Source organism: Triticum urartu, chromosome 5 (genome assembly GCF_003073215.2).
Source record: "Triticum urartu cultivar G1812 chromosome 5, Tu2.1, whole genome shotgun sequence".
NCBI classification, from domain to species: domain Eukaryota; kingdom Viridiplantae; phylum Streptophyta; class Magnoliopsida; order Poales; family Poaceae; genus Triticum; species Triticum urartu.
This window is the reverse complement of record NC_053026.1, coordinates 191,932,678-192,076,856: the sequence shown is the minus strand read 5'-3', so window position 1 is coordinate 192,076,856 and position 144,179 is coordinate 191,932,678.

The window sequence follows — 144,179 nt, the reverse complement described above, 5'->3', positions numbered from 1 at the left end:
GCACAATGCTAAACCTTCTTAATCAATTATCCAAACACCGTTGTATGGGTAAACCTCATAAATTCCTTGCCCCTTTGTCTAACTGGTTTCATACTTGGAGCCTTATCATGTATATCATGCTATGCCTTTCCTTGGGAAAGATATACTCTTGATACCCAGGTATAAACACATTTTCCTTGCCATTGGTCTGTTTAATCTGATAATCACATTTTTCTTTCCATTGTTTTGTTTAACCTTTCTGGTAATCAAACTTGTCTGGGCAGAGATAATTCCATGCTTATGTAAACACCTCGGTGTACAAGCTCTGTCAGTAAGACCTTTTTACTATTGTTGATGACATTCTGGTAACCACCGATGGACGAGAACTTTGCCTATTGGTCCGCCTCGTTTCAACGAGCAGGAAAATGGTTCTCTTCGTCCCACGCCCTTGGTACCAAACTTTGTTGCCAACATAATTGATAGGCTATCCTCTGACCTGCCTTGCTATCATGACCATTCAAGATGTTAGCGCCTTCCTGCTTTTAATCCACATGGTGGGCCCATAACCCACAGTTCCACAGGATCAAAACCTACCTCTCCTGTACACCCTTGTTTCTAAGATTATTTCTCACGCTTGGCTTCATATGAAAATCCCGAGCCGCCTTCCGAGAGGCGATCTATTATGGTATCAGACACAATACTTATTACCATTGCTCTGAACCCCTTTCACCCCTTGTTTCAGGCAACAAACAATTGCCTACCCGGTTGGAGCTTCTTATTGCACCTCACCTTGCTCTCGATGACTTTCTTGAATTTCAACTCAAGAGATGCCTCTATGCCACGTTCACTGCGATAGTCCCCATGTACCTATCTTGTGTTGAGCTCCGTCATTCCCGAGTCTTTCCCTCTTACTCCACCCCTTAAATCTCGGGACGAGATTTCTTGTAGTGGAGGAGATTTGTAACACCCCGAGAATCATGCTATAGTGATCTCCCCTTTAATGATGCCATGTCGTCATGTTTTTCAAACTAAATTGCCACTTGATGAAAATCAAAGCCAAATTCCATTTGAAATACAAGTTAAATATTTTCTTCTTCTGTCATGCAAACAAAAATGTTCGTGATGTTGCAAATAATCCCCAAGTATTTTTCTTGGAGAAATCAACTCTGGTTGGATCACTAAGATGCCCCTAGAAATATTATAAGTGGTCGAATAGCAAATACATTGACCTTTTCAAAATAAACAATTATTTATTGAACTCCTTTTGCCCCCAAACTTTTTGTCCTAGCTCAAAATTATTCTCTGGTAATTGTGTGACAAATTCCATGTGCAACAAAAAAATGGTTTGAAAGCTTATTCAAATAGAAAACAGTAGCTATCCTTTTTTTACAGAAATGTAAAACTGAAATTGCTCTATGCACTTTTGGCCCACTATGAAGAAGAAAGTAGAAGCCCAGCCCAACCTCCCAAGCGTCTCCTTCCTTACTCTACAGTGGAGGCAGGGGGTGGCCGTGGCGGCCATCCCATGGCCAGGGCCACGTGCCGACCATCGCCGACCTCCCCGGTGCCCTACAAAACGCCGCCGCACGCCTCCTTGACCGAACCCTAATCCCCTCTTTCTTTCTCCATCTCTTTTATCTCGATCTGAAGCACGCCCGAGCGCCTCCGTCCCCATGTCGTCGTCGATGTCGCGGCCACCGGCCTCCCCTCGTCGCGCCAAGTGGTCCAGGAGAATCGTCGCGGTCTACTTCGTCTACCCCGAGCACTGAATCGAGCAAGACGGCCCGTACACTCGCCATCGACCTCGTCTTCAATGCGTACATCGCCGGTGTCCGGCATCGATTGCTGCCACTCCGGTCCACCTCCGGCCTCCCCGACCTCGCCTTCATGCTCACTCTGAGCTCCTCCCTCGATTCCCTAGTTTTGCCACGTTGATCCATCGCCGTATGTTGCCTGCACTCGCAGAGGCCGCAATGGCCGAAGCATCGCGTCCGCGCACGCACCCGCATGCCCTTGTTGAAGGAAATATGCCCTATAGGCAATAATAAAGTTATTATTTATTTCCTTATATCATGATAAATGTTTATTATTCATGCTAGAATTGTATTAACCGGAAACATAATACATGTGTGAATACATAGACAAACAGAGTGTCACTAGTATGCCTCTACTTGACTAGCTCGTCGATCAAAGATGGTTATGTTTCCTAACCATAGACATGAGTTGTCATTTGATTAACGGGATCACATCATTAGGAGAATGATGTGATTGACTTGACCCATTCTGTTAGCATAGCACTTGATCGTTTAGTTTGTTGCTATTGCTTTCTTCATGACTTATACATGTTCCTATGACTATGAGATTATGCAACTCCCGTTTACCGGAGGAACACTTTGTGTGCTACCAAACATCACAACGTAACTGGGTGATTATAAAGGTGCTCTACAGGTGTCTCCGAAGGTACTTGTTGGGTTGGCGTATTTCGAGATTAGGATTTGTCACTCCGATTGTCGGAGAGGTATCTCTGGGCCCTCTCGGTAATGCACATCACTTAAGCCCTGCAAGCATTGCAACTAATGAGTTAGTTGCATGATGATGTAATACAGAACGAGTAAAGAGACTTGCCGGTAACGAGATTGAACTAGGTATTGAGATACCGACGATCGAATCTTGGGCAAGTAACATACCGATGACAAAGGGAACAACGTATGTTGTTATGCGGTCTGACCGATAAAGATCTTCGTAGAATATGTGGGAGCCAATATGAGCATCCAGGTTCCGCTATTGGTTATTGATCGGAGACGTGTCTCGATCATGTCTACATTGTTCTCGAACCCGTAGGGTCCGCACGCTTAAGGTTTCGATGACAGTTATATTATGAGTTTATGAGTTTTGATGTACCGAAGGAGTTCGGAGTCCCGGATGAGATCGGGTACATGACGAGGAGTCTCGAAATGGTCGAGACGTAAAGATCGATATATTTGACGACTATATTCGGACATCGGAAAGGTTCCGAGTGATTCGGGTATTTTTCGGAGTACTAGGGAGTTACGGGAATTTGCCGGGGAGTATATGGGCCTTATTGGGCCATACGGGAATAGAGGAGAGAGGCCAAAAGAAAGGAGGCACCCCCCCCTCTGGTCCGAATTGGACAAGGGGTGCAGCCCACTTTTCCTTGTTCCTCTCCCCTCTTTCCTTCTCTCCTACTCCAACAAGGGAAGGAGGAGTCCTACTCCCGGTGGGAGTAGGACTCCCCCCTTGGCGCGCCCTCCTCCTAGGCCGGCCGCCTCCTCCCTTGCTCCTTTATATACGGGGGCAGGGGGCACCCCATAGACACAACAGTTGATCATTGATCTCTTAGCCGTGTGCGGTGCCCCCCTCCACCATAGTCCTCGATAATATAGTAGTGGTGCTTAGGCGAAGCCCTGCGACAGTAGAAATCAAGATCGTCACCACACCGTCGTGCTGACGGAACTCTTCCCCGACATTCTGCTGGATCGGAGTCCGGGGATCGTCATCGAGCTGAACGTGTGCTAGAACTCAGAGGTGCCGTAGTTTCGGTGCTTGATCGGTCGGGTTGTGAAGACGTACGACTACATCAATCGCGTTGTGCTAACGCTTCCGCTTTCGGTCTACGAGGGTACATGGACAACACTCTCCCCTCTCGTTGCTATGCATCACCATGATCTTGCGTGTGCGTAGAAATTTTGAAATTACTACGTTCCCCAATAGTGGCATCCGAGCCTAGGTTTTATGCGTTGATGTTGTGCACGAGTAGAATACAAGTGAGTTGTGGGCGATATAAGTCATACTGCTTACCAGCATGTCACACTTTGGTTCGGCGGTATTGTTGGATGAAGCGGCCCGGACCGACATTACGCATACGCTTACGCGAGACTAGTTCCACCAATGTGCTTTGCACACAGGTGGCTGGCGGGTGTCAGTTTCTCCAACTTTAGTTGAACCGAGTGTGGCTACGCCCGGTCCTTGCGAAGGTTAAAACAGCACCAACTTGACAAACTATCGTTGTGGTTTTGATGCGTAGGTAAGAACGGTTCTTGCTCAGCCCGTAGCAGCCACGTAAAACTTGCAACAACAAAGTAGAGGACGTCTAACTTGTTTTTGCAGGGCATGTTGTGATGTGATATGGTCAAGACATGATGCTAAATTTTATTGTATGATATGATCATGTTTTGTAACTGAGTTATCGGCAACTGGCAGGAGCCATATGGTTGTCGCTTTATTGTATGCAATGCAATTGCGCTGTAATGCTTTACTTTATCACTAAGCGGTAGCGATAGTCATGGAAGCATAAGATTGGCGAGACGACAATGATGCTACGATGGTGATCAAGGTGTCGCGCCGGTGACGATGGTGATCATGACGGTGCTTCGGAGATGGAGATCACAAGCACAAGAAGATGATGGCCATATCATATCACTTATATTGATTGCATGTGATGTTTATCTTTTATGCGTCTTATCTTGCTTTGTTTGACGGTAGCATTATAAGATGATCTCTCACTAAATTTCAAGATAAAAGTGTTCTCCCTGAGTATGCACCGTTGCCAAAGTTCATCGTGCCTAGACACCACGTGATGATCGGGTGTGATAAGCTCTACGTCCATCTACAACGGGTGCAAGCCAGTTTTGCACATGCAGAATACTCAGGTTAAACTTGACGAGCCTAGCATATGCAGATATGGCCTCGGAACACTAAGACCGAAAGGTCGAGCGTGAATCATATAGTAGATATGATCAACATAATGATGTTCACCATTGAATGCTATTCGATTTCACGTGATGATCGGTTATGGTTTAGTTGATTTGGATCACGTGATCACTTAGATGATTAGAGGGATGTCTATCTAAGTGGGAGTTCTTAAGTAATATGATTAATTGAACTTTAATTTATCATGAACTTAGTCCTGGTGTATTAGCATATCTATGTTGTAGATCAATAGCTCGCCATGTTGCTCCCCATTTAATTTTTATATGTTCCTAGAGAAAACTAAGTTGAAAAATGTTAGTAGCAATGATGCGGATTGGATTCGTGATCTGAGGATTATCCTCATTGCTCCACAGAAGAATTATGTTCTTGATGCACCGCTAGGTGACAGACCTATTGCAGGAGCAGATGCAGACGTTCTGAACGTTTGGCTAGCTCAATATGATGACTACTTGATAGTTTAGTGCACCATGCTTAACGACTTAGAATCGGGACTTCAAAGGCGTTTTTAACGTCATGGAACATATGAGATGTTCCAGGAGTTGAAGTTAATATTTCAAGCAAATACCTGAGTTGGGAGATATGAAGTCTCCAACAAGTTCTATAGCTAAAAGATGGAGGAGAATAGCTCAAGCAGTGAGCATGTGCTCAGATTGTCTGGGTACTACAATCGCTTGAATCAAGTGAGAGTTAATCTTCCAGATAAAATAGTGATTGACAGAATTCTCTAGTCATCATCACCAAGTTAGTAGAACTTCGTGATGAACATATGCAAGGGATAACGGGAACTATTCCCAAGCTCTTCGCGATGCTTAAATCGACGAAGGTAGAAATCAAGAAAAGCATCAAGTGTTGATGGTAAACAGAACCACTAGTTTCAAGTAAAGGCACAAAGGGAAGAAAGGGGAACTTCAAGAAGAACGGCAAGCAAGTTGCTGCTCAAGTGAATAACCCAAGTCTGGACCGAAGCCTGAAACTGAGTACTTCTACTGCAAAGGGACTGGTCATTGGAAGCGGAACTACCCCAAGTATTTGGTGGATAAGAAGGATGGCAAAGTGAACAAATGTATATTTGATATACATATTATTGATGTGTATTTTACTAGTGTTCGTAGCAACCCCTTGATATTTGATACTGGTTCAGTTGCTAGTAACTCAAAACTGGAGTTGCAGAATGAACAGAGACTAGTTAAGGGTGAAGTGACGATGTGTGTTGGAAGTGGTTCCAAGATTAATATGATCATCATCGCACACTCCCTATACTTTCGGGATTAGTGTTGAACCTAAATAAGTGTCATTTGGTGTTTGCGTTGAGCATGAATATGATTTGATCATGTTTATTGCAATACAGTTATTCATTTAAGTAAGAGAATAAATTTTTGTTCTGTTTACATGAATAAAACCTTATATGGTTACATACCCAATGAAAATGGTTCGTTGGATCTCGATCGTAGTGATACACATATTCATAATATTGAAACCAAAAGATGCAAAGTTAATAATGATAGTGCAACTTATTTGTGGCACTGCCGTTTAGGTCATATTGGTGTAAAACGCATGAAGAAAATCCATGTTGATGGGCTTTTGGAATCACTTGATTATGAATCAATTGATGCTTGCGAACCATGCCTCATGGGCAAGATGACTAAGACTCCGTTCTCCGGAACAATGGAGCAAGCAACAGATTTGTTGGAAATCATACATACTGATGTATGTGGTTCGATGAATATTGAGGCTCGCGGCAGGTATCATTATTTTCTGATCTTCACAGATGATTTGAGCAGATATGAGTATATCTACTTGATGAAACACAAATCTGAAACATTTGAAAAGTTCGAAGAATTTCAGAGTGAAATGGAGAATCATCGTAACAAAAATAAAAGTTTCTACGATATGATCGCAGAAGGAAAATATTTGAGTTACGAGTTTGGCCTTCAGTTAAAACATTGTGAAATAGTTTCACTACTCACGCCACCTGGAACACCACAGTGTAATGGTGTGTCTGAACGTCGTAACCGTACTTTATTAGATATGGTGCGATCTATGACGTCTCTTACTGATTTACCGCTATCGTTTTGGGGTTATGCATTAGAGACAGCTACATTCACGTTAAATAGGGCACCATCTAAATCCGTTGAGACGACACCGTATGAACTATGGTTTGGCAAGAAACCTAAGCTGTGGTTTCTTAAAGTTTGAGGTTGCATTGCTTATGTGAAAAAGTTTTGACCTGATAAGCTCAAACCCAAATCGGAGAAGTGCGTCTTCATAGGATACCCAAAAGAAAATGTTGGGTACACCTTCTATCACAGATCCGAAGGCAAGATATTCATTGCTGAGAATGGATCCTTTCTAGAGAAGGAGTTTCTCTCGAAAGAAGTGAGCGGGAGGAAAGTAGAACTTGATGAGGTAACTGTACCTGCTCCCTTATTGGAAAGTAGTTCATCATAGAAATCTGTTCCTGTGACTACTACACCAATTAGTGAGGAAGCTAATGATGATGATCATGAAACTTCAGATCAAGTTACTACCGAAACCTCGTAGGTAAACCAGAGTGAGATTCGCACCAGAGTGGTACGGTAATCATGTTCTAGAGGTCATGTCACTTGACCATGACGAGCCTACGAACTATGAGGAAGCGATGATGAGCCCAGATTCCGTGAAATGGCTTGAGGCCATGAAATCTGAGATGAGATCCATGTATGAGAACAAAGTATGGACTTTGATTGACTTGCCGAATGATCGGCCAGCCATTGAGATTAAATGGATCTTCAAGAGGAAGACGGACGCTGATATTAGTGTTACTATCTACAAAGCTAGAATTATCACAAAAAGGTTTTTGACAAGTTCAAGGTGTTGACTATGATGAGAGTTCCTCACTCGTATCTATGCTTAAGTCTGTCCGAATCATATTAGCAATTGCCGCATTTTATGAAATCTGGCAAATGGATAAACAAAACTGCATTCCTTAATGGATTTATTAAAGAAGAGTTGTATATGATGCAACCAGAAGGTTTTGTCAATCCTAAAGGTACTAACAAAATATGCAAGCTCCAGCGATCCATCTATGGACTGGTGCAAGCATCTTGGAGTTGGAATATACGCTTTGATAAGTTGATCAAAGCATATAGTTTTATACAGACTTGCGGTGAAGTCTGTATTTACAAGAAAGTGAGTGGGAGCACTACAACATTTCTGATAAGTATATGTGAATGACATATTGTTGATCGGAGATAATATAGAATTATTCTGCAAAGCATAAAGGAATGTTTGAAAGGAGTTTTCAAAGAAAGACCTCGGTGAAGCTGCTTACATATTGAGCATCAAGATCTATAGAGATAGATCAAGAAACTTGATAAGTTTTTCAATGAGTACATACCTTGACAAGATTTTGAAGTAGTTCAAAATGGAACAATCAAAGAAGGAGTTCTTGCCTGTGTTACAAGGTGTGAAGTTGAGTAAGACTCAAAACCCGACCACGACAGAAGATAGAGAGAAAATGAAAGTCATTCCCTATGCCTCAGCCATAGGTTCTATAAAGTATGCCATGCTGTGTACCAGACCTATTGTATACCCTGCCCTGAGTTTGGCAAGGGAGTACAATAGTGATCTAGGAGTAGATCACTAGACAGTGGTCAAAATTACCCTTAGTGGAATAAGGATATGTTCTCGATTATGGAGGTGACAAAAAGTTCGTCGTAAAGGGGTACGTCGATGCAAATTTTGACACTGATCCAGATGACTCTAAATCTCAATCTGGATACATATTGAAAGTGGGAGCAATTAGCTAGAGTAGCTCCGTGCAGAGCATTGTTGACATAGAAATTTGCAAAATACTTACGGATCTGAATGTGGCAGACCCGTTGACTAAACTTCTCTCACAAGCAAAACATGATCACACCTTAGTACTCTTTGGGTGTTAATCACATAGCAATGTGAACTAGATTATTGACTCTAGTAAACCCTTTGGGTGTTGGTCACATGTCGATGTCAACTATGGGTGTTAATCACATGGTGATGTGAACTATTGGTATTAAATCACATGGCGATGTGAACTAGATTATTGACTCTAGTGCAAGTGGGAGACGGAAGGAAATATGCCCTAAAGGCAATAATAAAGTTATTATTTATTTCCTTATATCATGATAAATGTTTATTATTCATGCTAGAATTGTATTAACTGGAAACATAATACATGTGTGAATACATAGACAAACAGAGTGTCACTAGTATGCCTCTACTTGACTAACTCATTGATCAAAGATGGTTATGTTTCCTAACCATAGACATGAGTTGTCATTTGATTAACGGGATCACATCATTAGGAGAATGATGTGATTGACTTGACCCATTCTGTTAGCATAGCACTTGATCGTTTAGTTTGTTGCTATTGCTTTCTTCATGACTTATACATGTTCCTATGACTATGAGATTATGCAACTCCCGTTTACCGGAGGAACACTTTGTGTGCTACCAAACGTCACAACATAACTGGGTGATTATAAAGGTGCTCTACAGGTGTCTCCGAAGGTACTTGTTGGGTTGGCGTATTTCAAGATTAGGATTTGTCACTCTGATTGTCGGAGAGGTATCTCTGGGCCCTCTCGGTAATGCACATCACTTAAGCCTTGCAAGCATTGCAACTAATCAGTTAGTTGCATGATGATGTATTATAGAACGAGTAAAGAGACTTGCCGGTAACGAGATTGAACTAGGTATTGAGATACCGACGATCGAATCTCGGGCAAGTAATATACCGATGACAAACGGAACAACGTATGTTGTTATGCGGTCTGACCGATAAAGATCTTCGTAGAATATGTGGGAGCCAATATGAGCATCCAGGTTCCGCTATTGATTATTGTCCGGAGATGTGTCTCGGTCATGTCTACAATGTTCTCGAACCCATAGGGTCCGCACGCTTAAGGTTTCAATGACAATTATATTATGAGTTTATGAGTTTTGATGTACCGAAGGAGTTCGGAGTCCCAGATGAGATCGGGGACATGACGAGGAGTCTCAAAATGGTCGAGACGTAAAGATCGATATATTGGATGACTATATTCGGACATCGGAAAGGTTCCAAGTGATTCAGGTATTATTCGGAGTACCGGGGAGTTACGGGAATTCGCCGGGGAGTATATGGGCCTTATTGGGCCATACGGGAATAGAGGAGAGAGGCCAAAATGAAGGAGGCGCGCGCCCCCCCTCTGGTCAGAATTGGACAAGGGGTACAGCCCACTTTTCCTTATTCCTCTCCCCCTCTTTCCTTCTCTCCTACTCCAACAACGGAAGGAGGAGTCCTACTCCCGGTGGGAGTAGGACTCCCCCCTTGGCGCGCCCTCCTCCTAGGCCGGCCGCCTCCCTCCCTTGCTCCTTTATATACGGGGACAGGGCGCACCCCATAGACACAACAGTTGATCATTGATCTCTTAGCCGTGTGCGGTGCCCCCTCCACCATAGTCCTCGATAATATTGTAGTGGTGCTTAGGTGAAGCCCTGCGACAGTAGAACATCAAGAGCGCCACCACGCCGTAGTGCTGACGGAACTCTTCCCTGACATTCTGCTGGATCAGAGTCCAGGGATCGTCATCGAGCTGAACGTGTGCTAGAACTCGGAGGTGCCGTAGTTTCGGTGCTTGATCGGTCGGGCCGTGAAGACGTACGACTACATCAATCGCGTTGTGCTAACGCTTCCGCTTTCGGTCTACGAGGGTACGTGGACAACACTCTCCCCTCTCGTTGCTATGCATCACCATGATCTTGCGTGTGCGTAGAAATTTTGAAATTACTACGTTCCCCAACACTTGTCGCCTGTGTACGCCCGTGCCCGCCGTCACATGCCTGCTGCAGCCCGCGCCCTTGTTCGCCCCTAGCTATGTCTGTTCGGGCATGCGTGCACCCGCCGCACCCTGGCCGAGCGCCCACACCACTCGCGGCTCCCGTGCTCACCCTGCTACTTCTTGCTGCTGTTGCTGCTCGACTACTACCGCTACTACTTGCTGTCGTGCTGCGCTGCTCCCACTAACTGCTGTTGCTATGCGATGCTGCTAGGTACTGCTACCGCCGGTTGCTGCTGCTACAGGCCATGGCCACTGCCATGGCCGAGTGTGTTGTGTGGTGTGCGTGCATGTATTCTGGGTATGAGGCCGATCCTATCCAGATTAGTTGGTACTAATTAGATTAGTTTAGGGCTGCTACTTTTTATGTTAAATAGCCTAATGTGTTTATGACAGGTGGTCCCTCACACTAAATAACCCTTTAGTTAAAATAGTAGTCAATGACAAGTAGACCCCATGGCCACTATTCACACTTTGACCAGGTCAAACATTGACTGTGGACTTGTTGATTGTGTATGCTGACTCAACCACTGGACCCCACCTGTCATTCTAATAGGCTAGCTGCGCGTGTGTGTAAAAAGTAATACACTGTTTAAATTCGAATTTAGATATATTCCAGAAATCTAGAAAATGTTTTAAAACTTTGAAAATTCTTAGAAAATAAACCGTAGCTCGGATGAAAAAACTTTACACATGAAAGTTGCTCAGAACGACGAGACGAATCCGAATGCGCGGTCCGTTTACCTGCCAGATGCCTCTAACTATCTGAACATGGAACATTTCCCCCTCCGGTCATCTGCCTGACACAGGTCCGGAACCGGGAATACCTTCCCGGTTGATTTCCCCCTTCACCTGTTTCGTGCAGCACTATATTAGAACACTCCTAGCTCTGCATGTTGCCATGTTATGCCTTGTGATGCATTGTTTGCTCTGTATTTACTGTTTCTTCCCCCTCTTCTCTCCGGTAGACCCCGGGACCGGTGCTGCCCTGTGATCGACTACGTCGACAACACACATTCCTTTTCAGCAGAGCTTCCAGGCAAGAAAACCCCCCTTGAGCATTCCGATATCGCCCATTTCTTTCCCTCTCATGCTTGCATTAGAACTGCTACTGCTTTCTGTATGATCCTACTCTGATGCATAGCCTGTTGTTGTTACCTGCTTTCATACCTTATCTGCTTATCCTAAACTGCTTAGTATAGGTTGGTTAGTGATCCATCAGTGACCCCCACCTTGTCCCAGTTGCCCCGCTTTATGTTCGATGACTCGATCAATGTGATGGACGTCCAGGCCTCGACACCGCACATCACCCCCCTTAGTCGTACGACTCTGCAGAGTTACCATCGAGTGCCGAGGGTGGAACCTCTTACATCACTCTTGATGAGACCTCTGTAGTGTAGCTAATCGGTCGTGGTCATCGAGGGTGATTTCCTCCTTAACCACTTCCGATACGGCTCTGTCGTGCAACCCCTCAAGTGTGAACCTCGAGGGTGGATCCTCTTACGTTCACCTTGATGATTTCATCGAGTGGAATTTACCGGGGGTGATTCCTCGGGTTTTCCCCTTGATGTTTGCACACACGGATACTTGGACTTTACAGATGTTACTTGGATAGGCGGGTCGACCCTGAGGGGTACCCGCGAGTGATGTGGAGTCGGGTGGACCTGGAAGGTGCCCGCGAGATACTTACGAGGCGTGGCCGGGCATTCTTAGCCCTTGCCGGAAGTACTCGAGACGGGGCGACGGGGTCACATCGATCATGAGTCTCTGCTTGTTACCGCGTGCTCCTATCCACTACGGTTTGGATATTTGATCCGAGGGGCCTCTGGCCTGATAGCACTAACCATCACGTGGGCATTGTATGGGCGTTCCGCGTCATATACATCAGCCGAAGCTTAATAGACGTCAGCGACTGAGCGGCGCGCGCCGGGTTGGACTGCGTAAGCTCCTGCGTTGTTGAAGGAGGTAGCTAGGTCTGCTCACCAGCTGCCCACGCAACATGCAGGAGTTCCCGGGGAGATGGCCCATGACCCCTGGAGGCATAGGTTTAGTCCGGCGTGCTGACCTCTCTATTAAGCTAAGGTCGGGTTGCAGCGTATTGTTTGGCCGAGGCCGGGCATGACCCAGGAAAGTGTGTCCGACCGGAGTTAATCGAGCGTGGTGGCTAAGTTGGTGCACCCCTGCAGGGAAGAAAACATCTATCGATAGCCTGTCCTATGGTAACGGACACTTGGAGTTGTACCCCGATCGATACAACTAGAACTGGATACTTGAGATGAGACATGGATAGGAGAATTGGATTATGATTGGAACTGGATAGTATGGCTCTGGGATTGCTTTCTCGCAGGGAGTCGAGAAAGGATCTCTGGCCGAGGTTGATAACACTTCTACTACTTTACTTTATGCTACTCTACTCCCTCCAGTTACTGCAAGATGGTGGTTTCCGGAAGATGCTAGTCTTCGATAGGCTAGGCCTTCCCCTTCTCTTCTGGCATTCTGCAGTTTAGTCCACATATACTACCCTTTTCATTGACACCGATGCATATGTAGTGTAGATCCTTGCTTGCGAGTACTTTGGATGAGTACTCACGGTTGCTTTGCTCCCCCTTTTCCATTCTTCTCGGATGTCGCAACCAGAAGGTGGAGGCCAGGATCCAAACGCCACCTTCGACGACAACTGCTACTACACTGAGGGTGCCTACTACTACGTGGAGGCCGCCGACGACCAGGAGTAGTTAGGAGGCTCCCAGGCAGGAGGCCTTGCCTTTTCGATCGTTGTTACTTTTGTGCTAGCACTTCTTAAGGCAAACTTGTCTAACTCATGTCTGTACTCAGATATTGTTGCTTCCGCTGATTCTTGTGTTTTCGAGCTTATGTATTCGAGCCTTTGAGGTCCATGGCTTGTAATATAAAGCTTGTATTATTTTAATTTGTGTCTAGAGTTGTGTTGTGATATCTTCCCGTGAGTCCTTGGTCTTGATCATACACATTTGCGTGTATGATTAGTGTACGATTGAATCGAGGGCGTCACATAATGATACGTCTCCAACGTATCTATAATTTTTGCTTGTTCCATGCTGTTATATTATCATTCTTGGCTGTTTTACAATCATTTTATAGCAACTTTACATCATTTTCTGGGACTAACCTATTGACATAGTGCCCAGTGCCAGTTGATGTTTTTTTGCTTGTTTTTTACTTCATAGAAAATCAATATCAAACCGAGTACAAACGCAACGCATTTTTTTGGAGAATGTTTTTGGACCAGAAGACCCAGGATGGGCTAAAAAGTACTAGAGGGGAGGCCCGAGGTGGGCACAACCCACCTGGCGCGCCCAGGGGGTTGTGCCCCCTCGGCGACCTCCCGCACTGCCTCTTCATCCTATAAATTGCCAAATATTCCAAAACCCTTGGGGTAACCCTAGATCAGAAGTTCCACCGCCGCAAGCCTCTGTAGCCATGAAAAACCATTCTAGATCCCGTTCCGGCACTCCACCGGAGGGGGGAAATCATCACCGGTGGCCATTGATGTCGCTTGAAGCTACATCGGTATTTCCCCAAAGAGGAAGGGATGATGTAGCACAGCAGCGATAGGTATTTCCCTCAGATATGAAACCAAGGTTATCGAACCAGTAGGAGAACCAAGCAACACAACATAAACAACCCCTGCACACATATAACAAATCCTCGCAACCCGACGTGTTAAAGGGGTTGTCAATCCCTTTTTGGGTATGGCGCCTCAAGTGGCAAACAAACTTGAGATAAATTTGTAGTAAATTGATAGATCGAACACTAAATAAAATAGATAAAGAAATATTGCAGCAAGGTTGTCGTTGTCAAAACCGGCGGATCTCGGGTAGGGGGTCCCAAACTGTGCGTCTAGGCGGATGGTAACAGGAGGCAGGGGACACGATGTTTTACCCAGGTTCGGGCCCTCTTGATGGAGGTAAAACCCTGCATCCTTCTTGATTAATATTGATGATATGGGTAGTACAAGAGTAGATCTACCACGAGATCAAGGAGGCTAAACCCTAGAAGCTAGCCTATGGTATGATTGTTGTCCGTCCTACGGACTAAAACCCTTCGGTTTATATAGACACCGAAGAGGGCTAGGGTTACACAGAGTCGGTTACAATGGTAGGAGATCTACATATCCGTATCGCCAAGCTTTCCTTCCACGCCAAGGAAAGTCCCTTCCGGACACGGGACGAAGTCTTCAATCTTGTATCTTCATAGTCCAGGAGTCCGGCTGAAGGTATAGTCCGACTATCTGGACACCCCCTAATCCAGGACTCCCTCAGTAGCCCCTGAACCAGGCTTCAATGACGACGAGTCCGGCGCGTAGATTGTCTTCGGCATTGCAAGGCGGGTTCCTCCTCCAAGTACTTCATAGAAGATTTTGAACACAAAGGTAGTGTCCGGCTCTGCAAAATAAGTTTCCACATATTGCCATAGAGAGAATAATATTTACACAAATCTAATCTGCTGACGTATTCCGTAGCATGACATCACACCACGGCCAAGTCTTTATTCGAATCGTTTTACTGTTCCACCTCAGCGCGTTTAGCGAGGCAGTTTCCTTGGCACGTCTTGTTAAAGCAGAGATCGTGTCCCCTTATTCCGGGATTCTCATCAATACGGGCGTGGGTAACCCAACCGCACCCGTTGGTATGTTTTCTCGATCAAAGGCGAGTCCCAAACGGCCACGTAGAGGGCCCTTGGTATTCAACCTCTTATAAAGATACCAAGGCCCTACTCCTTTCTTTCAATCTCAATCTCAAACGATTTCACCCTTCGCCTCGAGTTCCAACACCCAAGGCTCCAGATTTCAGGCGCTTCGGACTTTCGACAATGTCCGGTTCTGACCTTCGAGGCCGATGGATGCCCTCCTCCGTCATGGAGGAGGACGTGCTGAAGTTGAGAGAGGCCAGGTTCTTGACCGGCGAAATCTCGCATAGGCTGCCTGCTCAAGGGCAGGTCATTCCCTCTCCCAAGCCTGGTGAGAGTGTGGTGTTCATGTCTCACTTCCTTCAGGGGCTAGGCTTCCCGATGGATCCCTTTGTGAGGGGGCTCATGTTTTATTATGGGCTGGAATTTCACGACTTAGCTCCGGAGTCCATCCTCCATATTTCCTCATTCATCGTCGTTTGTGAAGCCTTCCTCCATATTACTCCTCACTTCGGACTATGGCTCAAGACCTTCAAAGTAGAGCCGAAGATGATCGAGGGGCGGCACGCGGAGTGCGGAGGTGCTTTTATAAGCAACAATGCTGGTGCTCCATGGCCCGAGGGCTCTTTTACAGGGGAGTCCAGCTTATGGCAACGAGAGTGGTTTTATATCACAGCTCCCAGGAGCACCAAGTGGGTGGCGCTGCCTGCTTTCTGCTCGGGTCCCCCGCCACGACTGGCGTCATGGGTCAATAAGAGGCTGGACCGGGGGCCGACAAAGGACGTGCCCCTGTTGCAGGGCCGCATCCGGGATCTCCTAGAAAGAGACATCAGTCTGGTCGTGGTGACGCAGGTTATGTTAATTCGCCGAGTTCTGCCCTGCAAACGTCGCCCCCTCCGCCTGTGGGAGTTCAACCCAGAGGGGCCACGAGTTCTCCAACATTTTCTTGGCATGACGCCCATGGAGATGTACAAATTGTTCTATGGACCACAAGTAGTGTGTCCGAATTCTACGGAGGACGCAGGTCTGAGCTGCAATCGTCCGGATACTCAAGTAAGTAGCCTTGTGCCGGACTCGCTATTCGTATATTTATCATAAAATCGCCCCTAAAAGAGTTGTCCTTTAAACAGGAGTGGATAGCGAAAGCAAAGCTAATCAGGTGTCCGGCCCCCTCCCCGAGACCACGCCGGGTCCCGTGCTAGTCAGGATGTTGGAGGTTGTGCCTTCAAAGGAAAGCGAGGGAGGGGACAAGGAAGCTGCGGCCTCCTCGAAGGAGGCTGTTTGGAAGGGAGGAATCGAAAATTCCTCTCCTCAGGGGAAGAAGAGGACCGCCTCTGAAGACCCGGAGACCATGGCCTCAAAGCGGGGGAAGAAATCTTCGCCAGAGGGTCCTGTGCTGGGGGATACTTCGGCCGAATTATGCCCTCAAGGGGATCAGTCCTCCACCGAGCCGTAAGTAGAGAGGAGTTTTCTTTTTAAGAAATGAGAGAAATCCTTGCTTTATATGTGAGAAAAGTAATCGAAAATTTACCTTGTAGCTCGGACCTTAGCCCTTCTCAGTAGAGCTCGTCTTCGGGGGATCTTCTTCCGGAGATGATGGAGAGCGGAACGCCTCCCCCTGCCGTACTGTCATGCGAGGCGGGCGACCCTGAGGTATCGTCGCGGAGGGTTTCTCTGAATCCGGCAGGGCCGGAAGGTAGTCATATGGCCCCCCAAAGCCCTCCGCATGCGGCCTTCGAAAAGGGCCATCGGATGAGTCCGGCACCGTCTGGTGCGCGGTCGGAGGAGCTGAAGGATCTGCTAGGGCGAGCATCTATCTCAGAGGAGCACCGTGCATTGATGGGTACGGTGATTGAGAGGATTTCATCCGCGGAGAGCGGGTTGCATGAGGCCGTCAGGGGTTTACTGACAGGTTTTGAGGTACGTGAAATAATGTACCCTTTATGGACAGTTGCACATAAATAAGATGCACCATGTGTAGATAGTAGCCCCTGAGACTCTATGCGTTGTCGAAAGTGACGGCGCGCAGAGGATCATAATCCCAGGTCTAATATGTCGTCTTCATACGTAGGTGGCGAAGTGTCCGGTGGCCAGCCGGACTGATGAAGTTGCCGAGCTAAAGCGGCAACTTGACGTGGCAGATGCCGACATCGCGCTTGTCAACAAGCGTCTTGACGAGGCACAAGGTATGTAATTCCTCCAGCGGCACCTGGTAAGAGGAGCTTTATGTCAGTATCTTACAATGTGTGCGCTTGATGCAGATGGTGCTGCTGCCATGGAGAATCTTCGGGCGGAACTTGCCCGAGCCAAGGAGCAAGCCAGGAAAAGTGATGCGGCTGCCTTAAAGGCAATTGAAGAGCTGAAAGCCGAACAGGCTGCTCACTGCCGAAGCAAGAATGAAATGGCCAAGATGGCCGTGAAGCTGAAGAACGCTGTTGACCATTGCAAGCTTCTTGAAAAAGAAGATCGGGCGGAACAGACAAACCTGGAGAAGGCCGTTGCCGATGCCAAGGATGCTCGCTCTGCGATGAGAGCTATGAAGGAGGAGCTGCGTCAGGCCGGAGAGATCGCGGCTGGAAAGCCCTTTATGCTGCGGAGGAAGTTCTGTGATCCTAAACATGCTCCGTTAGACCGGATGTGGAGTACGGCGGACACCTATCTGGATTTGGCAGCGAGTGCCGCAGATGCGGCCGAACACTTCCGAGATCAAGAAGATCGCGAAGTGGAAAAGCTCTTTTGGTCGCAGTTCCACAATCCGGAGCGTCCACTGTCATTAGCCGATCGTTTGGCCGAATGGGCCGAGCTAAATAGGTTGTCCGGACTCGCCATGAAGTATGTCATGAGTCATCTCTGGCCAGAGAGGCCGGAGCCGAAAAGTTATTTCAACTTGGTGCAACAGTTCCTTGGTGCGACGCCGCATATCAATGCGATGAAGAGGTCAGCGTGCATAGAGGATGCGCGGATGGCTCTTGCCCGTGTCAAGACATACTGGACGGAAATGGAGGCCACCGCTGTTGCATCCCGAGACTCGGATGGAAGCCGAGTACCTGCCGAGCACTAGTTTCAAGAAGTTCTGCAAGGCGCTCGTTTAATAGAGACACAGTGCTCGAAGGATACTATATTCGAATAGCATATATTATTGTAAAACAATATTTTGATAAATTGTAGAAGCTTTTTATACTTGTGCCTGCAAGTATTATAATACCTCCTGTGCAGCCGTTTAACATATATGTATATATAATCTGAAAGATGGCAGTCGTCGGCTTCAGCCCCCGCGCACATAATGCGGGGGTGTTCGTAGAAGGCGCATTTTCACACTTGATCCAACGTCTTGGTCCTACAAAGGAGGTGATAGCGCAGCGAACTAGGAAATCAGACTATGATGCTTTATCACTTTCACTTAGCCATAGGAGTTTGACAGTGAGGCTACTTATATAGCCCCTGGTGGCGCCTGCGCTCGCCCGAACTTGGGGCGCGTATGTGCCCGGCCGGGAAGCGGCCCTTCGTTAATGCGGAGGAATCCTAAAGATTCCAGTAAGTCATCGAGTGGTTGACCAGTCTCATGCTATATCATGACAGTCAGTTTTCGGCTTTCTCTACTGAGGTGCTCGCCTGGCCGAACCGAGGCACAATCGTAGTAGTTCTCCTGGTGCCGCCTTAGCCGATAAAGCGGAACGTAAGGTGGCAAAACACAGGAGCCGGGCAAACCCAACATTTGACCAAAGACATGATTCGAGCTGATGCATATAGGGCCAAACTCGCAACGCCAAACACTCCCTAAGGTATTCAGTCTTTATGAGGGCGGGCGGGATAACGCCCTTAGTAATAAGCCCCTAGTGTCCAGGTACACGCAAAACTCTGACGTGGCCACATGCCAAAACGCCAGCCTCCTCCTTGGTTATACCAAGAAACCATGGGATATGTATCAACAAGAGACAGTAAAAAAGGTTTACGCAGGGTCTTAATCTGAAAAGAATCCTTGGAAGGGGTCCCTGCTGCATGTCTGTGCCTGTGTCTCCGTTGTGCCGTATCCTGGACGGGCGTAGCACGGTGTTCATCTGTAAAAGAGAGGAACGTAGTTTAGGAAAGATCGTGACGAACATGAGTTATACTAAATAAACGAAGTATAAATCGAAATGGTAAAATTGAGCTTTATTATCTCTTGTTTTATATGCGTGGAGCCCCTAGTACAGGGGTATACGGCTATTAAGCCTTTATCAATTGTATGTTTATGCCGGACTCATCTAGCCGTGTCCGTGGTCTTGACGACCTGTTTAGGTGCTTTGGCTGGTGAAGCCGCTTTATTGTGGGGCTGTCAAGGTAGCCGCACTGTCTTCCGCGCGGGAGGAACACTCAATGTTTTCCCTTTAATGAGATGATGCCTCGTGGACCGGGCATCTTAAGTGTAAGAGATGCATAATGCGGTATTGCGTTAAAGCGGGCGAAAGCTTCGCGTCCCAGCAGTGCTTGATAGCTACTTGAGAATGGGGCGATGTGGAAAGTTAGCTGTTCGCGACGAAAGTTATCGGGGGAGCCGAACATAACTTCTAGCCGGAGAGAACCCATGCAACGGGCGTCCGGGCCTGGCGTTACCCCTTGAAAGGAGGTTTTGCTATGGCGAATTTTTGTTGGGTCTATCCCCATGTTGCGGATTGTGTCCTGGTATAACAGGTTTAGACCACTGCCGCCGTCCATCAAGACATTTGTAAAGTGGAGTCCGCCGATTATTGGATCTAATACCAAGGCAGTCCAGCCTGCGTTCCAGATACTTCTAGAGTAATCCTGATGGTCAAAGGTGATCAGTTTTAACAACCATTGGCGAGACTCCTTTGGGATAGGCCGTGTGGCGCGTATCTCTGTTGGCGCCATTCTGTTCATCACGTGAAGTAAGTTTACTGTTTTGACTTCTTGTGGGAAATCCTTTTGTTTCCTGGTGCTCTGCTTGTGGGGTTCGTCGTCGTCCTCACTTGGTGTGTCGAGCCCCTTGTGTTCGGCGTTGAGTTTGCCGGATTGCTTGAAAACCCAACAATCTCTGTGGGTATGGTTCGCAGGCTTCCCGGGAGTATTGTGTATTTGACATATCTTGTCCAGGATTTTGTTTAAGTTGGATAGCTCGTCCCTATTATCCTTGAGGGGCGGCTTTCTCTGATTCTGCCGCGAGCTTTTGAATCCGGCGTTGACCGCCGTGCTCTTTGGGCTGTTTCTCTTATTTCGGCGCTGGTCCTTGTTGCGTCGGGGTTTTCCGTTTCCATCCCTAACTTCGGATGTACTTGGGTCGCTGGTGCTACATCTTGCCAACCAGCTGTCCTTTCCTGCGCAAAAGCGGGTCATGAGGCTTGTTAATGCGGCCATTGTTCTTGGCTTTTCTTGGCCGAGGTGTCTAGCGAGCCATTCGTCTCGAACGTTATGCTTAAAAGCTGCTAGGGCTTCAGCGTCCGGACAGTCGACTATCTGATTCTTTTTAGTAAGAAATCTGTTCCAGAATTTCCGCGCTGACTCTCCGGTCTGTTGAGTTATGTGACTGAGATCGTTTGCATCCGAGGGTGGACATAGGTCCCTTGAAAATTTTCCCGGAAAGCATCCTCAAGCTCTTCCCAACTTCCAATGGTGTTTTCGGGAAGGCTTTTGAGCCAATGCTGGGCTGGCCCTTTAAGCTTGAGGGGTAAGTATTTTATGGCGTGGAGGTCATCTCCTCTGACCATGTGTATGTGGAGGATATAATCCTTGATCCAGACCCCAGGGTCTGTTGTTCTGTCGTACGCCTCTATGTTTACGGGCTTGAATCCCGCTGGAAATTCATGGTCCAGCACCTCATCGGTGAAACATAGGGGGTGTGCGACACCCCTGTATTTGGGTGTGCCGTGATGTTCGGATATTTGTTGTGTTGCATTGCTTACTAGAGCTTGCTTTCTTGGCCCGTAGATATATCTGGCTGGGCCATCTTTTTGATGCGGATCCTTTGGTGGATCGCGTGCCGGCTTATGTGCGTCGCCGCTTGCCGCTCCATGCTGGCCATGCAGTCATCTATCCGACCGGGTGGCTTTCCTATTTTTTGACTGCGGGGGCTCTAAGGCCTCCTCGTCAAATTCAGGCAGTAGCTTTCGCTTTGGATAGCTTTTTGTGCGGCGACTGCCACCATATTTGTGTGCGGTGTTGCGTACTTTGCTCCATCTGATTCTGAGTGCATCTTCCGTAGTTTTGAGCTTCCGCTTCTGCTTTTTCAGGCTACGCGCAGTAGCGACGAGCCCTTCGTGGAGGTTCTTCTGCTCCATGAGCCTATCCGGCGTAAGGTCATCTCGACTGTTGTTTTCGCCAGGGACGGGGTGTTCGGTTTGTTTATCCAAGTTGCCCTGTTCGGACGGTTGCTCGAAGGCATGTTTGTCGTCTGCCGGCTCGTCCTGCTCTATGGCTGGGTCTGTATGGCTGCTGTCTCTGTCGAGGCGGGGCTTGGAGCGGCGCTTACGTCGCCGCTTTGATTGCTTTTCGAGTGAACGATCCCTCGTTGCATCCCTGTGTTCCTTGTCGTCGCTTCCTTTGGGTGTGTCCACCATGTATACATCATGAGATGAGGTGGCTGTCCAGTGCCTTATAGGCGTTGGTTCATGTTCATCTCCTACATCGTCGTCCATACCGTCGATGTCTTCGGAGTCGAAGTCGAGCACGTCGTTTAAATTATCGACAGTGGCTACAAAGTGGGTGGTGGGTGGGCTTTGAATTTCTTCATCATCCGCATCCCAACCTTGTTGACCATAGTCCGGCCAGGGCTCTCCTAATAAAGAGAGAGACTTTAGTGAATTCAGAATATCGCCGAAGGGCGAGTGCTGAAAGATGTCCGCGGCGGTGAACTCCATGATTGGCGCCCAATCGGGTTCGATCGGTAGGGGCGCGGAGGGCTCGGAGTCTGGAGAGGAGTCCGGCTCCTTGGAGTCACGGGCTTCGCAGAGAATAGGGCTGGTGTTCGGCTCGACCGCAGTAGAGATTGCAGCCCCCGAGGCGGTGTCCAACCAGCCATCCTCGATTGGCGCAGTTGGCTCCGAATTAAGGGTCGGAGCTGATGCGGGTGCGGCCTCCAGGGCACTGTTCGGCGGCAAAGCTAGATCATTCCCATCGTGACAGTGCGGCGCACTCGGCTGCGGCTCGAATCCGTCAAAGATCAAGTCTCCGCGGAGGTCCGCTGTGTAGTTTAAACTTCCAAATCTGACCTGACGGCCAGGGGCGTAGCTTTCGATCTGCTCCAGATGGCCAAGCGAATTGGCCCGCAGTGCAAAGCCGCCAAATACGAAGATCTGTTCGGGGAGAAAAGTCTTACCCTGGATCGCATCGTCGTTGATGATCGGAGGAGCCATCGGGCCTAAAAGTGACGACACAGAGGAACTCTCAATGAAAGCACCAATGTCGGTGTCAAAACCGGCGGATCTCGGGTAGGGGGTCCCGAACTGTGCGTCTAGGCGGATGGTAACAGGAGGCAGGGGACACGATGTTTTACCCAGGTTCGGGCCCTCTTGATGGAGGTAAAACCCTACGTCCTGCTTGATTAATATTGATGATATGGGTAGTACAAGAGTAGATCTACCCCGAGATCAAGGAGGCTAAACCCTAGAAGCTAGCCTATGGTATGATTGTTGTCCGTCCTACGGACTAAAACCCTCCGGTTTATATAGACACCGGAGAGGGCTAGGGTTACACAGAGTCAGTTACAATGGTAGGAGATCTACATATCCGTATCGCCAAGCTTGCCTTCCACGCCAAGGAAAGTCCCTTCCGGACACGGGACGAAGTCTTCAATCTTGTATCTTCATAGTCCAGGAGTCCGGCTGAAGGTATAGTCCGGCTATCTGGACACCCCCTAATCCAGGACTCCCTCAAAGGTATTTTTGGGTTTTTGGTTTAATAGATCTGAAATAAACGCAAGAGAAAAGTAGATCGCAAAGGAAAATATATGAGAAAGAAGACCCGGGGGCCGTAGGTTTCACTAGTGGTTTCTCTCGAGAAAAATAGCAAACGATGGGTAAACAAATTACTATTGGGCAATTGATAGAACCTCAAGTAATTATGACGATATCCAGGCAATGATCATTATATAGGCATCACGTCCAAGATTAGTAGCCCGACTCCTGCATGCATCTACTACTATTACTCCACACATCGACCGCTATCCAGCATGCATCTAGTGTATTAAGTTCATGGAGAACCAGAGTAATGCAATAAGAATGATGACATGATGTAGACAAGATCTATCTATGTAGAGATAGACCCCGTCGTTTTATCCTTAGTAGCAACAATACATACGTGTCGTTTCCCTTTCTGTCACTGGGAGCAAGCACCGTAAGATCGAACCCACTACAAAGCACCTCTTCCCATTGCAAGATAAATAGATCAAGTTGGCCAAACAAAACCAAATATGGGAGAAGAAATACGAGGCTATAAGCAATCATGCATATAAGAGATCAAAGAAACTCAAATAACTTTCATGGATATAAAAAGATAGATTTGATCATAAACTCAAAGTTCATCGGATCCCAACAAACACACCGCAAAAGAGTTACATCATATGGATCTCCAAGAGACCATTGTATTGAGAATCAAGAGAGAGAGATGGAGCCATCTAGCTACTAACTACGGACCTGAAGGTCTACAAAGAACTACTCACGCATCATCGGAGAGGCACCAATGGAGGTGGTGAACCCCATCCGAGATGGTGTCTAGATTGGATCTGGTGGTTCTTGACTCTGCGGCGGCTGGATGAATATTTTGTCGACTCCCCTAGGGTTCTGGGATTTTTGGGGTATTTATAGAGCAAAGAGGCGGTCCGGGGGGCACCCGAGGTGGGCACAATCCACCAGGGCGCGCCCAGGCGCGCCCTGGTGGGTTGTGCCCCCCTCGGCGCACCCCTAGGTGCAGCCAGGGCCCGTTGTGTTCCTTTTGGCCCATAAAAATTCTCCATAAAGTTTCGTTGCATTTGGACTCCGTCTGATATTTATTTTCTGCGATGTAAAAACACGGAAAAACAGGAACTGGCACCTGGCACTATGTCAATAGGTTAGTACCAAAAATGATATAAAACGACTATAAAATGATTATAAAACATCCAAGATTGATAATATAACGACATGGAACAATCAAAAATTATAGATACGTTGGAGACGTATCAGCCATCTTCATCATCCCAGCGGCCATCATGATGAGGAGGGAGTAGTCCACCCTCGGGGCTGAGGGTTTGTACCAGTAGCTGTGTGTTTAATCTCTCTCTCTCTCTCATGTTCTTGAGATTTCACGATCTTGATGTATCGTGGGCTTTGTTAATATAGTTGGATCATACGGTGTTTTCCTCTCTCTATCTTGTTGTGAATTGAGTTTCTCAGTGAGATTTTGTTTTATCAGATTGAATACTTTTATGGATTTGAGAGCACTTGATGTATGTCTTGCTATAATACCCGTGGTGACAATGGGGTATCATATTGATTCACTTGATATATGTTTTGGCACTCAACTCGCGGATTCCCGAGGTGACATTGGGGTAATCTATGCATAGGGGTTGATGCACGTTCTTGTTGGGGAACATAGCATGCAATTTCGAAAAATTCCTACGATCACGCAAGATCTATCTAGGATATGCATAGCAACGAGAGGGGAGAGTGTGTCCATGTACCCTCGTAGACCGAAAGCGAAAGCGTTAGGTTAACGCGGTTGATGTAGTTGAACGTCTTCGCGATCCAACCGATCAAGTACACTGGTACGCGTCGCTGCTATACAAACGGTTTTTAACCCCTTTCCGCGACGGCATTTGGAACCGTCGCCTAGTGAGTGACGGCGATAGGGGGTCCTTCCCACATGACCCAGAAACTGTTGGGGATATGTCCTCCTGTAAGGGCATATTTATCCCTTAGTAGTTTCGGTGATTGATGACAATGCTTTTGCGGACTAATCGTGTGCATTGAGCATTTTAGATATATCATGTCTAAGCACAACATGATTTGGTGCCCCTCGAAGATTATTGAAGACGTTGTTTCTCTATGTTTCTTTTCGGTGGATTTGAGTCATAGGAAAGCCGTACTATCAAGAAGGGGGTCCGCGTTGGAAAGGTTTGGGTGGAATCAGCACATACACGTTTGTTCCTTTTGCACCACCTTTCCTCTGTGTAACGCCCCGAGACCGATGTGCCAGGTGTCCTCTAGTTATTCGCTATTGTTTCCTTGTCATTGCTTGCATGTCATGCATTGCATATCATGTCATCATGTGCATTTCATTTGCATACATGTTCGTCTCATGCATCCGAGCATTTTCCCCGTTGTCCATTTTGCATTCCGGCGCTCCTATCTCCTCTGGTGATCATTTCTACCTTTCTTTTGTGTGTGGGGATTAAACATTTCCGGATTGGACCGAGACTTGCCAAGCGGCCTTGTTTTACTACCGGTAGATCGCCTGTCAAGTTTCGTACCATTTGGACTTCGTTTGACACTCCAACGGTTAACCGAGGGACCGAAAAGGCCTCGTGTGTGATGCAGCCCAACACCCCTCCAATTTGGCCCAAAACCCACCTAAGACATCTCCATCATCTCGGTCGTTCGATCACGATCGCGTGGCCAAAAACCGCACCTCATTTGGACTCTCCTAGCTCCCTCTACCTATAAATATGTGCTCCCCTCCGAAATTTTTCGTGCAGTCTAACCCTAGTCTTCTTCATCCTCGCGCCGCCGGACACGTCCGCTGCCGCAGCCACCTCATTCCGGCAAATGGAGAGCCGCCACATCAGCCGCACCGCCGCCTCCAACCACTCAGATGCCGCCACGCGTCCCCGCGCCCGCGCCCACTTCGCCGCGGCACCCGTGGCCCAGATCCGGCCCGCCCCGGGCCGAACCGGGCCGCGCCGGGCCCGCCTCCGCCGCCGCTCTCCCGCGCTGCCTTGGCTCCCGTGCACAGCGCGCCTCGCCGGCGGCCCTGCTCGCCTCCGCCGCCATGCCCCGCCGTGGCCGCGCCCTAGCCGCCGCCGCGGGTTGCCTTCACCGCTGCGCCCCGCATCAACCTCGTCGCCTCGCCAGAGCTCCGCCGGTTTTGCACTGCTCCTCCGCCGTCCGGCCGCGGCCTCGCTTCCTCCGGCCTCGTCGCTTCGTCCTCGCCTCGCCGGAGCCCCACCTCACATCGCCGGAGTTCGCCGGAGCTCGTCCCGCACCGGATCCGTGGAAGATGGATCAGATCCACCACTTCCCCATCCAAACACGTCCCGTCTCAGATCTGCACCGCTCCATCCCGGAGTCCCCGAGTTTTCCAGATTTAAATGCCCTTGTTCATCATGTCGTAACTTTGCATCCGTAACTCTGTTTTGCGCGTGTAGCATATCAAAATGTTCGTCTCAGAGAGTACATCATTTCATCTCATTGCATCATTTTCATCTGAGCTCATCTTGATGCCCGAAATGCTGTTGGAAGAGTGCTATTTGAGATAGTTGCCAGATCTGCTGCTCCAATTAGCTATTTGTCATTTTTGCCATGATTATTGTGTGCATGATATGTCCCTGAGCTCTACATGTGTTTTGTTATATGCCATGCCATCTTTCCAGGGGTGCCATCCATGTATTTTTGTGATGTGTGTGGTGACTAGCACAAGCTTGCAAAGTGGTGCATTCGTTAATGCTGATTTCAGGGACTTAGCATTTCCACTAAGTCCTTGATCTGTTTATCTCAATATGCCATATGTTCATGTTGTTTCCTAGTGATTCGTGCCTCTTTTGAGGATGATCAGTAAGGATGATTTGTTAATCTTGTAGTGCTCTATCCATCCATGCCTTTGTGTGCAATTATGGAGCACCCTAGATCGAGTCAATCGAGCTCTACTTTTGCTATTTCGTGAATCTGGGCAGATTGTCTACTTGTTAGCGATTTTGCCGAGGATGTTGTCGTTGATCCGTGCATGCTATGCTATTGTTCTTGCCATGTCTAGCTTTTATAATGTGTATTCTTGATGGGTGTATGCTTAGATTGTCATGGCTTGCTCTGTAGTGAGTGCATCGAGCTCGTAAACATGCCTACGTGATATCTATTTTTGCATGCTCTAGTTTTTCACTAAGTCTGTGATCTGATTATGTTTTTGCCATGTTCACATGCTTGCAATTGTATTTTCTGATCCCTTTTGGCTCAAGGTAACTAAGGGACTTTTGTTAAGCTCTTTGAGTATCTCTATGCCATGCTTTAATTTGTCATGTTAAGTCCCTGTAGCTTATAGTTTTCATGCTCCAAAGTGTGCTACCTGATCTGAAATTCCAGACAAGTGTTAATTTCACTAAGTCTGAAATCTGTTTACCAAATGCATTTTTGCCATGCTTGTTTGAACCTGTTAATGGATGATTTGGCCGTAGCTCAGTGTTCCTCTTTTTTTAAGCATCATGAATGGATCCCTACCATGTATTTTGTTGCCATGTTTGAGTGCTTTAGCATGTTCATCTTGTTGCATTTAGATGGCTACTTGCTGTAAATCGCAGAACGTGGTCATATTTGAATTGCTTGCCATTTCCAAACCGTAACTCCGATTCCGGTGTTCTTTATATCGTTTTCAAGAGATTTCATTTCATCTTTCCAGTGGCATGCTTGGATTTCCAAGTTGAGGCCAGGTTCATTCATTCCTTGCCAAATCTTGCATATGCATCACATATTGCATCCCGCATAGCATACCATCTTCGCATCATGTTGTTTGAGTTTGCATGTGGTTGATTGTGTCCTTGTTGCTTGTTTGTCTTGTTTGGGTAGAGCCGGGAGATGAGTTCGCTAACGAGGAGCCCGTTGAGTTTGCTATCGAGGATCCAGTCAACTCTGACAACCTTGCAGGCAAGATGACCATACCCTCGAAATCACTTCTATCTTTGCTTGCTTAGTTGCTCGCTCTTTTGCTATGCCTATGCCGCGATACCTACCACTTGCTTATCATGCCACCTATATTGTTGAACCAAGCCTCTAACCCACCTTGTCCTAGCAAACCGTTGTTTGGCTATGTTACCGCCTTGCTCAGCCCCTCTTATAGCGTTGTTAGTTGCAGGTGAAGATTGGGGCTTGTTCCATGTTTGGAACATGGATATTTTGTTGGGATATCACAATATATCTTATTTAATTAATGCATCTATATACTTGGTAAAGGGTGGAAGGCTTGGCCTTATGTCCGGTGTTTTGTTCCACTCTTGCCGCCCTAGTTTCCGTCATATCGGTGTTATGTTCCCGGATTTTGCGTTCCTTACGCGGTTGGGTTATAATGGGAACCCCTTGACAGTTCGCCTTGAATAAAACTCCTCCAGCAAGGCCCAACATTAGTTTTACCATTCGCCACCTAGCCTTTTCTTTCCCTTGGGTTAGGCCAGCCCAAGGGTCATCTTTATTTTAACCCCCCCGGGCCAGTGCTCCTCTGAGTGTTGGTCCAACTGAGCAATGTCCGGAGCTACCAGGGGCAACTCTGGGCTGGCCCACCCGATGTCTGGCTCATCCGGTGTGCCCTGAGAACGAGATATGTGCAGCTCCTATCGGGATTTGTCGGCACATCTGGGTGGCTTTGCTGGTCTTGTTTTACCATTGCCGAAATGTCTTGTAACCGGGATTCCGAGTCTGATCGGGTCTTCCCGCTAGAAGGTCTATTCCTTCGTTGACCGTGAGAGCTTGTCATGGGCTAAGTTGGGACTCCCCTGCAGGGATTTGAACTTTCAAAAGCCGTGCCCGCGGTTATGGGCAGATGGGAATTTGTTAATGTCCGGTTGTAGAAAACCTGAAGTTGACCTTAATTAAAATACATCAACCGCGTGTGTTACCGTGATGGTCTCTTTCCGGTAGAGTCCGGGAAGTGAACACGGTGTTGGAGTTATGCTTGACGTAGGTTGTTCTAGGATCACTTCTTGATCATAGTTTCTCGACCGTGCCTTGCCTTCTCTTCCCGCTCTCTTTTGCGTATGTTAGCCACCATATATGCTAGTTGCTTGCTACAGCTCCACCTCATACCTTTACCTTACCCATAAGCTTAAATAGTCTTGATCACGAGGGTTCGAGATTGCTGAGTCCCCGTGACTCACAGATACTTCCAAACCAGCTTGCAGGTGCCGATGAGTCCGTGCAGATGACGCAACCAAGCTCAGGAGGAGCTCGATGAAGATCTTGTCCTCTGTGTCGTTTCGTTCTAGTTGATCAATAGTGGAGCCCAGTTGGGGTCGATCGGGGACCTTTGTCGCATTTGGGGTTCTTCTTTTATTTTGGTTCCGTAGTCGGACCTTGTGCGTATCTGGATGATGTAATGCTTTATTCATGTATTGTGTGAAGTGGCGATTGTAAGCCAACTATGTATCTTTTCCCTTATTGTATTACATGGGTTGTTTGCGAAGATTACCTCACTTGCGACATTGCTTTCAATGCGGTTATGCCTCTAAGTCATGCTTCGACACGTGGGAGATATAGCCGCATCGAGGGCGTTACACTCTGGCTCTTTGGAGCATCCTCCGTTTCTCCGTGTCTCTGTAAAATGAAGGACTCCTAGTGGGGCTGAACTGGGGCATGCGGTAGTACCGCTCTTCGGAGCGGTAGTACCGGCCTCGGGCGCGGTAGTACCGCAGGTGCTCACGGTAGTACTGCTCCTAGGGCATGGTAGTACCGTGGCCTCTAGACAGGCTCATCTGCATGAGGGAAAGTAGGGGCGGATGTATTTTTTTCATCCACGCCCTACGCAGTAGTACCGCTCCAGGCTTGCGGTAGTACCGTGTCGGATTTTTGCAAAGATTGAAACTCAACGGAAGTTGCCATGGATGTATTTTTATATGTTCGTGCCTTCCCAATCTTGACTACCCCTACCTTGCGGTAGTACCGCGCCAGCGGTTCTACCGCCCTCAGCTTCAACGTGTCAGGGCTGGTTTAGCTACTGTTGCGCCAGTGGTAGTACCGCAGTGCCATGTGGTAGTACCGCATGCCCTTGCGGTAGTACCACGTCTCTGGTGTGGTAGTACCGCTCGTCGCAGCTGAGTTAGTGGATAACAGTTGGATTTGTTCTTCCACTATAAAAGGGGAGTCTTCTTCTCCAAGTTGACCACCTCCTCCACCCCAAGCTCCATTGTTGCTCTAAGCTCCATTTTCGCCCGATATCTCTTCCTAGCCAATCAAACTTGTTTATTTCCTAGGGATTGGTTGAGAATGCCCCGATCTACACATCCACCAAGAGAAATTTGATTCCCCCACTAATCCCTCACGGATCTTGTTACTCTTGGGTGTTTGAGCACCCTAGACGGTTGAGATCATCGCGGAGCCATACTCCATTGTGGTGAAGCTTGTGGTGTTGTTGGGAGCCTCCAATTAAGTTGTGGGGATTGCCCCAACCTTGTTTGTAAAGGTTCGGTCGCCGCCTTCAAGGGAACCAATAGTGGAATCACGACATCTCGCATTGTGTGAGGGCGTGAGGAGAATACGGTGGCCCTAGTGGCTTCTTGGGGAGCATTGTGCCTCCACACCGCTCCAACAGAGACGTACTTCCTCTCAAAGGGAAGGAACTTCGGTAACACATCCTTGTCTTTGCCAGATCCACTCTTGGTTATCTCGTCCCTTTACTCATGCAAGCTTATCTTGTGTTACATCCCTTGCTTGCTTGTGTACTTATTGTTGTTGCACCATATAGGTTGCTCACCTAGTTGCATATCTAGACAACCTACTTTGATGCAAAGTTTAAATTGATAAAGAAAAGCTAAAAATTTTTATGTGCCTATTCACCCCCTCTAGTCAACTATATTGATCCTTTCAATTGGTATCAGAGCCTCGTCTCTTTATTAAGGACTTTGCCATCCAAAAAGTATGGTTGACGCCATATACGGTGAGGAGGAGCACCCAGGTGTGATCCCGTCCTCGTCTACGGCCGATGGGGGAACCTCGGTCTCATGTGAGGAGCTCAATGTGGCCTTGGACACATTTAAAACCTCCATGACGACCGATGTCGGTGTCAAAACCGGCGGATCTCGGGTAGGGGGTCCCGAACTGTGCGTCTAAGGCGGATGGTAACAGGAGGCAGGGGACACGATGTTTTACCCAGGTTCGGGCCCCCTAGATGGAGGTAAAACCCTACGTCCTGCTTGATTAATATTGATGATATGGGTAGTACAAGAGTAGATCTACCACGAGATCAGAGAGGCTAAACCCTAGAAGCTAGCCTATGGTATGATTGTATGTTGTCCTACGGACCTAAACCCTCCGGTTTATATAGACACCGGAGAGGGCTAGGGTTACACTAGGTCGGTTACAAAGGAGGAGATACACATATCCGTATTGCCTAGCTTGCCTTCCACGCCAAGTAGAGTCCCATCCGGACACGAGAAGAAGTCTTCAATCTTGTATCTTCATAGTCTAACAGTCCGGCCAATGGATATAGTCCGGCTGTCCGAAGACCCCTTAATCCAGGACTCCCTCAGTAGCCCCTGAACCAGGATTTCAATGACGATGAGTCCGGCGCGCAGTATTGTCTTCGGCATTGCAAGGCAGGTTCCTCCTCCAAATACACCACGGAAGAATTTGAATACAAGGATAGTGTCCGACCCTGCAAAATAAATTCCACGTACCACCGCAGAGAGAATAATATTTCCACAAATCTAATCTGCCGACTTGTTTTGACAACATGATGTTATGCCATGGCCCGGTGATTATCCAAACCGTTTCCTTTAACTAGCCCCACACATAACACGAGGCAGTTTTTTAACACGTCTCGTCAAAGCAGAGATCGTGTTCCCCTAATTATGGGATTCTCATCAATACGGTCATGGGTAACCCAACCGCGTCTAGGACTCCTAGATTATAGGCAAGTCCCAAACAGCCACGGAGAGGACGCTTGATATTCACCCTCTTTATAAAGGGACAAGGCTTTTACTTTTTCCCTCCCGTGCTCAATCGAATCCTTCCCCCGCCCCGAGTTCTAACACCCAAAGCCCAGGTCAGGTGCTCCGGATCTTCAATCATGTCCGGATCCAGCCTTCAAGGCCGATGGATGCCCTCCTCCATTACGGAAGAGGATATCAAGAAGTTGAGGGAGGCCAGATACCTGACCGCCGAGGTTTCGCATCGGCTGCCTGCCCAAGGGCAGGTCGTCCCTACTCCTGAACCCAACGAAGACGTCGTGTTCATCTCCCACTTCCTCCGAGGTCTAGGCCTCGCTCTAGATCCCTTCGTAAGGGGTTTGATGTTCTATTACGGGCTAGACTTCCACGATCTAGCCCCGGACTCCTTTCTCCACATCTCGGCATTTATTGTCGTGTGTGAGGCCTTCCTCCGCATTACCCCTCACTTTGGCCTGTGGCTCAAGACTTTTGACGTGAAGCCGAAGACGGTCGAGGGGCAGCATGTAGCCTGCGGAGGCGCATCCATAAGCAAGATCGCTGGAGCTCCATGGCCAAAAGGTTCCTTTCTAGAGGTGTCCGGATTATGGCAACGGGAGTGGTTTTACATCACAGCTCCCAGAAGCGCCAAGTGGGTGGCTGCCCCTGCTTTCCGCTCGGGCCCCCCACCACAACTGATGTCATGGATCAGCAGGGGGCTAATCTGGGGTCCAGCCAAGGACGTGCCTGTACTGCAGAGCCGCATTCAAGATCTCTTCGAAGGAGATTTCAGTCTGGTCATGGTGGTGCAAGTCATGCTGGTTCGACGAATCCAGCCATGCAAACGCCGACCCCTCCGCATGTGGGAGTTCAACCCAGAAGGACCACACTCTATTCAGAATTTCCTCGGCCCGACGCACGAGGAGCTGTATAAATCATTCTTCGGACCCCAAATAGAGTGTCCGGATACTGCCGAGGATGTGGGCCTGAGCAGCAACTGCACCGCCGAACAAGTAAGTAATCCTCTAGTCGAACACGCCGTCTTTCATTTATCATGACGTCATTCTGAGAAATTGCTCTTTGACCAGGACTGGCTAACAAAGGCGAAGATGATTCGGTGTTCGGCCCCCTTCCCGAGGGTTTAGAAAATCCGGTACTGGAAAAGATGCTTGAGCTAGCACCTTGCCCGGAGCCCTCAAAGGAAGATAAAGGGGGGGAATAATGAGGGCGAGAGCGAGCCCCCATCGCTACCAATTCCAACTGAGGGAATGAGCGCCTTCGTGAAGGAGGATAACCAAGGGGAAGGATCCGACCTTCTCTCGCTTCAGGGAAGGAAGAGGACCGCCTCTGAAGATCCGGAAACTAATGTTTCCAAGCGGGAGAAGAAATCTCCGCTAGAGGGTCCTGCCTTGGAGGGTGCTCTTGCCGTACAAAGTCCGCACGGGGATCAGCCCTCCAACGAGCTATAAGTAATCAAAAAGTACTTTAATAGTGAAGATATACTACCTTACCTCTGAGGAAAATAACCGAAGCCTTTATCTTGCAGTTCAGACCTTAGCCTCTCTCAGCAGAGCTCGTCTTCGGGGGATCTTCTTCCGGAGATGATGGAGAGCGAAACGCCTCCCCCGGACTCCCCTGCTCAAGAAGCGGGCGACCTTGAAGTGTCGTCACGGAGGACCTCTCTGGATCCGATGAGGCCAGAAGATAATCCTATAGTCACCCGAAGTCCCCAGCGTCCGGCTCTCGAAGAGAGCAAACAAAAGAGTCCGGCACCATCTGGTATGCGGTCGGACGTACTGAGGGAGCTGTTGAAGCGAGAAGCCATCTCAGAAGAACACTGTATGTTGATGGGTACGGTGATGGAAAGAATTTTATCCGCCGAAAGCGGATTGCATGAAGCCTTTATGAGTCTACTGACGGGCTTTGAGGTACGTGAAATGATATAATTTTTGATAGTACCGCACATGTTTAGGTGTGCCCTGTGTAGATAGTAGCCCCTGAGACTTTGGTTATCGTCGAGAACGGCGGCGAACAGAGGATCATAGTCCCAGGTAATTACCAGATTGCCTTTGTGTGCAGGTGGTGGAAGCTCTGGTGGCTAGACGGACTAATGAGTTTGCCGAACTAAAGCGGCAACTGGATGCGGCAGATGCCGACATCGAGCTTGTTAACAAGTGGCTTGACGAGTCACAGGGTAAGTAACGTTTTCTGGTGAATGTCACATAGTAAGAGGAGCATGATGCCAGTATCTTTAATATGTTGTGACTGCAGATGGAGCTGCCACCGTGGAGACCCTTCGGGCGGAACTTGCCCAAGCTAAGGAACAAGCAAGAATTAGCAATGCGGCTGCTTTGAAGGCGGCTGAAGAGTTAAGAGCCGAGAAGGCCGCGCATTGCGAAAGCAAAGAGAAGATGGCCAAGATAGCCATAAAATTAAAAGACACTGCCGACCGTTGCCGGTTCCTTGAAGAAGAGAACTGAGTGAAGGCAGCGGACCTTGAAAAGGCCGCGATGATGACCAAAGACACCCGCTCTGCTATGAGGGCGAAGAAGGAGGAGCTGCGTGAAGCCGGGGATATTGCGGCTGGGAAGCCCTTTCTGCTACAGAGGAAGTTCGGAGATCCGCGGTATGCCCCTCTGGATCGGCTATGGAGTTCGGCAGCCGCATACATGGACTTGGCAGCGAGCGCTATCGATGCGGTCGAATACTTCTGAGATCAGACAGATCGTGAAGTGGACAAGCTGTTCTGGTCGCAATTTAACGTTCCAGAGCGTCCGCTTCCCTTGACCGATCAGCTAGCCGAATGGGCCGAACTTAATAGATTGTCCTGACTTGCCATGAGGTCCGTCGTAGATCATCTGTGGCCGGAGAAGCCGAAGCCGAACAACTATTTCAGCTTAGTGCAACAGTTCCTTGGTGTGGTGCCGCGCATCAATGCGATGAAGAGGTCGGCGTGCATAGAAGGCTCGCGGATGGCCTTTGCCCGTGTCAAAGCATACTGGGCGTAGATGGATGCTACCACTATTGCGGCGCAGGGTTCGGCCATAGGCCGAGTGGCTGCCGAGCACTATTTTGAAGAAGTTCTTGAGGGTGCTTATTTGATAGAGGCTGTCGGTGTACAAAAAGAGGGGTGCACTTTTGGTACCCCTATAACTGTGCATGGGCAGTCTGAGCCACGGGCACCACCACACTGAGCAAGACAAGGGAGGTGAGCCAAGGTAAGGCCGAAGCTCAGGAGAAGCAGAACGATGCCAAGACCAAGACCACAAAGAGCAAAGGGGACGAAGCGGACTCCCCCCGGCAAGATCCTTGCCGGGAGGCGGTTTTAGCAAACCCGACAAGACCCTTGCCGTGGTAGCTCGCCCCACACCTACGGAGTGAGTCACCCTTGAGTCCACTGCCCCCATGGGGGCAGTGGATTCGGGAGACATCCCCGTGGTGGCATGCAGATCTTTGTGAAGACATTCAAGATCAGATACACCCTTCAGAAGATGATGATCCTTGGCGGGATCCCAGCCAAGGAGGACCACAAGGCCCCCAACAAGAGCCTTGCCGGGGATGACAGCAGGCGCCACGGCAAGACCCTTGCCGGGGCCCCGGCAAGGCCCTTGCCAAGAACACCCGTTGGGCCACCATCAGGCCCACGCCAGTCGAACCTCCACCGCCGTTCGCATGCAGCTGCCGACCCAACCAGCTGGGCAGGCACCTGCGTGGCGGCATGCAGATCTTCGTGGAGACCCACCGCTGCGCCACCTCAGCTGCCTGCCTGCCTACATGGCACCGCGGGCGCCGCTGGCCAGGGAGTGTGTCGACGCGAGAGGGAGCGGCGACGGACGAGACAGGGCTCTCCCCCGTCCCTGATAAAGCAAGGACACCTGGGCAAGACGCATTAAATGCGCCTTGTCATGTAATGCGAGGGATAACCTCGCATCACTGTTCCCTTTCCACCTCCTGGTGCTACTATGGCAACCCCTTTCCTATAAAAGGAGGCCGAAGGTGACCAGGAGGAGGATTCGGCTTTTTGGAGCTCCTCACGCCCCATAGCTAGCTCAAGAACACAGATATACAATCCACCAAAGCAGGAGTAGGGTTTTACGCATCCCCGCGGCCCGAACCTGGATAAACGAACCGTGTGCTATCTGTTTGATCCGCTCTTCTCACGACCCCGCGCCCCGCAACCGTAGTAGGGATTCTTGTGATCCCATAGGTGTCGTTCCCACCAACATCTTTGGCGCGCCAGGTAGGGGGGCACAGTTGTGAGAATCGGCTTTAGTAGTTAGTTCGACGCTTCTTCATCGTCATGGCGCCCAAGAAGAAGATGACGGTGGCGGTTGGCCCGTCGGAAACCGGACATCCCGTCCCGACGCGGGCGAGCAGCGGACCGGTCGCAGAAAGGACCCGTGGTGCCGTTCACGAACACCAACACCGTCCCAGCAGCCGGAGCTTGGGAGGCGGCGATGTTCGTGCGCCTGGTAGCGGGCCGCACGCCGCCAAATCCAAAGATGGAGCCAGGCCCTCCGCGGGGGGCGCAGGGCCTTCCAAGATCGCTACCGCCCCGCCCGAAGGCGATGCGAGGGCCTCCAAGACTCCCACGCTGGCGCCGATGGCGCATTCCTCTCAAGCGGCGTGCAACGAACGGCACAACCACGCCGAAGACCCCGGGCGTCGCCGCGGGAAGAGCCCCGAGCGCCACTCCCGAGAGGTAGAAGACCTGCCCGCTCGCCGAGGCGCTGGTGAAGATGGCATGCGACCGCAGGGTCATGATAAAGCTCCTTCTGACATGGTCAGAAGTCGAAGCGCGTCGCATCCGTGCAGGTTTCGCTGCCACCAATGCCAGCAGAAGCCCTGGCGCGCGCGCAATTGCTCCTCGATTTTCCTCCCACTACGGGGAAACTTGACAAATGGAGAGCCACTATCCGAAGCCTTGTTGCGGTGGCCAACAAAGATGAACCGAGTCCGGTGGAGCCCCCGGGTCGATGCTCCAACGGAGTCCCTCGCACCAGTGGCAGGAAAGCCGGCGGCGCCGCGACCATGGTGCACTCGCCTCCTCCTCGCCCGGTACCGCGGACGCCAGCCCGTCACGACGTTGCGGGCGACAAAATCTCCATAGCGTCGTCCGACCCGCAGAGCCACTGTGACCAGCGCCAAGTCCTTCGGGAACGAGAACATGAAGATGCTCGAACCACTATCGAGCGCCGGCGCGGAGCGCGCCACCAGTCAGACAGGCGAGCAGGGCCTGCTGTGAACCACCCGGCACCGGAGAGCCCTGGAGGCCTACCTTACGAGGTAGGCAGTCCGGCTTTTACCCGTGAGCTGTGGCAGTTCCAGTGGCCCACTCACCGCACCTTCAAACCTGACGTGGGCGAAAAGTACAGCGGCAAGACCCACCCGTCCGAGTTCCTCAGCATCTACACCATTGCGATGCAAGCTGCCGGAGCCCGCGACGATAAGGTGCTTGCAAATTACTTTCCGTTGGCTCTTAAACCCAACACCATGTCATGGTTGATGCACTTGCCGGTAGACTCTATTTCCTCCTGGTCGGATTTTTGCCATGAGTTTGTGGGCGCCTTTACTAGAGGCCACCAAGCCCATGGCCAAGCGAGCGACCTGCATGTCATTCCCCAGAAGGGAGGCGAGAGTCTCCGCAAGTATATACAGAGGTTCAGCCGGATACAGTACAATATCCCTGATGTTCACCCTGCCGCCATCATCAGCGCGTTCCATCAGAACGTGCGTAACCGCAAGATGCGCGGAGAGCTGGAAATGAACAAGGTGAAAGATGTACCAGAACTCTATGTTGTTGCTGACAGATGTGCCCGGGCTGAAGAGGGAAGGAAGTACCCCGGCGAAGACACCGGCATGGAAACCGACTCCTCGGATGAAGATACTGCCGCCCCGGCGAAGAAGGGCCGGCGCCGCAACAGGAAGCGCAAGGGTAAAGCCGTGCTTGCCGTCGAGGGATTTGGTGACACCGGCTCCACCAAGAAAACCAAGGCAGATGACCCCGGCAAGGAAATTGCTGGATGTGTCGCCTGCCAGGCCTTGGCGGTTGCCGAGAAGCCAGGAAACTCTGACAAGCGATACTGCAAGATCCATCGCACCAAAGGCCATGCTCTCCAAGACTGCCGACAGATTAAGCTCCTCGCTGAGAAGCAGAGGGCTGAATACGAGAGGCGGGACAAGGAGAAGGGCCAAGACGGTGCTGAGGGGTTCGGCAAGAAGCGTGACGGCCAGGCGGGCCGTCACGGCAAGGATAAACAACAGGAGAGGCCCGCCCGGGGCCGTGACAAAAATCCAGAAGACGACGATCATGAAGAGGATGACGAATCCGGCGACCAAGAGTTTCAGAAAGCTACAGAGGCCATGTGCGTCGACGGCGGCGCCTCGCTGCATACTTCTCACCGCCAGCTTAAACAGTGGGCGCGAGAGATTACAGCAGCAGAGCCGTCGTTTGATGCCCAAAGGCCGCTGAAGTGGTCCGGCACACCTATCATTTTTTACACTGAGGATCACCCTGATCGCACTACTGCGGTCGGGTGCTTGCTATTGTTGGTTTCACCAACAATACGCAACCTCAAGGTGACAAAGATGCTAGTCGATGGCGGGGCCGATCTGAACTTGATCTCGCCTGCCGTGGTCGAGAAACTGCAGATTCCTGATGGAGACCTCGAAGAGACGGGCACGTTTCAGGGGGTCAACCCGGGAAGAAGCCAACCTAAGGGAAAGGTCACGCTGCCCGTGACTTTTGGAAGCGATCTGAACTACAGGACGGAGAGGATCGTTTTTGATGTTGCCAAGATCCCCTTGCCCTACAACGGGATCCTTGGCCGCCCAGCGCTGGCCAAGTTCATGGCGGCGTCACACTACTCCTACAACACCCTGAAGATGCCAGGACCTGTGACGATCATCACCATCCCCTACGATAAGAAAGATGCGCTGATTTGGGCTGACCAATTATACCAACAAGCAGTTGCAGCAGCTGCCGCCACAAGGGCACTTGCTCCTGCCGCTGGGACCCCGGGAGGGAAGAAGAAGAAGAAGAAGACCGGTGAGACCTCGGACACCCACTCCAGCAAGCGCACCTCTTCGGAGTGTAGCGCTCCCATCGAGGACGTGCCAGAGAGCTCCACCGGTGGAAACAAGAAGCCCAGGGCTATACTGCCGGGAACCAAGAAGGTTTCTATCAATGAGGACGGCACGGGAGGGTCTTTCACCATAAGCTCCACCCTCGACGACAAATAGGAAGACGCGCTCGTCACCTTCCTGCGGGCGAATGTCGATGTGTTTGCATGGCAAGCTTACGACATCCCCGGCGTTCCCAGGAAGGTGATTGAGCACCACCTTGCTGTCTGTCCTCTGCGCGGCCCGTCAAGCAGAAGGTCAGAAAGAAAGCTTTGGAACGACAAGAGTTCATCACAGAGGAGATCCGGAAACTGGAAGCAGCGGGTTTGGTAAGAGGAGTGCTCCATCCAACGTGGTTGGCCAATCCGGTCGTAGTGCGCAAGGCTAATGGGAAGTGGAGGCTGTGTATTGATTACACAGATATCAATAAGGCTTGTCCTAAGGACCCCTTCCCGTTGCCGCACATTGACCAGATTGTTGACTCCACAGCTGGGTGTGATCTGTTGTCATTCCTCGATGCCTACTCCGGCTACCACCAGATCTTCATGACAAGAGAAGACGAAGAGAAAACAGCATTCATCACCCCATGTGGTACGTATTGTTTCATGCGGATGCCTTTCGGGCTGAAGAGTGCTGGTTCGACGTTTGCAAGGGCGGTCCAGATTGGTTTTGAACCCCAGCTCCATAGAAATATGGAAGCTTATATGGATGACATAGTGGTCAAAACCAAGGACAGGGCAACCCTCATACCGGATTTGCAAGAAACATTTGCAAACCTGCGCAAGATCAATCTTAAGCTGAACCCTGAGAAGTGCGTCTTTGGCGTCCCGTCCGGCAAGCTTCTCGGGTTCTTTGTGTCACAGCGTGGGATAGAGGCCAATCCAGACAAGATCAAAGCTATAGAGCAGATTGAAGCACCCAAGCGAATCAAGGATGTGCGTCGGCTTGCTGGTTGCGTCGCCGCCATGGGCAGATTCATTTCCAAGTCTGCCGAGCGCGCCCTTCCCTTTTTCAAGATCCTGAAAAAGGCGGGCCCGATGGAGTGGACGCCAGAAGCCGAAGCAGCATTGCAAGATTTGAAGAAGTACCTCTCCTCCGCGCCAACACTAGTTGCGCCTAGACCAGAGGAGCCGTTGCTACTATACCTGGCGGCAACGAACTAGGTGGTCAGCGTTGCACTAGTGGCACAGAGAGAGGTTGACGACAAGGTAATGGCAGCGACAGAGCCTGACACCACCAATGCAGAGACGACACAGCCAGTTGAAGTGCCGCCGAAGAAGAAAATGATCCAGCACCCGGTCTACTTTGTTAGTTCCCTCCTGCAGGGAGCTAGATCAAGGTACTCTGGCATGCAGAAACTGCTCTTCGACCTTCTTATGGCCTCGAGGAAGCTGCGTCACTACTTCCAGGCACACGAGATCACTGTCGTCACTCGCCTCCCTCTGCAACGGATATTGCACAATCCAGATGCAACGGGAAGAATTGTGGAATGGGCACTGGAGTTGTCTAGCTTTGGCCTCAAGTTTGAAAGTACTTCGACGATTGAGAGCCGAGTCCTGGCGGAGTTCATTGCAGAGTGGACTGCAACGCGTGACGAAGAAGCCCAAGAGACTGCTCTCCCCGGCAAGGAGGCAAGTTGCAGTTGGATCATGTACTTTGATGGAGCTTTCTCCTTACACGGCGCCGGGGCTGGCGTACTACTTGTCGCGCCCACCGGAGAGCACCTCAAGTACGTGATCCAGATGCACTTCCCCAGGGAGGTGTCAACAAACAATATGGCAGAGTACGAAGGGCTGCTTGCCGGTCTTAGGATCATGGCGGACCTCGGAATCAAGAAGCTCATCGTCAGGGGCGACTCGCAGCTCGTCGTCAAGCAAGTCAACAAGGACTACCAGAGCCCGTTGATGAAGGCCTACGTCGATGAAGTGAGAAGGCGGGAAGAGCGTTTCGATGGTATACAGGCTGAATACGTTCCCCGAGCGGAGAACGATATCGCCGATTACCTGTCAAAACGCGCTGCCCTCAAGCTACCTGTGGAACCAAGTACCTTTGTGCTCCAGCTAACTCAGCCATCCGTTGATCCATCGACAGAGCAGAACAAGAGAAGGAAATCAGGACCCGACAAGTACTTTCCCGCCGAGCTCCTCAGAACCGCCGGCAAGGATGTTGCCAGGGACACTGAGCCCGCCACAGGACGGCTAGCTCCGGCGGAGCGTCAAGCTCTTGCCATCGAGACAGCCGCCCCTATAGCGGAGGAAATGCCTTTAGTCCTCGCCGTCGAGCCTCAGGCTCCAGCGTGGGCACATCATACCGTCCGATTCCTCCAAACAGGGGAACTTCTTGAAGAGCAGGAAGAAGCAGAAAAAGTAGCCCATCGCTCTACCATGTATCAGTTCGTCGATGACGTCCTGTACAGAAAGAGGCCGAACGGTGTGAAATTGAAGTGTATCCCTCGGGAGGAAGGACTGGAGCTGTTGGCAGAGATACACGGAGGCGTATGTGGATCCCACATCGGGTCAAGGGCCCTTGCCGGCAAGGCATTTCGGCAAGGCTTCTTCTGGCCCACCGCCCTCCAGGATGCGATGACACTAGTCACCAGGTGTGAAGCGTGTCAGTTCCATTCAAAGAAGCTTCATCAGCCAGCTCAATCCCTTCAAACCATTCCTCTCTCCTGGCCCTTCTCGGTCTAGGGGCTCGACATACTGGGCCCTTTCCCCCGCGCTGTCGGGGGCTTTGAGTACTTGTACGTTGCAATCGACAAGTTCACAAAGTGGCCGGAGGTGGAGGCAGTGAGGAAGGTCACAACTCAGTCAGCCGTCAAGTTCTTCAAGGGACTAGTGTGCCGTTTTGGTGTACCCAACAGGGTCATCACCGACAACGGCACATAGTTCACAAGCCGCACCTTCATGCAATATATCCAAGACCTCGGTAGCAAAGTCTGTTTCACTTCCGTTGCTCACCCACGAAGCAATGGTCAAGCTGAGAGGGCAAGCGCTGAAGTACTATGAGGCTTAAGGACCAAGACCTTTGACAGGCTGCACAAGAGTGGAAGGCGCTGGATTGATGAGTTGCCGACGGTTCTTTGGTCGATCAGGACGACGCCAAATCGAGCCACCGGCCAGACACCTTTTGCCCTGATATACGGGGCAGAAGCAGTTCTCCCCACTGAACTCATATACGGGTCACCTCGAGTGCTCGCTTATGATGAGCTTGAGCAAGAGCAACTGCGGCAAGATGACGAAATGCTCCTTAAGGAAGATCGTCTTCGGGCAGCTGTGAAAGCAGCACGCTACCAGCAGGCCTTGCGCCGCTACCATAGCCGCAAGGTTCATGCCCGAAGCCTTGAGGAAGGCGACCTTGTCCTTCGGCGCGTTCAATCGGCCAAGAATTCCAACAAGTTGACGCCAAAGTGGGAAGGCCCTTATCGGGTAATACGAGTCACCAGGCCCGGCGCAGTCTGCCTGGAGACTGAAGATGCCGTTCCGGTGAGTAACTCCTGGAACATTGAGCATCTTCGCAAGTTTTACCCGTGAGGCGCGGCTTGCCGGGCCCCCCGGCAAGCCACCTTTTGTACAAGCATTGCCGATGATGCATGTAACCCTTTGTACAAAGCCAGGCGCAGACCCTGAGCATAAATAAATGAAGCGCTGGCGCCCTAAGTTATAGCATGCATGCTAGGTCGAGTCTCGTCCTTGGTTAGGGTTGATAGTGCTTAGCGGCGACTAACCCCTAGCCTAGAGGTCGACTGTGCATCTCTTTGCCGTTCTTTCGTCTTCTTCGGTTCGCAGGACTCACAAGTATCCTTGCCGGATCACTTGAGGACGAAAAAGAGAAGAGGGACGGACCAGCATCTAGACCCCGGCAAGCCAGTATTGCCGGGGGCTGCAAGAGCAAAGATTCACCCACGGCAAACCAGAGTTGTCGGGGGCTACAGCTTCAGATAAGTTCTTCATCCCTTATCATGCATTCCCTTATGGACTAAGGTATGTGAAACCTCGTTTTTTCCTAAAACTACCGTGCTCCCCTAACTCTAGGCCCTAGGGCTTGTTCCTGGGGCCAGGTTTGGTAGTAGTCGCAGCAGCGAGAGGATGAAACAAGGAGCCTGAACCCACCTCATCCCTGCCTCCGCCAAAGGTGTGAGAAAGGTTGAGTGAAGGGGGGAGACGGCAAGGCCTGTTGCTGGGCAAGGAAATGTTTATCTTAAGGATATCAAGGATTTACTCCTTGTCGTGGGTTCTACCCACAAACAAATGACCCGGCAAGCATCCCTTTTTCATTAAAAAAACATTCCACTCAGGTACAGTCCATAGGGAATGAAAAACATGAATGATGGGATTACAAGTTTTAAATTCAGCTAAGGCCCGAAGGCTTACAAACTAAAAAGAGATAAGGTGCCCGTAATCCCTTTCTTGTCCCTCTCCTCAGGAGGCAGGTCAAGGAGACGAAAAGGGCAAAAGGGGCGCCTAGGCAAGCTACGGGTGGCAGAAGACACCAAGAGAACATCTCGGTGGCCGTCCGAAGGCTGGATGGTGATGGCGGCACCGGAAGTAGAGCTCGAAGACGAGGCGGCAGGACGTCAGCACGCGTCGAAGGCGTCGGTGCCCGCGTACTCTGACTTGACGGCCTTGCCGTCCGCCCTTTTCCTCTTCCACAGCCTCCCAATGCCAGCCGCCCAAGGAGACGACCCCGAGAAGTTCAGGGAGCCGGCGACGCGGATGATGGGGTCGCCGGTGCCGCACGGAGCGGCGCCCGACACCTAATCGGACCCGTCATCCTGCCGCCTACTACCCTCGTTGTCGCTGCCGCTGTCCTCCTCGTCACTCCCGCCCGAGGAGGAGTCTTCGCTATCAGAAGAGCTCTCCACGCAGCATCTTGCATGGGTATCGAAGCACCCGAAGACCTTGACGGAGAGAAGGCCACCCTCCATCAGCTTAAAATGGAGAGTGAGCCCCGCCGTCAAGCGGTGGATATGGGAAAACGTCTTCCATCCCCGACAGAGATATATCACGTGAGGGGTGAGGAAATCGACGCGGGCCCGCGTGCCACTGATCGCACAGCCCCTCATGTGTAGCCACAACGACTCCGGCGGATCCAGCTCCATCTCCCGCGCGAATGGAGTCGGGAGAGGAAGGCGACGGCGAGGCGGCCGGCGTAGCCTGACGAAGAACTCGCAAGGGTCATCCCCAACATGGCCCTCCACGGGGGGAGGAACTGCTGGCGGAGGCGAGGCCGGCGCGCCACCCCGTCCTCCTCTTCCTCGAGCGCCTCGGCCTCGCCCACGGCCTCGCCCCCTCCCTCTTCCCCTCGCAGCTGGCTCTGCCACCACGGGTGCAGGAGAAGGAGGGACGCGTTGTCAAGCGGCGACCCTCGCCGCCACCGTTGAAGGACCAGGATTCCCTCTCTCCATGACGGATGGAAGGGGGGAGCAGAAGCTGAAGGAAGGAGGAGATGAAGGAATGCGGGACGCCACCCCCTCCCGCTCTTTATAAAGGAACGGGGTGGGGGCTTGGCCGCCCCGCTCAGCCAATCAAGATGCGGAAGGCGCAGGGAACTGGGACCGACCCGCCGCCCCAGCCCGCGGCGGCCCGGTTTCCCGCCTCCACCGTTCACCACCCCAAGCACATGAGAGCCACGTGGCAGGCGTGCAGGACCGAGGCGACGTGTGAGGCGACCTGTCCCCACCCCGTGATCGTGGGGAGTGGACGCCTTGAAGACCACGCCTCGGCCCCGTTCAGTAAATGGGCCGCGCCTCCACGCCTCCCTCTGTTTATGGGGAAGACGCGAACTGCCCCCTTTACTACGACGTGACGCATGCATGCAGAGCTCAGCCCCACGCATGCCGCCCACGTCACACACGCCTCCCCACGCCGCGCCACGCGCGGGAAGCATGGGAAGCGCAGCGCGCGAAGAGACTTACCGCGGTAAAAACCGCCCCGCCTGCCCGCGCACCGTTTTTGGGCCTAGCCCAACGACGCGATTGCGCTTACGTGTGGCCCAGGCCCGGGGGCTCCTGTCGGTGTACAAAAAGAGGGGTGCACTTTTGGTACCCCTATAACTGTGCACGGGTAGTCTGAGCCACGGGCACCACCACACTGAGCAAGGCAAGGGAGGTGAGCCAAGGTAAGGCCGAAGCTCAGGAGAAGCAGAACGATGCCAAGACCAAGACCACAAAGAGCAAAGGGGACGAAGCGGACTCCCCCCGGCAAGATCCTTGCCGGGAGGCGGTTTTAGCAAACCCAGCAAGACCCTTGCCGTGGCAGCTCGCCCCACACCTACAGAGTGAGTCACCCTTGAGTCCACTGCCCCCATGGGGGCAGTGGATTCGGGAGACATCCCCGTGGTGGCATGCAGATCTTTGTGAAGACATTCAAGATCAGATACACCCTTCAGAAGATGATGATCCTTGGCGGGATCCCAGCCAAGGAGAACCACATGGCCCCCGGCAAGAGCCTTGCCGGGGATGACAGCAGGCGCCACGGCAAGACCCTTTCCGGGGCCCCGGCAAGGCCCTTGCCAAGAACACCCGTTGGGCCACCATCAGGCCCACGCCAGTCGAACCTCCACCGTCGTTCACATGCAGCTGCCGACCCAACCAGCTGGGCAGGCACCTGCATGGCGGCATGCAGATCTTCGTGGAGACCCACTGCTGCGCCACCTCAGCTGCATGCCTACCTACATGGCACCGCGGGCGCCGCTGGCTAGGGAGCGTGTCGACGCGAGAGGGAGCGGCGACGGACGAGACATGGCTCTCCCCCATCCCCGATAAAGCAAGGACACCTGGGCAAGACGCATTAAATGCGCCTTGTCATGTAATGCGAGGGATAACCTCGCATCACTGTTCCCTTTCCACCTCCTGGTGCTACTGTGGCAACCCCTTTCCTATAAAAGGAGGCCCAAGGCGACCAGGAGGAGGATTCGGCTTTTTGGAGCTCCTCACGCCCCATAGCTAGCTGAAGAACACAGATATACAATCCACCAAAGCAGGAGTAGGGTTTTACGCATCCCCGTGGCCCGAACCTGGATAAACGAACCGTGTGCTATCTGTTTGATCCGCTCTTCTCACGACCCCACACCCCGCAACCGTAGTAGGGATTCTTGTGATACCATAGGTGTCGTTCCCACCGACAGAGGCCCAGTGCTCGAAGAATATTATGTTTGAGTGACATGTATTCCCATTGTAAACACAATGTTTTTATGAAATGTATTAAGGCTATATTTATACTTTTGCCTGAAAGTAATATGATGCCTCCTGTGCGGCTGTTTATGTATATATGTATATAACCTAAAAGATTGTAGTCGTCGGCTTCAACCCCCACGCATATAATGCGGAGGTGCTCGCAGAAGACGTGTGTTCACACTTAACCCAACGTCTTGGTCCTATTAAGGAGGTGATAGCGCAGTGAACGAGGCAACCGGACTATAATGCTTTAATACTTTCACTTAGCCATAGGAGTTTGACGGTGGGGCTACTGTATAGCCCCTGGTGGCTCCGCACTCTCCCGAACTCGGGGTGCGTATATGCCTGGCCGGGAAATGGCCCTTCGTTAAAGCGAAGGAATTCTAACATTCCGATAGGTCATCAAGTGGTTGACCAGTCTCGCGCTATATCATGATAGTCAGTTTTCGGCTTTCTCTACTGAGGTGCTCGTCCGGATGAACCAGGGCACAATCGCAGTAGTTCTCCTGGTGCTGCCTTAGCCGATAGAGCGGAATGTAAGGCACCAAAGCACAGGAGCCGGGCAAACCCAACATTTGACCAAAGACATGATTCGGAGCTGATGCATATAAGGCCAAACTCGCGACACCGAACACTCCCTAAGGTATTCGGTCTTTATGGTATAACCCGAGCCTAAGTAGTGCCCTTTGTAAGAAGCCCCTTGTGTCCAGGTACGTGCATTATTCTGACGTGGCCACATGCCAAGACGTCAGCATCCTTCTCAATTGTACTGAGAATCCGAGGGATGTGTACCAACAAGAGACAGTAAAAAAGGTTTTCGTAGGGTCTTAATCTAAAGAGAATCCTTGGAACGGGTCCCTGCTGCACGTCTGCGCCTCTGTCTCCGTTGTGTCATATCCTGGACGGGTGTAGCATGATGGTCATCTGTAAAAGAGAGGAACTTAGGTGAAAAGTTGTCGTGCAAAAAGGTAGTTTTAAAGAAACCATGTATAATTCAAGATGAGTAAAAATTGCCATTTGTCTGCGCGCGTTGAGCCCCTTGTATTTGTAATAGGGGTGTGGCCATCAATCTTGTATGAATTACATATAGCTGCGCCGGACTCGTCTAACCGTGTCCGTGGTCTTGATGACCTGTCAAATGCTTTAGTTGGTGAGGCTGTTTTTAGTGTGCGGCTGCCAAGGCAGTCGCACTCTCTTCGGCGCGCAAAGATCGCTCAATATTTCCATTCACTGTAATGATGCCACATGGATCGGGCATCTTGAGCGTGAGGGAAGCGTAATGTGGTATTGCATTAAAACGAGCGAAAACTTCGCGTCCAAGCAGTGCTTGATAGCCACTTTGGAACGGAGCAATGTGGAAGGTTAAATGTTCGCTAAGGAAGTTATCGGGGAAGCCGAATATAACCTCTAGTAGCAGGGAGCCCGTGCAATGAGCCCCTTGGCCTGGCGTTACTCCTTTAAAGGTAGTATTGTTGTGGAAAATTTTCGTTGGGTCTATCCATTTTGCGGATTGTGTCCTGGTATATCAGGTTTAAACTACTGCCACCGTCCATCAGGACTCGTGTGAAGTGGTATCTGTCAATTATTGGGTCTAATACCAAGGCAGCCCATCCTGCACACCGGATACTTGCTGAGTAATCCCGATGGTCGAAAGTGATCGGTTGAGACGACCAATGGCAGGACTCCGCGGTGATAGGCCCTTGGGTATATTTCTCTGGGAGTGCCGCTTTGTTTCTCCCCTTGATCACGTGTAACACGTTTACTGTTTTGACTTCTGGTGGAAATTTCTTTTGTTCCCCAGTGTCTTGCTTGAGAGGTTCATCCTCGTCTTCGCTTGGTGTATCCTCCCCCTTGTGTACGACGTTGAGCTTGCCGGACTGCTTGAAGACCCAACATTCTCTGTGGGTATGATTAGCGGGTTTACCAGGGGTTCTATGGGTCTGACATATTTGGTCCAGAATTTTGTTTACGCTGGACAGTTCGTCTCTAGTGCCTTTAGAGGGCGGCTTTTGTTGACCTGGACGAGAGCTTCTGAATCCGGCGTTTACTGTCGTGCTCTTTAGGCTGTCTTCTTTATTCCGGCGTTTATTATTGTTGCTGCGCCGTGATTTCCCGTTTCCATCTCTAACTTCGGATGTACTGGGGTCGCTGGTGCTGCATCTGGCTAGCCAGCTATCCTCACCCGTGCAAAAGCGGGTCATGAGGCTTGTTGATGCTGCCATTGTTCTCAACTTTTCTTGGCCGAGGTGTCTAGCAAGCCATTCGTCACGGACGCTATGCTTAAAAGCTGCCAAGGCTTCGGCGTCCGGACAGTCAACTATTTGGTTCTTTTTAGTAAGAAACCTGTTCCAAAGCTTTCGGGCTGACTCTCCGGGTTGTTGAGTTATATGACTCAAATCGTCCGCGTTCGGAGGTCGGACATAAGTCCCTTGAAAATTTGCCCGAAAAGTGCCTTCGAGCTCTTCCCAGCTTCCAATGGAGCTTTCGGGGAGGCTTTTAAGCCGGTGCCGAGCTGGCCCTTTGAGTTTGACGGGTAAATACTTAATGGCGTGGAGATCATCTCCTCGAGCCATATGGATATGGAGGATATAGTCCTCAATCCAGACCCCCGGGTCTGTTGTTCCGTCGTATGCCTCTATGTTTACGGGTTTGAATCCCTTTGAAAATTCATGGTCCAGCACCTCATCGGTGAAACATAGGGGGTGTGCGGCACCCCTGTATCTGGGTGTACCGCGTTGTTCGGATGTTTGTTGTGTTGCATCGTATGCTGGAGCACGCTTGCGTGGTCCATAGATGGATCTGGCTTCGCCATCCTTTTGATGCGAGCCCTCGCGTGGATCGCGTATTGGCTTATGTGCGGCGTTGTTTGCCGCTCTATGTTGGCCGTGAGGTCGTTTATCCGGCCAGATGGCTATTTTAATTTTTGGTTTTGGGGGATCTAAGGCCTCCTCATCGAATTCAGGTAGCAACTTCCGCTTTGGGTAGCTCTTGGTGGGGCGATTACCGCCGTACTTCGCTGCTGTGTTGAGTACTTTACTCCATCTAATTTGGAGTGTGTCTTGCGCAGCCTTGAGCCTTTGCTTCTGCTTTTTTAGACTCCTCGCGGTTGCAACGAGCCTTTGATGGGCATTCTGTTGCTCCGGGTGTCTGTCCGGTGTGATGTCGTCCGGACTATTATCTTTGACAGAGTCGGGTTGTTCGGTTTGATTCTCCGTGTTGCCATGGTCCGGCACTGGTTCACCCTGCTCTAACGCTAGGTCTGTATGATCGTTGTTTCTACCGAGGCACTTCCGTTCCTCGTCCGGACTATTTGGGGTGGCGCTTACGCCGCCGCTTTGACTGCTTCTCAAGGGGACAACCCTTCGGTGCGTCCTTCCGTTCCTCGTCGTCGTTTTCTTTTGGTGTGTCCACCATGTATACGTCATGTGGTGAAGTGGGCGTCCAGTGCCCTGTGGGCAGTGGTTCCTGTTCGTCTCCTGCATCGTCGTCCATATCGTCAATGTCTTCAGAGTCGGAGTCGAGCATGTCGGTTAAGTCATCGACAGTGGCTACTAAGTGGGTGGTGGGTGGGTGGCGAATTTCTTCATCATCCGCATCGCAATCCTGCCGGGCATAGTTCGGCCAGGACTCTCCTGACAAGGAGAGAGACTTTAATGAATTCAGTATGTCGTCGAAGGGCGAGGGCTGAAAGATATCCGCGGAGGTAAACTCCATGATCGGCGCCCAACCGGATTCGATAGGAATGGGCGCAGGCGGTTCGGAGTCCGTGGCCGGAGAGGTATCCGACGGTTTAACAACACGGCTCTTGTGAAGGGTAAGGTCGATATTTGGCTCGATCGCCGCTGAGGATACAGCCTCCGTGACGGGGTCTATCCAGCCGTCCATGGATGGTGCAACTGGCTCCGAATTGAGGCTCGGAGCGGCTGCCGGTGTGATCACCTGAATACAGTCCGATGGTAGAGCTAAATCGTACTCACCGTGACCGTGTGGCGCACAAGGCAGGGGCTCGAATCCGTCAAAGATTAAGTCTCCGCGGATATCGGCCGTGTAATTTAAGCTTCCAAACCTGACCTGACGGCCAGGGGCGTAACTTTCGATCTGCTCCAGATGGCCAAGCGAGTTGGCCCGTAGTGCGAAGCCGCCGAACACAAAGATCTATCCGGGGAGAAAAGTCTCACCCTGGACTGCATGGCTATCGATGATAGTAGGAGCCATCAAGCCTAACGGCGACGACACAGAGGAACTCTCAATGAAAGCACCAATGTCGGTGTCAAAACCGGCGGATCTCGGGTAGGGGGTCCCGAACTATGCGTCTAAGGCGGATGGTAACAGGAGGCAGGGGACACGATGTTTTACCCAGGTTCGGGCCCCCTTGATGGAGGTAAAACCCTACGTCCTGCTTGATTAATATTGATGATATGGGTAGTACAAGAGTAGATCTACCACGAGATCAGAGAGGCTAAACCCTAGAAGCTAGCCTATGGTATGATTGTATGTTGTCCTACGGACCTAAACCCTCCGGTTTATATAGACACCGGAGAGGGCTAGGGTTACACTAGGTCGGTTACAAAGGAGGAGATACACATATCTGTATTTCCTAGCTTGCCTTCCACGCCAAGTAGAGTCCCATCCGTACACGAGAAGAAGTCTTCAATCTTGTATCTTCATAGTCTAATAGTCCGGCCAATGGATATAGTCCGGCTGTCCGGAGACCCTCTAATCCAGGACTCCCTCAGCCGAGGTCAAAGGCGTGCTTAAGAACTTTCTTGATGGTCTTAAATTGTCCACCGCACCATTGGAAGTGGTCGATCCCACTAACAAGGTGACGGATGCTAACTCCGACAAGGGGGAAGCTTCTAGTGATAAAGTTCCTTTGTCTAGTGGTAAAAGTGGAAATGGCATCTTTGCCCATGTGGAACCTCCACTTACCTATGGAGGACCGTTTCCCTCCACTCATTTAAACCATGCCGGTTCTCCTCCTAAGATTGTGAAAAATGAGGAATTTGACGCTTGGGTCTATCGCTTTAAACGTCATTTAAATCATGTTAATACTAACCTTTGGAGAATCATTGAGCAAGGTTTCTATCCGCATGACTCAAGCAACTTCACCCCTAGAGAAGCCGCGGATCATCAATTCAACGAGAATGCTCTCTTCATCATCCAAGATGCAATCCCTCCCGAAGATATTGCACATCTCCGACCTTTCACCATGGCAAAGGAAGCATGGCATCATGTTGTTTCCCTTTACAAGGGAAGCGCAAGCATTCAATGCTCCAACTATGAGGTGGTGCAAGATGAAGCCGATGAATTTGCTATGAATGAAGGTGAAGAACCTTGTGAGCTCTACCAGAGACTAACCACACTCGCAGTCTCACTCCGATATCATGGGAGCAAGGATACAAATGACAATTGGATCAAGCAAAAGTTTCTCAAAGCCATGATGCTTTACCATAAGGCCATGTCCTCCGTCATCCATCAAAGGCCGGACTTCCACACCTTGTCCTCAAGTGAAGTGTTGGATGAGTTTGTGGCAATGAGTATCTTGGACAAGACTGCGACAATGCGGTGTTGCATTCTCAAAGGGCAAAGAAGCCCAACCTTGCCTTGAAAGCCAAAGCTAGCATGGAAGAAGAGGAGGAAGAGGAAGAAGAGGAGAGCAACCCCGAGGATACAAAATATGATTATCATGAGCACATGGCTCTCGCTTCAATACAATTTTGGAACAAAAAGAACTCAAGGCCCAACTTCAACAAGAGCAACTCAAGTGACGCCAAGGGCAAGCAACGTGTGAGGACTTGCTACAATTGTGGCAATGTGAGCCACTTTGTTGCGGAGTGCCCCTATGAGAAGAGGGAAGAGAATGGTGGCAAGCTCATCCGGAAGGACAAGGCCAAGTCTTTCCCCAATAAGAACCACTTCACCAAGAAGACTCCTCCCAAGGGATTGGTGGCGCAAGAAGAGTACAATGAGGATGATGAAGACGGTGAGATGGTTGCCATGTCCTCCGTGGCCATTGCGACAACTCCACGGGCGTCCCTCTTCGACTCACCCAATGAGAACATCACTGCCAAGTGCCTCATGGATAAAGCCACCAACAAGGTAACCCCCAACATCAAAACTACCATCATTACTCATCCTTATTTTACGGATTGCATTGATGAAAGTGGGGGTCCAACATGGAGGAAAATGAGTTTGAGTCTTTTATGAGTAAGCTCAAGGGTAAATCCAAGAAGCACTTCGTTGCTCTCTTGTAACAACTTGGTGAAGCCAATGACATGATCGAGGCTCACGAAGACACCATCTCCGAGATGGAGGGGCATAGTCGTGACTATGCCGATGAGATATCGGATCTCTATAATGCTCTTGAGGAAGAGCGTGGTCATCGCTTGGCTCTTGAGAAGTCACACAATGATGACCATTCTAAATTAAAGAAAGATCTTGATCATGCTCTTGTTGTATCTCGTGTGCTAAGTTCTGAGAAGGCCAAGCTTGGGGTTGATCTTGCTAGACTCAAGGAGGAGTTTGATATACTTGACAAGGCTCACAAGGCCTTGAAGAGTACTCATGCTAGTCTTAAAGAGTCTCATGATCAACTCCAAGTGAGGCTAACCAAGGAGAAAGCAACTTTTCCTCATATGGTTTTAATTGATAATGCAAATGCTACTAACCCTTGTTGTGAGCATGTGCATCTTGTTGAGGAAAATGCAAAGTTGAAAGAGCAACTTGAGAAAGGCCTTGTGACGTGCATACAAGGCGAGAAGAACCTCAACAATCTTTTGAGCAATCAAAAGGAAGTTGTGGCCAAGGAAGGGATTGGGTTCGCACCCAAGTCCAAGAATAAGAAGAAGAATGACAAGGCCAAATGACCACCCTGTGAAGGGTGGTGGTGTCAAGAAGAGCAATGCCACCCCTTCCAACAAAGCCGGTGACTTTAACCCTTCCTATGTGATATGTCGTGCTAGTGATGGGCATGTTTATGCTAAATTTGTTGGTTCTCCTTATGAGTACATTGAATGGTCTATTTGGGTTCCTAAGACCCTTGTAACTAACATCAAAGGACCCATTACAAAATGGGTACCTAAAACCAAGCATTGATCTCTTGTAGGTGTTTGCTTCTAGTGGGGGATCATGGTTGCTCGATAGTGGACCCACTAATCATATGACCGGAAGCAAGGACTTGGTGGTGGACGTGCACAAGATTCCATCAATGCCCACCAATGTAGAGTGGGGTGATGCCTCGTCCTCTAAGGTATTGGGACTTGGCAAGGTTGTCATTTATCATGATCTCACGATCGAGAAGGTCATGCTTGTTGAGTCCCTTGCATACAATTTACTTTTCGTTCGTCAACTTGCAATCATGGGCTTTTCCACTTTATTTGATATTGATACCGTGGCCCTCTTGTGGAGCAAGACTCTTAAATTAGCCTTTGTTGGGCATGTCGAGAATGGTCTCTATGTGATTAACTTTTTGGAGCGACCCACTAAGACCGCGACATGCCTAATGGCTAAAGTTGACGTGGGATGGATTTGGCATCGCCGTTTAGCCCATGTCAATATGAGATCTTTGCAAAGTCTTCTCAAGCGGGACCATGTCCGTGGACTAACAAATGTTAGTTTTGCCAAAGATCGTGCTTGCAGTACTTGCATTGAAGGAAAGCTACATGAGAAGGCTCACCCTCCCACGACTATCATTTACTCAAAGAGGCCTTTGGAGCTCCTTCACTTGGATCTCTTTGGGCCTCCATCCTTTGATAGCCTTGGGGGCAGAAAATATTGCTTGGTGATTGTGGATGACTATTCAAGATACACTTGGGTGTACTTCTTCAAGAGGAAGAGTGAGACCCAACAAACCGTCATTGACTTTGCAAATGAAGCTCAACGTCAACACAATGCAAAGATCTTGACAATAAGAAGTGACAACGGCACCGAGTTCAAGAACTACACCTTGGATGAGTTTCTTAGTGATGAGGGGATCAAGCATCAATATTACGCACCTTACACCCCTCAACAAAAATGGTGTAGCGGAGAGGAAGAACCGGACGTTGATGGATGCGATAAGGACCATGATGGCGGAGTTCAAGTCTCCATACAACTTTTGGGCCGAAGCCATCAACACTACGTGTCATGCATCCAATCGGCTCTATCTCCTCAAAGGCTTGAATAAGACTCCATACGAGATACTCACCGGTAACAAGCCCAACCTCAAGTACTTCCACGTGTTCGGGTGTAAGTGTTTCATTCTCAAGAAAGGTGTTTGCTTGTCTAAATTTGAGGCTAGAGCTTATGAGGGCATATTTGTTGGTTATGCTACAAACTCTCATGCTTACCGTGTCGTCGATAAGTCCACGGGACTTATTGAGGAGACGTGTAACGTGGAGTTTGATGAGAATAACGACTCCCAAGTGGAGCAAAGTGGCACTTGTGATGTAGGTGATGAAATTCCTCCCCAAGCCATAAGAAGAATGGGCGTTGGCTTTATCCTACCCATCGAGGAACCCCTTGTGGCCGAAGGAGAAGGACAATGTTCCACTCAGATGGAACCATCACCAACCCAAGGCCCACATGCTTCCGAAGAACAAAGTGAAGGCCCTCAACCTCATGAACAAGACCAAGGGCAAGATCAACCTCAAGATGGTGTTGAACCACCAAGTGATGTCCAAGGTCAAGTTCTCTCCTCCGAGTAAGTTCAAGGTCAAGAGCAAGCTCAAGGCTAAGAACAAGCTCAAGACGAAGCTCAAGATGATCAAGTAACCGCTCCTCAACTCACTCCTGAGGTGGAATTGGAGCGTCATGCCGCCAATATTGCATCCAAGCTCTCTACCAAGGGTCATCTCATGACGAATGTGCTTGGAAGCATTCGAAAGGGGGTAAGCACTTGCAGACAATTGGCAAACTATTGTGAACATCACACGTTTGTCTCTTGTGTTGAACCCCAAAAGGTCTATGAGGCGATCGAAGATCCGGATTGGCTTAATGCCATGCATGAAGAACTCAACAGCTTCGAGCACAACAAGGTGTGGAGATTGGTGCCAAGGCCAGCGGGGAACCATAATGTCATTGGAACCAAGTGTATATTCAAGAACAAGCAAGATGCTCATGGGATTATTGTCCGCAACAAGGCTCGCTTGGTAGCACAAGGCTACTCCCAAGTTGAGGGTATCGACTACGGTGAAATCTTCGCTCCCGTTGCTCGCCTTGAATCTATTCATTTGTTGATTGCTTATGCTTCTCATCATAACTTCAAGTTGCAACAAATGGATGTGAAGAGTGCTTTTCTTAATGGTCCTATTAATGAGTTGGTGTATGTCAAACAACCCCCCGGGTTCGAGGATCCCTATTTCCCGGATCATGTGTACCAACTCGATAAGGCACTCTACGGCCTTAAACAAGCCCCACGTGCGTGGTATGACCACCTTACCGAGTTGTTGCAAGATCGTGGGTTTGAAATTGGGAAAATCGACCCCACTCTTTTTACTAAGAAGGTCAAAGGGGAGTTGTTTGTGTGCCAACTATATGTTGATGACATTATCTTTGGTTCTCCTAACAAAGCTTTCAATGAGGAATTTGCCACTCTCATGACCTCAAAGTTCAAGATGTCCATGATGGGAGAGTTGAAGTTCTTTCTCGGGTTTGAAATCAAGCAAAGAAGAGAAGGAACCTTCATCAACCAAGCCAAATACACTCAAGACATGCTCAAGAGATTCAAGCTAAGTGAAGTCAAGCCGGCTTCCACTCCAATGCCCGTCAAATGCCAACTTGACATAGATCCCAATGGTAAAGCGGTGGATCAAAAGGTATATCGCTCCATGATTGGCTCCTTGCTTTACCTTTGTGCATCTAGACCGGATATCATGTTGAGTGTGGGAATTTGTGCACGGTTTCAAGCCGCACCTAAGGAAAGTCACTTTGCGGTGGTCAAGCGAATCTTTCGATATTTGGCTCATACCCCAAACTTTGGGTTATGGTACCCAAGAGGAGCAAACTTCAACCTTGTAGGCTACTCAGACTCCTGGGAGGGAGACAAAGTGGATAGGAAGTCAACTTCTGGAGGGTGCCAATTCCTTGGTTGCTCTTTTGTGAGTTGGTCTTCTAAGAAGCAAAGTTGTGTGTCTCTCTCGTCCATCGAAGTAGAGTATGTGGCCGCCGGTAGTTGTTGCACACAACTTCTTTGGATGAGGCAAACTTTAATGGATTACGGTGTCATTTGTGACAAAAGTGCCTCTTTGGTGTGATAATGAAAGTGCCATCAAGATTTCTCTTAACCCGGTGCAACACTTCAAGACGAAGCATATTGAGATTCGGTATCACTTCATCTGGGATCATATTAGGCGAGGGGAGATCGAGCTCAACTATGTCAACACTCATGATAACCTTGCAGTTATCTTCACGAAGCCTTTGGATGAAGCGAGATTTCACGAGTTAAGGCATGAGCTAAATATCGTTGATTCAAGCAATGTTGCTTGAACCCTTGCACACCCCACCATACTCAACTTGTTAGCTTGTTTAGGTGTAGGCATGGACATAGGGGGAGTGTTGTTCTCTCAATGAACTCTCCCTCCCCCCATTATGCATAAATTGGTCAAGTCTTTCACATTAGCCATTTTTGATGGTACTTGTGCTTCAAATACGAGTTTTGGTCATGGACCCAAGGATAATTCTTCGCGGTGCCATACCAATTAACTCAAACATAGGTGGTTCCGGCCACCGCCCTCTCCTTGGAGAGGTTGAGTTTCGTGTTTGTGTTGCCTTTTGTTGTTCCTTGTCCCATGCTTGTGTTTGAGTGTCGTTGTGGGTGTCTTTTGAGTTTTCGGGTGCTTGTGGGTCGCGTTGCTAAAGCCGTGTTTCTCTTTGCTTGTCGAAACTTGCATTTTCTTGGGGTTACGGTACTACTATGGCAAGCCACGGTACTACCGCAAGAGATGGGGTGCCCTGTGCGCACACCGTTGCATCTCCGGCACGGTACTACCGCTTCCATTTGCGGTAGTAATTTTTTACTACCGGTGGAAGAGCGGTACTACCTCCTTGGCTGCGGTACTTCCGCCCAGGCGGTACTACCACGATGACCCGCAGTACTATCGCGCCGTCGCGAGCGGGTGGAGGTCAAGAGCGGGTAGGGGGAGTTCCAACTCCCCCATACCCATTCAACTCCTTTTCCCCACTTCGTCTCTCTCTCTCTCTCTCCTCCCCAAGAACGCCGCTAGAGGACCTCACCGGATCTTCGTCTCCGGCCACTCTCCTCGTATTCCGACCAGTGGGATTGATCCCCACCTTGTCCTCTTGCCATGGAACAAGCTTTCTCCCCAAATCCCTCTCTCGTTGCTTCGTAGTTTTGCTTTTAGGTTTTGGGGAGATGCATGTTGTTCTTGAGATTTTAGGCTAAATCTTTGCAAGAGTAGGATGTAGGAGAGGTGTAATGCTATAGAAATGACATTTGGAATGTTGCCACACGGTATTTTCGATCAACCGTAGTACCGATCCAAAGCTACGGATGTGCCTAGATCCGTTTCGTGCCGGATTGGGTTCCGAGCGGTACTACCGCACCTCTGGAGCAGTACTACCGCCCGAGGCACGGAAGTAGAATTCTACTTCCACTCTAGGCGCAATACTACCGTGCGATCCTGGCGCGGTACTACCGGGGCTAGAGCAGCAGTAAAATTTCACTTCCGCTTAGTGTTGCGGTACTACCGTTGACTTCGAAACTACCTTGTGGCAACTACCCAATCTTATTTCTACATGTTTCGCTCATTTGGCTATGGTCTTTGTTTTGATTCTTCTCGTTTCTCTCGTGTGTTCTTGTGTGTGTCTTAGGTGGTGGCTCCGGTTCACAGGCTCCGCGCTCGAATCCCAGTCGTGACACAGGCTCCAAGCGTCTGCGCAACCAAGAGGCTCCGGAGGGCTCCAATGCCCCACAACACCACGCCAGGACCACCACATCCAAGATCAAGGAGCCCTCTATGAGCATGGATGATATGCCTCTCCCTGAGTTCATCCATCGGAGGAGGATCAACCCCTATGTGCAACCTCGTGAGAATGTTCGAGACTGTGATCTTTTCTGGACCAAGCAGCAGAATCTCATCTACCTCGATGTGATTAAGTCCAAGCAGAACATCTATGTTCCTATTCAGTGGATTGACTTGAATCATATGAGGAAGGACCGGGCATACTTTGATGAGGCATTGGATACCGTGGAGCAGTTTGGCATTGAAGACTTCATCTCGTTCCACAAGGATTTTGACCCTGAGATCATGGCTCAATTCTTTGCCTCTGTTCACTTCCATCCGGATGAGGCAAGGACCATGACTTGGATGATAAATGGGAAGAGGTTGTCTGCTACATGGAAGGAGTTCATGGATATGCTAAAAGTTCTTGATCAGGGGCTCAATGTGCCTGTTGGTGCCCGCCCTCATGCCAACTCAGAGTCCACCAACAAGAACAAGCTTCAGCCCTACTATGTGGAGAAGAAGTTGGCCAACAACAAGAAGACATGGGTGATCAACTCCTACCTTGATGTCATGTACCGGATCTTCCGCAACACCCTCTTTCCACGCACCGGAGACAAGGACAAGGTGCATGCTTATCTCGTTGATATGATGCTTCTTTGTGAGAAGGCCCGTGTCCAAGTTCCTGGCATTCTTGATGTTTCTCACATCATGTGGTGTGAACTCCAGTTTGCGGTCCTCAATCGCAAAGTGCCTATCTACGGACCATACTTGCAACTCTTGATCTTGCAGACTTGGGAGAAGCTCTTTCCTCACGAAGAGTTTCTTGCTCCAGACTGGGTTCGTCATGAGCCCATCCGACTACGCCAGAAGAACAAGTTGGCCAATGCCACTACCAGGGCTAAGGCTGAGGCTGCAAGGATGGAGGGTGATGAGGAAGAGGCTGAGGAGGAAGTGGCTGCTGGTCGTGCTAAGGGGTCTGCTCCTCCTTCTGTTGAGCCATCTTGGGCTAAGAAGCTCAAGGACAAGATGAATACTCTTTTCTGCATGCAAGCTAAGGGACAGTACATGACTCATGTTGCTTAGAAGGAGAGTCGCCAGCGCGACAAGAGGATCTTGAGGACGTTTGGTGAGCACGTGTCGAGCGGGTCTGAGAGGGTCGTCACTCCTGAGGCTGCCTGGATGGCGAAGCAGGGCTACCGGTGGTCTGAGTCAGAGGAGGAGGAGGAGACAATTCCCGCTGCCGAGACCGATGAGGAGCATGATGAGTGATCACTGCAACTGAGCTACCACATGTGTCGTAGGTGCCCTCTCTGCCTTTTTGGTGTCTCGATGCCAAAGGGGGGAGAGCGTAGGATTTGCGTGTTGAGTCTTGTTGCTTTCGTGCTTTGGTTTGTGTTTGTGCTCGTGTGCTACTAGGAAACTTCTATCATATGGTGTGAGACATATGCACTCTAGATTTATCTTATTATCTAGTTTCTTGAGGTACTTTGTGAGCTCATGTTATTTTGTGCCCCTATCTTCATGCTCACTTATCTGACCTTGCTTCTATGCTCAGTATCCTTCTTATTTTAGCAAGGTTTGCCACGTCTCCAAAATATAGGGGGAGTGGTGATCCTAGTATGTGTGCCATGCAGTCCAAAGCATATCCACATAGTGCACACATCTAGGGGGAGCCCGTCTATATTTTATAGATGTTGGGTTTGCCTACGTTTTATTTTATATCCCTATGTGCAAATCCTGTATTGTCATCAGTCCACCAAAAAGGGGGAGATTGTAAGGGCATATTTATCCCTTAGTAGTTTTGGTGATTGATGACAATGCTTTTGCGGACTAATCGTGTGCATTGAGCATTTCAGATATATCATGTCTAGGCACAAGATGATTTGGTGCCCCTCGAAGACTATTGAAGACGGTGTTTCACTACGTTTCTTTTCGGTGGATTTGAGTCGTAGGAAAGCCGTACTATCAAGAGGGGGTCTGCGTTGGAAAGGTTTGGGTGGAATCAACACATACACGTATGTTCCTTTTGCACCACCTGCTCTTTGGAGCATCCTCCATTTCTCCATGTCTCTGCAAAATGAAGGACTCCTAGTGTGGTTGAACCGGGGCATGCAGTAGTACTGCTCTTCGGCGCGGTAGTATTGCATGCCCTTGTGGTAGTACCAGCCTCGGGCGCGGTAGTACTGCAGGTGCTCATGGTAGTACCGCTCCTAGGGCGCGGTAGTACCGTGGCCTCTGGCCAGGCTCAGCTGCACGAGCGGAAGTAGGGGCAGATGTAATTTTTTTCCATCCACGCTCTACGCGGTTGTACCGCTCCAGGCTTGCGGTAGTACCGTGTCGGATTTTTGCATAGATCAAAACTCAGCGGAAGTTGCCACGGATGTATTTTTATATGTCCATGCCTTCCCAATCTTGACTGCCCCTGCCTTGCGGTCGTACCGCAAGTGGGAGCGGTAGTACCGCGCCAGTGGTTCTATCGCCCTCAGCTTCAACGAATCAGGGCTGGTTTAGCTACTATTGCGCTAGCGGTAGTACCGCAGTGCCATGCGGTAGTACCGCATGCCCTGGCGGTAGTACCACGTCTGTGGTGCGGTAGTACCGCTCGTCGCAGGCTGAGTTAGTGGATAACGGTTGGATTTGTTCTTCCACTATATAAGGGGAGTCTTCTTCTTCGAGTTGACCACCTCCTCCAACCCCAAGCTCCATTGTTGCTCTAAGCTCCATTTTCGCCCGATCTCTCTCCCTAGACAATCAAACTTGTTGATTTCCTAGATATTGGTTGAGAAGGCCCCGATCTACACATCCACCAAGAGAAATTTGATTCCTCCACTAATCCCTCGCGGATCTTGTTACTCTTGGGTGTTTGAGCACCCTAGACAGTTGAGGTCATCGTGGAGCCATACTCCATTGTGGTGAAGCTTCGTGGTGTTGTTGGGAGCCTCCAATTAAGTTGTGGAGATTGCCCCAACCTTGTTTGTAAAGGTTCGGTCGCCGCCTTCAAGGGCACTAATAGTGGAATCACGGCATCTCACATTGTGGAGGGCATGAGGAGATACGGTGGCCCTAGTGGCTTCTTGGGGAGCATTGTGCCTCCACACTGCTCCAACGGAGACGTACTTCCTCTCAAAGGGAAGGAACTTTGGTAACACATCCTCGTCTTCACCGGCTCCACTCTTGGTTATCTCGTCCCTTTACTCGTGCAAGCTTATCTTGTGTTACATCCCTTACTTGCTTGTGTACTTATTGTTGTTGCATCATATAGGTTGCTCACCTAGTTGCATATCTAGACAACCTACTTTGATGCAAAGTTTAAATTGATAAAGAAAAGCTAAAAATTGTTAGTTGCCTATTCACCCCCCTCTAGTCAACTATATCGATCCTTTCACCTCCTTGCACACACACTCGGCAAAATGAGTTCGTGTGCGACCAGCGAGCACTCAAATACGGAAATACGTACAGTAGAGCTAAAAAAAATACAATTATACATGTGAAATTGTTTTCGGTCGCAAGTACATCTCACACAGTCAGTCCCCGCTAAACATTTCCATTCGTATGTACATCCTACATAGTCGTTCCAAGGAAAACGCTTCTGTTCACAGGTACATCACACATAATTTTCCCCGTTAAATCGTTTGTGATAGCGTTGCCATTGCACATGATATTAACAATTTTATCGTTTACGTTATTGAATGCATCACACACGGTGCGTAGAAGAAACTGTGTGGCAAAGGCTGTCCATCACACATAGTTTTTATGTGGTAAACGTTTGCGCAAGGTGGCCTAACGCAAACAGTTTTCAAGAGAAGGTCGTGTGTGATTGTTCATTGACCCAACACGGTTTATTCCTAGAAACTATGTGCGTTGCCTGAGGTCATCACCCACGGTATTTTCTGAATAACTGTTTGCAATAGCAAAACCCAATTAGCAGGCTAATTCACCATTAGGAGGCTAATTGCCCTATTATTAATAATCCATTTATTAATCTAATTGACATTCATATTAAGCACATAATATATTTCATTTCCATATTAAGGAAGTAGGATTTCATAATTGAAATACATATGAGTACAACATGATATAGCTTCAGCACTCAGCTACCCCATTACACAACTGCACCAGCACCAAGTTTCACATGCAACATGTAGAACCTTTCGGTATTAGCATCATAGACGATATATAGACAGATGCATCTCATCTGGAAAACTGCTGAAGCGGAAGGTGAATATTGAGCCTTCATTCATGTTGAAGGTCTTTGCAACTTTAGGCCAGTGCCTGTGGATGATTGACCGTCCGTCCTTCATCCTCTTCAGGAACACTTCAATATTGAACCATGGAGGTTGTATGAAAACCTTCCTCGTCTCCTGTCCATAGAGGTGGTTTGAGAGGTAATCATCAGTGAACTACTTTGGAAAGGCCTGAAAACAAGGATGTGCATAAATATCTTCTCTATATTGGAAATGGGGCAAAGGAATAAAAAAAGGCAAGGTATAATAGTTAGTACCATCTTGTAGTGAACTGATGTCTTCTTCATTGTGTAGATAAAGATCTTGTTGTTTTTTGTCGCTAATTTCTTTATCCTAACAATCTTTCTGAGTTTCTTGACTTGATTGATATTCATGGACAAATCATTTCCCCATATGCAAAAAGAGTCGAACAGTGGGTCAAAACCTCTGACAGCAGGACCTACATGTGCAAGACCAAATTGTTAAAAACCTAAATATTAGAATGGTTCCTTAATTGCACAATAATGTGCTATTAGACAACGGACCATGCACGTGCTAACCTCGATTGTAAACCTCAGTGCTTCCCATTGTTTCCCTGCAACACATATAAGGTAGTTAGTCATCAGGTTAAGTAAGGGTTCGCATGCTATCAGTAAAATATGTTGATGAAAAATAAGCACATTGCAGATTCATCAGATTAATTCAAGCCACATGGAAAACCCATTTATCCAAACCAACCATGATTAAGAACTAGTAAATATAGCACTTGTATATATTTCTCATGTATTAAGTGCAACCAAATTCAATTTATTCCTCACATGCACAACAATACAAAATTCTAACCATGACAATTGGACATCGCATTGCAGAATTAAACCAAGCAGTTAACTAAACACCACAACAAATGAACCAAACATTAACCGAGCACCACATTGTATAATATAACATACTCCTAATAGAAGATCAGACAGTTAACCAAACCAAGCATGCTTAACAGCTTGGAAATATAGCAATTGTATTTGTTTCTCATGTATTTACTACAGCCAAATTCAATCTATTCCTCACATGGTATACAATAACAGAATGCCCCCACAACTATTGAACATCCATTGTAGAATTGAACCACACAGTTAACTAAACACCACAATACAAATAAACCAAACATTTACTGAGCACCACATTGCACAATCAATAACCAAACTTAGCATGCTTGACAACTTGGAAATATAGCAATTGTATTCGTTTCTCATGTATTTTGTAAAGATAAATTCGATTTATTTCTCACATGGAAGACAATAAAAATTTGCAGCCTGAAGAATTGAACATCACATTTGCAGAATTGAACCAAACAGTTAACTGAAGACAATAACTAATTAACAAAACAGTTAATAAGTGAGCACCACACTGCACGACATATAGAACATATACACTAGAGCAATAGATTGCATGGTAAAATTAGATAGCATAATTCACTAGAATTTGTGAAGGAAAGGCAGGAGCAGCACATGCAATGGGTAAACTGAGCATGCTTAATCGGCATAGCTAGCAAATGGCAAGGTGCTCCTCCAAGATCTAGGGGTCGAAAAGAATGGCAGCCATCGCGACCTCATCCGCGCGTGCGGCCGCGATTTGCTTCTCCGTTGCCAAATGCTCCTTGAGATCCTGGCTATACTGCACGCACCATGGCTTAGGGTGGCGCTTATTTGGTGGAGGGGTTGGTGATTTGGGTGGAAGGTGTCGCGCCAGCGGTCAGGGCATGTGGGATGTGGAAGGAGGAGGAGGATGAGCGTCGGGTGTGGATTACCTGCCTGGATAAACGAGGCCGAGCAGCGTGAAGGAGGGTCACCGGCGAGGAGGCGGCGCTGCAAGCAATGAGTGAAGGTTTCAACTTGGAAAGGAAGGCGGAAACAGGGGAAATATGGCTTTTGGTAAGGGGGAGGGGCGGCGAGGTAGATAATTCTGCGGAAGCCAAAAATTTGGAATCGCTTCAGCGAAAAAACCGGCGCGCAGAGTGTCATCACACACGGTCCCTTATTTAGAACTATGTATGATATGTGAACATCACAAACGATTCAGATAGCTAAACCTTTGTGTGATGAGTTTGAATGTCAAAAAATTTGGTTCGAATTTCCCTGGTTACAGTGGTCATCCACATCATTGTATAATTTGGGTACACAAAGGAGACTACAACACACCCACACTTCTTAATCGAGCAAGTTCAGCAATTAAACAGAGCTAGCTGACCTAAACATTACTCTATCAAATTAAAGACCGGCGCTCTTAATTAAACAAAACAAAGAGTACTACTACGGGTGGTGCTTGTCGATCTCCGCCGCCGCCTCCATGTCCAGCTCGCACCCAACGGTCTCCTAGGGAAGGGGCTCCATGGCATCCATCACACCATACTCGGCAAGCATCTCGCCATCCGCGTCTGCCATCTCTTTGGAAAAGGCCACCGCGAGATGGGCTTGGACGGGCTCCGTCATCGCAAGGTATGCGGCAGAGGAACAGATGGCTGCTCGAACGCTCTCGGCGATTGCCAACTCTTCGGCCGTGGGTTGCCGACCATTGTCGGAGAAGCTTCGTTCAATTTGTGTGGTGACCGCCACGAGCTGGGCGTGGGCGGCCTCGACATGGTCATGGGCGGCCTCCATTAGGGCTAAGGCCGCCACTGCGGAACAGACAGCTATTGTGCCGCTCTCGCCAGTTGCTATCCTCAAGGAAGATGTTGCTGCCACCACCTGAGAAGCAACAACGGCCGTTTGGGCTGCCATGGCCGCCCGGTCGCAGATTGCGGCCGCGCACATGCACCTTGTTAGCACGCGCATGGCAGCTGCGGCTGCGCTCTCGCTGGAGTGGGCCACCGAAGATGCCCTCACGACGCGGGTCCACGTGCCCATCTTTCACCGGCGACGACTGAATAGTGAAATGATATTTGGGGAGCGAGCTAGTGTGCTGGAGACACTGGCTGTGGACTGTAGCGACGCACCTTCTCGCGTAAGCCATAGGTGTACTATACATCGACGGTGCTCCAGGATATTTTGTGCCGCATCTCACATGGTTGGTGATAATAAACTGTGTGCTATCTACTTGGAATTATTCAGGGCCCGTTTGAACATTTTACACATTAAATTGGTTTTCTACGCATTTCAGGTGCACAATTCAAAATTAAACTACATGCACATGCTCTGGTGCACCAACATGGGTTTTAAAATCGTATATGTGTCCATGTTTTTATGCTTATGTCCCATGCAAGAAATGGGGATGAAATTCAAACACCACGGCACCATGGTTCTCTGGCAAACGTCAAAGTACTTGTTTTTGTAATTCTAGTGAATCCAAAATTCGTGTGAAATTCATGAAACTTGGCATGCTATCATGGAGCGGCATCAACATGCCATGGTAACATTTTTGTCTCATTTGGGGCAGGTTTGGGTATAAGCTTCTCATAACAAGTGTGATGGTTTCGGTAGGGAAAGTTTCACCTTTCTGGATGAAACGATATCCGTTGCCTCTTCTCGATTTCAATTTTTTCCTACTGTCAACATAGAACAACAGGAGTGTTGCGTCAATTTTTGGGATTTTTCGGGCTTCGCTTGGACATTTTTATACATTAACTGAGTTTCCTATGCATTCATGTGCATAATTCAAATTTGAACAACAGGCACATGCTCTAATGCATATAAATTAGTTGAAAATTCAAATATGTATCATTGGTTGTATGCTTAGGTGCCATGCAAGAAATGGGAATGAATGTCAAACACCCTGCCAACATCACTCAGCCGCAAACATTGAGATAGCTGGTTTTTAAATTCTAGTAAATCCAAAACTCGTCTGAAATTCATGAAACTTGGCATGCTGTCATGGAGCGGCATCAACATGCCGTGGTAAATTTTTTGTCCCATTTGGGGCAGGTTTGGGTATATGCTTCTCACAAACCAGAGCTTCTCACAACAAGCCTGATGGTTTCAGCAGGGAATGTTTCACCTTTGGGGACGAAACGATATCCATTGCCTCTTATTGCTTTCAAATTTTTTCTCGTGTCAACGTAGAGCAACAGGAGTGTTGTGTTAATTTTTGTGATTTTTCGGGGTTCGTTTGGACATCTTTATGCATTAATTGAGTTTTCAATGCATTCATGTGCATAATTCAAATTTGAACTACATGCACATGCTCTAATGCATATAAATTGGTTGAAAATTCAATTATGTGTCCTTGGTTGCATGCTTAGGTCCCTTGCAAGAAATGGGAATGAATGTCAAACACCCTGCCACCGAAACTCGGCTGCAAACATTGAGATACCTTGTTTTAAAATTCTAGTAAATCCAAAACTCGTCTGAAATTCATGAAACTTGGCATGCTATCATGGAGTGGCATCAACATGCCATGGTAAATTTTTTGTCCCATTTGGAGCAGGTTTGGGTATATGCTTCTCACAAACCAAGCTTCTCACAACAAGCATGATGGTTTCGGTAGGGAACGTCCCACCTTTGGGGATGAAACGATATCCATTGCCTCTTATTGCTTTCAAATTTTTTCTCGTGTCAACGTAGAACAACAGGAGTAATGTGTCAATTTTTGTGATTTTTCGGGGTTCATTTGGACATTTTTATGCATTAACTGAGTTTTCAATGCATTCATGTGCATAATTCAAATTTGAACTACATGCACATGCTCTAATGCATATAAATTGGTTAAAAATTCAAATTTGTGTCCTTGGTTGCATGCTTAGGTTCCATGCAAGAAATGGGAATGAATGTCAGACACCCTGCCACCGTCACTCGGTCGCAACATTGAGACACCTGGTTTTTAAATTCTAGTAAATCCAAAACTCGTCTGAAATTCATCAAACTTGACATGCTATCATGGAGTGGCATCAACATGCCACGGTAAATTTTTTGTCCCATTTGGGGCAGGTTAGGGTATATGCTCTCACAAACCAGAGCTTCTCACAACAAGCATGATGGTTTCGGTAGGGAATGACCCACCTTTGGGGACAAAACGATATCCATTGCCTCTTATTGCTTTCGAAAAATTTCTCGTGTCAACATAGAACAATAGGAGTGTTGTGTCAATTGTTGTGATTTTTCGGGGTTCGTTTGGATATTTTTATGCATTAACCGAGTTTTCAATGCATTTATATGCATAATTCAAATTTGAACTACATGCACATGCTCCAGTGCATATAAATTGGTTGAAAAATCAAATATGTGTACTTGGGTGCATGCTTAGGTCCCATGCAAGAAATGGGAATGAATTTCAAACAACAGGGCATCGTTGATTGTCAGGAAAACGTTGAGATACTTTGTTTTTAAATTCTAGTAAATCCAAAACTCGTGTGAAATTCATGAAACTTGGCATGCTATCATGGAATGGCACTTGACATGCTGTGGTATTTTTCATGTCCATTTTGAGAGAAGGCGCACTCGAATAACATCCAACAAAGGCATTTTGAAAAAATGGCTGCCACTTTAATATCTCAAATGTTTATATAATTCAAATCAGATGTGTTCTGTTAACCATTCACGTGACACTACGTGTCTTGGTTTTAATGGCTATAGGAGGTGCCGTGCGGACAGCTGCTTGACCTTGACTGAATGGGAGGCGTGAGAGCGCAGTCCGGTGCGCAGGCTGACTGGGAGGTGTGCAAACTGTCCTCCAATGCGTAGGTTCACCGGGAAGCATGCGAGCTGTACGCTGCGCAGGCTCACTGGGAAGCGAGCCCTTTGACTTCCATGGCCGCCCGCCTTCCTCTCCATTAATGGCGCCCAAGCCGCTGCTTAATACGGGTGGCCTTACTGTTCGCCTCCCATTCCCCTCCCTCCCGCAGAGCTCCACCAACGCCATGGCGCAGAAGGATCATCTGCCACTAGTTTTCAAGTTTGGTGAAGTCGACTCTGAGCCGAAGGAGATAGAAAATAAGGAGGAATGGGGCCTCATGGACATGGCCCAGAACGAGCTGGCCGCCGAGCACTATCGCAGAGCTAGAAGCCGCAGACGTCAGCGAGGTCTCCGTGGACCCGCGCGAGCTCCTATATATGCCAGCGCTCGTGCCCGTGCGTGCCCCTCCACCCACCGTGGCACCGGTCCCCGTGCGTTTGGCTGCACCTGCCGTGCCCGTGCCCGTGCGCGCGCCCCCCTCAGCGGCATGGGACACCGCCGTCGACGGCTACCTCTCAGCGCCGCCAGCTCCCATCTTCTCGCGCCCCACCCATCGATCGCGCGATGACATGATGTTTGATTTACAAGTGAAGAACATTCTATGCTGCATTGAAGACTTCAACAACGGCGTTTCGGAGGACGACAACGACAACGACGGCGTGGCACGCTGCCTCCGCCACCGCCGAAAATAGTTTTTTTTGGGTTTAATACTGTATCTCGATCATATGAATATAAATTCGCAGTATGACTGAATCAAATATATGGTTTGAGCGAACTTGCATTTTTCTCTCTTAATGTACAGACTTATCAAACGATTTTCTTTTGAAAAAAAGTCAATGGTTTTTAAAAATAAAACACTCATCGCAAATGTTTTAGTTAGAACACCCGTATGCAAACTGACAGCTTCCCCAGGAAGCCAAGGGAAAAAGTGCTAAGCAGGATTTGTGCAGCACTTGATCGCAAACGTTTTAGATAGAACACCCGTATGCAAAGTGCGAGCAGGATTTGTGCATCTCTTCAACGCAAACGGTTCTTTTGGATGATCCATGTGCAACCACTTACAAACAATTTGGGTATGTTGCCATTTGTCAAACTGGAAAGATTGACATTTGTTGATCTAGTAACATTGCCATTTGTCAACCTTGTAACACTGTGATTTGTCAAAATATGAAGCTAAAAATCACTAGCAGTATCTAATTTTTGTAACTAAAATTCAGTAATTAAGCATAAATTTCATTCATAATTAAGAAGTCGTACTTAATTTATACAAACAGTTCAACTCGACAGCTGAACCGACCAAAATTTTCCCCAATTGTTGCCAACCACGTACTGAAATAGCTAGTTCAACTATATATACTATCTAATTTAAGTACGTTGTACAGTTCCACCACATCTCTTCCACCGATCAAAATTTCTAGTCGACCACCATATCACTATTAGTATTATTCCAAGTAGTTAGAAATCATTGCGAGATTTTGTAATAGTAGCTTAGATCGATTGTATGAATCTTGTTTGAATTGAGTGGTGTGGAATTAATATGTTTGTCTCATGTGCATAAGGGTAGTGAAATATCTCTTTAGACCTTATTCTATTCTATTCTCACCCCTCTAAACCTATCAGATGCCTCCGAGACGTGACCCCGGATTCGTGTTCCCGCCGGAGCTCACTCAGTTGATCCAACAGCAGAATGCCTTGATGCAGTTGCTAGTCCAGAACCAAGGCAACAACAACAAAAACACCACCACCACCACCACCACCACCAACAACAACAACACCCCCAGTTGACAACTTAGCCCATTTCCTAAGTTTGAATCCGCCAGTGTTCTCTAGCATCACCGAGCCAATTGTTGCTGATGACTGGCTCCGCGAGATTGGAAAGGAGCTAACCACCACAGGTTGCACAGATGCCGAGGAGGTGCGCTTTGCCGCACATCAACTGGATGGACCCGCAACCTCATGGTGGGAGAATTACACCACCACTTTCCCCGTGGCTAATGTCACCTGGGATCAGTTTCAACAAGCCTTCCGCACTGCACATGTCTCAGCTGGAGCCATGAGTATGAAGAAGCGTGAGTTCCGCAACTTACGCCAGGGAAATCATACTGTGGCGCAGTACATGGATGAGTTTAGCAAGTTAGCACGCTATGCCCCAGATGATGTGGCCACCGATGCCGCGAAGCAAGAGAAGTTTCTTGAGGGGCTGAATGATGAGTTGGTTATGTAGTTGATGGTGGCAACATTCACCAACTACCAGGAGTTGGTAGACAGGGCCCTCATGATTGAAAGAAAGGAGCAGCAGATAGAGAACCGCAAACAGAAGTATGGACAGGGGAAGTACAACTCTAGAGCTCAACAGAAACCCCGCTATACCCCGTACTCGGGAGGATACACTCATAACCATGGAGGCCATTCTCACAATGGAGGAAATTCACACAACCACAGTGTCCCTAAGAATGGTAATGGGAATGGAGGAAACAACAATCAGAGTCGTTCCAACCCCGCTACACCCGCCAAAAAGGATCTGAGTCACATTACTTGTTTCAAGTGCGGGAAGACTGGACACTACGCCACCGAGTGTCCTGAAGCAAAGAATGGTAATGGCAATGGAAGCTCAGGGAAGAAGCCAAACCCCTTCACCAGAGGACAGGTGAACCACATCAACATGGAGCAAGTTGAAGAGCAGCCTGACGCAGTTATTGGTAAGTTTTTAATTAAGTCATTTACCGCCCTTGTTCTTTTTGACACTGGTGCATCGCATTCATACATATCAAGGGGATTTACGGACAAGTTTGGATTGCCAACCTTAGCCCTTAGGTCACCCATGTTAGTGAGCTCACCGGGAGCAGAATATATGGCTGGCCGATGGTGTGATCGGTTGCCATTGACCATTGGTAAGTATGTTTTCCCCTCAGACCTCATTATTTTGGAATCACAAGGATTGGATATAATACTAGGCATGGATTGGTTATCGAAGTATGGAGGAAACATCGATTGTGCTAGTAAGTCAATTCTCCTCACCACCCCAGAGGGTAAACGGATCCAGTATGTGTCTAGGCATGCGCCAAGGAGAGGATTATCCCGATGTATTCTCGGAGGAATTACCAGGCATGCCACCGGACCGAGACATAGAGTTTTTGATCGAGCTGTTGCTAGGCACTGAACCAATATATAAGAGACCGTATCGGCTGCCAGCTAATGATCTGGAGGAAATTAAGAATCAGATTAAGGAGTTATTGGAGAAAGGTTATATTCGACCAAGTTTATCACCATGGGGAGCCCCAGTGCTCTTAGTTGAGAATAAGGATGGATCCTTGAGAATGGTTGTTGATTATTGTGCATTGAATGAGGTGATGATCAAGAACAAATATCCTCTACCGATGATTAATGATTTGTTTGACCAGCTGCAAGGAGCTAAAGTATTCTCCAAGATCGATCTTCGATCAGGATATCACCAGCTGAAGATCCGGGAACAGGATATACCTAAGACAGCTTTTACCACAAGGTATGGGCTATATGAGAACATGGTCATGTATTTTGGTTTGACTAACGCCCCTACCTATTTTATGAGTATGATGAATAAGGTGTTCATGGAGTTCTTGGATAAGTTTGTTGTGGTGTTCATTGATGATATATTGGTGTACTCGAAGAATGAAGAGGAACACAAGGAACATTTGTGCTTGGTTCTCGAGAAGCTCAGGGAACATCAGTTATATGCCAAGTTCAGCAAATGTGAGTTTTGGTTGAAGGAAGTCAGATTTCTCGAACATGTTATATCTGGAGAAGGTATAGCAGTAGACCCTTCAAAGGTTCGGTTTGTCATCGAGTGGTTGGTACCCACTTCAGTTGGAGAGATACGCAGTTTCCTTGGACTCGCAAGATATTATCGGAGATTCATTGAGAATTTTTCCAAGATTGCGAAGCCCGTGACGAAGTTATTGAAGAAGGACACTAAGTTCAAATGGACAGAGAATTGTGAGGCCAGTTTTCAGGAGTTGAAGAAACATTTGATTACAGCCCCAGTGCTTATTCTCCCGAATATACGCAAGGATTTCCAAGTCTATTGTGACACTTCTCATTAGGGACTTGGAAGCGTTCTTATGCAAGAAGGAAGAGTTGTTTCATATGCCTCATGACAGCTTCGAACTCATGAGTTGAATTATGCCACACATGACTTGGAGTTAGCAGCAGTAGTGCAAGTGCTCAAGACCTGGAGACATTTTATTATTGGAAATTGTTGTGATGTTTACACGGATCATAAGAGTTTGAAGTACATCTTCACACAGAAGGAGTTGAACCTTAGGCAAAGGAGATGGTTGGAGCTCATAAAGGATTATGACATGAAACTGCATTATCATCCAAGAAAGGCCAATGTTGTAGCCGACGCGTTGATCCGCAAGAGTTATGTTAAAACTCTCATAACCAGAGGACTACCTCAGGAGTTAGCCGACGATCTCGTAGAACTTCGAATGGAGATAGTTCCGAGAGGTTTTTTGCAGCGTTGGAAGTTCAGTCCATGTTGTTGGGAAAGATTCAAGAAGCTCGGAAGACTGATAAGGAGATTGCGGAGATAAAGGAAAAGATGAGCAAAGGAAAGGCTAAAGGTTTTCGTGAGGATTAACACGAAACTTTATGGTTTGAGGATCGTATCTATGTGCCAAATGATCCAGGGATCAGGAAGTTAATTCTTCAGGAAGCTCACGACTCACCATACTCGATTCACCCAGGCAACACCAAGATGTATTTGGATTTGAAGGAACGTTTCTGGTGCACAGGAATGAAGAAGGATATTGCCGAGCTCGTAGCAGTATGTGACGTATGTCAAAGAGTTAAGGCAGAGTATCAGAAGCTAGCAGGATTACTCCAGCCTTTGCCGATACCCGAATGGAAGTGGGATAAGCTTGGCATGGATTTCATCACTGGATTACCCAGGACACGATCAGGATATGACTCCATCTAGGTAGTAGTTGATCGCTTGACCAAAGTGGTTCACTTTATCCCCGTGAAAACCACTTATACGAGCACGTAGTTGGCCAAGATATATATGACCAGGATCGTACGTCTGCATGGAGTTCTGAGGACCATCGTATCAGATAGAGGAACACAGTTTACCTCAAAGTTTTGGAATCAGTTACACCAGACTTTGGGTAGTAGGCTAGAGTTCAGTACAACCTTTCATCCGTAGACAGATGGACAGACCAAGAGAGTCAACCAGATTCTGGAGGACATGTTGAGAGCTAGTGCACTAGATTATGGATCTAGTTGGGATGATAATTTGCCTTACGCAGCGTTCTCGTACAACAAAAACTACAAAGATAGTTTGAAGATGGCCCCTTAAGAAGCCTTGTATGGAAGGAGGTGCAGGAGACCATTGATGTGGGATGAAGTTGGAGACCGACAATTGTTCGGGCCAGATTTAATCAGAGAGTCTGAAGAGAAGGTCAAGTTGATTCATGATAGACTCAAGGTAGCTCAGTCCAGGCAGAAGAGTTATGCCGATACTAAACGGAAGGAGGTAGCCTATGAAGTCAGAGATAGAGCATATCTTCGTGTGTCACCACTTCGAGGAGTTAAACGATTTGGAGTCAAAGGAAAGTTAGCACCACAATTTGTAGGACCATACCGAGTTTTGGAACATATGGGTGAAGTTTCTTACAAGTTGGAGTTACCCGAAGGTTTGTGAGGAGTTCATGATGTGTTTCACGTTTCCCAGTTGAAGAAGTGTCATGCAGAGATGGCCGATATTCCTATGAGAGATACAGTGCCCCTGGAAGCAATTCAATTGAAGAGTGACCTAACCTATGAGGAGAAACCTGTCAAGATTCTCGAGTTCGCCAACCAAGTTACACGCAACAAAGTCATCAAGTTCTGCAAAGTTCAGTGGAGCCACCATACCGAGGAAGAAGCCACCTGGGAGCGAGAAGAAGACCTCGGGAAAGACCACTCACACCTTTTTGCTAGCCAACCCAAATCTCGAGGGCGAGAATCATCTTAAGGGGGTAGGTTTGTAACATCCCAATTTTCAATTTGGATGTTAATCATTAGGTCATCATATGCATCCATGATTTGTGCATTTTGAATTTGTTTTATTTGGAATTTTGATCCTAGAAACCTTAAGCAACTCAAGGACCAATTGAGAGAGTTGGAGGTTTTCACAAAAACCCATTATTGAATTTTTCAAAATTGGTAAGTTGGATCAAAGTGATTTTATTCGAAAATTATTTTTCCAATTATTTCAAATAAATAAAATAATGAGAGAAGATAATATGACATCTTCAAAGGGAAATATTGGAAATTTAGTTTTGAATAAAAATATATTTATTTGATTTTTTATTTTCAGTTTTATTCGGCTAAACTTTATTAAATTAGGGGAAAAGTTGCATTTTTAAAAATTGCATTTAGTCCAGAAAAATGTTCACTTTGTCCCAAATATTAGGATGGGATAGTGAAAATTGGTTCTGGTGTTTTAGGATTTTTTATTTTACTTTATTTGGATTTTTCTTCGCGGCGATTTAAAAAAATCTTCTCGAACCGACTGGGCCGAAGCCCAGCCGGCCCAACACCGCCCCGCCTCGCCCGCCGTCTCCGAGCCGGACTCCCGCCGGAGTCCGGAGCCGCCACGCTGCCGTGACCGCCCCCTGCCCCAAGTCGAGCCCCTCAACCCCCTTCATAAGGCGCCGTCCCCGGCCCCCTCTCCCCTCAAGCCTCCGCCGCCACCCGTCACCTCGAGCCACTGCCGCTCGCCGCCGCCGCCCCACGTCGCTAGCCGCCGCCGACGTCGCCCCGCGCCGCCCGCTTGACGCCGGAGTTCCTCGCCGCCACCGCCGGTTTTCCGCCGAAGACCGCCGAACCGCCGTGAACCAGTATAAAACCGAACCCTGATCTGGTTTTTTTTCGCTTTTTCCGTTAACCCGGTTTATTCTTTTGGTTAGTTTAGTTAGCGAACGTTCGTTCGTTTAGATCTGTCAACGAACGTTTTCGTTCGTTAGTCTCTGTTAGCGGACGTTCGTCCGATAGATTTTTCTTTTTCAGTTTATTCTCAGTCAGGGACCTATCCGTAATTATTTCTATCGCAGATTAGTCCCTGATCTTTAAACCCTCACTACTTTTTGCTCGTTTATCCAAATCCAACGAAACCAATGCCAAATTCTTCATTATGATCTCCTCTGTTTAGATAATCAACTTGAACATGTTTTTGAAAGTTTAAAATTTGGTTTCAAACAGATTTTAATTTGAACCTCTTTTGATCATAATTTGAGTTTCGTATCTCCGATTTGATTGATTCTTTTTGCAAATCGAAGCTCTTCACCTGAACTTTTTGTTTAGATATTTTTATTTGGTTTTACCCTTGCATCTTATGCTGGATTGCTTATGTATGCTATTGTTTGTTTACGATAGAGTATCCGGAGTGTGAAGCTTGCTACTACGAATCTTTAGGGTTTTCCGATCGCTAGCAAGGCAAGTTACACTTTGATCATATCCCTTTTATTACCCGGTTTTTATGCATTAGTTTCAACCCTCAAACATTGCATGAGTAGGATTGTGAACATGTGGTTATGGTTAAGTAGTTGATGAGGTAGGAACCTATTATCCTTTTATCAACCCCGGGAACATGCGTTTGTTACTTATTGCTTAGCCATGCTTGTAGACGGGATTGGTATGTGAGATTCTTGCAAGTTGTGAGAGATTATAATTAATGCAAACTTAAGGTGGCTACTTTAATACACATCTGAGTGGATTGGTTGCGGGCACCTGGAGCAATCTAGTGTTGTGCTAGGATATCCCGGAGTACCCATGTAATCATCCTATGGAATGCCACCCAAGCTCAAAGGGATCATAAGATTATTCATGCATGAACCTTCCGTGTGCAGCCACAAGCCATTATGGGCTCTGGCATAGTTGAGTAAGTTGTGTGACCTCTTTCAGTGGTAGGCTAGCACATGTAGGGGAAAGTAGGTGGTATTGTCTACCTAGAGTAAAGAGTTAATGCTTCAGAAAGACTGTGTCTCGATCTTCCGATCATGGATGTGGTCGAGTCTTGTGGGGAAAAGTGTGAAAACCTCTGCAGTGTGTATAAACTAATCATGGTTAGCCGTGTCCCCGGTTATGGACATCTTGAGTATCTAGTATTTGAATTATTGATTTGATCTCATCACTTTACTTAATGAATTTGTTGGGTTATTAATATTATTTTGGGATTTGAAATGGGGGACCCATTCTCACTAATGGCATAAACTTGGTAGTTAAATAAAAATTTATTCCTTTGTTGTAGGGAAAATTAGCTTTATGCAAATTTTAAACTTAGAGCCTCCACCAGCCAAATATGCATGTAGTGATAATTATCATTGCATCATTATTTTCTCTATAGTGTGATCTTGCCAGCATATTCCATGTGCTTACCTACACGGCTGCAACGTATCATGTTGCAGAATTTTCAGATGAAGAGTAAGGTGCGATAGGTCGTTGTCATGCACTCAGCTTTGCCGTGGAGTTGGATGGACTCATTTATCTTTGATGCTTCCACAAGTTATTTAGATGGCCTTCAGCCATATTATTGTAATAAGTACTATTTATGAGACACTCGATGTAATAAGTCTGTGATTGAACTTTGTTATAAATCCTCGAGTACTGTGCGTGTCAGCAATACCGATCCAGAGATGACACTTAAGCACAGAGACTACGGTCCATTGGGATCGGGTCGCTACAACATCAAGGTTGTGCATTTTGGGTATTCAACATACATATGTTTGGCCCACATGCAAAGTGGTGGTGGTTGTCCTCTCGCACCCACTTAAGTGGTTATCAGCGATATCGATGCTTTCCATCTGTGGGCCTGCTTGGTCCATCACTACTTTTTGCCTAACAAGAAGAGAGGTTAATTTGACTGAGGGGATTATTATTTTTGCTTGTAATACGGTATATATATATAGGTCGTGCTCTGGGATGACATGCATGATATAGTTTGAGCACACACACATGCATGTGTATGCATGAATCCCTCCCATCGAGTCAAAGTCTCTAGTACAAGGACACGTCATGAACCGATCTCGCTCTGTGTGGGGAGCTAGTGTACGATTTTTGACGCACGCGCCACATCAATGTTGTGAAATGGTATTCAAACATGCATGCACGCATCACCTCCATACATATGCATGTAGTGGTTGCCTTCGAACGGTACACTCCCTCGTGTGGTTATCGGCGACAAGCCTATATATTCGTGGGCCCGCGTGGACATCCATGATCACCTTGACCAACAACAAGATAGGTTACCATGGCGGATTCTTCATTTGGTTTGTGTTATCGTAGTATAGGTCATGGTGAGATTCAGACCTTAAGTTTGAGCGCATATACTATGCACGCATGCATGCATGAATCCCTGTCGTTCGCTTGAAGTGTGGTGTAACATACATATGCATTGTCAGCCTAACCCTCACTCAGTGTGGGGATTTCTAGTTCGAAATCACGGTGCCACATCAAAGTTGTTCCATTGTTACTCAAAAACACACCTCTCCATACATATGTTTGGGGGCCACACGCATGCAGTGGTTGTCTTTGGGGACTAGCTACTTGCGTGATTATTGGCGAGCTAACCCATCTCCGGGGTCGCATGGATGGCCATCACTTTGACCAACAACAAGAGAGAGGTTGTACGACCAAGGTAGATTATTCTTGGTCCGTTTTACGATCCATCTTGGTGAGATATGCCTCTCTGGCCCGGCGACTAAAAGTGTGTGTGTGGGGGGGGGGGTTGCTACTCCGCACTTTGCTAGGTGAACCTCGGTTGGGGGGCATGCAGTCATAGCTTAGGATTCCCTTCGTGGCGACACGAGGAGGGCTGCTAGCTACTTCACACTTTGCTAGGTGAACCTCGGTTGGGGGGCATGCATTCATCGCTTAGAATTCCCTTCGTGCCGACACGAGGGAGGGGGGCTGCTAGCTAGTTTGCACTTTTCTAGGTGAACCTCGGTTGGGGGGCGTGCATTCATAGCTTAGGATTCTCTTCGTGCCGACATGAGGGAGGCGGGCTGCTAGCTACTTCGCACTTTGCTAGCATGAACCTCGGTTGGGGGACATGCATTGATAGGTTAGGACCCCCTTTGTGCCGACACGAGGGAGGGGGGCTGCTAGCTACTTGGCACTTTGCTAGGTGAACCACGGTTGGGGGGCATGCATTCATAGCTTAGGATTCCCTTCGTGCCGACACGAGGGAGGAGGGGGGCTGCTAGCTACTTCACAATTTGCTAGGTGAACCTTGGTTGGGGGGAGGGGGCATGCATTCATAGCTTAGGATTACCTTCATGCCGACACGAGGGGTGGTGGGGCCAGCAATACCATGCGCTTTGTGAGATAGGTGCCACATCGAAGTTGCATTTGGTATTTGAAAATCAAACCACCCTTTTCATACATAAATTTGGTCCACATGCAAGTGTGTTTGTGTTCTGACCCTCTCCTGCGTCATTTTTCACCAAATTTATGAACATTAGACATGTCAAATGATGCAATAGACACGGTTCACTCAAACTAACCGTGTGCCACGACGGTGCCCCTGTCACGCACACATCCGCACAGTACATTAGGCTCCACGAGGCTCCCCCTCTCAAAAATATCTGCCCGCCTCAAGGGTTTTTTTGTTTCATAACACACGGTTGTTATCTCCGGACCGTGTGCGATGTTTCTTGTTCCCAATCCCGCCTGCATCCCTAGAAAATATCTGCCCACCTTGAGGGTTTTTCTGTTTCATAACACACGGTTGTTATCTCTGGACCGTGTGCGATGCACTATCATCAAAATTTTCAATAGCCCCGACATTTCACTCCTGTGTAGTAAAATTTTCAGTACCCGCATCATTTCCTCAAACACCTCCTGCCCCCCTCCACACACACACACACCAAAACCTCCTCGGGCATGCGCGCACACACACACCCCCTCCCTCGCTCTAAATCCTAGCAAGGTCGTCGCCGCCGCCGCAAGGCCTCCATTGTCAACATCTGCCTGTTTACCCGTGCAGCTTACCCACCGATCTCCATACCCAGGCCGCCTTGAGTTTCTTAGACGACACCTGCCAAACTCCCCCTTTCCCACAGATCCCGATCCCCCACTCCAGAGTGTCCCAGCCTAAGCCCGGCTACGCTTTCTATGGAGATCGAGGAGCGACTAGCCCAAAAGAGGTGTATCGCGGTCTCTTCGCCCGACGTCACTGAGGAAGCTGACGACCTTTACTGGTGGCAGGCACTCAAGCAGCAGGCTAGAGTATGCGGGCATGTTTCGGCCACCGGCTAGGACGTCGAGGTCATTGACAGTGACGGCCTGAGGCGGGCTATGTCATAGGTTAAGTGGACCACCCCCAACCCCTCGGGTTCAACCGCCATCGATCTCATCCATGGCCCCACCGCTGATCTCCTCTGGCTCGCTATCAACAATTTTCCATCCTACATCTCCATCGAGCCCCTTTTGTCATTTCTGAAGGACATGTTCTGCGACGCTGGCTTGGGATCCACAGCTTCCAAGTTAGACCTCATCGACGGCGACCACGAGGAGGGCACCCTCTCCGGCTCTTCCAAGTGGAAAGAGCCCATCTGCTCTTCCAAGGGGAAAGCGCCCGTCCGTGACATCAGGGAGGGCACCCAACAGCCATGCTCTTCCAAGGGGAAGGAGCCCATCTGCGTTAATATGGAGCGCATCCAGGTTCTGTGCTCTTCCACGGGAATGAGCCCATCTGTGACAAGTGAGGAAACCCATGATTTGTTTTGCCGTGCCTCTTCACAGGGGGAAACCCATGATTTGTTTTGTCGAGTCCCTTTTGTAGTGTAGTGAGAATATGTCCAGTTTTAATTGCTATATCTGGTTGTTTACAGTATGCCTTGTTTATTTCAGTTGTTCACAATGTGATGCTCTATATGTGCAATTATTTACTGTGCAGTACATTTCATCAATCCAGTTTTAAACATACCGATAGGAATGCATATATTTGCTTGCTGTTAAGCCTGTTATAGCTAGCATATGCCTCTTTTAAAGTTTTTTGATTGTTTGGTTGTTTGTAGTTAGCATATGTCCAGTTTCAAATGCTATCTTTGGTTTTTCGTAGTATGCCTTGTTTATTCTAGTTATTCACAACGTGATGTTCTATATGTGCAAGTATGAACCGTGCAGTTCAATTTCATCAGTGCCAGTTTCAACAATACCACTATGAATGACTACATTTGGTTGATGCATCTTGTAGTTAACACGCCTTTACATTTTTATTTAACAATAACCAGTGTACTTAGACCGGCACAATATCAGTTTGAATGACTATGTTTGCTTGTTGCTAAATGTTAGGCATGTTGCAATTAACACACCTTTCCACTTGTTTTGCTTTAATAGCATGCTTAAACCTACACACTGAAGTTATCTTTTGGAGATTATTTTGTCCGTCATGGATAACTTTGGTTGATGTTTAGCCTGTTGTGCTTAACATGCTTCTCGATGTACCTACATACGACAGTTTTGCGAACGACTGATGTTTTCCATCGAGGTTAGTTTCATCCCATGGCTTATATTTGCTCACTGTTCAGGATATCGATAGCTGGTACCATATAGGCTAGGGACTGATAAGGGACTAATTAGTGAATCGGACTTTTAACTGAATATATCTGCAACCCATTTATCATTAGGCTAACTAGGGCCATATGTAATATATCTGAGTCTACATAGCAACATGCACTGTACTTAATGTCTAAATATGCAATCCTAGGCTACATAGCAACAAGGAAGAGTGTTACATTAATGTTCTAATGATGTCTAGATATACGTAGAAGAGCAGCAGCAACAACAACAACAACAACACATCCCTGTTTGGATACTCAACTTAGCTATAGCTTAGAGTTAGTTTCTAGCTCATGACTAACCCTAAACTAACTCCATCCAAAGAGTTGTTTGGATGGTAGGGTTAGATTGACAATAAATGCACTAGGAGAACTAGCTCCAATTAGCACCTCTTGGGTTGGATAGTTTTTTTGGGTGGGTTATAGATGCAACTAGCTCAAACTAGCCCTCATGTTTAGATATACTTGGGGCTATTTGTGCCCGAACTAGCTCAAACTAACTGTAACCCATGGATACAACAGTAGTTAATCAGCCGATATTTTGTAAGAATGCACTAAACTCCTTCCGGCCCATAATATAAGATGTTAATTCATCTAATATGTGAGTATATTGGATGTTATAAGATACTCCCCCCGTTCCTAAATATTTGTCTTTTTAGAGATTTCAAATGGACTACCACATACGGATGTATATAGACATATTTTAGAGTGTAAATTCACACATTTTGCTCTGTATGTAGTCACTTGTTGAAATCGCTAGAAAGAAAAATATTTAAGAACAGAGGGATTATTATAAAAGAGTGGGGTACTACAGCATTGTGCAATTTCTGTTTAGCTTCTAATATTAACTTGGTGCTTTTAGGTACATATGTCATTGGTAAAGATCCGCGCTTCAACCCTTTCTGCGTATGGGGCAACGAGATATCGATGAACCAGCATCAAGTGAGGAAGCTCATAAAGATTTTTAGTAAAATGGGTCCAAAGATGGCAATTAAACTATTTGTTTACACTTTATCCAAGATAACAGCGAACTGCAGGATGGTAAGTAAGAACTCTGCAGCCTTCTTTTTACTGCCCATAATGAGTTGTGTTAGATGACAATGTCTGAATCTTTTTCCTTTGCAGTGGTTGCCAAAGCAGTTTACTCAAGATTACCTCTCAAACTACATGATTTGTCGGCATGCAAAGGTTAAAGTATTTCTACCAGAACACGATGATTATCTAGAAGTTCTAATGAAGACCGTGAAGGATGGGCGGTCGGCCATGACAAGGGGTTGGACTAGAGTCATGAGTGCCTTCTGCATAGAGGAGGGCACAATATGGGCATTCCGCTTCACCTTGTTCAGCAACCAAAATGTACTTCGCCTCTTTCTTTACCGTCTTCAATAGTATAAGTATACAACTGTGGTTCATCATTCTTTATTTGGTTCTTATGTAATTCTTGAACATATGTACCTATGAATCGAATAATGCATTGGTTGTTTAAACCTGATGGATATGAATAAAGTTGTAGCATACATTCAAATTCAAATTCAAATCCGGTACAATTTGAAATAACAGTAATTAAATTACGGTGATATTACGCCCTCCAGGTCGTTACGGCACACACGGTTGGTAAAACACAAACGTTTGCGATATACACCATAATCCAAGACGGTTCACAGAGAGGAAACATGTGCAAGCATGCACACAGTTGCCGTTTGCAAAGCGTGTGTGATGTCAGATGCTACCTCTTGAGCACTGCGTTGGTTTTCCCTTGAAGAGGAAAGGGTGATGCAGCAAAGTAGCGTAAGTATTTCCCTCAGTTTTTGAGAACCAAGGTATCAATCCAGTAGGAGGCTATGCGCGAGTCCCTCGCACCTGCACAAAACAAATAAATCCTCACAACCAACGCGAAAAGGGGTTGTCAATCCCTACATGGTCACTTACGAGAGTGAGATCTGATAGATATGATAAGATAATATTTTTGGTATTTTTATGATAAAGATGCAAAGTAAAATAAAAGGCAATGAAAATAACTAAGTATTGGAAGATTGATATGATGAAGATAGACCCGGGGGCCATAGGTTTCACTAGTGGCTTCTCTCAAGATCATAAGTATTTTACGGTGGGTGAATAAATTACTGTTGAGCAATTGACAGAATTGAGCATAGTTATGAGAATATCTAGGTATGATCATGTATATAGGCATCACGTCCAAGACAAGTAGACCGACTCCTGCCTGCACCTACTACTGTTACTCCACACATCGACCGCTATCTAGCATGCATCTAGAGTATTAAGTTCATAAGAACAGAGTAACGCCTTAAGCAAGATGACATGATGTAGAGGGATAAATTCATGCAATATGATAAAAAAAACCCATCTTGTTATCCTCGATGGCAATAATACAATACATGCCTTGCTGCACCTACTGTCACTTGGAAAGGACACCGCAAGATTGAACCCAAAGCTAAGCACTGCTCCCATTGCAAGAAAGATAAATCTAGTAGGCCAAACCAAACTGATAATTCGAAGAGACTTGCAAAGATAACCAATCATACGTAAAAGAATTCAGAGAAGATTCAAATATTGTTCATAGATAAACTTGATCATAAACCCACAATTCATCGGTCTCAACAAACACACCGCAAAAAGAAGATTACATTGAATAGATCTCCACAAGAGAGGGGGAGAACTTTGTATTGAGATCCAAAAAGAGAGAAGAAGCCATCTAGCTAATAACTATGGACCCGTAGGTCTGAGGTAAACTACTCACACTTCATCGGAAGGGCTATGGTGTTGATGTAGAAGCCCTCCGTGATCGATGCCCCCTCCGGCGGAGCTCCGCAACAGGCCCCAAGATGGGATCTCGTGGATACAGAAAGTTACGGCGGTGGAATTAGGGTTTTGGCTCCGTATCTAATCATTTGGGGGTACGTAGGTATATATAGGAGGAAGAAGTACGTCGGTGGAGCAACAGGGGGCCCACGAGGGTGGAGGGCGCGCCTGGGGGGTAGGCGTGCCCCCCTACCTCGTGGCCTCCCTGTTGGTTGCTTGACGCAGGGTCCAAGTCTCCTGGATCTTGTTCGTTGAGAAAATCACGTTCCTGAAAGTTTCATTCCGTTTGGACTCCGTTTGATATTCCTTTTCTTCGAAACCCTAAAATAGACAAAAACAGCAATTCTAGGTTGGGCCTCCGGTTAATAGGTTAGTCCCAAAAATAATATAAAAGTGGATAATAAAGCCCAATAATGTCCAAAACAGTAGAGAATATAGCATGGAGCAATCAAAAATTATAGATACGTTGGAGACGTATCATCAGACAATATCACAAATGGTGCGGGCAAACTAAACGTTTGTGTTAGTTGCCTTATCATATACGATTTGCAAGAATGAAATGTTTTTGATGAAGTATGCATCGTAAATGTTGCACCACAGAATAGTGTGTGCGATAGTTGTCGTGTACGACGATGTTACGATGATCCGATGTTTCATAATCATGTCGGACACTCGTACGACGATTAGCTAATATTCTTAATAGTGAACCATTTGTGATGGGCCGCCCATCGTAAACGTAGCACCACATAATACTGACTGCGATGGCAATGCGAGCAGAAATGAGTAGGAGTACTGTAGGGTCCCTATCCCCGACGGTTTCTGGGTCGTGTGGGAAGGACCCCCTATCGCCGTCACTCACTAGGCGACGGTTCCAAATGTCATCGCGGAAAGGGGTTAAAAAACCGTTTGTATAGCACCCACGTGTACTAGTGACTGGAGGGGCCTAGGGTTGTACAGAGTTGGTTTGCAAAGGAAGGAAACAACATATTCGGACACCAAACTTGCCATCCACGCATATAGGAGTCCTGCCCAGACACGGGGGATAGTCTTTTGCGTTATCTTCACGGCCCATCAGTCCGGCTCAGATTGAATAGTCCGGACACCCGAGGACCCCTTATTCCAGGACTCCCTCAGCTATCACTATTGCTACTACTATCAAAACTATCATACTATTGTGCTATTGATTACTTTGCTGCAGATAATTAATCTCCAGGTGTGACTGAATTGACAACTCAGTTGCCAGTACTTACAAATATTCTTTGGCTCCCCGCGTGTGGAATCTATAAATTTGGATTGAATACTCTACCCTCAAAAACTATTGCGATCCCCTATACTTGTGGGTTATCAAGACCTTTTTCTGGCGCTGTTGCCGGGGAGCATAGTTATATTTGTTGAGTCACTTGGGATTATTATCAATTTATCACTATGAAGAATCTGAAGGATGCTAAGACCAAGATTTTTCCCTCAAAGACGAGGGGAGGTAAGGAACTGCCATCTAGCTCTGCTTTAGATTCACCTTCTGTTATAAGTAAACTTGCAACACCACCACATGCTATTAATCCTGATATGTCGCAAGTTGTTGATGATGCTACTTCTGCTATGAATGATACTTATGATGATGCTAGTACCTTGCTTGATGATGATGTGCCACTAGGTGAATTTCTTGATGAACAAATTGCTAGAGTAAGACAACATGATATTGTTGAAACTGATGATGAGCTTGAAACTAGAAATCTTGAAATACCTACTAGAGCTAGCCCTCCTAGATATGAATTGCATAAGGTACCGGAAGGTTATGTTATGAATGAGGAGACAACTAGAGATATTCTTACTTGTATGGATAGAGATGATCTAGAGAAATTATTATGCAAGTATAAATAAAAATCCTTGAATGCTAGAATGCAATATGATCCTAAGTTTGCTACTTCACCTATCTTTATTGATGATAAGGATTATGAATTCTCTGTTGACCCAGAATTAATTACTTTGGTTGAATCTGATCATTTCCATGGTTATGAAACTGAAACTGTTGTGGCACATCTTGCTAAGTTGAGTGACATAGCCACCCTTTTTGCTCATGATGAGAAAACTCGCTATTACTATATTCTCAAATTATTTCCATTCTCATTAAAGGGCGATGCTAAATCTTGGTACAATATTCTTGCTCTTGGTTGTGTGCGTAGTCCCCAGGATATGATTTGTTACTTCTCTGAAAAATATTTCCCTGCTCAAAAGAAGCAAGCTACCTTGCAGGAAATATTTAACTTTGTGCAAATTGAAGAAGAGAGTATCCCATAAGCTTGGGGGAGGCTTTGTCAATTGCTTAATGCTTTGCCTGATCATCCTCTTAAGAAAAATGAAATACTTGATATCTTCTATAATGGACTAACTGATGCTTCTAGGGATTTCCTAGATAGTTGTGTTGGTTGTGCTTTCAGGGAATGAAATATTGGTCAAGCTGAAGAATTATTGAATAACATACTGAAAAATTATGATGATTGGACTCTTCCTGAATCATCGCTTAAACCCACTCCGAAGAAGAGGGGTATTCTATATCTCAGTCCTGAAGATATGCAAGAGGCAAAGAAATCTATGAAGGAAAAAGGTATTAAAGCTGAGGATGTCAAAAATTTACCTCCTATTGAAGAAATACATGGGCTTGATACACCACCACCTCCTAAGGTGGTAGAGGTAAATTCCCTAATGAAATTCAATGATAATGACAATCCTCACAATATGCATCCTAGTCAATGTCTTTATGAGTTTGAAAATTATATTAGAAAACAAGATCACTTCAATGCAAATGTTATGAAACAATTGAAATACAATTCTGATATGATTGCTCGCTTGAGTGACTTGTATTTAGAATCTCAAATGATGTTAGAGGTGTGGGAAAACATGCTTCTATGGTTCAAACCCAGTTAGAACAAGTTGCTAAATCTCAAAGAGAGTTGCTAGATGAAATGAACAATAACATACATGACTTTGATGTTAGAGTAGCAACTAGAGGAGGTAAAATGACCCAGGAACCACTTTATCCCAAGGGACACCCAAAAGGAATTGAACAAGACTCTCAAAGAGCTAACACTGATGCATGTAGTCCTTCTAAAAAGAAAAAGTAAAAGAAAAATGATAGGACTTTGCATGCCTCTAGTGAACCTGAAGTAGAAAAACCACTAGATAATTAAGTTCTATCTTTGATGCTGAAACTCAACCTAGTACTGAACACTGACCTTCTGATAATGAAAAAGATAATGACGAGTTTCATGAAGACACTCAACCAAATAATGAAAAACCAGACAATGTTGTTGAGATAGAACCTGCAGTTGATCTTGATAACCCACAACCTAAAAATAAAACATATGGTAAAAGAGACTTTGTTGCTAGAAAACACAGTAAGGAAAGAGAACCGTGGGTTCAAAAAGCCTATGCCCTTTCCACCTAAGTCAACTAAAAAGAAAGATGATGAAGAATTTGAACGCTTTGCTGAAATGCTGAGGCCAGTCTTTTTGCGTACTCGCTTGACTGATAGCCTTCAAATGCCTCCTTATGCAAAGTACATGAAAGACATCATCACCAATAAGAGAAAAATATTGGAAGCTGAAATCTCCACTATGCTTGCTAATTATACTTTTAAAAATGGAGTACCTAAGAAACTTGGAGATCTAGGAAGGCCAACTATACCTTGCTCCATCAAAAGAAACTATGTGAAAACTGCCTTATGTGATTTGGGAGCTGGTGTTAGTGTTATGCCTTTCTCTTTATATAAAAGACTTGATTTGAATAAACTCACACCTACTGAAACATCTGTGCAAATGGCTGACAAATCTACTGCCATACCTATCGGCATTTGTGAGAATGTGCCTGTTGTTGTTGCTAATGTTACTATTTTGACTGACTTCGTTATACTTGAGATGCCCAAGGACGACAACATGTCGATTATCCTTGGTAGACCCTTCTTGAATACTGCAGGGGCTGTCATAGATTGCAATAAAAGCAAGGTCACCTTTCATATCAATGGTAATGAGCATACGGTGCACTTTCCGAAGAAACAATTCCAAGTGAATGGTATTAATGTTATTGAAAAATCTCCGACAGTATTGAAAGTTTTCAACTACCTCTACCTACTACCAAAAAGAAATATGAAATGCTTATTGTTGGGAACATTCATATCCCCGTTGAGGCAACTCAGTGATGTACGAAAGTTCTTCGATTTCATGCTAATCGAAAGTGGTTGTTAATAAGACCTGGTCAACCTTATTAATGGATCATTTTTGAGAGGTATGAAGTTGATGAATTTAGTGAGCACTACCTTCTGTCCCTAACTTTTGTTTTATGTTTTTATTAGTTAAATAAAATAAAATGCCATGTTTTGTCTATTTTCTGAATTTGCCGTGGAATAAAAAATGACCCAAAAATAAAAGTTCTCAGAATGCTTTGAAAATTTAATACATTTTTTCTGAATATTTATGAATATTTGATGCAAATAACATCAGAGGGAGGTACACCAGGTGGGCACAACCCACCTGGGCGTGCCAGGACCCCCAAGCGCACCATGGTGGGTTGTGGTCCCCACGTGACCCCCCTCACCTATCTCTTCATACCACATCATCACCTACCTCCAGAAAAAAACACCATTGCTCTCTCTCTCTCTCTCTCTCTCGTATCCTTGCTCGCAAACCCGCGGATTTCAATCTCTTTGCTTGAAGCTCCATTTCCGAAACCGTTTCGGGGAATTTTTGCTTGGTATGTGACTCCTCTGTTTGTCCAATTACTTTTTGCTTTAGTGGTTTATATTTATAATAATTAGCTACTCTTGGTGGTGCTGTTGATGAGCTTGCATGTTGAATTCTTATATTTCTAAGTAGTTTGAATTCTTGCCATGGCCTCTATGTATCCCTATGAGTAGTTGCTATCAATCTTGTAAAGTTTTGTTGAGAAAAAAATTTGGACTAAAAATTTCAGAATTTTTGTTCATAGGAAAAACATGAGTATCTTTAGGAAGTTTGCTTCCAAAAATAACTCCAAGGGAGTAATTGGGGAGTCATCTGATAGTGATCTCCGCCCCGGGAGATTGGCGGAGGTACGGCCGTGTGAATGGCTGCATAACCCATTCATGGAAGGGGCCGGAATCCTTTAAGAGTTTGCATAATACGCTGCTAATGTCGGCCTCACCGACTTCATCGCAGCTGAATGTGAATAGTATCATCTCCTCACAAACTCCTTTGTGCAAAGTTTTACTTTTCTTCGTACGAATAACCCCCCTAAGGTGCGGTTTAATTTATATGTTGAATCCCATCAGATACCGCTTACTGAATTTTGTGAAATATGCTTGCTTCCTTCTGATGGTGGTTTTGTAGAGCCTAGGCCTACCGAGTTTGAAGGCTTTTATCGTACTCTAGAAGTGGGTGATGAGAGAGGGGTGTCGAGTATCACCACTGCTGGCTTGCATTTTCCTGTTGTTCATTACTTTACTCTTTTCATTGCAAAATGCTTGCTTGCTAGAGAGAAGGTGGGTGCACTCAGTGCCCCAGACCTTGTTGTTTTACGTCGTGCACTTGAAGGTGACAACACTTATAGCTTGGGAGCTATTATGGCATGTTGCCTTCACATTAATAAATCCAAGGGTAAAATACATTGTGGTATTTACGCTACTCGTTTGGCGGATCGCTTTAACATTCAGATACCCTTGCATGATTAACCTTTGCCCAAGGTTTACCTAGATCGAGCGGCCATGGAACACCACTAGTTTATTGCTACCGATTACCCTGACATCCATATTTCGTATAACCTGGTTTTCAGTGTGAGAACTCGTGATATTATTCCATTGTCTGCACCTGCTTTGTGTGATCCTATTGCCAGGGGTGGATACAGTATTATGCCTGCGGATATCATCGCCTACCGGAACAACCAGGCTGAAGCAGAGGAGGAGCCTCAGCAGTGGGATCCACAGGTGCCTACTCCTCAGTAGTTCGACATGGGAGCCCATGGTTTCTTCGACTACTGACTGGTTACCAAGTTAGGCCAAAAGCCTAAGCTTGGGGGAGTATGTATTTCCACCAACATTACATTTATGTTCACACACTTCATTTGTCGGTGTCCACACTCTTTCATTGTATTATCCATGTTAGATTTACTTTCTCGTCTTCTTCTTGTGTGTTTGAAAAACTTTGAGAAAATCCAAAATTATTTCCTGCTTCTTTTTTATTTTTCTTTCTAGAGTAGTTAGCTCTAGCACTAAAAAGAAAACCAAAAAAGATTTCTTCTTCTTCTTTTGCTTGTTGGGAGCTTTCCTGTGTAAATAGTTTTTCTCATTTTTGCTTTTTCCTTTTTATTTGCTTGTTCAAGAAAACCAAAAACTCCAAAAATACTTCAGTGTGTTTCTCTGAATTTCTTTTCTTTTCATTGAGTCGTACCAAGGAGAAGACCACGATGAAAATGATGAGTGGCTCTCATATGCATTATTGTTTATCTAACAAAGAGCCTATTTCACCTTGTCTTCTCTAGTTGAATACAATGTTTGTAGATTCCAGCTTAGTCCACGACATTATTTTCATATCGTTCGGACGTGCAAGTGAAAGGCAATAATGACGATATTCAGTGAACTGGCCGTGGCAGAGAGAAACGGGTATGAACTCAACTTGTTCTGTTATTGTAAATATGTTTAACCTAGTATCCATGCTTCAGCCCATTGTGATTAAACATGTTTGCAATGCCAATTAGAGATTATAGTTTCTCATGCCATGCATAAGTAGCTAGGGGTGGATAATGATTTATCTTGGATGTCAATATTGCGTTAAAATGATTGTGATGTAGTATGATGATATGGTATCCTCCTCTGAATATTCGAGTGGCTTGACTTGCCACATGTTCATGCATGTAGTTGAATCAAAACCAACATAACCTCTATGATATTTATGTTCATGGTGTTCATATCCTACTCATGCTAGTGTCCAATGTTACTTATGCATAATGCATGTTCATGACCGTTGTTGCTCTCTAGCTGGCCGCTTCTCAACCTATTTGCTAGCCTTCACCTGTACTAAGTGGGAATTCTGCTTGTACATCCCAAACCTTGAGCCCAAGTTATTCCAGATGAATCCACCATACCTACCTATATGCGGTATTACCCTGTCGTCCTAAGTAAATTTGCATGTGCCACCTCTAAAAACTTCAAACAAATATCCTTTTTGTGTGTCTGGATCGTTCATGGAACGATAGGAGGTAGTCGGTATCTTCCATGCTAAGCGGGTTATTCTCAGGTTGAGTGTTTATTCACTCGCCATTGCACGAGAAAAGGGCGGTAATAGGGATTCCCAGTCCCAAACTGCAAATAGAAAAATCTTACAAATAATCAAACAAAAACTCCAACAGAGGCATAACCTTTACTTTACCGCTTGGGAACCGCCACTAGCGTGCTTAGCATGGAAGATATTGATAACTGATGGTCATGAAGTAAACAAGAAGGGTGCATGTCTAAAAATATCATTTACCTCTGTTTTAAAAACTTGAGCTCTTGCACCTCTGTAAATCATTGCTTCCCTCTCCGAAGGGACTATCTATTTACTTTTATGTTGTGTCATCACCTTCTAAAATAAGCGCCAGAACCTGAGAGCACTGCTGTCATGTGATACGTCTCCAACGTATCTATAATTTTTGATTGTTCCATGCTATTATATTATCTGTTTTGGATGTTTATGGGCTTTATTATTCACTTCTATATTATTTTTGGGACTAACCTATTAACCGAAAGCCCAGTGCAAATTGCTGTTTTTTTGCCTATTTTAGTGTTTCGTAGAAAAGGAATATCAAACGGAATCCAAACGGAATGAAACCTTCGCGAGGATCTTTTTTGGAACAAACACAATCCAGGAGACTTGGAGTGGACGTCAAGGAAGCAGCGAGGCGGCCACGAGGTCGGGCGGCGCGCTTAGGGGGCTAGGCGCGCCCCCACCTTCGTGGGCCCCTCGCAGCTCCACCGACCTACTTCTTTTTCCTATATATACTCTTATACCCTGAAAACATCCAGGAGAGCCACGAAACCACTTTTCCACCGCCGCAACCTTCTGTACCCATGAGATCCCATCTGGGGACCTTTTCCGGCGATCTGCCGGAGGGGGATTCGATCACGGAGGGCTTCTACATCAACACCATAGCCTCTCCGATGATGTGTGAGTAGTTTACCACAGACCTTCGGGTCCATAGTTATTAGCTAGATGGCTTCTTCTCTCTCTTTGGATCTCAATACAAAGTTCTCCTCGATGTAATTCTTTTTGCGGTGTGTTTGCCGAGATCCGATGAATTGTGGGTTTATGATTAAGATTATCTATGAACAATATTTGATTCTTATCCGAATTCTTATATGCATGATTTGATATCTTTGCAAGTCTCTTCGAATTATTAGTTTGGTTTGGCCTACTAGATTGATCTTTCTTGCAATGGGAGAAGTGCTTAGCTTTGGGTTCAATCTTGTGGTGTCCTTTCCCAGTGACATCAAGGGCAGCAAGGCACGTATTGTATTGTTGCCATCGAGGATAAAAAGATGGGGTTTATATCATATTGCTTGAGTTTATCCCTCTACATCATGTCATCTTGCCTAATGCGTTTCTCTGTTCTTATAAACTTAATACTCTAGATGTATGTTGGATAGCGGTCAATGTGTGGAGTAATAGTAGTAGATGCAGAATCGTTTCGGTCTACTTGACACGGACGTGATGTCTATGTTCATGATCATGCCTAGATATCATCATAACTATGCACTTTTCTATCAATTGCTCGACAGTAATTTGTTCACCCACCATAATATATGCTATCTTGAGAGAAGCCACTAGTGAAACCTATGGCCCCCGGGTCTACTTTACATCATATAAGTTTCCGATCTACAATTCTAGTTTACTATTTATTTTTCAATCTTTACTTTTCAATCTATACAAAAAAATACCAAAAATATTTATCATATTATCTCTATCAGATCTCACTTTCATAAGTGACCGTGAAGGGATTGACAACCCCTTTATCGCGTTGGTTGTGAGGTTCTTGTTTGTTTGTGCAGGTACTAGGTGACTTGCCTATAGTCTCCTACTGGATTGATACCTTGGTTCTCAAAAACTGAGGGAAATACTTACGCTACTTTGCTGCATCACCCTTTCCTCTTCAAGGGAAAACCAACGTATGCTCAAGAGGTAGCAAGAAGGATTTATGGCGCCGTTGCCGGGGAGATCTACGCCAAGTCAAGACATACCGAGTACCCATCACAAACTCTTATCCCTCACGTTACATTATTTGTCATTCGCCTCTCGTTTTCCTCTCCCCCACTTCACCTTCGCCATTTTATTTGTCTCTTTTCCGTTTGCCCTTTTTTCCGTTCGTCTCTTTTCGCTTGCCTCTTGTGTATCCGTGTGTTAGATCGTTTATTTTGCCATCATGGCTAGTTCTCCTATCATTGTTAACACCCCCGATAATGAAGTTCTTAATTTTAAACAAAGGGAGGGAGAAAACTTAAAATATGCTTGGTATAGAATTTGCAATTCTCAAAATAGATCTATGAAAAAGCAATCTATTTCCGTTCTTCTTTGCAATTTTTACGTAGGCATCACTCCTTGGTTAGATATGTTCTTGACACCATCACTCGAGGGAATTTCTTGGGAAGCCATACTTTTGATTCTTATAATGCTATGATAGATATGTTAGGCCCACCACCTCTTTTAGTCAATGGAACTATTTTAACTTTGGAACTGTAAGTGCATCTAGTGCCAACCCTAGTTGGTTTTGGAGTATTGATGACAAACCTGGTTGAGGGACTAATGTGTTTGTGAGAATTGCAGGATAACACAGGTAGAAGTCCCTCATTGATTCAGTTTTCCTACCAGAGAACCCCTAAAAATGTATGAAGACATTGAAGTCAAAGGTGGTATGTGAAGACATTCACTGTAACGCCCTCGATGCGGCTATAGCTCCCACGTGTCGAGGCACGACTTAGAGACATAACCGCATTGAAAGAAATGTCGCAAGTCGGGCAATCATTACAACATCCCATGTAACACATAATAAAAGGGGGAGATAACATAGTTGGCTTACACTCGCCACGTCACATCAGAGTACATAAATAACATCCATCAAGCAATCACTCATGGCCCGACTACGGCGCCAAAATGGAAAAGAACCCAACATGCGACAAGGCCCTGAATCGAACCCCAACTAGGCACCACTACTGATCATCGGGAAAGGAAACATAATAACGCTGAGAGTCCTCGTCGAACTCCCACTTGAGCTCGTACTCGTCACCTGGAGCGGAATCACCTGGACCTGCATCTGGAGTTGAAGTATCTGTGAGCCACAGGGACTCAGCAATCTCACACCCACGTGATCAAGACTATTTAAGCTAATAGGAATGAATAAGGCAGATATATGTGGAGTTGCAGCAAGCGACTAGCATATAGGGTGGCTAACTTATTCGCAAAGGAGAGCGAGAAGAGGAGGCAAGCACGAGCGAGAAACTAGAGGGAACAACCTGCGCAAGCATTACTCCAACACCGTGTCCACTTCCCGGACTCCGCCGAGAAGAGGCCATCACGGCAACACACTCAGTTGATTCATTTTAATTAATTAAGGTTTAAGTTATCTACAACCGGACATTAACAAATTCCCATCTGCCCATAACCGCGGGCACGGCTTTCGAAAGTTCAATCCCTGCAGGGGAGTCCCAACTTAGCCCATGACAAGCTCTCACGGTCAACGAAGGATAAGACCTCCACCCGAGACACACCGATCAGACTCGGTAACCCGGTACAACAAGACAATTCGACAGGTTAAAACAAGACCAGCAACACCGCCCGAATGTGCCGACAAATCCCGATAGGAGCTGCACATATCTCTTTCTCAGGGCACACTCAGATGAGCCAGACGTCGGGTAAGCCAGCCCAGAGTTGCCCCTGGTAGCCTCGGACATCGCTCAGTGGGACCAACACTCAGAGGAGCACTGGCCCGGGGGGGGGGGGTTAAAATAAGATGACCCTTGAGTCTGCAGAACCCAAGGGAAAGAAAAGGCTAGGAGGCAAATGGTAAAACCAAGGTTGGGCATTGCTGGAAAAGCTTTAAACAAGGCGAACTACCAAGGGGTTCCCATTATAACCCAACCGCGTAAGGAACGCAAATCCGGGAACATAACACCGATATGACGGAAACTAGGGCGGCAAGAGTGGAACAAAACACTAGGCGAGAGGCCGAGCCTTCCACCCTTTACCAAGTATATAGATGCATTAAGATAACATGGCAATATAATGATATCCCAACAAGTAAATAAATGTTCCAGTAAGGAACGGCTCCAATCTTCACCTGCAACTAACAACGCTATAAGAAGGGCTGAGCAAAGCGGTAACATAGCCAATCAACGGTTTGCTAGGACAATGGTAGGTTAGAGGTTCAATCATGCAATTGGGAGGCTGACAAGCAAGTGGTAGGCATCGTAGCAGTGGCAAAGCAAAAGAGCGAGCAAACTAGCATAGCAAAGATAGTAGTGATTTCGAGGGTATGATCATCTTGCCTGCACAGTTGTCAAAGCTGACTGGATCCTCACAAGCAAACTCAACGGGCTCCTCGGTAGCGAACTCATCTCCCGGCTCTACCCAAACAAGACAAACAAGCAACAAGGATACAATCAACCACGTGCAAGACCAAGCAATATGATGAAATGATGACATGCTATGCGGGATGCGATGCGGGATGCAAAATGCAAGATATGACAGGAAATGCATGAACCTGGCCTCAACTTGGAATTCCAAGGGTGCCACTGGATAGAGGGGGTGAAATCGCTTGAAAACGATATAAAGATCATTGGAATCGGAGTTACGGTTTGGAAATGGCAAGCGTTTTAAGATATGACACCGGTCTGCGATTTACAGCAAGTAGGCATCTAAATGCAACGAAATGAACATGCTACAGCCACCAAACATGAAAACAAAATACATGGCAGTGATTTGCACAAGATGGTTAACAAAACACTAGCACTGAGCCATAGGCAAATTCATCCATTAAGAGGTTCAAACAAGCATGGCAAAATCGCAAATGCAAAACAGATTCCAGACTTAGTGAAATTAACACTTGTCTGAAATTTCAGATCACGATGCTCTCTTCGGAGCAGCAAAACAACATGATAGGTAACCTGAACATGACAAGTAAGAACATGGCATGGAGCTACTCAACAATCTTAACAAAACACCCAAAGTGACCTGGGGCCAAAAGGGTTCACAAAATACTCTACCGAGCTCACGAACATAGCTCGAACACAATCAGTTTTCAGACTTAGTGAAAACTGAGACATGCTGAAATTATAACTCACGAAGGCATGTAAACGAGCTCGATACACTCACTACGGTGCAAGTCATGGCAAGGCAAGAATATATCCAGAAATAAGACACAATATGCTAGATACACATGGCAAGAACAAAGGTATAGCATGCATGGAACACTAACGGTAGCATCGGCAAAATCGCAAACAAGTTGACGATCTGCCCAGATTAACAACGAAGTAAAGGTTGAGCTCGATTGAGTCAACCTAGAGCACTCCACATATGCAAACAAAGACATGGATGGATAGAGCATAACATAAATATCGAAACTCCCTTACTTATCATCCTCAAAAGAGGCACGGATCACTAGGAAACAAGCTGGACATATGGCATCATGAACTAAAATATCCCAGACTTAGTGAAAATCACTAAGTCCCTGAAATCAGCAATCTCAGGTACCTCTCTTCGCAAGCTTGCACAAGACAACACACACATCCTAAAAATGCATGGGTGGAACCTCTGGAAAGAAGACAAAATGCTTAACAATTCATCCCAAAGGGGCACAGGCATATCATGCACGGATTAAACATGGCAAAAATGACAAAAGTGCATGATGAACTAACGGATCTGCAATTTAACTCACGAAGGCTCCTTCTAACAGCATTTTGGGCAACAAGATGACCTCAAATGCAAATGATGCAATTGAATTAAATGATGTACATGTCGAGACGAAGATTTTGATATATCATACGCCCAAAACAGAGCTACGGTTGCGGAGATACAAGCAGTTAAAGATTGCTCGAAAATTAGGGTTTCGGGAGGAGAAAGTCAACCGAAATATCCCAGATCCAGATCTGGATCGGGCACGGATACCGAGGCGGCGGTGGTACTGTTCACCGGCGACGACGGGGAAGGAGGCAGCGGCCGGCGACGAGGGGACCGGAGGGCGGGGCGGCGGCGGCGGTCGGCGGCGCCGGCGGCGGCGGCGTCCGGCGGCGGCGCGGCGAGGAGGCGGCGGGGCCGGCGGTGCGGGGGCGAGGAGAGGCGGCGGCGGGGCGGCGCCGGCGACGAGGGCGGCGGGCGGCGGCGGCCACGGGCGAAGGAGGAGGCGGGCGGCGGCGAGGCGGCCTCGGGCTCCGCGCGGGCCCGTCGGTGCGGCGGCGGCGGGCCACGTGGCGGACGCCGGTTGGGCGAGGCGGATCGGGCGGACGTTGTCCGGCCGGATCCGGACACGTCCATCGGTGGGGGGGGTTTGATCTATTTTTTTTAGGAGGAGGACGGGGAGAATCCGAGATCCGAAAATGGGGGGCCTTTAAATAGGCATAGAGGGAGCTAGGAGAGTCCAAATGAGGTGTGGTTTTCGCCCACGCGATCGTGATCGAACGCTCTAGGACATGGAGTAGGGTTTGGTGGGTTTTGGGCCAAATTTGGGGGGTGTTGGGCTGCAACACACACGAGGCCTTTTCGGTCCCTCGGTTAACCGTTGGAGTATCAAACGAAGTCCAAATGATACGAAACTTGACAGGCGGTCTACCGGTAGTAAACCAAGGCCGCATGGCAAGTCTCGGTCCAATCCGGAAATATTTATCCCCACACACGAAAGAACGCTAGAAAAGGCCACCGGAGGAGAACGAAGCGCCGGAATGCAAAACGGACAACGGGGAAAATGCTCGAATGCATGAGATGAACATGTATGCAAATGCAATGCACGTGATGAAATGATAAGAGATGCACGGAAAAGAAAACAACACACGGAGACAAAGACCCGAACACGAGAAATAAATATAACTTAACACCGGAAACGGCAAGAGTTGGATACAAATATGGAAAGTATAACTGGGGCGTTACATTCACATTGAAGACTATGACAAGAGAAGACATCGCGTGAAGACTATGGAGCGCGAAGACTTAGTAGTTTCGTCGTTCTTTTTCTTCTTTGTTGAGTCATAGGAGCCACCGTACTGTTAAGTGGGGTCCAAGAGAACCAGTCAGAATGACTGAAGTGATGCTTAACCAAAATCCTATGTCTTTGAGTGAAGACTATGAGAGCAAATCTTATTCAGAGTTGGATAAGTTAGCTTTGCTTGTAGCCCAAGTAAAGTTGTCGTGTGTGTTTGAAATCTGACCGTTGGAACACGTGTCAGTTCCGTAGTGACCCAGGGTCATTTCGGACAAATCAGGTCGGGTTTCCTAGTGGCTATAAATAGCCCACCCCCTACAACCATAAACGGTTGGCTACTCAGAGTTAGTGTACGGCTTTTGTCGTTTGAGAGCAACTCACCTCGAAGCCTTTGAGAGAGAATTCCTTGCGAGGATAAAGCCCTAAACACCCAGAGCCAAAGAGAGTTAGGCATCACTTAAGTCTTCCTGTCTGTGTGATCTGAAGACTTATTACACTTGAGGACTATGAATCCTCCAGCCGGTTAGGCGTCATGTTCTGAGCATCCAAGAGTCATTGTGGATCGCCGGTGAACGAAGTCTGTGAAGGTTCGGAAGTCTACCTTGAAGACTTACCAGAGCGATTGGGCGAGGACTGGGTGTCCTTAGCTCAAGGGGAATAAGGTGAAGACATGGTCTTGTGAGTTGAATCTCAGCCTCCCTAACCAGACGTACAATTGTCACAGCAACTGGAACTAGTCCAACAAATCATTGTCTTCAATGAGTCACTGGTTCTATCCTTCCCATCTCTTTATTTACAGTTGGTCCTTGTGAAGTCATTGCCTGTTTGCATTATCCTTTGTCTTCACTGAGTGACTGCTTGTTCTGATTGGCTTCATACTATCTACCTACCTGATCTATACTGCCTAGCTGCTATTAGTCGTTGTGCTTTCACTTCATTGAATACTTGACTATGGCTTGCTTAGTGTAGTCTACCTTCCGCTGCATGGTAATAGGGTTATTTCTATCATTTGTCTTCGAAACTTCCATGTTTTGAAGACTTCCATAAAAATCGCCTATTCACCCCCCTCTAGTCGATCACTAGCACTTTCAATTGGTATCAGAGCAAGGTACTCCCTTGTTCTGTGTTATTCGGTTTAACCACCTGGAGTTTTAGATATGTCGACTGCAGGGATAATCAAAGTCTCCGCTGCGTGCCCAGTCTTCGATGGAACTGAATATCCCTACTGGAAGAATAAGATGCGCATCCATCTTGAAGCCATTGATGTCGACCTATGGTATGTCGTCAAGAATGGCGTTCCCAAGGCGGGTGAAGGTGTCACCGCTGCTGATGTCAAGAAGTTTGTTCAACTGGACTCCACTACCAAGAACATCATCTGTGGTCATCTGACCAAAGGACAGTATGGCCGTGTGAGTGCTTTGGAAACATCTAAGCTAGTCTGGGACTGGCTCTCCAAGGTCAACGAAGGCGTCTCAACCTAGAGAGATCAGAGAATTAGTGTCCTTCGCAACCTCTTCAACTGCTTCAAGAGAAACGACAATGAGAATGTCCAGCTCACGTTTGATCGACTCACTGACATCACAAATGAGCTTCACGCCCTCGGCGCTACTGAGATCACCAAGCATGAAGTCGTCAAGACACTCCTGAGATCACTTGACAGCTCGTTTGACACCCTAGCCCTGATGATTCAAGAACGTCCTGACTTCAAGACACTCGATCCGTCTGACATACTTGAAAGGCTCAACACACATGAGTTTCAGCTTTCTGAGAAAAGAGACATCTACGGTCCCAACTACGGGTGAACTCGTGCCTTGAAGGCAAAAGCTCTCTCCTCATCTGAAGAAGAATCTGACAGCAGTTCTGATGATCCTGAAGACATTGGAAAGGAGCTTGCTATGCTTGTGAAGAAGTTCCAAAAATTCACCAAGAAGAAAGGCTTCAGAAAGTCTTCACGATCAAGCTCAAGGAATGATGAAGCTTCTGCTCATGACTACAAGAAGAGAACATGCCACAAATGCAAGAAACCTGGCCACTACATCTCTGAGTGTCTGTAGTGGGACAATGAGAACAACGAGAAGAAGAAGAAGAGCATGGAGTATGATTCTGACGACAAGAAGAAGAAGAAATACTCAAAGTCTTCTTCCAAGTCTTCCTCAAAGTCTTCATCACACAAGAAGAGCTCATCTGGCAAGGCTCGTGCGTTTGTTGGCAAGGAAATGGATTCAGAGGAGGAGTCCGCTTCTGAGGAGGCGGAGGTGGAGTCTGAGGAGGAGTCCGATTCTGGCGTTGCAAGTCTGGCTACAGCATACGTTGCCAAGTCCATCTTCAACACTGAAGACAATGACTTCATCACCGACACCGATGCAAATGACAAGGACTACTCCGCTCCCACCTACTGCTTCATGGCACGCGGTGCCAAGGTAAACACACGCACTACTCACTATCAAACATCCAGTGAAGATGACTCTGATTGTGGTTCCAAACCCAGCTACAAAACACTTGCTAAAATTGCAACTGAACAACAGAAAGCTATGGAACATATTCAAAAACTGTTAGACAAAAGCGATGACCTGTTAGACGCTGAAATGACTCAATCTCAGTCCTTAATTGAAGACATAAAAAATCTTCATGTCAAGTATGAGGAACTTGAAAGTCGTCATGAAACGCTCTCAACAACTCATGAAAAACTTTCCTATGATTATCTTCAAAGGAAGCAAGATCTTGAGAAATTGAGAGCGGCTCATGAAGATCTTCAAAAGGAAAACGAGTCACTTCGTGCCAAACAGATCAGTTCCGCTCAGGAAGGATTTGAACCACCATGTCTTAAATGCATTGAGCGTGACAACGCTACTTCTGTTGCTGGATGTTCTACTGCTGCTACTATTGCAATATCTTCAACTGTTGATGTGGTAACTAACCCCTCTGCTGAGGATACCACTGCTATTGCTGATGAAAATGCTAGGTTGAAGACATTGCTTGAAACAGGGATGTACAAAAGTCTCAAAGGGCATCAGACACTATGTGATGTCCTCAAACGGCAGATCCTGAACCAAAACCCTAGGAAAGAGGGTCTTGGGTTCGAAAGGAAAATGAATGTTGATGGCTCTTACTAGAAACCTGAGCAGTACCCCAAAACCACATGGGTTGCTGCAAAGGAACCTTCAGTGGATCCATCCACCCTGTCTGGCTTCACTTGTGCTAATCCCATTGTTATTGATGAATCCTTTGATGCAAACTATAAGCTGTTTAAGAATCAGAATGGTGAAGTGTTTGCCAGGTATATTGGTACTAACTGCAGGAATGGGCCACCTATGAAGAAAGTCTGGGTGCCGAAAAGGTTGTTGGAGAATCTTCCTGTGAATGTCGCCATGACACCACAAGTGAAGAAGACAAACCCCAGACCACAGGCTTCATATGGTCCAAAGGCTTCATACAGACAAAGGACTCACCTGAGTCGCACTAATGCAAATGTTTTGCAGGGAAGCCATACTCAGGCCTATGAATATGAGCGTGTTTCATCAAACCGCCATGTTCATAAGACCAAGAACTACTCTGCTTATTCTTATGAGTACTATTGTCCACCTGCAAGACTTTTTGCTAGGGCTCCAAAGCCAAAGTTCTCAGATGCTGCACTTAGACTCATTGCTTCGAAGCCACCCTTGAAGATGTGGGTGGCTAAGAAAGCTTAACTCTCTTTTGCAGGGAAAGGTCTCCAGCCGAAAATCAAATTCGTCTGAAGCTATTGTTGGGGACCTTAAACATCTTGTAGGGCGCAAGGTCAAATGCCCAAATGGTCTTATTATGTATTTTGTTCCTGAGTCGCTTGCTACTTGCCGTATCAGTCCTAACCTCGATCTAAGCTTTCATAATCCACTTGCTCGTCAAATGTTTATGCTTCACAATTCTCTTCGTGAAGCCTATCCCCCTAACTGCACTGTAGGGTACGACACCAGCTGCTTCAGAATGGATTATTGATAGTGGGTGTACTAATTACATGACTGGCAAGCGAAGTCTTCTCATGGACTCAACTTTACATCCATCTGACAAAAGTCACCTCACATTTGCTGATACTGGTAAAAGCAAGGTATTGGGTCTAGGTAGAGTTGCAATCTCAAGGGATCAACACATGGATAAAGCGATGCTTGTTGAATCCCTTGGTTTCAACTTAATGTCTGTCTCAATGCTTTGCGATTTAAACATGATTGTGATATTTGGAAAATATCGTTGCCTTGTTCTAATGGAATCTGACAAGTCTCTAGTCTTTGAAGGGTATCAGAAAGATGATTTGTATGTGGTAGATTTCTCAGCAGGACCACAACTTGCCGTATGTCTTCTAGCAAGAGCTTCTGAATGCTGGCTTTGGCATCGGAGGCTAGGGCATGCTGGCATGAGGAACTCGCACACTCTTGCAAAGAGGAAGCATGTCATAGGCATCGACGGTGTCAAGTTCAAGAAGGATCACTTATGCGGTGCCTGTGAAGCAGGAAAGATGACGAGGGACAAGCATCCCTCGAAGACAATCATGACAATGACTCAACCCTTTGAACTGCTCCACATGGACCTTTTCGGTCCCACTCATTACTCAACTCTTACTACTGTTGCTTGTCTCTATGACTTTGTCATTGTTGATGATTATTCAAGATATACTTGGGTGCATATAATCCTCTACAAGACTGAAGTGCAGGATGTCTTCAGACGCTTCGCCAATCGAGCCATGAACAACTATGGCATCAAGATCAAGCACATCAGAAGTGACAATGGCACTGAATTCAAGAACACTGGCCTAGACACTTATCTTGATACTTTGGGCATCACTCATGAATTCTCAGCTCTGTACACGCCGCAGCAAAATGGCGTTGTGGAACGCAAGAATAGAACACTTATTGAGATGGCCCAGACGATGCTCGATGAATACAAGACTCCAAGAAAGTTCTGGCCTGAAGCCATTGATACTGCATGCCATATCTGTTGGAAATATGCCCTAGAGGCAATAATAAAATGGTTATTATTGTATTTCCTTGTTCATGATAATTGTCTATTGTTCATGCTATAATTGTATTAACCGGAAACCGTAATACATGTGTGAATACATAGACCACAACATGTCCCTAGTAAGCCTCTATTTGACTAGCTCATTGATCAATAGATGGTCATGGTTTCCTGACCATGGACATTGGATGTCATTGATAACGGGATCACATCATTAGGAGAATGATGTGATGGACAAGACCCAATCCTAAGCCTAGCACTAGATCGTGTAGTTCGTATGCTAAAGCTTTTCTAATGTCAAGTGTCATTTCCTTAGACCATGAGGTTGTGCAACTCCCGGATACCGTAAGGAATGCTTTGGGTGTACCAAACGCCACAAGTAACTGGGTGGCTATAAAGGTGCACTACGGGTATCTCCGAAAGTGTCTGTTGGGTTGGCATGAATCGAGACTGGGATTTGTCACTCCGTGTAAACGGAGAGGTATCTCTGGGCCCACTCGGTAGGACATCATCATAATGTGCACAATGTGACCAAGGAGTTGATCACGGGATGATGTGTTACGGAACGAGTAAAGAGACTTGCCGGTAACGAGATTGAACAAGGTATCGGGATACCGACAATCAAATCTCGGGCAAGTACTATACCGGTAGACAAAGGGAATTGTATACCGGATTGACTGAATCCTTGACATCGTAGTTCATCCGATGAGATCATCGTGGAACATGTGGGAGCCAACATGGGTATCTAGATCCTGCTATTGGTTATTGACCAGAGAGATGTCTCGGTCATGTCTGCATTATTCCTGAGCCCGTAGGGTCTACACACTTAAGGTTCAATGACGCTAGGGTTATAGGGAAAGTATGTATGCGGTTACCGAATGTTGTTCAGAGTCCCGGATGAGATCCCGGACGTCACGAGGAGTTCCGAAATGGTCCGGAGGTGAAGATTGATATATTGGACAAAGGGTTTTGGAGTCCGGAAGTGTTCCGGAGGTACCGGGTGATGACCAGCATGACAGAAAGGTGTTTCGGGAGCCCCGGCAAGTGTTGGGGGGCTTCATGGGCCAAAGGAAGGGGGCAAACCAGACCACTAAGGGGCTGTGCGCCCCCCTCACCTATTCCCACGTGAACAGGGGGTTTGGGGCGCCCCGTCTAGGGTTCCCACCTCCTGGCTTGGGGGCCAAGTCACCCAAGGGGGAGATCCCATCTGCCCTGGCCGCCGCCCCCCTAGGGGAAACCCTAGGGCGCCTCCCCTTGCGCTTGCCCCTATATATAGTGGAGGTTTTGGGGCTGCACAACACACGAGTCTCTCTCTTTCCCAAGGCGCAGCCCTACCTCTCTCCCTCCTCGTCTCTCGTAGTGCTTGGCGAAGCCCTGCTGGAGTACCGCGCTCCTCCACCACCATCACGCTGTCGTGCTGCTGCTGGACGGAGACTTCCCCAACCTCTCCCTCTCTCCTTGCTGGATCAAGGCATGGGAGACGTCACCGGGCTGCACGTGTGTTGAACGCGGAGGCGCCGTTGTTCGGCGCTTAGATCGGAATCGACCGCGATCTGAATCGCTACGAGTACGACTACCTCATCTGTGTTCTAGTAACGCTTCCGCTTAGCGATCTACAAGGGTATGTAGATGCACTCCCCTTCCCCTCGTTGCTAGATTACTCCATAGATTGATCTTGGTGATGCGTAGAAAATTTTAAATTTCTGCTACGATCCCCAACAATGGCATCATGAGCTAGGTCTATGCGTAGATTCTATGCACGAGTAGAAGACAAAGTAGTTGTGGGCGATGATTTGTTCAATTTGCTTGCTGTTACTAGTCTTGTCTTGATTCGGCGGCATTGGGGGATGAAGCGGCCCGGACCGACCTTACACGTACACTTACGTGAGACAGGTTCCACTGACTGACATGCACTTGATGCATAAGGTGGCTGGCGGGTGTCTGTCTCTCCCACTTTAGTCGGATCGGATTCGATGAAAAGGATCCTTATGAAGGGTAAATAGCAATTGGCATATCACCGTTGTGGTTTTGCGTAGGTAAGAAACGTTCTTTCTAGAAACCCATAGCAGCCACGTAAAACATGCAACAACAATTAGAGGACGTCTAACTTGTTTTTGCAGGGTATGCTATGTGATGTGATATGGCCAAAAGGATGTGATGAATGATATATGTGATGTATGAGATTGATCATCTTCTTGTAATAGGAATCACGACTTGCATGTCGATGAGTATGACAACCGGAAGGAGCCATAGGAGTTGTCTTAATTTATTTATGACATGCGTGTCAATGAAAACACCATGTAATTACTTTGCTTTATTGCTAACCGTTAGCCATAGTAGTAGAAGTAATAGTTGGTGAGGCAACTTCATGAAGACACGATGATGGAGACATGATAATGGAGATCATGGTGTCATGCCAGTGATGATGGTGTTCATGTCGCGCCTCGAAGATGGAGATCAAAGGCGCAAGATGATATTGGCCATATCATGTCACTTTATGATTTGCATGTGATGTTTGTCATGTTTTTACATCTTATTTGCTTAGAACGAAGGTAGCATAAATAAGATGATCCCTCATTAAAATATCAAGAATTGTGTTCCCCCTAACTGTGCACCGTTGCTAAGGTCCGTTGTTCCGAAGCACCACGTGATGATCGGGTGTGATAGGTTCTAACGTTCGCATACAATGGGTGTAAGCCAGATTTACACACGCAATACACTTAGGTTAACTTGACGAGCCTAGCATGTACAGACATGGCCTCGGAACATGGAAGACCGAAAGGTCGAACATGAGTCGTATAGTGGATATGATCAACATGAAGATGTTCACCGATGATGACTAGTCCGTCTCACGTGATGATCGGACACGGCCTAGTTGACTCGGATCATGTATCACTTAGATGACTAGAGGGATGTCTATCTGAGTGGGAGTTCATTAAATAATTTGATTAGTTGAACTTAATGATCATGAACATAGTCAAAAGGTCTTTGCAAATTATGTCGTAGCTCACGCTCTAGTTCTACTGTTTTAGATATGTTCCTAGAGAAAATTCAATTGAGAGTTGACAGTAGCAATTATGTGTACTGGGTCCGTGAACTAAGGATTGTCCTCATTGCTGCACACAAGGGTTATGTCCTTAATGCACCGCTCAGTGTGTTGAACCTCGAGCGTCGTCTGTAGATGTTGGGAAACATCTGACATACACGTTTTGATGACTACGTGATAGTTCAGTGCGTAATGCTAACAGTTTAGAATTATGGCACCAAAGACATTTTTGAAACGTCGCAGAACATATGAGATGTTCCAAAGACTGAAATTGGGATTTCAGACTAGTGCCCACGTCAAGAGGTATGAGACCTCTGACAAGTTTCTTAAGCCTGCAAACTAAGGGAGAAAAGCTCAATCGTTGAGCATGTGCTCAGATTGTCTGAGTACTACAATCGCTTGAATCGAGTGGGAGTTAATCTTCCAGATGAGATAGTGATAGTTCTCCATAGTCACTGCCACCAAGCTATTAGAGCTTAGTGATGAACTATAACATATCAGGGATAGACATGATGATCCTTGAGCAATTCACGATGTTTGACACCGTGAAAGTAGAAATCAAGTAGGAGCATCTATTGTTGATGGTTAGTAAAACCACTAGTTTCAAGAAGGGCAAGGGAAAGAAGGGATACTTCATGAAATGGCAAATCAGTTGCTGCTCTAGTGAAGAAACCCAAGGTTGAACCCAAACCCGAGACTAAGTGCTTCTGTAATGAGGGGAACAGTCACTGAAGCAGAACTACCCTAGATACTTGGTAGATGAGAAGGCTGGCAAGGTCGACAGAAGTATTTTGAATATACGTTATATTATTGTGTACTTTACTAGTACTCCTAGTAGCACCAGGGTAATAAATACCGGTTCGGTTGCTAAGTGTTAGTAACTCAAAATAAAAGGCTATGGAGACTAGCTAAAGGTGAGATGACGATATGTTGGAAGTGTTTCCAAGGTTGATGTGATCAAACATCGCACGCTCCCTCTACCATCGAGATTGGTGTTAAACCTAAATAATTGTTATTTGGTGTTTGCATTGAGCATAGACATGATTGGATTATGTTTATCGCAATATGGTTATTCATTTAAGGAGAATAATGGTTACTTTGTTTATTTGAATAATACCTTCAATGGTCTTGCACCGAAAAATGAATGGTTTATTGAATCTCGATCGTAGTGATACACATGTTCATGCCAAAAGATAGTAATGATAGTACCACATACTTGTGGCACTACCATTTGAGTCATGTTGGTATAAATCGCATGAAGAAGCTCCATGTTGATGGATCTTTGGACTCACTCATTTTGAAAAGATTGAGACATGCGAACCATGTCTATTGGTAGATATGCATGAAGAAACTCCATATAGATGGATCTTTGGACTCACTTGTTTTTGAATCACTTGAGACATGCAAATCATACCACATGGGCAAGATGACTGAAAGACCTCGTTTTCAGTAAGATGGAACAAGAAAGCAACTTGTTGGAAGTAATACATTTTGATGTGTGCAGTCCAATGAGTGCTGAGGCACGCAGTGGATATCGTTATATTCTTACTTCATAGATGATTTGAGTAGATGCTGAGTATATTTACTTGATGAAACACAAGTCTGAATTATTGAAGGGTTTAAGTAATTTCAGAGTGAAGTTGAAGATCGTCGTGACAAGAGGATAAAATGTCTATGATATGATATGATCATAGAGATGAATATCTGAGTTACGAGTTTGGTACACAATTAAGACATTGTGGAAATTGTTTCACAACTAATACCGCCTGGAACACCATAGTGTAATGGTGTGTCCGAACATCATAACTGCACCCTATTGGATATGGTGCATACCATGATGTCTCTTATCGAATTACCACTATCGATTACGGGTTAGGCATTAGAGACAACCGCATTCACTTTAAATAGGGCACCACACAATTCCGTTGAGACGACACCATATGAACTATGGTTTAGAAAAACCTAAGCTGCCGTTTCTTAAAAGTTTGGGGCTGCGACGCTTATGTGAAAAAGTTTCAGGCTGATAAGCTCGAACCCAAAGTGGATAAATGCATCTTCATAGAATACCCAAAACAGTTGGGTATACCTCCTATTTTAGATCCGGAAGCAAAAGTGATTGTTTCTAGAAACATGTCCTTTCTCGAGGAAAAGTTTCTCTCGAAAGAACTGAGTGGGAGGATGATGGAGACTTGATGAGGTTATTGAACCGTCACTTCAACTAGTATGTAGCAGGGCACAGGAAGTTGTTCCTGTGGCACCTACACCAATTGAAGTGGAAGCTTATGATAGTGATCATGAAACTTCGGATCAAGTCACTACCAAACCTCATAGGTTGACAAGGATGCGTGCTACTTCAGAGTGGTATGTAATCCTGTCTTGGAAGTCATGTTGCTAGACAACAATGAACCTATGAGCTATGGAGAAGCGATGGTGGGCCCGGATTCCGACGAATGGCTCAAGGCCATAAAATCCGAGAGAGGATCCATGTATAAAAACAAAGTATAGACTTTGGAAGAACTACTTGATGGTCGTAAGGCTGTTGGGTGCAGATGGATTTTAAAAGGAAGACGGACAATGATGGTAAGTGTCACCATTAAGAAAGCTCGACTTGTCGTTAAGATGTTTTCCGACAAGTTCAAGGAGTTGACTACGATGAGACTTTCTCACTCGTAGCGATGCTAAGAGTCTGTTGGAATTATGTTAGCAGTTACTGCATTATTTATGAAATCTTGCAGATAGGATGTCAAAACATTGTTTCCTCGATGTTTTTCTTGAGGAAAGGTTGTATGTGATACAACCAGAAGGTTTTGTCAATCCTAAAAGATGCTAAGAAGTATGCAAAGCTCCAGCAATCCTTCTAAGGACTGGAGTAAGCATCTTGGAATTGGAATATACGCTTTGATGAGATGATCAAAGATTTTGGGTTTATACAAAGTTTATGAGAAACTTGTATTTCCGAAGAAGTGAGTGGGAGCACTATAGAATTTTTGATGAATATATGTTGTTAACATATTGTTGATCAGAAATGATGTAGAATTTCTGGAAAGCATACAGGGTTATTTGAAAAGTGTTTTCCAATGGAAAACCTGGATTAAGCTACTTGAACATTGAGCATCAAGATCTATAAGCATAGATCAAAAACGCTTAATAGTACTTTCAAATGAATACATACCGTGACAAGATTTTGAAGGAGTCCAAAATAGATCAGCAAAGTTCTTGGTTGTGTTACAAGGTATGAGCATTGAGTAAGACTCAAGACCTGACCACGGCAGAAGAGAGAGAAAGGACGAAGGTCGTCCCCTATGCTTTAGACATAGGCTCTACAGTATGCTATGCTGTGTACCGCACCTGAAGTGTGCCTTGCCATGAGTCATTCAAGGGGTACAAGAGTGATTCAGGAATGGATCACATGACAGCGGTCGAACTTATCCTTAGTAACTAGTGGACTAAGGAATTTTCTCGATTATGGAGGTGGTAAAAGAGTTTGTCGTAAAGGGTTACGTCGATGCAAACTTTGACTCTAATACGGATGACTCTGAGTAGTAAATCGGATTTGTATAGTAGAGCAGTTATTTGGAATATCTCCATGTAGTGCGTGGTAGCTGCATCTACAAGATGACATAGAGATTTGTAAAGCACACATGGATCTGAAAGGTTCAGGCCCATTGACTAATAAACCTCTCTCACAAGCGATATATGAACAAACCCCATGGGTGTTGGATTCATTACAATCACATAGTGATGTGAACTAGATTATTGACTCTAGTGCAAGTGGGAGACTGTTGGAAATATGCCCTAGAGGCAATAATAAAATGGTTATTATTGTATTTCCTTGTTCATGATAATTGTCTATTGTTCATGCTATAATTGTATTAACCGGAAACCGTAATACATGTGTGAATACGTAGACCACAACATGTCCCTAGTAAGCCTCTAGTTTACTAGCTCGTTGATCAATAGATGGTCATGGTTTCCTGACCATGGACATTGGATGTCATTGATAACGGGATCACATCATTAGGAGAATGATGTGATGGACAAGACCCAATCCTAAGCCTAGCACTAGATCGTGTAGTTCGTATGCTAAAGCTTTTCTAATGTCAAGTGTCATTTCCTTAGACCATGAGGTTGTGCAACTCCCGGATACCGTAAGGAATGCTTTGGGTGTACCAAACGCCACAACGTAACTGGGTGGCTATAAAGGTGCACTACGGGTATCTCCGAAAGTGTCTGTTGGGTTGGCACGAATCGAGACTGGGATTTGTCACTCCGTGTGAACGGAGAGGTATCTTTGGGCCCACTCGGTAGGACATCATCATAATGTGCACAATGTGACCAAGGAGTTGATCATGGGATGATGTGTTATGGAACGAGTAAAGAGACTTGCTAGTAACGAGATTGAACAAGGTATCGGGATACCGACGATCGAATCTCGGGCAAGTACTATACCGGTAGAGAAAGGGAATTGTATACGGGATTGACTGAATCCTTGACATCGTGGTTCATCCGATGAGATCATCGTGGAACATGTGGGAGCCAACATGGGTATCCAGATCCCGCTGTTGGTTATTGACCAGAGAGATGTCTCGGTCATGTCTGCATTATTCCTGAGCCCGTAGGGTCTACACACTTAAGGTTCGATGACGCTAGGGTTATAGGGAAAGTATGTATGCGGTTACCGAATGTTGTTTGGAGTCCCAGATGAGATCCCGGACGTCACGAGGAGTTTCGGAATGGTCCAGAGGTGAAGATTGATATATTGGATGAAGGGTTTTGGAGTCCGGAAGTGTTCCGGAGGTACCGGGTGATGACCAGCATGACCGAAAGGTGTTTCGGGAGCCCCGACAAGTGTTGGGGGGCTTCATGGGCCAAAGGAAGGGGGAAAACCAGCCCACTAAGGGGCTATGCGCCCCCTCACCTATTCCCACGTGAACAGGGGGTTTGGGGCGCCCCATCTAGGGTTTCCACCTCCTGGCTTGGGGGGCAAGTCACCCAAGGGGGAGATCCCATCTGCCCTGGCCGCCGCCGCCCCTAGGGGAAACCCTAGGGAGCCTCCCCTTGCCCTTGCCCCTATATATAGTGGAGGTTTTGGGGCTGCACAACACACGAGTCTCTCTCTCTCCCAAGGCGCAGCCCTACCTCTCTCCCTCCTCGTCTCTCGTAGTGCTTGGCGAAGCACTGCTGGAGTACCGTGCTCCTCCACCACCACGACGCCGTCGTGCTGCTGCTGGACGGAGTCTTCCCCAACCTCTCCCTCTCTCCTTGCTGGATCAAGGCATGGGAGACGTCACCGGGCTGCACGTGTGTTGAACGCGGAGGCGCCGTTGTTCGGCGCTTAGATCGGAATCGACCGCGATCTGAATCGCTACAAGTACGACTACCTCATCCACGTTCTAGTAACGCTTCCGCTTAGCGATCTACAAGGGTATGTAGATGCACTCCCCTTCCCCTCGTTGCTAGATTACTCCATAGATTGATCTTGGTGATGCGTAGAAAATTTTAAATTTCTTCTACGATCCCCAACAATATCATCAACCGTGTTTATCTCCACAAGCTTCTGAACAAGACATCCTATGAGCTCCTTACTGGCAAGAAGCCAAATGTCAGTTACTTCAGAGTATTTGGTGCCAGGTGCTGGATCAAGGATCCACATCACACTTTAAAATTTGCACCAAAAGCACATGAAGGGTTTATGCTTGGATATGGAAAGGATTCGCACTCCTATAGAGTCTTCAACCTTTTTCACTATAAAGTGGTTGAAACTGTGGATGTGCGGTTCGATGAGACTAATGGCTCGCAAAGAGAGCACCTGCCAAATGTTCTAGATGAAGCTCCATCCAGTGAAACCATCAAACTCATGGGAACTAGAGAAATCATACCGTCTGAAGCTCAGTCTGAAGAGGAACTCATCATCTCTGCACCAGATCAACCTGAAGACAATGCTCAACCTGACGACAATCCTTCTAACGATGACAATGATAAGCAAGAGCAAAATCTTCATCCTGTTCATCCCCGTGTTGCAAATGAAGTACATATTGAGAGAATTATTGACAGCATCAATGCACCAGGTCCACTCGCTCGTTCAAGGGCAACACAGCTAGCAAATTTCTGTGGGCACTTCGCATTCATCTCAATATTTGAAGCCAAGAAAGTTGATGAAGCCTTCATGGAACCTGAATGGATTCAAGCTATGCAAGAAGAGCTTCAACAGTTTGAGTTGAATAATGTATGGGAACTGGTTAAGCGTCCTGATCCACGTAAGCACAATATAATAGGCACAAAATGGATATATCGCAACAAGCAAGATGAGCATGGTCAAGTTGTCAGAAACAAAGCTCGTCTTGTTGCTCAAGGATATACTCAAGTTGAAGGAATTGACTTTGATGAAACATTTGCTCCTGTGGCTAGGCTTGAAGCTATACGCATACTGCTGGCCTATGCAAATCATCATAACATTCTTCTGTATCAAATGGATGTGAAGAGCGCTTTTCTCAATGGCAAGATTGAAGAAGAAGTGTATGTTGCACAACCTCCTGGCTTTGAAGATCCAAAACATCCTGACATGGTGTATAAGCTCAACAAGGCATTGTATGGCCTCAAACAAGCCCCTTATGCTTGGTATGACACACTCAAAGACTTCCTCAAGAGCAAAGGCTTGAAACCTGGTTCCCTAGATCCCACTCTCTTCACGAAGACATATGATGGTGAACTGTTTGTGTGCCAAATATATGTGGATGACATTATCTTCGGCTGCACTAACCAAAAATACAGTGAAGAGTTTGGATATATGATGCAAGAGCAATATCAAATGTCCATGATGGGTGAGCTGAAGTTCTTCCTTGGTCTTCAAATACGTCAGCAACGCAACGGCATCTTCATATCTCAAGAGAAATACCTCAAAGATTGCCTGAAGAAATTTGGAATGCAAGACTGCAAAGGCTACACGACGCCAATGCCAGCCAAACACCATCTGGGTCCCGACGACAATGGTAAAGAGTTCGATCAAAAGGTATACCGCTCCATGATTGGTTCTTTGCTTTATTTATGTGCATCTAGGCCAGATATCATGCTTAGTGTTTGCATGTGTGCCCGGTTTCAAGCGGCACCAAAGGAATCGCATCACTTAGCTGTGAAGCGAATTCTTAGATATTTGGCTCACACCCCAACACTAGGATTATGGTATCCAAAGGGCTTAGAGTTTGATCTAGTTGGATTCTAGGATGTTGATTATGCTGGTGACAAAGTGGATCACAAGTCTACATTAGGCACATGTCATTTTCTGGGACGATCACTTGTATGTTGGTCTTCAAAGAAGCAAAACTGTGTATCTCTCTCCACTGCTGAATCTGAATACATTGTTGCTGGATCTTGCTGCGCTCAGCTTCTATGGATGAAGCAAACACTCAAAGACTATGGCATTCATCTGAAGCAAGTGCCACTCTACTGCGACATCGAGAGCGCCATCAAGATTTCCAACAACCCAGTTCAGCACTCGAAGACAAAGCACATTGAAATTCATCATCACTTTCTCAGAGATCATGTTATGAAGGAAGATATTGATATCATACACGTCAACACTGAAGAGCAATTGGCAGATATCTTCCAAAGCCCTTGGATGAGAAGAGGTTTTGCAAGTTACGGTGTGAGCTAAATATCTTGGAATCCTCAAATGTCATGTGATCAGGCACACTTCCTAACACTTGTGCATGTTGATGACTTAGATGTGCAACACACGAAGTAACGTATGTCTTCAATTAATGAAGACTTGCATTCTGAGTGTGAATACATTAACGTGGAATTTGACTTTAGAGCACCGTGAAAGTTGTGCGCCGTGTCTGGGTCTAATACTTCCTAAACGGTGGGTAACGCCACCACAAAATTCTTCCCTAAGAAGTGTTTCTCACATGGCGTTACATTTGCAAAGTCTTCACTTTCTGTTTGTCTTCAATGTTAACATGTCCTCATGTTTATCTTCAACATACTGATTTGGTTTCTGTCCTCTACAGCATTCATTTATAGCTATGGCTTCTTGCTGAATCTTTTGAACTAAGTGAATGTGACCGGACCCTAACCCCTCTATGCTTCTTTCCTAAGTCTATCTATCCAAATCATCTGCATTCTATTGACACTGTCAAAATGTCTTCTCTGCATCCTTGTCAGCAGAAGACATAGAGACAAACATTAATCCATTTTCAATGCTAAATCCTTTCACCTGAAACCTGGAGAAGTGGGAACGACCACCCGACAATTCAGGCGTGCGTGGGAATGTGGAACAACCTTCGATGTGTTGCATGATAGCCACGTGTCCTTCGGATGTGAACCGCCAGGGGCACCTGTGTAATAACATTGTGTCATCCCTGTCCCTATATATACACGCCTCACCCCAGTCATTATCCTTCTACCACTCTCGCACAAACCCTAGCGCCACCGCTAGCCCTCGACGACGCCGGCGACGAAGCGCTTAGCTGCCGCGACCTCACCGACGCCGTCTTCACGCCGGCCACGGACATCGTCTTCTCCGCCGTCGCTGTAGGTGTCCTCCGTTGCCAAGTTAGGGCACGGAAGATCGAACTGCTCGGCCTCCTCTCCCACTCCATCTAGCAGTTCTTCGTGTGGTAAATAAAACCTCCTTTTTACGGCCCCTTTGATCCTATAGATTCATCATTTTCTACCACAAGTAGTTTCTATTCACACAAGTTGGATCTATTTCATACTGCATCTCATAATATGCCTAGTATGTTCACTTATGCTTCACAAAGTAGTTAGATTCCTCACTTGTACTTATTCGTGGATTCATACAAATCTGGAACCAACTCTCTATCTATGAGTGAATGTCTTCGCACTATAAGGTCAATGTCTTCTAAACTAATTTATCTTCAAAATCTTCTGAGAATGCATATGACCTCTTCCCCTTCCCTCACACCTTAATGCCGTCACAGGTACATGTCTGTGGGATAATCCCTTGGTTCTCATAGTCTGCATTCATTTGCAGAATTCTTACAGCATCATATAAATTCCCCTGAAGCCAGTTCTTGTCTGACCAGTAGACGGAAGACTTTGACAGTTTTGAAGCCTTTTAGTTTAAACTTCATGGCACCAGAAAAATCCGCAAGGAAGGGTGGCAGACAGCGTCGTGGCAACACTTCAAGAGATTTGCCTCCTGACCTCTATGAGCTGTACAAGACAGATTCGGAGGAGGACTACAATCAGTGAAAAACTCGAATCCAATGGATTCGAAGATATTGGGCAGAACAGTGGTTCAAGTACAGGTTCGTGACCCAGGAGTATGCTGAGAAGAATGCCATCAAGCGACCGTGGGGAGACATCCTATCCAAAAATCTTCAACCAAGGTCTCGAGCTGAAGCCATTGAACAAGGCTTCTATCCTTGTATGGTTCATGGACCACAGCCTACAGATGCAGACCCATCGTCATTGCTATAGTGTCATGACGACAATCTGTTCAAGCGCAACCTTCAATTTGCCAGGAACTCGGCCAAAGAAAACAAGAAGTCGCGGGGCTTAGACTTCAACCCAGGTCCCTCTGCTCCTCGTGCTGATGGCTCACGCGAAGCTGAACCCAATATTGTTGGAACCTTCTACAACATGGAAGGTCTCATCACTCATATTATGGTTCAAGGGGCAGTCGTGGATCAACCTGCAGACGATGCTGAATCTGACGAAGCGCCTACACCACCAAAGCCAAAGAACCTGAAGAAGCCTAAAGATTCAAAGCCTGCCCCTGCACCAAAGGTCTCACGGGCGAAGCCTCTAGCCACTGCACCTCCTGGACACAGTGTGCAGTCTGAAGATTTGTCACGCATCTCCAAGCTCTCCAAAGTGAAGATGCCCGTGCAACCCACCAGCCAAGCACTGACCCCTACTGCTGTTCTGCGAAATGAGAATGACGCCATTGATCTATCCAGTGATGACGATCTTGGCGATGACGCTCTTGAGCAGTTGATCAAGAGCAAGCAAGAGGCAGAAATCTTCAATGACCTTCCTCTCTTTGATGTTGAAATCATCAACACATTCATTGATGAGTGGTTTGACAGCCCCAATGTTAGCTTTGATGATCTTCAGCTTCCCGTTGGCCTCAGCGTCGCCTTCCACGGAGCCATTGCTGCTGAGATGGCTCTAGCTCAGAAGATTGTTGAGTTGAAGCATAAGATAGATTATGAAAAGGCTCAGTTCAAGAAGCACATGGCCAAGCTCAACGTTGAAGACATTCAGAACTTCCAGACCATGATGCATGAGCTTAAGGAAGCCTTCCGAACCAAACACGAAGAAGCCAAAGGTTCTCGTGAGGGCATGAAGGATCTTGCTGCTAAATGTGTCCAAGGATACAATGAGGCTGAAAAGCGCAAGGCCTTGGGGCGACCAGGAATCGACCCCAGAATGGCGGCCAAGAAGAAAAAGAAGCCAGTTGTGGCAGAACCCGAAGCACCAAGGCAGGAAGTACATCCAGTTGTCCTCCCAGCCAGTATGACAGGCTTGAAGCCTAAGGTCCCCACAGTGGCTTCAGAACTGAAGAAAACAGGGGCAGCTGAAGCTGAAGCCAGAAAGCGCAAAACCAAGGGCACCACTGATGATGCTCCTCCAACCAAGAAACGCAAAACCAAGAAGAGAGATCGGGCTGCTCCTACAGAGCCCCTTGAGGTCGAGCCAATCTCAGTGGCTCGTCCTGCGTCTGAAAATCAAGAACGCCAAGTGGTAATTCATGAGCCTGCTTCTCCAGAGGCTCCTAAAGCTGAAGACAATCTAGCTGTTGACCCCACCGCAGCTGAAGACATTGGTCCTCACGACAATGTCGAAGATGATGAAGTCCTTCCTCAGATCAAGCACCAATTGGTATCATAGCATGTGCTCACGCACAGTGAACTCATCAGCATTGGTCGTCCTCTGAAGCCAACTACTCAGGATGCATCGTGGGTTGATCACCCACAATGACAAGACACCCCAAGTTCTCCCCAACTGCAAGCTAACTCACCAGTGCAAGATGACGATGACTTTGAGGCCCAGCACACTCCATCTCCGCAAGCATCGCTAGTATTACGCAGGCTTCGCAAAGGACCAAGGCCCCAAGTCACTCCCACTCTGCACGTGTCTGAGTCCGAAGCCAAAATGGCTGAAGATATTCCGGCTGCATCAGCCGATGAAGAACAAGAACCAAGTGTTGAAGCAGAAAGAGTTGCTACACCCCTGTCCCACCAAGATGTTGTTCTCGAGGAGAACGTGTCCGCCCCTCCAGCTTCTTAAGTGGAGGTTAACAACCCTGAGGCGGCCGCCAACATCACCGCTGAAGCCAATGACGTTGTCATGGCTGAAGCTCATGCGGCACCTGAAGCTACTGCGGTGCCAGAAGTCCAAGCACCTGAAGCCACTGCAGCACCCGAAGTCAATGCTGAAGCACTTGAGGTACAAGCACCTGAAACCAATGTGGCCCCTGAAGGCCATGACGACAATGCCAATGCTCCTGTTCCCCCTCCAAGACCTCATACAATTGAGCTGGCATTTGATCATGGTCAGCGTGTTATGGTCCGCTGGCACGTTCTGGTTCCTCCACCTGCTGCGGGTCCACAATTTGAATATCATGTCGAGCACAGACCTCAAGTCCAAAAGCCCAAGCCAAGACTTCCACGATTCCCAAGCATTGCAACTTCACATGGTGTCTTCAATGTGAATGGCTTCGTGGCACATAACACCTTCTTCAACAGTGCCAAGAGCCCTTATACCAGACCTCGCATTTCATCAGATCGGTTCTGGAGCTATCAGCAGCGCAACTACTATTCCTGCGTCCTATACAATCAAGGATGCATATTTCCACATATGCGCCTCGACTCTGAAGCTATAGCTGGTCTGCCCTGCCTTGAAGAAGCGTTGGATTGCTTCAGAGATGCTGGACTGCTGTAGTTTGTCACAGATAAGGAACTATGGAATGAAGAGCTTCTGCTACAGTTCTATGCAACTCTTCACATTCGAGGCTACAATAGGGATCCAAAGACTTGGGTCCTTGAGTGGATGACAGGCAATGTCCATCATGAAGCCAAAGCTCTTGATATCATTGAGCTCACAGGCCTACCCACTCCTGGTGAATACTATGAACCAGGTTGTTAGCAACACCAGAATGCCTTGGAAAGCATTTTTCAGAAGCCAGAACCCAACATGAGTCAAATGCTGAGCATGATGAAGCCTCTGCCTCACGACGCTGAATACCCATCTGAGTTCTTTGTTGAAGACCTAGAGTACCTGCCTCGCACCATTTACCATATCACCAGGAAGACTCTATGGCCTGTCAAAGGACACTCATCTGCAGTGAAGCTTGAAGGAGCAATGAAGACTTTGGTTTTCTATATCTTCAATGGCATCAGCTTCAATGCTCAAGACTTCTTCATCAGGCAGTTGGCTGCATCTGGCTCTGACATTTTTGGGTTGAAATTCTATGCTCCATGGGTCATGCGTCTTATCAAGTGTCACTCTGCCTTGAACTATCAGCCGTCTGCGCGCAATCATCTTATATTCTTGCCATAAGTTGATCTGTCAGTTGAAGCTATTTACCCAGAGCCTGCTAAGGATCCCATTTATCTTCACAATATTGATCACCAAAGCTTCACCCAGCCTATTGAAGGAGTTCCAGCAGTTTCTCGTGTTTATCCTCTTGTTGGCAACACACGTGCCCCTCGCGCTCAAACTGACGCCACCGGTAGCACCATTGCACAAAGGCCTCGAAGGCGATCTCGTGTCCTCAATGACCAAGAGCTTCTCGTCGCGCTACACTAGAAACAGGACAAACATCACGACTGGCTTAAGCGTCAGATGCAAAGCCTCTTGGTGGATGACAACCGCATTCACAATCTTGCCACCAAGAATGCCTTTGTCACTCATGAAACCTGTCGGAGGTCGTGGAAGAGTTTGACATTGCTTAGTGCTGAAGCTGATCTGCAGGACGATGGCTTCACCAAAAGATTCAAGTTTGACTCAACTCCTCCAAGGAATGCTCACTTGCGTCGGACTCCCTCACTTGAAGACTCTGACTACTCGTTCTTAGCTGCGACAGTGAATGCTAGAGTCATCGATGACCAAGATGATGCAACTTCACCTCCTCCAACTTCAGTGTGTGTCGACACTGCACCAAGTTCCTCTGCACCACCGGACCTCCACGACGACCCTGCTGCCTCGCCTGCACCTCATGGGAACGAGTAGGCGCTCTATGTCTTCAAACCTTTTTGGTCCTTACTAACAAAAGGGGGAGAAGCATATGAGTTGATAGTCTTCAAGCGGGTCCATATGGGTGGTTGCTTTACTTTTTGCTACGTTTGCCAAGTGATTACAACTCTTGTTTTTCGATACATTTGGTTCTTTGAGTTGTAACACTTAAACTTGATGGTCGTCTACTACTTATTTGCTATTCTGTGATGCGATGATAAATTCCGCATGTGCGATGATAACTTCCGCACTTAGGTCATTTTGCAGACGCCCATTTTTCATTATGCATGTCATTATCTTTGTTATATCAAATCATGCATGATGAATTGTCATCATAAGTTGAAGAGGATCTCCACAAGTACAACCTGCCATGTGCATTTGCATTCCAAGAGCAAAGTACTTATATGCACATCTTTAGGGGGAGCCTTTGCAACTTATGAAGACAATACCCTATCCTTTACAATTTCACATATTTTATTCCCCGTTGAAAATTTCAACCAGTTTGTCATCAATCACCAAAAAGGGGGAGATTGTAAGTGCATCTAGTGCCACCCCTTGTTGGTTTTGGAGTATTGATGACAAACCTGGTTGAGGGACTAATGTGTTTGTGAGAATTGCAGGATAACACATGTAGAAGTCCCTCATTGATTCGGTTTTCCTACCAGAGATGACCCCTAAAAATGTATGAAGACATTGAAGTCAAAGGTGGTATGTGAAGACATTCACATTGAAGACTATGACAAGAGAAGACATCGCGTGAAGACTATGGAGCGCGAAGACTTAGTAGTTTCGTCGTTCTTTTTCTTATTTGTTGAGTCATAGGAACCACCATACTGTTAAGTGGGGTCCAAGAGAACCAGTCAGAATGACTGAAGTGATGCTTAACCAAAATCCTATGTCTTCAAGTGAAGACTATGAGAGCAAATCTTATTCAGAGTTGGATAAGTCAGCTTTGCTTGTAGCCCAAGTAAAGTTGTCGTGTGTGTTTGAAATCTGACCGTTGGAACAGTGTCAGTTCCTTAGTGACCCATGGTCATTTCAGAAAAATCAGGTCGGCTTGCCTAGTGGCTATAAATAGCCCACCCCCTACAACCATAAACGGTTGGCTGCTCAGAGTTAGTGTACGGCTTTTGTTGTTTGAGAGCAACCCACCTCGAAGCCTTTGATAGAGAATTCCTTGCGAGGATAAAGCCCTAAACACCAAGAGCCAAAGAGTGTTTGGCATCACTTAAGTCTTCCTGTCCGTGTGATCTGGAGACTTATTACACTTGAGGACTGTGAATCCTCCAGCCGGTTAGGCGTCACATTCTGAGCATCCAAGAGTCATTGTGGATCGCCGGTGGACGAAGTGTGTGAAGGTTCGGAAGTCTACCTTGAAGACTTACCAAAGCGATTGGGCGAGGACTAGGTGTCCTTAGCTCAAGGGGAATAAGGTGAAGACACGGTCTTCTGAGTTGAATCTTAGCCTCCCTAACCAGACGTACAGTTGTCACAGCAACTGGAACTGGTCCAACAAATCATTATCTTCAATGAGTCACTGGTTCTATCCTTCCCATCTCTTTATTTATAGTTGGTCCTTGTGAAGTCATTGCCTGTTTGCATTATCCTTTGTCTTCACTGAGTGACTGCTTGTTCTGATTGGCTTCATACTATCTTCCTACCTGATCTATACTGGCTAGCTGCTATTAGTCGTTGTGCTTTCACTTCATTGAATACTTGACTATGGCATGCTTAGTGTCGTCTACCTTCCGCTGGATGGTAATAGATTTATTTCTATTGTTTGTCTTCGAAACTTCCCTGTTTTTAAAACTTTCATAAAAATCGCCTATTCCCCCCCCCCCCCCCTCTAGTCGATCACTAGCACTTTTAGGAACATGTGATGCAAAGGCTTGATATTATTGAAAATAAAATTGCCACTGTAGAGCTAATTGAAAATTTGGATAAAAAGATCCATAATCAAATTACTCAATATGGATCTAAGGTAGGAGTTACTCTGAAAAATCTTAAGGAAAAGGAACCCATAGTTAATGAAAATATAGATCAAGATTCCACTCAAATTGATAAACTCGAAGAGATTATTACCAACTTGGGGTCCGCTTTTTCTGCCATTAAAAACACCTCAAATCCTCCTCCTTCCAAAGTTGCCAAATTTATCTATGTTCCTAAGAATAAGGGTGAATCTTCTAGTAAGAAAAATGAAGATCTTAAATCAATAAGTGTTCACTCCAACTTTTTAGATATCATTAAGGAACCTTTTGCTACAAGTGAACTTCTTGATTTCCTACCTAGGAGTTTGACCATTTGCAAAAATAAAGAACCTCCTAAGGGCTATAAGTGTTAAATTGAAGAATTTCCCACCAAAGATGACAATACCTATAATTATTATGAGGGAGGAATATATGCTTGTAGGAATTGCAATAATATCAAGTTTCCTCTCTATGTGCTTAAAGTTTTGGAGTTATGCTTGTTTTGCCTTCCTATGCTAGTTGATTATTGTTCCCATAAGTTGTTTGCTTACAAAATCCCTATGCATACGAAGTGGGTTAGACTTAAATTTTCTAGTCATATTCTTCATGATGCTCTCTTTATATTTCAATTCTTATCTTTTATGTGAGCATCATTGAAATCATCATGCCTAGCTAGGGGCATTAAACGATAGCGCTTGTTGGGAGGCAACCCAATTTTATTTTTTGTTTCTTGCTTTTTGTTACTATTTAGTAATAAATAAATCATATATCCTCTATTATTATTGTGTTTTTATGTTTTAATTAGTGTTTGTGCCAAGTAAAGCCTTTAGGATCTTCTTGGATGATTGTTATTTGATCTTGCTGAAAAACAGAAAGTATGCGCTCACAAGAATAATTTTCATTTTTAACCAGAGAGCGATAAAATACTGATTCCAACTGAAGTAGATTAATATACAGAATATTTAGGATGTCCTAATTTCTCAGGATTTTTGGAGTTACAGAAGTATTTGAAACCTACAGATTACTACAGACTGTTCTGTTTTTGACAGATTCTGTTTTTCGTGTGTTTTTTGCTTATTTTGATGAATCTATGGCTAGTATCAGGGCGTATGAACCATAGAGAAGTTGGAATACATTAGGTTTAACACCAATATAAATAAATAATGAGTTTATTACAGTACCTTAAGGCGGTGGTTTCTTTTCTTATACTAACGGAGCTCATGAGATTTTCTGTTGAGTTTTGTGTTGTGAAGTTTTCAAGTTTTGGGGTAAACATTTGATGGATTTTGGAACAAGCAGTGGCAAGATCCTAATCTTGGGGATGCCCAAGGAACCCCAAGGTAAAATTCAAGGACAACCAAAAGCCTAAGCTTGGGTATGCCCCGGAAGGCATCCCCTCTTTCGTCTTCATCTATCGGTAACTTTACTTGAGGTTATATTTTTTATTCACCACGGTTTTATTTTATAGAAATTATTGATCTCTCATGCTTCACTTATATTATTTTGAGAGCCTTTTAGAACAGAATGGTAATTTGCTTTGGCTATGAAATTAGTCCTAATATGATAGGCATCCAAGATGGGTATAATAAAAACTTTCATATAGAGTGCATTAAATGTTATGAGAAGTTTGATTCTTGATAGTTGTTTTGAGATATAAAAGTGGTAGTATTAGAGTTGTGCTAGTTGAGTAATTATGGAATTGAGAAATACTTGTGTTGAAGTTGGCAAGTCTCGTAGCATGCACATATGTGTAGCGACCCGACCTCAAACGGCCAAGTCTCTGTGCTTCAGTGTCATCCCTGGATCGGTAATGCTGACACACACATTACTCGAGGATTTATAACAGAGTAGAAATCACACACTTATTACATCGAATGTCTCAAAAGAGAACTTATTACAATAAATACGGCTTAAGGCCATCTAATACGATAACAGCGGAAGTCTTGGAAGATAAAGTGAGTCCATCAACTCCAACGGCATAGCTGAGCTGCACGGCAACGACCTAACGAACCTTACTCCTCGTCTGGAAAGTCGGCAACATAATACGTTGCAGCCCAAAAACGGGTCAGCACATGGAATATGCTGGCAAGATAACACAGTAGAGCAAGAACAGAATAATGCTATCACTACATGCATATTTGGCTGGTGGAAAGCTCTATGGTTATAGTTTTTGCGAAAAGCCAATTTTCCCTACAACAAAGGAATAGATTTTATTTAACTATCATGGTAGTTGAAACATCATTGAGAAGGTTCCTCCAACTCAATCCCAATTAAAGTAATTAACAACCCAACATTATTAGTTTAGAGTGACGAGATACTTATGATACTCCAAGTACTAGATACTCAAGATGTCCATAAACGGGGACATGGCTAACCATGATTAGTTTATACACTCTGCAGAGGTTTGCGCACTTTTCCCCACAAGACTCGATCTCCTCCGTTGGATTTCTCGCACTACAGGGTGTTTGAGAAACAGATGACCGAGACACAGTCTTTCAGAAGCATTAACTCCTTACTCCGGGCAGACCATACCAAACCTACATCCCACTACCTGTTGATCCACCTCTTCGGAAGCTTCACGCAACTTACTCAACTATGCTAGAGCCCATAATAGCTTGTGGCTGCACACGGAAGTTTCTAGCATGAAAATATCTCAGTTCCCTTTGAGCCTGGGTGGCGGACCATAGGATTATCACACGGGTACTCCAGGATATCCTAGGACAACACTGGATTCCCCAGGTGCCCAACAAACAATCCACCCAGATGTGTATTCAAGTTGCCACCTTAAGTCGAACCATTAATTAACAATCTCACATCTGTCATGGATTTCACTCACCCACCACGTCTACGAGCATAGCATAGCAATATAAGCAATATGTAGAAGTAACTCCCAAGGTTTGAATATAATAGGGAAATAGGTTCTACCTCATCAACTACTTCCCAACCCACATGTTAATCACATCCTAACCATGCAATGTTTCAGGATTGGAACTAATGCATAAAAACTGGGTGATAAAGGGGTATGATCAAAGTGTTACTTGCCTTGCTGATGTTCCGCAAAACCTAGAGATTCGTAGTAGCACGCTTCGCACTCCGGGTGTTCTATCACAAACAAACAAAAGCATACATAAGCAATCAAGCTAACAAACATGGGTAAATCTCAAATAAGAAGATCTAACCAGAAAGTTCAACTTAAGAACTCCAGTTTGCGAAAAGAATCAAATCAAACGAAGCAACGAAACTCAAACTGCGAAAGAAACAAGATCTGTTTACTAATCTGGACTAAGGTGAAAGTTTACAGTAGCAAAAGATTGTTCAAGTTGGTTAAACGAAAAGAGGGTTTTGAGAGGAAGATCTAGGCGCTTGAATCGCCTGATTCCGACAAACGAGCGAAAAGATAAACTAAAACGAAAATCGGATCAGGAATCGCGATTGAAAATAATCGTGGAAAATCCGAGAAAATGAAAACTGACGAATAGGCTAACGAACGAACGTTTGTTGTCTGCGGCTAATGAGTGAACACCGTTCATTAAAACGAATGTACGGACGAACGTCCGCAAAGTAACCGAACCGAGAAAAACCGGTGAACCGATCTAAAAAACGAAGTAGGGTTTCTAAAAAACCGGATCGGTTTTAAAAAAACGGCGGTGTTACCTCCGGCGAGGCGGGGCTGCGGTGGCAGGGAGGCGGGTTGCCGCGGCGGGGCGACGGCGGCGGCGGCGAGACGCGGCAAAAGCGGCGGCGGCGGCGCTGCGGTTGGGCGGGCTGCGGCGGCGGGGTTGGGTGGTGGTGGCGGCGGGGTTGGGGAGTCCCGGCCGGACTCCTGGTCCGAGGCGGCGGTGGCGTCGGTCTTCTTGAGGGAGACGGCGGCGCGGGGGAGCAGGCCGGCACGGCTGGGCTTCGGCCCAGTCGGGCGCTAATTTTTTTATAAATAATTCCGCCAAAACTAAAAAAATCCTAGAACATAAAATAAAATTCTAAAAATGCCAAAACAAATTTTCACCGTCTAAATAAAATATTTAGAACAAGATGAACATTTTCCTGGCCCTAAAATGCAACTTTGTAAAACGTGCAATTTTTCTAATTCGAATAAGATAGCAATAAACTCCGGATAAAAATCAAATATATTTGATTTTAATCTTTTTCCTTCAATATTTTATTTATTTTGGAGAAGTCATATTATCTCCTCTCATGTATTTTAATATGAAATATTTTCAGAGAGAAAAATAATTAAAATCAAAAATCCTTGTTTCAATATTTGATAAAACTCAAATATGAAAACTGGGAAATCCCCAACTGTCTCCGAGGGTCCTTGAGTTGCTTAGGATTTTTAGGATCACAAAACGAAATGCAATAAAATATGATATGCAATGATGACCTATGTATAACATTCCAAATTGAAAATTTGGGATGTTACAGTATGGTAAACGTTGTGTGACAAATTTGAAGCATGGAGTGTTCTTTGATTGCTTTCCTTATTTGTGGCGGTCGGGGACGAGCGATGGTCTTTTCCCACCAATCTATCCCCCTAGGAGCATGCGCGTAGTGCTTGGTTTTGATGACTTGTATATTTTTGCAATAACTATGTGAGTTCTTTATGACTAATGTTGAGTCCATGGATTATACGCACTCTCACCCTTCCATCATTGCTAGCCTCTTCGGTACCGTGCATTGCCCTTTCTCACCTCGAGAGTTGGTGCAAACTTCACCGGTGCATCCAAACCCCGTGATATGATACACTCTATCACACATAAACCTCTTTATATCTTCCTCAAAACATCCACCATGCCTACCTATTATGGCATTTCCATAGCCATTCTAAGATATATTGCCATGCAACTTTCCACCGTTCCGTCTATTATGACACGCTCCATCATTGTCATATTGCCTTGCATGATCATGTAGTTGACATTGTATTTGTGGCAACGCCACCTTCATAATTCTTTCATACATGTCACTCTTGATTCATTGCATATCCCGGTACACCGCCGGAGGCACTCACATAGAGTCATATTTTGTTCTAAGTATCGAGTTGTAATTCTTGAGTTGTAAGTAAATAAAAGTGTGATGATTTTCATTATTAGAGCATTGTCCCATTTGAGGAAGTTCTTCGGAAAAAAAGAGAAAGGCCATAAAAAGAGAGGCCCAAAAATATGAGAGAAAAATAGAGAAGGGGCAATGTTACTATCCTTTGTCCACACTTGTGCTTCAAAGTAGCACCATGATCTTCATGATAGAGAGTCTCTTATGTTGTCACTTTCATATACTAGTGGGAATTTTTCATTATAGAACTTGGCTTGTATATTCCAACAATGGGCTTCCTCAAAATGCCCTAGGTCTTCGTGAGCAAGCAAGTTGGATGCACACCCACTTAGTTTCTTTTGTTGAGCTTTCATATATTTGTAGCTCTAGTGCATCCGTTGCATGGCAATCCCTACTCCTTGCATTGACATCAATTGATGGGCATCTCCATAGCCCGTTGATTAGCCGTGTCAAATGTGAGACTTTCTCCCTTTTGTCTTCTCACACAACCTCCATCATCATATTCTATTCCACCAATAGTGTTATATCCATGGCTCGCGCTCATATATTGCGTAAAAGTTGAAAAAGTTTGAAAAGGCTAAAGTATGAAACAATTGCTTGGCTTGTCATCGGGGTTGTGCATGATGGGAGCATTTTGTGTGACGAAAATGAAGCATGGCCAAACTATATGATTTTGTAGGGATAAGCTTTCTTTGGCTATGTTATTTTGATAAGACATGATTGCTTGGTTAGCATTGCTTCAAGTATTATTATTTTTATGTCAATATTAAACTTCTGTCTAGAATCTTTCGGATCTAAACATTCATGCCGCAATAAAGAGAATACATTGAAAATTATGTTAGGTAGCATTCCACATCCAAAATTTTGTTTTTATCATTTACCTACTCGAGGACGAGCATGAATCAAGCTTGGGGATGCTTGATACGTCTCCAACATATCTATAATTTTTGATTGTCCCATGCTATTATATTATCTGTTTTGGATGTTTATGGGCTTTATTATGCACTTTTATATTATTTTCGGGACTAACCTATCAACCGAAAGCCCAGTGCAAATTGTTGTTTTTTGCCTATTTCAGTGTTTCGCAGAAAGAAATATCAAACGGAATGAAACCTTCGCGAGGATCTATTTTGGAACAAACGCAATCCAGGAGACTTGAAGTGGACGTCAAGGAAGCAGCGAGGCGGCCACGAGGTAGGGCGGTGCGCCCCCCACCCTCGTGCGCCCCTCGCAGCTCCACCAACCTACTTCTTTCGCCTATATATACTCTTATACCCTGAAAACATCTAGGAGAGCCACGAAACCACTTTTCCACTGCCGCAACCTTCTGTACCTGTGAGATCCCATCCGGGGACCTTTTCTGGCGATCTGCCGGAGGGGGATTCGATCACGGAGGGCTTCTACATCAACACCATAGCCTCTCCGATGATGTTTGAGTAGTTTACCACATACTTTCAGGTCCATAGTTATTAGCTAGATGGCTTCTTTTCTCTCTTTGGATCTCAATACAAAGTTATCCTCGATGTTCCTGGAGATCTATTCGATATAATTCTTTTTGCGGTGTGTTTGCCGAGATCCGATGAATTGTGAGTTTATGATTAAGATTATCTATGAACAATATTTGATTCTTCCCTGAATTCTTATATGCATGATTTGATATCTTTGCAAGTCTCTTCAAATTATCAGTTTGGTTTGGCCTACTAGATTGATCTTTCTTGCAATGGGAGAAGTGCTTAGCTTTGGGTTCAATCTTGCGGTGTCCTTTCCCAGTGACATCAAGGGCAGCAAGGCACGTATTGTATTGTTGCCATCGAGGATAAAAAGATGGGGTTTATATCATATTGCTTGAGTTTATCCCTCTACATCATGTCATCTTGCCTAATGCATTACTCTGTTCTTATGAACTTAATACTCTAGATGCATGTTGGATAGCGGACGATGTGTGGAGTAATAGTAGTAGATGCAGAATCGTTTTGGTCTACTTGACACGGACGTGATGCCTATGTTCATGATCATGCCTAGATATCATCATAACTATGCGCTTTTCTATCAATTGCTCGGCAGTAATTTGTTCACCCACCGTAATATATGCTATCTTGAGAGAAGCCACTAGTGAATGCTATTGCCACCGGGTCTACTTTACATCATATAAGTTTCCGATCTACAATTCTAGTTTACTATTTATTTTGCAATCTTTACGTTTCTATCCATACAACAAAAATACCAAAACAATTATCTTATTATCTCTATCGGATATCACTTTCGTAAGTGACCGTGAAGGGATTGAAACCCCTTTATCGCGTTGGTTGCGAGGTTCTTGTTTGTTTGTGCAGGTACTAGGTGACTTGCGTGTAGTCTCCTACTGAATTGATACCTTGGTTCTCAAAAACTGAGGGAAATACTTACGCTACTTTGCTGCATCACCCTTTCCTCTTCAATGGAAAACCAACGCATGCTCAAGAGGTAGCATCATGCTGATGCATTTTGTGTATCTAGTGTTGGGTGCATCATGACTGGATCTTTTCTACCATGAATTACAATGTTTAGTCGCTGCTTGAACTTTGGAGGTGCTCTGCATTTATGTTTTGCGGTCTCTGAAAGGGCTAGCGAGATACCACTGTTGTCATATTATATCATGGTTGCTTTAACAACATGTTGCTATTTGAGATATCTTATTATTGCTCACTAGCTGATTATGTCATTGATATGAGTTAATATAATTTTTAAGAGTTATTGTCGGCATGGTTAGTTATAATGTTGGCTGAAAACCTGGGTGCTGTTTAAGCTTATTTATGCAAACAAGAGCAAAGGAGTTTGTAAAAGTTTTTCTTTTTCACTTTTAGTTCATCAACAGAATTGCTTGAGGACAAGCAAAGGTTTAAGCTTGGGGGAGTTGATACGTCTCCAACATATCTACTTTTCCGAACGCTTTTCCTCTTGTTTTGGACTCTAGCGTGCATGATTTGAATGAAACTAACCCCGAACTGATGTTGTTTTCAGCAGAACTACCATGGTGTTGTTTTTGTGCAGAAATAAAAGTTCTAGGAATGGAATGAAACTTTGCTAGGATTTTTATACAATAAAAGAGAATTTTTGGAGCCAGGAACCACCGGAGGGGGCACCTGGGTGGGTACAACCCACCAGGACGTCGCCCCCGCCCTCCAGGCGCGCCCAGGTGGGTTTTCCCCACCTGGTGGCCTCGCAGAACCTGAAACCGACGCTATAAAATCATATTTTTCCAGAAAAAATAAGGGAGAAAGATTTATCGTGTTGCACGAGATGGAGCCACCGTCACCTCCTGTTCTTCATCGGGAGGCCAGATCTGGAGTTCGTTTGGGGCTCCGGAGAGGGGTATCTTCGATCTTCGTCATCACCAACCCTTCTCCAACACCAATTACATGATGCTCCCCACCGGGAGTGAGTAATTCCTTCGTAGGCTCGCTGGTCGGTGAGGAGTTGGATGAGATTCATCATGTAATCTAGTTAGTTTTGTTAGGGCTCGATCCCTAGTATCCACTATGTTCTGAGATTGATGTTACTATGACTTTGCCATGCTTAATGCTTGTCACTTTGGGCCCGTGTGCCATGATTTCATATCTGAACCGTCTATGTTATCACCATAATATCTATGTTCTAGATCAGATCTTGCAAGTTATAGTCACCTAATACGTGTTATGATCCGGCAACCTCGGAGTGACAATAGTCGGGACCACTCCCGGTGATGACCGTAGTGTGAGGAGTTCATGTATTCACCATGTGTTAATGCTTTGTTCCGGCTCTCTATTAAAATGAGGCCTTAATATCCCTTAGTTTCCAATTGGACCCCGCTGCCATGGGAGGGTAGGACAAAAGATGTCATGCAAGTTCTTTCCATAAGCACGTATGACTATTTACGGAACACATGCCTACCTTATATTTATGAACTGGAGCTTGTGTCGTATCGCCCTAGGTTATGACTGTCACATGATGAATATCATCCAACAAATCACTGATCCAATGCCTACGAATTTCTCTTATATTGTTCTTGTTAAGTTACTACTGCTATCGTTACTGTTGCACTTGCTACAAAATTACTGCTATCACTGTTACCGTTGCTATCGCTATTGCTACTACTATCAAAAATATCATATTACCGTGCTACTGATCACTTTGCTACAAATAATTAATCTCTAGGTGTGACTGAATTGACAACTTAGTTGCTAATACTTACAAATATTCTTTGGCTTCCCTTGTGTCAAATCTATAAATTTGGGTTGAATACTCTACCCTCGAAAACTGTTGCAATCCCCTATACTTGTGGTTATCATGGGTTCAATCTTGCGGTGATCTACATCCCAGTGATAGAAAGGGACAAGACACGTATTTGTATTGTTGGCATTAAGGATAAAATGATGGGTTTTATTCATATTGCTTGAGTTTACTTTGTCTACATCATGTCATCTTGCTTAAGGCATTGTTCCGTTCTTTATGAGCTAAATACTCTAGATGCATGTTGGATAGCGGTCGATGTTTGGAGTAATAGTAGTAGATGCAGGCAGGAATCGGTCTACTTGTCTCGGACATGATCCTATATACAAGATCATTGCCTTGGATATCGTCATAACTATGCGCTTTTCTATCAATTGCCCAACAGTAATTTGTTTACCCAACGTATGCTATGTTCAAGAGAGAAGCCTCTAGAGAAAACTATGGCCCCTGGGTCTATCTTCGTCATATATTAATATCCATTAATACCTTGATGCAATTTATTTACTATTATTTTATTTTGTGTTTTTGTTATCTGTCTATCACTACGAGATTTGATCCTTGCAATTAACTACCAAGGGACTGACAACCCCTTGTTTGCATTGGGTGCAAGTATTTGTTATTTTGTGTGTAGGTGTTGTTCATGAGGTCTTCTGTGGTTCTCCTACTCGATTTATATCCTTGGTTCTTAACTGAGGGAAGTAGTTATCTCTACTGTACTACATCATCCTCTCCTCTTCGAGGAAATCCCAACGCAACTCACAAGTAGCATTCCCCTAGGTTCATATGATGGCATCCTAGGGCTGGACTGGTTGGCTTCTCACAGCCCTACGCAAGTTGATTGGGCAGCGCTAGCTATCCTTCCAATCCAAGGAAACCCTAGTTACATTGCTGGGCCAGGATGCTTCCCCTTGGTTGTTTGCCCTGGTAGAACTGTTAGCACTACTAGTTATCGACATTACAAAGCTGTCTGAACTACCTGCTGAGATCAAGGAATTATTGAAGGAAATATGCTCTAGAGACAATAATAAAGTTGTTATTTATATTTCCTTATATCATGATATATGTTTATTATTCATGCTAGAATTGTATTAACTGGAAACTTAGTACATGTGTGAATACAGAGACAAAATAGAGTGTCCCTAGTATGCCTCTACTTGACTAGCTCGTTAATCAAAGATGGTTAAGTTTCCTGACCATAGACATGTGTTGTCATTTGATGAACAGGATCACATCATTAGGAGAATGATGTGATGGACAAGACCCATCCGTTAGCTTAGAATAATGATCATTTAGTTTTATTGCTATTGCTTTCTTCATGACTTATACATATTCCTCTGACTATGAGATTATGCAACTCCCGAATAGCGGAGGAACACTTAGTGTGCTATCAAACGCCACAACGTAACTGGGTGACTATAAAGATGCTCTACAAGTGTCTTCAATGGTGTTTGTAGAGTTGGCATATATCGAGATTAGGATTTGTCACTCCATGTATCGGAGAGGTATCTCTGGGCCCTCTCGGTAATGCACATCACTATGAGCCTTGCAAGCAATGTGACTAATGATTTAGTTATGGGATGATGCATTACGGAATGAGTAAAGAGACTTGCCGATAACGAGATTGAACTAGGTATGATGATACCGACGATCGAATCTCGGGCAAGTAACATACCGATGACAAAGGGAATGACGTATGTTGTTATGCGGTTTGACCGTTAAAGATCTTCGTAGAATATGTACGAGCCAATATGAGCATCTAGGTTCCACTATTGGTTATTGACCGGAGACGTGTCTCGGTCATGTCTACATAGTTCTCGAACCCGTAGGGTCCGCACGCTTAACATTCGATGACGATTTGTATTATGAGTTATGTGATTTGATGACCGAAGATTGTTCGGAGTCCCGAATGAGATCACGGACATCACGAGGAGTCTCTAAATGGTCGAGAGGTAAAGATTCATATATTGGAAGGTTATATTTGGACATTAGAATGGTTCCAACTGATCCGGGTATTTTTCTGGAGTACCGAGGGGTTACCGGAACCCCCGGGGAAGTTAATGGGCCTTAGTGGGCTTTAGTGGAGAGAGGGAAGAAGGGCCACGAGGTGGCACGCGCCTCCCCCTGCCCAAACCGAATTGGACAAGGGGTGGGGGTGCGGCCCCCTCCTTCCTTCTCCTTCTTCCCTCCTTCCTTTCCCTCCGGTGGAAGAAAGGAAAAGGGGGGGCGAATCCTACTTGGACTAGGAGTCCAAGTAGGACTCCCCCCTTGGCGCGCCCCTCCTGGCCACCGGCCTCTCTCCCTCCCTCCTTTATATACATGGCCAGGGGCACCCCAATAGCACAACAGACAATCTCTTAGCCGTGTGCGGTGCCCCCCTCCACAGTTTAACACCTCGGTCATATCATCATATTGCTTAGGCGAAGCCCTGCGTCGGTAACTTCATCATCAATGTCCCCACGCCTTTGTGCTAACAGAACTGTCCCTCGTCCTCAACTAGATCAAGATCTTGAGGGACGTCATCGTGCTGAACATGTGCTGGACACGGAGGTGCCGTATGTTTGGTACTTGGATTGGTTGGATCGTGAAGACGTTCGACTACATCAACCGCGTTGTCAAACGCTTCCGCTTTTGGTCTACAAGGGTACATGGACACACTCTTCCCCTCTCGTTTATGCATCTCCTAGATAGATCTTGCGTGATCGTAGGAAATTTATTTAAATTGCATGCTACATTCCCCAACAGTGGCATCCGAGCCAGGTCTATGCGTAGATGTTATATGCACGAGTAGAACACAAAGAGTTGTGGGCGATAATAATCATACTTCTTACCACCAATGTCTTACTTTGATTCGCCAGTATTGTTGGATGAAGCAGCCCGGACCGACAATACATGACCTCATTCATGAGACTGGTTCTACCGACGTGCTTCACACACAGGTGGCTGGCGGGTGTCTGTTTCTCCAACTTTAGTTGAATCGAGTTTGACTATGGCCGGTCCTTGTTGAAGGTTAAAACAGCACACTTGAGGAAAAATCGTTGTGGTTTTGATGCATAGGTAAGAACGGTTCTTGCTAGAAGCCCGTAGCAGCCATGGAAAACTTGCAACAACAAAGTAGAGGATGTCTAACATGTTTTTGCAGGGCATGTTGTGATGTGATATAGTCAAGACGTGATGAGATATAAATTGTTGTATGAGATGATCATGTTTTGTAGAAGTTATCGGCAACTGGCAGGAGCCTTATGGTTGTCGCTTTATTGTATGAAATGCAATCGCCATGTAATTTCTTTACTTTATCACTAAGCGGTAGCGATAGTCATGGAAGCAACAGTTGGCGAGACGATAATGACGCTATGATGGAGAGCAAGGTGTCAAGCCGGTGACGATGGAGATCATGACGGTGCTTTGGAGATGTAGATCAAAGGCACAAGATGATGATGGCCATATCATGTCGCATATTTTGATTGCATGTGATGTTTATCCTTTATGCATCTTATTTTGCTTAGTACGGCGGTAGCATTATAAGATGATCCCTCACTAAATTTCAAGGTACAAGTGTTCTCCCTGAGTATGCACCATTGCTACAGTTCGTTGTGCTGAGACACCACGTGATGATCAGGTGTGATAAGCTCTACGTTCACATACAACATGTGCAAGCCAGTTTTGCACGTGCAGAATACTCGGGTTAAACTTGACGAGCCTAGCATATGCAGATATGGCCTCGGAACACTGAGACCGAAAGGTCGAACGTGAATCATATAGTAGATATAATCAACATAGTGATGTTCACCATTGAAAACTAATCCATCTCACATGATGATCGGACATGGTTTAGTTGATATGGATCATGTGATCATTTAGACGACTAGAGGGGTGTCTATCTAAGTGGGAGTTCTTAAGTAATATGATTAATTAAACTTTAATTTATCATGAACTTAGTCCTGATAGTTTTTGCATATCTATGTTGTAGATCAATAGCTTGTGTATAGCTCCCCTGTTTTATTTTTGATATGTTTCTAGAGAAAAATAAGTTGAAAGGTGATAGTAGCAATGATGCGGACTGGGTCTGTGATCTAAGGACTATCCTCATTGCTGCACAGAAGAATTATGTCCTTGATGCACTGCTAGGTGACGGGCCTATTGCAGGAGCAGATGCATACGTTATGAACGTTTGGCAAGCTCGGTATGATGACTACTTGATAGTTTAGTGCGCCATGCTTTACATCTTAGAACCGGGACTTCAAAAAGTTTTGAACGCCAAGGAGAATATAAGATGTTCCAAGAGTTGAAATTGGTATTTTAGACTCATGCCCGAGTTGAGAGGTATGAGACCTATGACAAGTATTTTGCCTAGAAGATGGAGGAGAATAGCTCAACCAGTGAGCATGTGCTCAGAATGTCTGAGTACTACAATCGCTTGAATCAAGTGGGAGTTAATCTTCCAGATAAGATAGTGATTGACAGAGTTCTCTAGTCACTATCACCAAGTTACTAGAACTTCGTGATGAACTATAATATGCAAGGGATGACGAAAACGATTCCCCGAGCTCTTCACGATGCTGAAATCGGCGAAGGTAGAAATCAAGAAAAGCATCAAGTGTTGATGGTTGACAAGACCACTAGTTTCAAGTAAAAGGGCAAGGGAAAGAAAGGGAACTTCAAGAAGAATGGCAAGCAAGTTGCCACTCCCATGAAGAAGCCTGAAGCTAGACCCAAGCCTGAAACTGAGTGCTTGTACTGCAAAGGAAATGGTCACTGGAAGCGGAACTACCCCAAATACTTGGCGGATAATAAGGATGACAAAGTGAACAAAAGTATATATGATATACATGTTATTGATGTTCTTTACTAGTGTTCATAGTATCCCCTGGGTACTTGATACTGGTTAGTTGCTATGATTAGTGACTTGAAACAGGAGTCACAAAATGAACAAAGACTAGTTGAGGGCGAGGTGGTGATGTGTGTTGGAAGTGATTCCAAGGTTGATAAGATCACTATCGCACACTCCCTTCACCTTCGGGATTAGTGTTGAACCTAAAATAAATGTTATTTGGTGTTTGCGTTGAGCATAATATGATTGGATCAAGTTTATTGCAATAGGGTTATTTAAGTCAAAGAATAATTGTTATTCTGTTTACATGAATAAAACCTTATGTGGTCATACACCCAAGGTGAATGGTTTATTGAATCTCGATCATAGTGATACACATATTCATAATATTGATGCCAAAAGATGCAAAGTTGATAATGATAGTGCAACATACAAGTGGCACTGCCATTTAGGTCATATTGGTGTAAAGCGCATGAAGAAACTCCATTCGGATGGACTTTTGGAATCACTTGATACTCGCGAACCATGCCTCATGGGTAAGATGACTAAGACTCCATTCTCCGGAACAATGGAGCGAGCCACTGACTTATTGGAAATAATACATATCGATGTATGTGGTCCCATGAGTGTGGAGGCTCGCGGCGAGTATCATTATTTTCTGACCTTCACAGATGATTTGAGCAGATATGGGTATATCTACTTAATGAAACACAAGTCTGAAACAATTGAGAAGTTCAAAGAATTTCAGAGTGAAGTGGAAAATCATCGTAACAAGAAAATAAAATTTCTACGATTTGATCGTGGAGGTGAATATTTGAGTTATGAGTTTGGCCTTGAGATGTCTCCGCCGTATCTATAATTTTTTATTGTTCCATGCCAATATTCTACAATTTTTATATACTTTTGGCAACTTTTTATACTATTTTGGGACTAACATATTGATCCAGTGCCTAGTGCCAGTTCTTGTTTGTTGCATGTTTTTTGTTTCGCAGAAAATCCATATCAAACGGAGTCCAAACGGGATAAAAACTGATGGAGATTTTTCTGGAATATATGTGATTTTTGGGAAGAAGAATCAACGCGAGACGATGCCGGAGGAGGCCACGAGGCAGGGGGCGCGCCCCAGGGGGTCAGCCACGCCCTGGGCTCTTGTGGCCACCCCGTAAGGCGGTTGGTGCCCTTCTTTCACCGCAAGAAAGCCAATATTCGGATAGAAATCATTTTCAAATTTAAGGCCAATCGGAGTTACGGATCTGCGGGAATAGAAAAAACGGTGAAAGGGCAGAATCTAGGAACGCAGAAACAGAGAGAGACAGAGAGACAGATCCAATCTCGGAGGGGCTCTCGCCCCTCCGCCACCATGGAGGCCATGGACCAGAGGGGAAACCATTCTCCCATCTAGGGAAAAGGTCAAGGAAGAAGAAGAAGAAGGGGCCCCTCTCCCCCTCTCTTCCGGTGGCGCTGGAACGCCGCCGGGGCCATCATCATCACCGCAATCTACACCAACACCTCTGTCATCTTCACCAACATCTGCATCACCTTCCCCCATCTATCTACAGCGGTCCACTCTCCCTCAACCCGCTGTACCCTCTACTTGAACATGGTGCTTTATGCTTCATATTGTTATCCAATGATGTGTTGCCATCCTATGATGTCTGAGTAGATTTTCGTTGTCCTATCGGTAATTGGTGAATTGCTATGATTGGTTTAATTTGCTTGTGGTTATGTTGTTGTCCTTTGGTGCCCATCATATGAGCGCGCGCATGGATCACACCATAGGGTTAGTTGTATGTTGATAGGATTATGTATTGGAGGGCAAGAGTGACAGAAGCTTCAACCTAGCATACAAATTGATGCATACAGGATTGAAGGGGGACCAATATATCTTAATGCTATGGTTGGGTTTTACCTTAATGAACGTTAGTAGTTGCGGATGCTTGCTAATAGTTCCAATCATAAGTGCATAGAATTCCAAGTCAGGGATGACATGCTAGCAGTGGCCTCTCCCACATAAAACTTGCTATCGGTCTAGTAAAGTAGTCAATTGCTTAGGGACAATTTCGCAACTCCTACCACAACTTTTCCACACTCGCTATACTAACTTTATTGCTTCTTTACCTAAAACAGCCCCTAGTTTTTATTTATGTGCTCTTTATATTCTTGCAAACCTATCCCGTTACACCTACAAAGTACTTCTAGTTGCATACTTGTTCTAGGTAAAGCGAACGTTAAGCGTGCCTAGAGTTGTATCGGTGGTCGATAGAACTTGAGGGAATATTTGTTCTACCTTTAGCTCCTCGTTGGGTTCGACACTCTTACTTATCTAAAGATGCTACAATTGATCCCCTATACTTGTGGGTTATCAAGACCTTTTTTTGGCGCCGTTGCCGGGGAGTTATAGCGTGGGGTGAATATTCTCGTGTGTGCTTGTTTGCTTTATCACTAAGTAATTTTTTATTTGCTGTTATAAGTTGTTCTCTATCTTTAATTATGGATATGGAACACCAAATACCAAAAAATTAGGTATACTTTCTACTCATGGAGATGGGGAACCTCCTAAAACCCTCGATGCTCATTATGTGAAAGATATTATGTACTACTTTGATAATCCTGAGAAAACCCCATTCAACTTTATATGGGAGTAACGTTGGATCAACGTGAATACTTTAGGGATTATCGCTTGACTCAAAAAGGGAAACTATTATGGGATCAAATTTATATGTTCCATTGGTATGCTCAGCAACTATGCTTGAGATATGATTATACTTGTTGCTCTAGGATGAAGGCTCCACACCTTCCCTTTTCATGTGAATTTAATGATGATGAAACCTTGGCTTCTTATGCTAATGGTATATATGATTATTATGATGTGGAACAAATAGAAGAATTCGTTGCTTTTATGGGTGCTTATGAAATTGAATCTTTGTTTAAAGAGTTTGAAGATTTTAATGATTCAATTTATAGACCTGAAAATTAGCTATCCTTAAATATTGCTATGAGAATTATAAATACAATTCTGATATTGATGAATTTATTGAGAAAGTCTCCATTGTCCGAGAAGAGACTAATATTTTGCAGGAGTCTATGGAAGAACAAATTGATGAAACTGTGAGCTCATTGGATGAAAAAGATGATGAGGGGAGCGAAGAACAAAATGAGGAAGAGCGGGATTAGCTACCTGTGCCCACCTTCTAATGATAGTAACTCTTCAACTCATACATTGTTTTATTTCCCTTCGTTCTTACCGAAGGATGATTGCTATAATGATTGTTATGATCCCATTGATTCTTTTGAAATATCCCTTTTTGATGATGCTTGCTATGCTTGTGACCAAGATGCCAATATGAATTATGATCATGGAGATGAACTTGTTGTAGTTCCTTATGTTAAACATGAAATTGTTGTTGTTGCACCCACGCATGATAGTCCTATTATCTATTTGAATTCTCCCGACTACACGATATCGGAGAAGTTTGCCCTTATTAAGGATTATATTGATGGGTTGTGTTTCACTACTACACATGATGATTTTGATAGATTGCATGTGCTTGCTGCTCCTACTTGCAATTATTATGAGAGAGGAACTACATCTCCGCCTCTCCATGTTTCCAATATGATAAAATTGTAAGAAATTGTTTATACTATGCATTGGCCTTTACTATGTGTGCATGAATTGTTCTTTTATGACATGCCGATGCATAGTAAGAGAGTTAGACTTCGTCATTACATGATATATGTTGCTTTGTGCTCACTACTAAACCACAAAATCATTGTTAATTAAAATTGGCTTTGATATACCTTGGGATCCGGGTGGATTCATTACTTGAGCACCTTATGCCTAGCTTAATTGCTTTAAAGAAAGCGCTACCAGGGAGACAATCCGGAAGTTTTAGAGAGTAATTTATTTATTTTGAGTGCTTTTATATAGTTTAAAAATAAAATAAAAATAAAGAGGGGAACCCAAAACTTTTCAAAAAGGAAAGTGAAAGTGAGAGAGACAAGCATTGTTGAAGTGGGGGAGCTCCTTGAACTTTGTTCATGCTCACGAAAACTTTGTGAATCTTGATTAGAGAAAATTTTCAACAAAAATAATTATCCCCATGTACAATTCCTTTGTATTATAAAAATAATGTGCCAAGATTTGCCTTTAGGATGTTTACATTGCTTGTTGGTTTGTGCGGTGCAAAACAGAAACTTTGGCTGTAGTGCGCGATTTTACATTTTTTACTGGAATTTCAAATGGTTCTGAAACTTTTTGCACTGTCTTTCTATAAAAAAATTTTATTTTTCCTAATTATTTCAGAATTTTTGTAGTACCATAGGTATGGTGAATGTTCAGATTATTACAGACTGTCCTGTTTAAGGCAGATTCTGTTTTTGATGCATAGTTTGCTTGTTTTGATGAAACTATCGATTTCTATCAGTGGATTAAGCCATGGAAAAGTTATATTACAGTAGCTACAATGAAAAAAATAAAATATGAATTGGCTTGCAACAGTACTTAAAGTAGTGATTTGCTTTATTATACTAACGATCTTACCAAGTTTTCTGTTGAGTTTTGTGTGGATGAAGTGTTTGAAGATCGAGGAGGTCTCGATGTGAGTAGAAGGAGAGGCAAGAGATCAAGCTTGGGGATGACCAAGGAACCCCAAAGTAAATATTCAAGGAGACTCAAGCGTCTAAGCTTGGGTATGCCCCGGAAGGCATCCCATCTTTCTTGAACAAGTATCGGTATGTTTTCGGATTCGTTTCGTTCATGCGATATGTGCAAATCTTGGAGCATCTTTTGCATTTAGTTTTCACTTTTTTATGCACCATGCTGGTATGAGATAGTCCATGGTTGATTTATAGAATGCTCGTTGCACTTCACTTATATCTTTTGAGTATGGCTTTATAGAATGCTTCATGTGCTTCACTTATATCATTTGAAGTTTGGATTGCCCGTTTCTCTTCACATAGGAAACCGCCATTTGTAGAATGCTCTTTTGCTTCACTTGTATTTGTTAGAGCGTGGGCGTATCTTTTGTAGAAAGAATTAAACTCTCTTTATTCACTTATATCTATTTAGAGAGATGACAGGAACTGGTCATTCACATGGTTGGTCATAAAATCCTACATAAAACTTGTAGATCACTGAATATGATATGTTTGATTCCTTGCAATAGTTTTGCGATATAAAGATGGTGATATTAGAGTCATACTAGTGGGTAGTTGTGGATTGTAGAAATACTTGTGTTGAAGTTTGTGATTCCCGTAGCATGCACGTATGGTGAACCGTTATGTGATGAAGTCGGAGCATGATTTATTTATTGATTGCCTTCCTTATGAGTGGCGGTCGGGGACGAGCGATGGTCTTCTCCTACCAATCTATCCCCCTAGGAGCATGCACGTAGTACTTTGTTTCGATAGCTAATAGACTTCTGCAATAAGTATGTGAGTTCTTTACGACTAATGTTTGAGTCCATGGGTTATACACACTCTCACCCTTCCATCATTGCTAGCCACTTCGGTACCGTGCATTGCCCTTTCTCACCTCGAGTGTTGGTGCAAACTTCGCCGGTGCATCCAAACCCCGTGATATGATACGCTCTGTCACACATAAGCCTCCTTATATCTTCCTCAAAACAGCCACCATACCTACCTATCATGGCATTTCCATAGCCATTCCGAGATATATTGCCATGCAACTTCCATCATCATCATATACATGAATTGAGCCTTCATTGTCATATTGCTTTGCATGATCGTAAGATAGCTAACCTGCTATTTTCATGGCTTCTCCATTTTTTGATATCTTTGCTATGCTAGATCATCGCACATCCTGGTACTCTGCCAGAGGCATTCATATAGAGTCATACTTTGTTCTAGACATCGAGTTGTAATATTGAGTTGTAAGTTAATAAAAGTGTGATGATCATCATTATTAGATCATTGCCCCAGTGAGGAAAGGATGATGGAGACTATGATCCCCCCACAAGTCGGGATGAGACTCCGGACTTAAAAAAGAGAGGCCAAAGAAGCCCAAATAAAAAAGAGAGGCCAAAGAAGCCCACCAAAAACAAAAAAACAAAAAATGAGAGAAAAAGAGAGAAGGGGCAATGTTACTATCCTTTTACCCTCACTTGTGCTTCAGAGTAGCACCATGTTCTTCATATAGAGAGTCTCTTGAGTTATCACTTTCATATACTAGTGGGAATTTTCATTATAGAACTTGGCTTGTATATTCCAATGATGGGCTTCCTCAAATGCCCTAGGTCTTCATGAGCAAGCAAGTTGGATGCACACCCACTTAGTTTCAGTTTGATCTTTCATACACTTATAGCTCTTAGTGCATCCGTTGCATGGCAATCCCTACTCCTCGCATTGACATCAATTGATGGGCATCTACATATCCCATTGATTAGCCGCGTCGATGTGAGACTTTCTCCTTTTTTGTCTTCTCCACACAACCTCCATCATCATATTCTATTCCACCCATAGTGTTATATCCATGGCTCACACTCATGTATTGCGTGAAAGTTGAAAAGGTTTGAGAACATCAAAAGTATGAAACAATTGCTTGGCTTGTCATCAGGGTTGTGCATGATTTGAATATTTTGTGTGGTGAAGATGGAGCATAGCCAGACTATATGATTTTGTAGGGATAACTTTCTTTGGCCATGTTATTTTGAAAAGACATGATTGCTTTATTAGTATGCTTGAAGTATTATTATCTTAATGTCAAATGATAGATTATTGCTTTGAATCACTCGTGTCTTAATATTCATGCCATGATTAGATTACATGATCAAGATTATGCTAGGTAGCATTCCACATCAAAAATTATCTTTTTTATCATTTACCTACTCGAGGACGAGCAGGAATTAAGATTGGGGATGTTGATACGTCTTCGTGGTATCTATAATTTTTTTATTGTTCCATGCCAATATTCTACAACTTTTATATACTTTTGGCAACTTTTTATACTATTTTTGGGACTAACATATTGATCCAGTGCCAGTTCCTATTTGTTGCATGTTTTTTGTTTCGCAGAAAATCCATATCAAACGTAGTCCAAATAGGATAAAAACTGATAGATATTTTTTTGGAATATATGTGATTTTTGGGAAGAAGAATCAACGCAAGACGATGCCCGAGGGGGCCACGAGGCAGGGGGGCGCCCCAGGGGGTCAGGCGCGCCCTGGGCCCTCGTGGCCACCCCGTAAGGCAGTTGGTGCTCTTCTTTCGCCGCCAGAAAGCCAATATCCGGATAGAAATCATGTTCAAATTTCAGTCCAATCGGAGTTATGGATCTCCGGGAATATAAGAAACCGTGAAAGTGCCCAATCTGGGAACGCGGAAACAGAGAGACAAATCCAATCTTGGAGGGGATCTTGCCCCTCCTCCGCCATGGAGGCCATGGACCAGAGGGGAAACCCTTCTCCCATCTAGGGAGAAGGTCAAGGAAGAAGAAGAAGAAGAAGAAGGGGCCCATCTCCCCCTCTCTTCCGGTGGCGCCGGAACACCGCCGGGGCCATCATCATCACCGCAATCTACACCAACACCTCCGTTATCTTCACCAACATTTGCATCACCTTCCCCCATCTATCTACAGTGGTCCACTCTCCCGCAACCCGCTGTGCCCTCTACTTGAACACGGTGCTTTATGCTTCATATTATTATCCAATGATGTGTTGCCATCCGATGATGTCTGAGTGGATTTTCGTTGTCATATCGGTAATTGGTGAATTGCTATAATTGGTTTAATTTGCTTGTGGTTATGTTGTTGTCCTTTGGTGCACATCATAAGAGCATATGTGGGGACCACACCATAGGGTTAGTTGTATGTTGATAGGACTATGTATTGGAGGGCAAGAGTGACAGAAGCTTCAACCTAGCATAGAAATTGATGCATACAGGATTGAAGGGGGACCAATATATCTTAATGCTATGGTTGGGTTTTACCTTAATGAACGTTAGTAGTTGCGGATGCTTGCTAATAGTTCCAATCATAATTGCATAGAATTCCAAGTCGGGGATGACATTCTAGCAGTGGCCTCTCCCACATAAAACTTGCTATCGGTCTAGTAAAGTAGTCAATTGCTTAGGGACAATTTCGCAACTCCTACCACCAGTTTTCCACACTCGCTATACTAACTTTATTGATTCTTTACCTAAAACAGCCCTTAGTTTTTATTTACGCGCTCTTTATATTCTTGCAAACCTATCCCGTTACACCAACAAAGTACTTCTAGTTTCATACTTGTTCTAGGTAAAGCGAACGTTAAGCGTGCGTAGAGTTGTATCGGTGGTTGATAGAACTTGAGGGAATATTGTCTACATTTAGCTCCTCGTTGGCTTCGACACTCTTACTTATCGAAAGAGGCTACAATTGATCCCCTATACTTGTGGGTTATCAGGCCTTCATCTAAAACAACGTGCAATAAATTTCACAACTCACGCCACCTGGAACACCACAACATAATGGTGTGTCCGAACGTTGTAACCGTGCTTTATTGGATATGGTGCGATCTATGATGTCTCTTACCGATTACCACTATTGTTTTGGGGTTATGCATTAGAGACAGCTGCATTCACGTTAAATAGGGTACCATCTTAATCCATTGAGACGACACCATATGAAGTGTGGTTTAGCAAGAAACCTAAACTGTCGTTTCTTAAAGTTTGGGGTTGTGATGCTTATGTGAAAAAGTTTCAACCTGATAAGCTCGAACCCAAATCGAAGAAATGCTTCTTCATAGGATACCCAAAGGAAACTGTTGGGTACACCTTCTATCACAGATCTGAGGGCAAGATATCCGTTGCTAAGAATGGATCCTTTCTAGAGAAGGAGTTTCTCTTGAAAGAAGTGAGTAGGGGGAAAGTAGAACTTGATGAGGTAATTGTACCTTCTCTAGAATTGGAAAGTAGTACATCACAAAAATCAGTTCTAGTGATTCATACACCAATAAGTGAGGAAGCTAATGATAATGATCATGAAACTTCAGATCAAGTTACTACCGAACCTCGTAGGTCAACCAGAGTACGGTCCGCACCAGAGTGGTACGGTAATCATGTTCTCAAAGTCATGTTACTAGACCATGACGAACCTATGAACTATGAGGAAGCGATGATGAGCCCAAA